This window comes from Curcuma longa, chromosome 17, assembly GCF_044706935.1.
Source record: "Curcuma longa cultivar G26 ecotype Majalengka, Jawa Barat chromosome 17, ITB_CL_G26_1.1, whole genome shotgun sequence".
In the NCBI taxonomy this organism is placed as follows: Eukaryota; Viridiplantae; Streptophyta; class Magnoliopsida; order Zingiberales; family Zingiberaceae; genus Curcuma; species Curcuma longa.
Window position 1 is genome coordinate 1,535,975 of NC_133877.1, and position 140,625 is coordinate 1,676,599.

Consider the following 140,625-nt stretch of genomic DNA (forward strand, 5'->3'; position numbering starts at 1 on the left):
GCATTTGTAAAGTTGCAATATCTCGGTCCACATCTCCCTAACATTTTCGAGGACCATGTTGCAGTGGCGATCAAATGCTCTAACTTGACCAAGTAGTTTCTTGTTGTTCCTGCAATTAATAAGCACCTGTTGCAGAAAAGCATGGATGATCTTCTAACACTAAAGTTTGTAACAGCAGAAATAGAAAGCAAAGACAAATCACATAATTCATAAAAACACAACAGATGCCACAAAGCACACTTAGGCACTATATATGTTTCTATAAGTGATGGAAGATGATTTGCAGATAAGTATGAGGCAAAAGAACTCTTAAAACAATGCCAATTGTCAGCATCCATAGTCTTTTATTCAAAATATAAGCAAATGAAACATCAGGTTTAATTTTCGCTCTTAAATTCAAACATATAAATTAAGATTCGAATTTGCAGGAATTATTTTATTTTCCAACAGGAATTTGCTCCAAACAAGCTACATGAAAATTGCTTAGATTCCAACAACACCTATGTATGATATGGAAAAACATGCGCTAGAGAAAATAAGGAATGCAAAAGTTCAAGTGTCACGTCTTGCAAAGATGGATAGTCAAGAAACATTATTTAGAGAACAATTGTTCAAAGGACTACTATAAAAGACTTAATAAATAACATGATATAGACTGACCAAAGATCAATATGTAAGATACTACTGCAATTGTCTCCAAAAATATCATTACCTGTGACAACACCTTTGACTTAGTTGTTACTTCTAGTTGTGCCCTCATCAGCTCTTCCTAAAGAAGAGAATAGTAAATAATAAGAATTTATGACTAATAGTGTTGTGGGAAATATAAGTGAATATCACAAAACTCTGCCACTTGAAGAGCATGCTCAGTTTTGCGTATCCTAAGCTTTTGCTCCTCATTTGCCTTCTGGAGCTACAAGAGTAAATTTGGGAAAAGATATATAGTAGGGGTAATGAATGGGGAACAAGGCTATAATTTGTCGGTGGCTATCACGAGGTCATCAAATGTTATAAAGTGTCTATACTTGTCCTTCCTGTGAACAGGCAGACACCACCTAATGATTGCCTTTTCCCTTCTTCAGGAGCCACCTCCGATCACTTCTAATTTCAGACAGCCACCCTCCTCTCCTAATCCCAAGCCACTGATTGATGACCCACACCCCACTGCCTTCCCCTTCCAAGCACTATTCAACTTTTCTAGTTGAAGAGTGAGTAGCATTTGCAGGGTGCTGAAATTGTGAAAGATGGCCTTGAAAACACTTACACAATACATTACCATGTGGCTTTTACAGCATTGTTATCAGGAGAATGTTAATAATCCTCAAGTAGATTGGATTCGCCTCATCTTAGAATAACTTGAGGACCCCTGATGAAATAGTGGTGCACAAATGAGATAATAATGGATAAGCAGAGGAGGATCCAAAAAATGTAATAACCTGTATACCTCAATGTGCTTCTTTTTTGTGTTGCAAATTATGGCAATGTACAAAATTACCTAGATAGATCCACTCAATGTATAGAATATAAAGGGGGTCTATGGATTATTATTTTTTCCTTTTTGCATATAAGCTCAAATTGTTGTCCTTCTACTCCAATATTTCGTAACATACTTTGGCTGTGAATTTAAGTAACAAAAATTGGCATGTTGCTTTAGTCTCAAATCAGAGATAGATTATAAAGAGATTAGCACGGTGTCTAACCTCAATACATGAAGTAGCAGCTTCTTTTACACCCTGGTTAGAATCAGTTAACAACTGCAAAACCTGCAAACAGACAGGAAACAATAAATTAATTGACCTGTGAAATTCAATGTGAAGATGCAAGCACTGAAAAATAAAGAATGCCTTTCAAAATCAAAACTACTCATACAGGAGGTAGAAGAACTCGCTGAAGAGGTAGCTCAGTTGAAGCAAAAAGTCTGATGGCTGTAGTGACAGTCCGTGCAAATTCTTCCCTTACTCTCCAACTTCCTGGTAGTACACAGGTACACACAACGAACACTTCCTGGTAGTACATGACACAAAGCGACCAAAGAACTAAAGAAGTTTCCGACATAAGAAAATGAATGTTTCATAGAAAATTTCAACCTCCATAAGAGTAATCAAAAGCTGCCTGGCCGCGTCACGCACTGACTGTTTCCCGTCTCCCAGCCTCTCCACGACGGCCGGCACAAGGCCATTGAAATGGACCTTCAAATTCTCTCCAGAGAGCACGGCCGCGGCGGATAGCGCTTGGAGCGCACCCTGGGAAACGCGGAAATTGCCGTCCTTAAGGAGATCAATGCAAGCGTCGACGAGCGCAGTGACCTCGCCGGCAGAGAGACCCCTGATTGTAGCCTCCAAAACCTGGTGGAGCCGCTCCACCCCGGCCATCCGCTCCTTGGCGTCCTTGACTCGCACCATCTCCAGCGCCACCTCCATCGCAGCCCCGTCGAGCAGAATATAGTGTATTCTCAACGCTGAAACTTTTCAGCAGAAATGGACTTCACGAGGTTGTAAATTTATGACAAATTATAGCCTCCCACAAGGTCGCGCCGCCGCCTCGCACCGACGCGCCGACGAAGAGCAAGAGAGCGAACGGATGGGGCGGGGAGAAGGACGGCGTAGAGAGGAGCTGCCTGGAGCAGTTGAGCAGGGATCTCCGGCGGCGGCGGGGCGGGAGGGTTTGGGCGGGGCGGGAGGGTTTAGGGCTCAGAGAAATTTGGACCATCCCCGAGCGAGTGTAAGAGGAAACGGAGAAAAGGGCGAGCGCGAGGGTATGGGAAAAAAAAGACGTTACTTTAAAAGAAATTAAAATTAAAATTTAGGGGTTTTTTTAAAAGAAATTAAAATTAATATTATTAATGTTATAATTTATAAATTTTTAACAGCGGACATTGTACGCTGTCAATATAAATTTTTAACAGTGCACATTGTACGCTGTTAAAAATACTTTTAACGGCGCACAATATGCGCTGTCAAAAATAATTTTAACGGCGTACAATGTGCGCTGTTAAAAGTATTTTTAACAGCGTATTATTGTTGCGCGCTGTGGTTGATAAAAATATGATATTATCCGCAGCGCATTTTATTGGGCGCGCTGTCAAAGCAACTATTAACGGCGCGCCTATGATGTGCGCTGCGGATGACGCGCTGCGGAAAGTCATTTTTGTTGTAGTGCAAATAGCAGAATTGAAAACTTGAATTAAGTGCCGAAAAGAAATTTGTCAGAATTGAATCTAGGCAAAACTTATTAGAATGCAGAATTGAAAGATAAAGATACTGGAAATAAAAGCTGAAAGGAAATTTGTCAGAACTTAATCTAGGCAAGTGCCAGAATTAAATCTAGGCAAAACTTGAAAGAAATGCAGAATTGAAAGATACTTGAAATAAGTGGACCAAGGAGGGAATACAAGCTTACAAGACAAAACCGAGGAAGAGGCATTGAAGGGAATTGGAGGACCCATGACAAGATCCAAGACTAAGAGAATGAAGCAAGCTTTGGAAGGTTTAATAATAGAGCTCAAGGAAAAGGAGGATCAATGCACAATGGAGGCAACAACTAAATGGATCACATTCCTTCAACTTGAAAGTGAAATTGGGCCAACATAAAGACAAAACTTGAAGGCCCAAATCTACATGATCCAAGATGCATTCAAGGGCTACAAGTGTCCAATTTTTGTTGATATTTTTGGGGAAATTTTTTGAAATAATTTTTGATATCTTTTGGTGGGTTTTTAAAACTTTTTGGGAGTTTCTAAGCTAGTAGTATGGGAAATAAATGTCATGTATGCATGCATGCATGATAATGGTGCATAATTAGTGCCTAGTGGGTCTTAGTGGATATTAAAAGCTTAGTGAGAAGTTAATGTTTTAACCTCCACTAAGTCTATATATAGGAGAACTCTTGTATGACTAAGGCATGTTGAGTTTGAATGAAATCATAGTTTTCTCTATTGTGAGACCTTCCTTTGGTTCTTAGGCAAAGAACTAATCTTGATCTTATCAAGGCAACTTGTGGCGATCAAAACCCCCATGACTTATCACTCACCTTCTCATCTTACTTGAGTGTGGCGTCAATATCCTTCCCTACATCTGAATATTAAGGTGATCCATTCCAAGGTATTTATCATAAGTGTTGAAAGAAAATTTACCAGAACTTAATCTAGGCAAGTGTCAGAATTAAATCAAGGCAAAACTTGAAAGAAATGCGGAATTGAAAGATAAAGATAGCTGAAAGAAAATTTAACAGAACTTAATCTAGGCAAGCGCCAGAATTAAATCTAGGCAAAACTTGAAAGAAATGCAGAATTAAAAAATAAAGATAGCTGAAAGAAAATTTACAAGAACTTAATCTAGGCAAGTGTCAGAATTAAATCTAAGCAAAACTTGAAGGAAATGCAGAATTGAAAGATACATGAAATAAGTGTTGAAATTTAGCTTTGGCATTAACTTCAAAGCTTATTACAAAATGGAGGAGAACCCATGAAAAGCTTGTTGCAAGAAAGAGGAGAAAACATGAAGTTTTTTTTCATTATTTTGAAAGTAAACATACAAGGTGATTTTATAGTGTGTTACATGAGCCTCTTGAATGTTGTGGCTCCAACGTTCATGTTTTGGAGCATTTAATGCATTAATACATTAATGCATTAAATGCATTTAATGCACTTAATCTTTATGAATATTGTAGCATTTAATGCATTTAATGCACTTCATCATGAAAAAGGATCCTCCTTATTGCTTTATCTTCTTGCATGATAAACAAGATTTGACTTCATCTTTAATTATTTGAGCACTTGAACTTTAACACTCCCCCTCAAGTTAGGTGCATATATGTCAATGGCACCTAACTTGTTAAGGATGTCCTTCATATGTTGAGCAGTGGTGACTTTGGTAAAGATATCAGCTAGTTGATCTTGTCCATTGATAGGATGAGCTGTGATGATCTTTTCTTTAATTTTTTCTCTGATGAAGTGACAATCTACTTCAATGTTCTTGGTCCTTTCATGGAATACTGGATTTGTTGCAATATAACTGGCTGACTGATTGTCACAATATATGCCACGATCTGAGAGATAACTGTCTGAAAAATTTTGGCAGCACCTCCCCAGTATCATTGACAATTCCCTAATACAGACATATAATAAGGTCCACACGACCTATCCATACTACAAAATATAGATTTAGACAAGTAATGAAAGTAAAAGTGACCCACATGGCCACACACACATCCTACACAATGCATAAGAATGAAATTCTAATTCTATACAACAATTAAGGAATACATTCGTAAAGTAATGAAAAATCCAAAGTTTCGTAAGTGGAAACGTAACAAGTACAAGTATGAAATCAAAAATAGGAAACATGCTAAGTCTCAAAATACCGATACGAAATCAGAAAATCTGATACAGTAGAAAGTAAACCAACGATACAAGTATACCACCACATGCTATAAACACATCCAACACACACACAAAGTCCTCGTCGTGAGATGGCATCGCTGGCAGATCTCTAGCATCCTCTATAAGCTCCTACCTGATATATGGGAAGACAGAAAAATCTCAAGGTCCAAAAATATGAGTACAAATACTCAGTGGGTAATACAGAAAGAAAGTGCATGAATAAAGTAAATAGCAAGAGGATAGATACATACCAAAGGTCAACAAGGTATCAATAAAGTCTCTGCAGATAATAAACAACTAACATGGATCTCATGTAATGCACCATATGAATAACATGTCAAACATAGTGCAACAATCAAGAATCAAACAAGTAGACAATCAAAATGCAATATCAGTGCGGTCCAATACATATATATCATGCACATGATGCGCATATGCATGATGCAACTGCTTACACTCACTACAGCACTCATGTATATAATGAGTCTGAGGGTGTCCGACATCAGGAGATCAGTACTCAACACCCTACAATAAGGTAGTCCGGTGATCCAAATTAAGGGATCAGTGCTCCGCGTCCGATGATCCCGTAGCTATGATAAGCTACGTATCCTATGGCCGATATCTGTCTTCTAATACTCATCACTGACGTACCAACCATGTACTCTCCGAGTACCACCCCTATCCGGTGTCGAGGTCAAATCATCGACTCGGCTGCGTACACTGCCATACAGCCGTCGACTATGTTGGTGCAATATTTGCCCCAAGGGCATTGAGTTTCAATGTTTGGCTAAACTATATTTGAAGTTAGGCAATACTTGTGATCTAACATGTGTGATGCAAGTTTGCATTCCTACCTTCCCCAAAACAAATCCTTTTTGCAATAAAACCAACTTGGTTTATTTCCTAATAGCAAATTTGCACGAAAATTAACTACTCCAATGAAAATGAAATAGGAACTTTGGCATAGATTAGAATGCGATTTATTAGAAATTTGTTAATACCTGAGCAGGAATACAAGAAATTTCAATTAATTAACAAGAGTAGGTTCATCATATCCTTCATTGCAAATGGCAAACAAAATATCATATTTCATGATTCAGCAAGAACCTTAAGTTTTTGTTCGAATTTCGTCTTAAAGAAAAACTACAATACAAAACCTGCAGTTTAGCCTATGGCAGTCAATGACTGCAAAAGAATGACATGCTTGAAAACACCAACATTAACAACAAGAGTCTATAATGCTGATTCATTACTATCCTCGGGGCATCTACAAATACATTCTAAAATTCAAGTTTACATGCGGTGCCAATCCCCACTCAGTAACTCCCCATAGGTGGCATGCCGAACGGCGGCATGGGTGGCATTCCTATACCACCCATTGGAGGTACCGGTGGCGGTCCATAACCTCCTCCCATGCCAGGCGGAGCTGGTAATGCAAGAGGCAGCAACTGGGCATACATATTCTGCAAAAAAATAATTCAAACCTTGTTAAAATAAAGACTTGTGCTACGTAAACAAGAAAATTAAGAATGCATTGGACACCTGTTGTGCAACCAAATCCTTTTCTTCTTTTTCTTTCGCTTTCACCTCATTTTGTGATTCAATTTTATCCTTTACAAGCTCGTCAACTTTACTAGCGTACTCACGGATAAACTGTGAAGATCATACATGCAAGATTACACATTTGAATGGAAATTTTCCAATAAATAGCCAAGAGAAGTATATTAAAACAACTAGGCAGACAAAGCAGATCACCTGAAGTAAGTATGGAAAAGCAAAATCAATTATATTGTTGATCCAGGCGAGTTCAAGGGCAACATCAGGACGGATCAAATCATAACAAATGAAAAGACAAGCAGCAAAGCATTCTTTCTTTCCCTGTAATACAAAACCAAGCAGTTCATAAGCTAGAACTTCTGAAGAATAAATATAAATGGCCTGACATGGTTTATTCTTATTAGATAAGCAAATACAGACTGTTCAGTAGCTGCGCAAATAAATTCACTTGGTATAATATCAAGAAACCATTAAACCAAATTTTGCTGTATAAGCAGCTTTTGTGGTAACTTGTCATACCTGATATATCAAGGATTAAAATTTCAAACCATGTTGAGTTTCGGTTGTTGATCAAAATGATACGGTTTCAATCTATATCATGTCGTGCTGATATGGTTTCAATACTTATTTTATTTTTAAATATAAATGTATATTAATTAAAAATTAACATTATTAATATTTGATTATTATATATGTTTGCTATTGATGTTATATTTCAGGTGTTGAGGTGTTGAGTTTATATTTCAATATTTTCTCATAAGATAATGCCTATTAAATTTTTACAACAGTTGCAAAAAGGTATAAATTTAAAAATTATTTTTTTAAAAATAAGTAAATTCTCAAAATTCAAAACTAAATCTAAAATTATAAAATTATTTGAAAGCTCAAAGATAATTATAAAATTATTTGAATGATTTTAAATTATTTTTTAATGTATTTATAAATTTTAAATTTTTTTAAAATGTATTTGAAATGTTTAAGAATTATATTTTGGAAATTTTTTAGATTATTCTAAATTCACATTAAATTTTCAAAATATATTAAAAATTTTAATTATTTTATAAAATATTGTATTAAATTTTAAAATTATTTTAAAAATGTAAAATAATTCTTAATATTTTATGACTATTATTAATGATATATTATATTTATAACTATTATATAAAATTAACAGCTATATAACAGTTTTATAATTATCAGTTTATTTATCATAAAAAATATTTATTTAAAAATAAAAAATTAACCTTAACAAAAAATATTGTAGCAACAACCACGAGCGTCACGATCCTACGGAGACCGTCATGTGGTTGTGACACCCTCCGCACCCCTACGGAGAGCCGCCGCAAGGTCGCAACGCCTAGTGATTGTGATGCCAGTATGGTATCATTGTGGTTGGTCGGTAGAATAGTAAATTCCACATGTACTAACCGGCACAGTACAAAATTTAAATCCATGGATATATCTAAGAAAAATGATTTTAAAAAAAGGCCATTTCTGAAATTTTATGAAGGGTAAACTGTATATATGTCTGGTTAAAATATTAACCAGTTTGCAGTACCCATTATGAGACTGCAATTTGTATTTGTTACGTTGAAATTGTATTTTCCTATAAAGTTGCATCACGAGGTCATGGTGTGATGATTTGGGTGTAGTGCTTCCAATAACCATGATGCACATATCTATGCCATTGTGTACGCTACATCTATGAATCTGCTACATATCTAGAACTTAAATCTACTACAAACTTTTTAACCATGTGTTATGAAACCAATCAGACTAATAAAAAAATTAGCATGAAGACAGAACTGCAGTAAAAAAAAATCACCCATTTTAAGGATAACTTTACAGATCAAATAATCATGACTAGTAGCTTACCTGTTCGATAAAATAAACAAGCAATTCTTCAGAAAGTTCACGATCACCAGACTGTGAACAAGTCTCCATTGCATCTTTGTAAAGTTTGTCTTTCTTGGACAGCGCAATGGATTGCTTCCATCTTCCAGCTTTCTTATAGATATAAGCAGCAATTCTTCGCATCTCAAGAAGCTCATGTTTTTCAATCTAGATTTGAAAAAAAAAAAAAAGAGAGGATAATTTCAAGAGCATCCATAGTTATAAAATGACAAATATTTTACCCTTTGTGCAAGGCCTATCTGATCAAAATTGTCATGCAAGTCGACTGATTCACGTAATCTTTCATAATCTTCCTCCTCAACATAAATTTCATTCAAAGCCTCATTAACAGCAGCCACATTGTTGCTTTGAACAGCTACCATGTATGGCTTCACAAGATGCAAGTAACCAGCCTGAAGTAATAAAGCATTAGAGATTCAACTCCTGTCTAACCTTAACATAAACTAAAAAAGTTGTTCTCAAAAACATATAACAGCCTGGTCTAAGGTTGTTCCCAAAACCAAACAATCTGATTCACTGTTCTAATAAAACTAAAGAAATGAAGTGAACCAACAAAAATATTAGAGGAAAATGTGCACCTTTCGCATGATATCTACAACACGAGTGTGGTCCACGCGAAGTGCCAACACATGCAAAGCATCATTGATAAGGTCAGGATGTTCTTGCAAGTAGAAATGCACAGCCTTGTAATAGAGTTCAACATTTGCAACTTTAACGATAACATCTTTGAACTGCATATGATCCCATGCATCTGGAGAATGATTCATAATAGTTGTGGCAGCATTGTCAAATTCATCATACTGTATATACAAATATGTTAGCTCTTTCCAGTGCTGTTGCTCATCACAAGCACGGATAAGTTTGGGAATATTCAAACGGGTTGAGAAAAGTTTAATGTGCTCCATAAGTTTCTCTGGTCTATATCTAGCATATAGGACTCCCAATTCTGTAAATATGCCCATGTGTGCACGTTCCAAACCAAGTCCACTCTCCATGAGGGAAATTAATTCATTGAAGCAACCTCTGTTCTGATAATATTCACTGACCTCTTCCAGGTCATCCACCTAAAAAGTCCATCGGCAAAAAACGTGAGTTACAAATTAGGATACAGTAACATCTTAATAGCCTAGCAAAAATAGTAGAAGGGACTGTTGATATGAGGAAAGGCTACCTGAATAATAATATTTAGACCACATATTTGGGCCAAGCGGAACTCCTCGGCGTCAACACAAGCAAAACAAACTTCCTTCCATGTCTTCGAGCTATTCGCTTTGCGAGCAGCATCAACAGCACCCTGGAACTGTTTCAGCTTAACTAGTGTACTAGCCAATTTGGCCCAGTTGGAAATAAAAGCAAATATTATCTTAGCAGCTTCATAAAGAGCATCTTCGAACAATCGGTCTCCAACAGTTTGAAGGTTAGCGACATTTGGCATTAGAATGAATTCCTCAATGTCACCTAGCCTATCAATCTTAGCATAAGCAAATATAAGTTCACCATCCACTTTTGGCTCTCTAAGCTTCTGCCTAACCATCAGCAAGTACTTAACAAGGTCATGATAAACATTGGCATCTCCAGCAGCCCGAATGACATCATGGAATTGGGTTTCATCATCAGCACGAATGAAAGACTCAATAGCATCACTTACTAAGCCTTCCCGTAATTGAGCTTTGGCAACCTGGCTCCATACAGCATCTTCCTCAACACGGAAGGCAAACTCAACAGCTCTCTCTATGCTTTGGATGTTGTCCAAAAGGACATTGACAGCCTGAACATTTAGGTTGAATTTCTTGAAGATGGCAAAAGCTTCCTCATATAGTTGTGCTTCAACCGCTACCTCACCAACTGCAGGGCCATCGAAGTTATCTAGTCTATTAATGTAATCCATGACCCTTGGTGGATCAGCTTTGATTGCTGTTAAAATCAGCAGGTTCTGCAAATTGAAGTTTCCACTAAAGGCAGAATTCTGTAGCACAATTTTCTCAAGTAGTTCAATAAGTTCATGTGGAAGATCAGCAGTCATGAAGGCTTTAACAGCTGCAGAGACTTGCTCTGGGCTCTTGCTCTCAGGCAAGGCAGTGGAAACAACTTGATCAATAAGTTGCCTTCTATATTCATTTTCAGGTTGAAGAACCTTCTCCCACAGATCAGCATCCATCCTTTCAACTACATATCTGCCACCAAAGAATACAGTGAATCATAACCATAAAGAGAGCCATAACAAGGTAATCTTTAAACAAACACTAAATCCTACCTTGCTTGAAGCTTGAACAATGAGTTTTTGTTAGTGACATTTATTAGCTCATCATCACATTGACCTCGTCTGTATGCAACAACAGCAAGTGTAGGATCCCGTTTTTCACAATATTTACCAACAACACGTGAATCATAGTAGGGGTTAGTGGTAAGAAAATGCTCTGGGTTGTTGTTGCTGTCTATAATAATTTTTCCCAGAGCGTTATGCACGTGCACGTCCTGGCTCCCCTCACTTACAAGATGTTCCAGGAATTGTGTGAGCAAACGTAGACGATTCCTGATTTCCATTTGGTGATAAGTAGAATTCAATTTGTAAAGACTTACTTCTAAGTGTATATAAGGTGTAAGCTGTATACCTCTTCTCACACTCAGCCACAAGAGGCTCAACTGGCAGGAGAGATCGGACAGAAAGAATCAAACCTTTAATGAAATCTTCAGGGCATTCATCATCCAGCAGCTGCCCAACAACCAAAGGAGCATTTCCTGGGTTTACCTATGAATATAACAGCAGAAGAAATCATGAATGACGGTATTAATTAGCTTCAAATTTCAAGATCTGTAACTACAGCTAGTGGAACAACGCAGAAAATAACACAAGAATGCAACTTAAAGGAATATCTTACTTTCTGAACATAACCTTCAATGTAACGAAGCATGTTATTTGTGTATAAATAATGAGTCAAATCGGGCACAAAACCAAAACGATCGCAGACATTAATCAAAGGCCTTGCATCTGGAAGTTTGGCTTCCATCAGAAAATTCTTTGTTTTCTCAGGGTCATAGAAGTTGGATTCTCTTGTCACACGTTCGACCTCCTTTAATTGTCCAGTTTTTGCTGCGGCCTCAATATATTTGAAATGTATATCTGGATCTTCACTATTTCAATGCAAAGAAAATATTGAAGAAAAAATCAACATTCTTGTCATGTTTGCAAAGTATAATCCCCGAACAGTTCGAGTCTCAAGAAGTACCTGGAGCTCAAATAAGAACCCAAGAAAAAGTAAAGACCTTCATATGACTTAAATTGCTCAAATAGTTTTATACAGCCATCAACACCTAACTGCTCAGAATATTCCTTAGCAGTCTGCAAAAAGGAAGGATGTTATGGAACTAGAAAAGCAACGCCCAAACATCTACTGATCACAAAAAGGTACCTGCACAATTATCTGAAGATTCCCTCTCAAATTAACCAGTAAAAGGTCTTTCATGCACTCTAGAGCCCACTCCCTTGACAGTGTTCCAAAGAACTCAACAAGAGCCTGTCATGAGATAATTCTGACTTAATATTCAAACAAATATATAGCTAACAAATAAAATTACATATATATAGCTAACCAATAAATTATGTAAGCATTCTCAACATATGCCTGTAATGAGATAATTTTGACTTAATATTCAAACATATACGTAGCTAACAAATAAAATTATGTAAGCAAAAGAACCTGCGGCTCAATGGCATGAGTATTCACGATGACACGTTTTATATCAGGTAACTCTGAGTAGTGCTGCAGTCAAAAGTACATTTGATTACTTATCTGCAACTCAAAATATTAGCCATCAAATATAATCTCTGTACATCATTATTCTACCTGAAGGGCTCGGATATATAAGCCAGCTTTTTCACAAAGTTGAGCAATCCGAGGACGGTCATAATGGCTAAACATTCCATTGGCCAATATAGCATCTGCAACATTTGGATAAGTCACCAAATTGATCTCTAAAACCTGCGATAATTTACAGGTCAATAAAAAAGAGTTAAAAATGAATACTGCACAGTTTGAAAACTAAGAGTTACCTTGGTTTGAAGAAAAGCGTGCTCAGGTAAATTTGGCTTCAAGACATCTAAAAGGAAAGCTGTTGCTTCTCGAATCAGATTTCTCTAACAGAAGCATAACAGACCATCTAAGCAAATTAATGAATTCTAGAAGAAAATTAAAACAACAAAACTTGACTATCATTGTCCTGTGATCTCTGCTAATAAATAGCATATGAAATTTTTGCAGAACACTATAACTATAAAGGGAACATTGTAATTAGAAAGGAAAGCATATGAACCTGAAGAAAAAGATCTGTAATTGTATTGTAATCAACAGGACAACCACCCTCCATTTGAGACATCATAAGAGCAAAATTGACTGCTCCCTGAAAGAAATTGGGTGGAATATAAATGTGGCGACGAGAACTAATAGAAAAATTAGAAATGTGATGCTAAAAAATATAACAAATGTAGAAATCTACTAGTTGCACTAACTAATTCAGACCACAATTTGGAAAGTTGGCTAGAGGAGATTAGGATGGGAGGAACTCAACCAGCTTCAATGAAGAGATAGGTGCAATTTGGTGACTTCTCATAGCTCAGTTGAAATGGGTGGAGAGTTAGGTTAGGGTTAGTTGCATTGCCTGAAGTTTGATTGGTATGAGTTATGTTGAGTTGAAGCCGAGCAATGCGCTGGGGGTGAATGGCCATTAAATAGGTGCTAGATATAAGGGCTGAGATAAATTTTGGCTCTAGAGCAGGGCAAAGTGGCTTTTGGGGATCTTTTTGTAGGCCTCAAAGTGAATGGCAATCCAATGAGGCCAAGTTATCTAGGTGGATCCAGTCAGTACTTGTAACGATTTTGAACTGTTAGCTGAGAAACATCAGGACACATGTTAGCTTCTCATTGAACAAGTTCGGTGAGTGCAAATTGAACCCCATTCTCACTGTTGACATCTCAAAGTACATGTATCACCCATCCAAATACCTCTAGGATTGATGGGTAAGTTTATCCACATCAAGAAAATATTATATAAAGTACTGCAGTAAGATTCTGAATCATTATGTCACAACAGAGTCATCTGTGCAATTTATTTAAAAAATCACAGGAACAAACTCTTACCTGAGGATCTGTCCTGAGAATTGTCTGGAGGAGGAAAAGATAATCTGGTGTATAACCAACCTGCAATCAGTAACAAATTAGTTAAGTCAAACTATTATCTAGAATCACACAATAGATTTATAGGTCTTATTTTTATAAACCAAGGAGTACAATAGTGAAAAATCGGTAGTCTAATTGGATATCTTGGACAGTCTGCAGCAACAAAATTTTACCTGCTTCGAATAAATAAGAATCTTATCAAATTCTCGTCGTTCAGCAAAAGCAGCAACAACTTTTGGTGTGACCCTTGCTTTTATATAAATTTTCAGTGCAAGATCGTTATCCACAGTCTACAGCAAAACAGTTATTAGTATTCAGACTTCAGAGATACATTTCCCTAAATATTACAAAATTGCATTGCACTGTTTATGCTACTTTAGCAGTTTTAATTGCTAATCCTTCAAATGCTTCAGTATATAATAATAATTACCTTGACAAGATCCCCAAGTTCTTCGCTACATTCAAGCTTGTCTTCAGCCAACCAATTCTCCAATAGGTTCTTTTTGTTCTGGTTGACAACAAGTCGAGATAGCTCCAAAGATTCAAAGGCATTAAGCTTTCCTCTTGTTAACAATGTTCCAAAATACTGCAACAATGGCGGTGTCTGCCCAGGCTGGACAGGAACACTCTGCAAAGTACAGCAATACCAACATTATTGCTGAATCCCCTAGTAAAAGGCACATGACAAATATATTGACAAGAGGAAAATATTTATTTTTGCACAGAAAAGAACCCCAAACATTAACTAACATGAATTCAAGAGCATCCTTCAATAATAAATCAATGAATAGATACATAATAAAGAAATATTAGAAAATGACCTGAAATTTTGCAACAGTCTCAGGAGTTCGAAGTATTCCTTGTGGAGATTCTGCAGCAAGTTCAGCAGCTTCCTTATATTTTGTCTGGGAAAAAAGTTCTTGAAACCTCTGCACAACCTGTAAACACAACCATATGTAGTTATAGAAACTTCATGACAATTCTCAGAATGAGTGAATGCAAAATAAAATAAAACATGAGGTGATAAAAACAGAAGAGAATCATCAATCATCATTCCAGTTATCTCCATTGTAGACAAGAATAAAATAAAAGAAAAAATATTTCGAATACAGGTATATCTGCAGTACATGAGAGTTAAGTATTAAAATACAAATCTTCTCATAAATACAAGTTATAATAAACATCATAAAGCTTGGCACTCTATAGAAGTTCTAAATGCAACCAATGGGAACAGTTAAAAGGGAAGAATTCACCTCATGATTAATGAAGAAACGTTATCCATACATATATTTTGAGTTGATCATTGAAATTCCAGACTAAAATGGGTCAGATCAAGTTCATATATCTAAATTTTGGATATGTTTCAGAAATATTTTCAAAACGTAAACATTATGCCATGTTACTCCCATCTGTCATGGAATTTATCCTCCATTGAACTCCATGCAAGACTATATCAATAGTAAGATTCATCTCTTATCACTTTTAATTATGTTAACCACCATGGTTTAAAATTTCAAACCATATCGGAGTTTCGGTTTATGACCAGAACAATATGATTTTGGTACCATATCGTGCTGTGTCGATATGGTTTCAGTATTTTTTAATATAAAATATATTAATAAAAATTAAACTTTAAATATTTTTAAAAAATAAAAATATGAAAAAAAATAAAATTAAAAAAAAAAAGAAGATATCTGATATGATAAATAAATAAATTTTATTATATATTTTTAGAATTAAAATAAATAATATATATACATAAAGTTAATAGAATAGTTTTATTAGGGTTTGATTAAATCTATTTAGATTATCCCTGCTATAACAAGGAGTTAATTGAAATTATTAAACTAAATTTTAATTAAAAATTAACCTCGCGACACCGACGCAGCCCAATCAGCAATCGCACGACCCTCTGGCGCGGCCACAGGAGTCGCACGACCCCTCCGACGTGGTCGCAGGTCGTGCGACCCCTCCGGCCCTACCGCGGAGGTCGCGCAATGCCTCTATAGGGCATGCCAATCTCTGCGTTGTACCGATCAACGAGCCGAATGAAATGTTTCTCCTGTGCTACCCGGTACGACACAAGATTTTAAACCATGTTAACCGATATCCTTGACACTTTTACTTTTGTCATCCTAACTTATCTAATTATAAAATATGTTGGTCGTTCTTGAATATGTTCAACATCCTACTATTTTCTTTCTCATTTTAGCATAAATTGGAGCTACCATAGTGTGCAGTAAATATAAGTATCAATCATATCAAATGGGTTGGATTGGTAGGATTGTGGAAAAAATTTCAAAAAAGCGAATTTTTAAAAAAAAAAAAGTGGTTAACAAAAGTGAAATATTATACTTAATTATGCTATATTGAAATAAGAATTAAGGGCAAAGAAGAATGCTAAACAAAAGAATTAACAATTTTTGCATAAATACTAAGTGAATTCACTCATCATGAATCATAACAATTCTAATATATCTCACATCAAAAAAAAAAAACTTTATGCAGCTAATATTATCTAATCCTCTGTTCCTTTCTCTAGCTTTTAGCAATCCAATAAATCTTTCTTCTCCTCTTGGATAAAAAAATGAACTTACAACATGCTTTAAACTATGCCTATAACTTTCTAGGTCTCAATTTAAGTTTTTTTTTCAATTTTTTCTCATTTATATATTTTTTAGCTACTTTAGTTCCAGCAATCAAATGCATTTGTTTATTTTTTTTTATTGAGTGAATTATGATGATGATGAGATTTGAGTAGAGTCAGTGTTTCAAGTTTTCAAATAAAGCCAAAACCTTAATAAAAGAATACTAGAATTTTATGTTGAATCAAATCAATAGAAATCTCAGACATACATCATGATATGTATGTTTTCTAATACAGCCAAAACCTGTATGTATATGTATGTCTGTAATAATTTCTTTTTTCTAAAATTATTACTTATTTATACCTATAGAAATCAAATCAATAATCATCTCAGACATACATCAAAGAAATATTTCTAATAGATTTTGAAAAACATTACTACAGAACAAATGCCCGGCCCGAATGCAGGATTACCATTATTTCTAACATGATAATCTATCATGATAGTAATTTGTACAATGATATCTGTTATTGCAGCAAATTCCACTCAAAATTCTTTGATTGCAACCAGTAAATCAAAGTCATAAAAAATTCTCTGGTTTATATGCAATTACCATGTTTCAGGATTATGTTTCAACTTTTTTGTTGCAGCAAAAAGAAAATTAATAAATATCTACAGGAAACAATGAAGAATAATGATAGCTCCAGGATATTCATTCAGTGATGAATTTCAAGAGACTGATTATTTAAATCCAATGGTAATTTTATAGATGCCACAAGACAACTAAGATAAAGCATGACATAGAGGTTCAGTATAGGCAAGAAATATACATTGGTGGATTTGCAGTAAATGCAAATGAAGAGAAATATATACATACAGGTACTAAAGTAAAAACTTAAGTTTACCAAATTTTCTGCCCCAGGAAGATTTCCCCGTTTTGCAAGGTTAACAGCAAGCTCCAGATTGTTTAGCTAATAAAGTATGATACATGAATGTTAATAATAATCTAATAAAAGTGAAAAATTAAAAAATCAAAGAAAATGCAGACAGGTGGACACACTTGGCCACTGATAAACGGAATAATAGTCGATTCATTTACAGTCGCCCGTAGAACCTGACCCCTCCTATTGACTGCATAAAACCCACCAACACTTGGAGCTTCTGAGGTGAGAAATATAGGATCTGGGCTGATTCGATTCCTATAAACCGCAGATGCAGTTTCCAGATCATAAACAAACAACAAACCAAGCTTTGTAATAACATATATCAAGCTGTATTTTTGAGAGATCTGCCAAAAATGAGCCATAATTCAATCAGAAAGATACAAAAAAAATACTTGATTATAATGGAAAGATATTTGATGGAGATTGTATTATCATTACCTGCATTGCTACAGGAAAGTCATCTGCGAAATCTGGTGGGAAGAAGAGATCTGCTTGCTTCTTGGTAAATCCTGACTTTCCTGAAAGAGATCATATTTCACAAGGAAGAAGAGTTGAAATAAAAGAGTTAAGATGCCAAATGAAAATGTGTAATTATTCAGATATGAATTTTCTAATTTAATTTGTTTCTCAGTTTTCTAAAGACACAGTTTGGCCCTACTACTTCTGCTTCTCTTGATCGCTTATTGTAGCAACAATCATTCATTATTGTATTTGTTAAGATTCTTAAAAATTAAGCTCCAGAATAAAATATTTGCATGCTTCTCAGTCACACAAGAGCCGTCACAATGAAAGAAGACAACTCAGAATAATGGTCCCTGAATTCCAAATTAAAAAATAAAATAGAGATTGTTTCTGCTTGTACTGTATGTAATTCTAGCTCATATACAAATAATATAATAGTATTTATCAGTATTTTTCATGAATATTATTTTCAATCCAATTACTCAGGTAAAAGGTTTAGAAAAATTTTCCTCTTCAATATGAAGCATTCTTGCAAAAAGCTTAAACTATAAAAACTGATCTCAATGACTGCATAATCAAGGTACCTGGTTGGGCTCCAAGTTCGATGACATGTAACTTTGAAGTAATTTGTCCTGCATTAATAGTCTTTGACGCAAATGAAATAAGAATGGAGGGGTTCTCATTTCCAAACACCTATAGGGGGGAAAGTGAAGTCAAGAACATCCAGAAAAAAAATGAAATAGATGAGAACAAAAAGCTGAATCAAAAACAGATCAGAAAACTTGAAATAAATGAATATAAGTAGCAGTAACCAGTGAGAAGATCATGGAACAAGTGAAAAGTAGAAAAACAAACCTTAAATGTGGTAAATGATGCAGCATGTGCTTCGAGTGCCTGACTGCGCTGCTGATCGACAGAAAAGAGCTGCATATTTCCTTTCACCAGCTGTGGTTTCTGCAATCAACATTCAATAAATTCATTAATAATAAAGTGCATTACTGAATCCTTTGAAAATAGAAAAAAATTAATTTACTGTATATTAATGGACAACAAAGAAGTCATACAAAACAAGAAAGAGTAAAATGCTCTCCGCTTAGTTAATTCAACATCACCCCAGAAGACACTAAGTGTTTCCAGAAATTAATGAACAGAACTACAGAGAACAAACGGATGTTAATATTAGGCTACTCGTTTCTCTTCAGAAGAAAAATGTCAAATAACATAAAATCAATTTGTATTTTTTTTATTTTATACCCCATTTTCCATGGGGATTTGAAAGGGTTTCTGCGGAGTCAGTTTGTTTCCAAATTGTCTGCCCAAAATTGGGAGGAAACCTCATTCATCTGCAGAAACCTAGTGGAAAGTTCAGATTTGCCCTTCCCCTTGCCCCAATCACAGATGCACATGAAGAGCCAACTATAGACTCGACCTCACGAGTGAAGGTGGGCTTCAAGCCTCACATGAAGACAATGACCGCTGCATTGATCTTGAGTGGAGGTGGACTTCAAGTCTCAGCAAGAGGCAATCAATGGCTCCAAGCTTTGGCAGGCAAGCATCAGTTTTTCAGCCCATGCAAGAGAGTGAACAGGTGGGGTTTGAGTGTCAACGAGAGGGCAGCCGGCAATTCCAAGCCAGCAGGGGTGGGGTACAAGAGTCGGTGAGAGTGTGGATTGCAGTTCCAGCCCTAGTGAGAGAGCAATGAGAGCGAAGTGTCCAATAAGAAGGAAGTGAAGAAGCAAGGCCGGCTAACATAGTAATTTTTTCCCGATTTCTGTCCCTTCCTTTTTATCAGGTTAAACATTTTCCCCCTTTCTTTCCCATTTCTCTTTCTTGCTTTCCATTCTTCCCTCCTGGTTTTGCCCTCGATGGTAAACAGATCCTTAGATTCAATATTCTATTATAGGTGGATGTTGTACAAATACGAGAACATTATATTTTTGCTCAAATTGTCAGAAGCAAATCAAAGATCTTGCACATTGTAAAGAATGGACCACAACGTTATGGATTCTATTGTTCTCTCTTTTTTTCCTTCTCTCCAATCATCCTTTTTATCATCTATTATCTCCTTTGTGTGTTATATAGGTTAAAGTTGATTGGCAAACCATTTATCCAAAAGTTTGAGCTGTTTAAAAAGGAACAAATTTATCTAATGGAACACTGTTATTTTCCTTGTTGGCCAAATAGACGTAAAGCATTCTACCTTCAACACACCCTCACACCCCTTATGACTCGAATGCATGGTCTAGCTTCTTTTTTTTTTGACACAGGTAGAATATGAAGTTTAAATGCTCTGGTATAGGCATTGAGCATTCAACTTCAATAATACAAAACTACTTTAATAGAACCTCCTGAAGCAGGAGAATCTCCATCATACTTGCACAATTTGTAGTTTCATTTTTTCCCCTTTAAGTCAATTATCATGCAGTTTCTATGAACAAGATCAAATAATCAATTTAAATGTTAGCAATTATCAATGCATTTCCACCTTATTACTGTAAATATCATGCTTTAGAAAAAAGGACAAGATGTTATTCCATGTGTCCCCAGTTATGATCATTCAAAATTTAAAAAGTAATTTCACACACATATATATGCACTCACATGCACGCAACCACTATAAATGTTAATCATCATAAACTTACAAAGTAATACTCACCATAAACTGCCATACAAATTAGGAAGTTTCACAAACCACATAAGCATCAGAACAATCAAATAAAGAATACCTCTGGAGAACCAGGAGCAATTCCAATAAGAACCAGCCATTTCTCTGAGGAGTCACATCTATAGTTAATTATCTGATTGTTCATCAAATTAGCTGCACGATCAAACACCTTAACAGGCTCCGATTCACCTGCAATGCACTCGTGATGATAGCTCAAATATCACCTTCAGGAACTATTATGCAACCCTTAGGACAATATAATAAGCAAATTAAGTAATCAATGGATAACCTTCAATTGACCAATGATATACAGAAGTTTGTGTAATCAGACCCAACATCTTTGAGGTGATCCACTTCCAAAATACAACCTGAAAATTTTGCAAATTAGTAGAAAAATTAGCAAGGAACACCACAAAAAGAAGAATTAATAGCCTGATAAAAAGAATATTCAAATCAGATGTTTACTGGTTCAGTCATCTGGTGAGATTTGATTTTAGTCTTTGCCTCAATATTGAACACCTGCAAGTGATCCTGAGTGGTTCCAGGAATTTGAGCTGCAAGTTAAACAGGTTAGTTATTGGTACATAGCAAGAAAAAAACAAGCAGGGAGCAGTCCATGCATGTTTGACAAACTTAGGAGAAGAACCATGTGACCTCTATGTTTGAACAAATTGATTTTCCAAGAATCTAACATACATATTATTGCTAACTTAACAATGTTCACATTACAAAAATAAACAAGAAAAGTTAAAACACACACACACACATTTGTAGTGACACCAACCAAGAAGTAAAACGTTCACAAGATATATAGCTAGTTGGAATACATAGTTAACACATCTAGCATCAGCATATGAGAATATAGCAGAATCATTGGAATGGAAATAAATTCTTTATTTGTTAAACACCACGACCAAAGCATTTTATGAAGATTATGTAACTTAAAAAAACCTGCAGAGAAGAGTAAGGATAACATTATTTCTCTTATGCTGAATAGCTATTATCTTACTACTATATCTAAATCACTAGACTACTAGAGTCATTTGAATTTCACAAGATATGAGATACACCATAGAGGCATTCTTTAAAGGAAAAAATGCTACAAATCGGTTACACAAGTGTAAGAAGAGATCGAATGCTCATACATAAATTGAGGTTAAACAACTTACTATTAACTTCCAATTTCAACCTTGGTGAATTAACGGTGTCATTCAATCAAGACCCAATTGGAAAAGCATGAAAATTAGTCAGTCGAAAAATAAAAAGAGTTGAGTGAAAGCAGTTATTACTAGAACCATTGTTCAAAAACTCCAAGTTGAAACAGCAAACAGAAACATCACCATATTCTTATTAAGAAAAGCTACCTTAGAAGGATGGAAGTTAGTTCAGATTCAAGACAAGGTATATGTTGGTTTCATAAATTCAGAGCCTTCTTAAATGTAAATAGTATTCAAAATCATATTTGACACTTATCATAATTTCTCGATTATATAATTTTACCTCAGAAGTCTCATTTTTCATGTATTATCTTAATATGCTTACAAAATGAGAACAAATGTATCATTACAACACAGGAAGTGAAACCACATAAAATAAACAATATATTAGTGTTCTTATTCTAACAAGACAACATAGTATTCTAAAGTTAAGCTATAATGGGAAAAAAGTAAGGAAATTACAAGTACAGGGATAACGCCATGGACTCGTAGTCATCTAGAAAACCTACTCCAGAGAAATTGAACATAGAATCTTGAAACCCAATTAACAGATGCCACCAACAACCCAGCCCCTTTCATTCTTCCTCCCTCTAGAGCCTTGTAAGATCGAAATGCTGAACTATGCTTCCTCAATAGGTAGGTATTCAACTATGGTGGCCAACCGTCTTGCTATCCATGTAAATGCAATTTGTCCTTATCAAAAGTTGTCATATTTATTGTTGGTTCTAAAGCTGATTTAAATGGCCTATTTTGGATAATATACATGATAAATAGCATTTCAATAAATCAAATACGCCAAAAAATTCACAGATCAAGCAGAATTAGGACTGATAGTCAGTTAAACTCTCAACTAGATCGAACAAAGTCAAGGGGTAAGTATACTGTTTCCGACAGCTTAGAGCAGAGTCTAACCTTTGATAGTCACTCAATTGTTTACTTAATGAAATAATTAAAACAGCTCCGAGTAGAGATCAAATGAGCAAGTCAATAGTAAATTAATCTATAGGTTCTCTGCTCAGGTGATCAAGTTGATGGACCTAAAAGTGTGTGAGAAGATATAAACGATCCGACATAAATACCTTTAAGAGCAAGAATTCTGCTGTTGGGATTCATCAAAGCGGAATCTGCAGTGATCGGTCTCCTCAAAGGTTGCATCGGCATGTTCATATCGACAATAACGACGCTATTCTGCGGAGCGGTTTCCCTGACGCATATATACTTGTCCGATTCCATTGTGACATGCGTGAACGTGATGAACTGAGGATTGATCCCGATGCTTGGAAGCTGAAGAAGACCACAAACATAAGAACTCGAAATACATGAATTATAAACTGCAGAGAAATTTCAACAGATCAACATCCAGTCCAACAGATCCGAAAGTCACTAAAATATCCTCCACGAATTCACCCAGAATCATTAACCTTCTTCTCAGATCGGACTCGAGATGGGGAATAGGAGAAGACTCACCGTCAAGACCTCCTGCATCGCGATGGGTGCGTTGGCCGCAGCCATGGCAGCTGGAGTTGGAATCGGTTAGGTCCCGGCGGCCGGCGTAGGCAGAGAGTGGATCTGAAGGCTAGTGCCTAGATCTGACCGAGCGGAACCCTATAAGCGCGCGGGGAGAAATGGGGTGGAAGAAATGCGACCGGGGAGTAGCCATCACTGATGTTACCGATACACAAATAAATCGGAAACGTTTCGGACCGGCTGATCCACATATCGGTATAATGAACACTATTTTAGAAAAAGGAATGTTTATATTTTTAAAATCAATGGAAATATTTATTTATTTTAAGAGATGCTTTACATTTTTAAAATTTTAGTTTATAAAAACGAACAGTAGCTTGAAATGGTTCAGTTTTAATCTGTTTCTAAAATTACTGACAGTCTCTATTTAAGACGAGAAGAAAATATTAATTATAACTGAAAATCTCTATTTTAATTATATGAGAGAAGTATTTATTTTTTAATTCAAATTTATCGATGAAGGAAGCCGTTTATCTGAAATTATTGTCGCAGTTAGAGATTGTTATATATTTTTTTAATTAAAATGTGAATATTATTTTATAGAATGTTATGAAAAATTACAAAAAGTGCAATAGGAATTACATAATTTAAAATTGTAAAATACAAAAAACACCTTCTATTTCCATCATCTCAAAATGAAAATAAAATAAAATAAGATGAGATCGAACGTTATTTTTTTCATGCCAAGACATCTTTTTGGATCCATCATCCAGCACTATTGCACAATTTTGATCAAAATTTATTTATTAATAAAATATTTTAATATTAATTAAAATTATTCAATATAGCTAGAGTTAGTTTTATCATAACTACTTAAATATTAAAAATATTTTATATATGAATTTAAACTGTTTTAATATGATTATTTTAATAAAAATGATGTTAACATTATTTGATATTAAAAATATTATAATATGAAATGGAAAAAATTAAAAGGATTTTTTTTAATAGACCTTGCTACTACAGTCTAGTTTTGGTTAAAGCTAGAAATAAATCCCTAAACCAAATTATATGCGGCTTTTATTAACGATTGATCCCTATGCAACTATATGTGAAAAGGTAAAACAAAAAATTATAGTTAGTCATGATGTGAAGGAATTATTTCTCAAGTTGATTTTGTTAAGATTTAATTTTTATAACACTTTAATAACTCTGTCCATGATCATTATAACCAACTCAATTATGACCACTCGGAAGACTTAACTATTCAATATAAATTCGAATAAAACACTTGTAGAGACTAGTTAAGAACGGTAGCATTAAAACATTGGAAACTAGACCCGACGAATAATTCAAACAGAGGATTTTAGTGAAACAACGAACCACACCCCATTGTTGGAACGACTGGAATAAGCAGAGGAGAGCAAATTGAAAACACGTCATAGGATTACCAACAGGAGCAGGGAGATACACTCACTAGCTGGGGGCGAGGTGGAGGAAGGGATATCGGCGGCGGAAGCGATCGGCGAATGAAGGGCGGCGGGTGGGAGGAGGAGCGAGGAGACCTAAAAGATCGAGAACGCGCTGGCGAGTGGGGGAGACCGCGCGACCAGATGATTCCGAATCACACCCGGATTTAAAATCAACGCTGAGAAAATAAAGAAAATTTAAAATGAAGAGCATGAGGAAGGTACTTTTGTAGATGTTCTCGAGTCAAGTTTGCTGCTTTTCAAACCGAGGAACTCCGTCGATCAACGCCGGAGGATGTTGAGCACGGCTGCAATGGCTTCGGAATAGAGAAAGGAAGTTGGGGGGAGAAGAAGAAACGAACGCTATGTGGGAGGAGGTCGGGGGAGGAGATGTAAGTTTCGCCCGGGGTGCTTATGAATCCGTATAAGCTTTTACATTTCGATTTGGGTGTAAGAAAAAGGAAAAAGAATTAAAAAATATATTAGTCTTCAAATTAATGTATCTTGTTTTTTAACTGTTGCTCCTCGCACAACATATATCATCATTGTTCAACGTCCAATCACTCACATTTCACGAGAATTCATATCGATCCTGATCGTATATTTTTTCAAGGATATGATTCAAGAGATATTTAATAAATTTTTATGAAAATATTTATAGAAATATTGATTTATCCTTCATATTTATTTATTATTTTTTTAATTTTTTATAGTTATTTAAATCATAAATATTAATTTTAACTAGGTTCACATGATAATTTTGAGAAGAAAAATTTTACATCTATAATTTTAATGAGTTATACATTTTTTTCACATATATTTATTTTAAAAAATAAAATTATTTTTATAATTTTATATATTTAATATTTATTTTTTTCTCCTAAATAAATAATAAAATAACACATAATCTTTTCCTCTCCTTTAAATAGGAAAAATTAAATATTACTCTTTCCTTTTCTTATTTTTTATTAATAAATCTCCTCCTATCCTATCCAAATAGAGTGGAATAGTCATTTGCTCTAAAATGGTATAATTTTATGAGTAAAGAAAAATGATGATCAATTATAATTTTTTGATTTACCTCTCATAAATAATTATAAGATCGAACATGTAAAACTAACGAAGCCTATTTTACTTTAAGTGAAGGAAAGTTATATGCATGTTGTCCCATCAATCCAACTTTGTAATTTTTGATGGTTCTGAAAATCTTGATGGCTCCTCAGTGTAAAAAAAAACTAATTGTTGAAACTTAAATATTTCATGTTTGTAAATATTACGTTATATATATTATGTAACATTTATAATTCAACATCATTATAATTATATAATATTTATTTATTTATTTATAATTAAGGTTTTTAATTATTCAAAACGGATTCATCTTAAATATAATCAGTCTGATCCAATAAAAATTTTCTATCGATCACTTAGATAAATTTAAAAAGTATTCAAGTTGAATCCATCAACAACTGATCTCTATAATCGATTTATCACAATAGAACATTATACTTCATTTGAGTATTAGAACTCTGAACTGCAACACAATTGAGTTAAATTTATTAAGATAATAATATTTTATATTATTTTTATATTTTTTTTGTCAAATAAAATATGTATATTGTCTCAGGGTAATTAGGTAGTAATTATGATAGTTAAGAGCTGATGGCATATATATCCATGTGAAATAATTGTAATCTCAAAGGTTGTTTTTGCTAAATATTCAAGCGGATTGGATTACTGCGACTTATGAGTATGCCTAATCCGTTGTCAGCTCTCAGACGGCAGGTGTTGATGACCTACACGAGTAATGATACATGAAAAAGTTAGCATGACAGATACAGATATAAAAGTGGGACCCAGTTGCATGCAGATGGGACCCAGCCCTATGAGTGCTAGTTTTTGCTGAGTATCGTTACTCGACCTATATACTGCTTTGTCCATCGTAGCAGCAGCCGCAGATCTGGCTAGTGCGGCGACGATCGGTTCGGCGGCACCGAACGAACTCGACGGAGACGCAATGGCAGAGGAAGTCATAGAGCGCCGGGCGTACGCTCGCATCGGCCTCCTGGGGAACCCCAGTGACGTCTACTTCGGCCGCACCATTTCATTGTCCATCGCCAACTTCTCCGCCACCGTCCGGCTCGAGCCTTCGCAAAATCTCGTCATCCGCCCTCATCCTTTCCACGACCTCGTTTCCTTCTCCTCCATCCAGCATTTGGTACCGTTCGTTCTCCTGTTTTTTTTTTAATATTTTTTTTTATCTTAAGCGACTGAGATTTTATGGTTTGATGAAATGCCGAGTTTCCATGTACTGTTCAGTGGATACTGGATAGAACGACGGCTGATTTTTCTTATTCAGGCGAAATAATCTACGTATTTTCCATTGCAGTGAATTTGCAAGGCTTTGCCATACCAACAAATATGCAGAATCAATTTCATAGATTAATTGAATCGCTTTCGTGTATATTCTGCCATTTACATTTTTGGATTTTTTTAAACTCTAGCTTTTGTAAAGTACACGGGCTCAACTTTTGGAACGAGGACGCTCTGTTATGATAGTCTTTGCTGGAATTCGTGAGCTTTTAGGATGCTTTCTTCTACTGACTGCACTTAGACTTTTTCCTTCACAAAAGACCTTTCTTTCTCTACTCTTTGATCTTAGCTCACTTTGTAAGTGCGAGTATATTTATGCTGGCTTCGCAATAAGAAATACATAAGGAAGATGAGTAAGCTTAGGTTTCTTCGACCATAACTCTGTTCATGCATGCATATGCTTTTGTTATTAGCCCGAATAACATCCATATGCCAATTGCAGGTGAACCGTCTACAAAGTGACGGCTACTATGGCGGGGTGAGATTGCTCATGGCTACTTGCAAAATTTTCTACAATTACTGTTCTGATCAACATATTGTACTAAAAGAAGGAAACTTCACTCTATCTTATGATACCAACATCCCTCGTCAGGTATAATTTAGATGTCATTCTTTTGGTGCATAACATAATTCTAAACCTTTGTATGAGTTAAATACGTATATATGTATATATCTTGTTTGGAACCATCAAGATTTTTGGAATTAGAATTCAATTTCTATCATCATACTGGATTTTATGTATGATGAACAAAATAGGGAAATTACAATTATAGTATCTCAAAAAATTTGGAATTTAGAAATCTGATCAAAATGGGTCTGTGTTTGTGTTCAAGAATTCTTGTGAATTCTTAGGACTAGTGTCTTTAATATAATACCAAACATATTCATAATCTACTATTCCAAAGATGAGAAATGAAATTCAAATTTTCATTTTTTTTTGCCTTCATCCCAATCTAAGACTTTTATTTTCAATATGGAATTTGAATTCTTTTCCAACAGAATTTGGTTCCAGACAATTTTGGGTCTTTTCTTGGTTTTATTTTTCCTATTTGTTGATAACCAAGTTTCTAACCACCTAGGTATGTTTTTCTCTCTCTTTTCTAAGTGACATATCTCATACTAGTTGGCTCCCTTTGCAGAAAGCATGACCATTGTTTTTCCAGTCTGTGTTTAATAAATAACCTAATTTTAGTTTCTAATAAATCTGATTTCAAAAAGTCTGGCCATGATCATATTGGTTTAAGCCTATAAAATATGAAATCAAAGCAATAACAAATAATGCTAGGAGTATGTTGTAAATAAAAAGATTTCTCATCCAGTGTTATCTTTTCAGACTGGACTTTCAGGTTCAAGTGCAATTGTTTGTGCCGCCTTTAATTGTCTCCTTGACTTCTACAAAGTTAGGCACCTTGTTAAAGTTGAAATCCGACCTGACTTAATTCTCAACGCTGAGAAGGAAGTTGGTATAGTTGCTGGTCTCCAAGATCGGGTTGCACAGGTCTACGGAGGTCTTGTCTATATGGTATTGCATATATATGAGCTTTTCTTGAGTAATTATTATTAATAAAATGCATATTGATTATTAATAATAGTTAGTATATAATATTCTTTCTGATGCCACTTTAGCATGGTTATGGACTTCAATAAGGAACATATATAAGAAATAATATCCTCTGATTTTCTTTTTATCATATAACATAATTTGCAGGACTTCAGTAAGGAACATATGGACAACCTTGGACATGGTTTATACTCCCCCATGGATATTAGTCTTCTTCCTCCCCTTTATCTCATATATGCTGTGAATCCAAGTGATTCTGGGAAGGTGGGTCTTTCTAATTAAATGTCTTCCATACATGCTATAAGCAGGTCTTTGATCTTTATTCACGCTGAGAATAACTTTGAATACTGTTTTTTCTAGGCTATAAATGAACTAAGCATTTACAAAGAAGCTTGATACTCAACTCGATGAAGTGCTCATTTTATGCTCATATAATATGAAAAAATGAAATCAATAAACAAGCATGAAATTAGTTTTAACTTTGACAGGACAAAGGAACAAGGTTTAAATTTTATGAGCTTGTCTTACCATCATTCATGAACAAAGATCATAAACAATTCATGAACCAACTTGTTACAAGCTTACTGGCAGCTTATATATGATCTTGTTTGTTTAAGCAAATATAGAGAATAATAATATATATGCATACATATATCATATTACAACCACTAGGTTGGTAAGGACCCTTCCTTCCACAAGTAATATCTTCTCACTAGATCTGGAACATTTTATATCTAACTTGAAATCGGTGGCTTTGACTTTTGAGCTCATGCTTGATAGCAAATCTTCTAAGTTAGATTCTAGCTGAGATGTCTTTACAGCAACTTCAAGTTGCTGTATATTTGCATCATCTGTTGATATTGACCGAAGATTTATGAAAGTGGTAATTTCTTTAGGAAACATCTTTCCATATTTGCAAATGAAGAGAAAGGTTTATGTATTTGTTGCATTATATTGCATGGTTAAGATCTCATATATAATTAATTAATTCTGAAGTACTTTTCCTAAAAGTACAAACTCTTTCCAAATTGAAACTCAAGCATAATTAATTTCTAAAATAAATTTAGGTAAAAATAAAAAATTACTATTTTTAGAAAATGACATTGATAAAGAACATCACAAGAAAATGCATAATCTTTTCCTAGAGAATGAAGTTAAGAATAGTAATTCCATATCACAATAATAATCTTTCATCACAAAATATAAAGAATTGATTGCACCAGCGAGGACATACAGAGTAATGACATCTACCCCTTACGTCTCTTATGACTAAAGAAATACAGCTAGCATATTGCACCTAACCTTGAAGATCAGCTATGGAGACAGGTGAGATGGGGGCTGCTCAAGAAGAAGAGTCGGTTCAAACTTGTATTCAGCATAGATAAGTTTTCTTCTACAGACAGAAAGATAGGAAAATCCTATAAGCTCCAAATAGGGAAAAGAGAAAGATTAAGATGGTTTGCAGTTGCAATTTGCAAACCATCCTGATAAGCTTGTACATATAGTTTATTTTTCCCTATTTCAGCGGAAAACATGATTCTCAATTTTTAACTCTTGCTTTAGTAGAGGTTTTGTACTTTCTAATATTTCATAAATCACAACGAATCAAAATCTCTTTGTATATTGACAGGCATAGGTAAAAATTGGTGTCAATCCTGCCTAAGGAATTATCAATAATTATTGTATAAAAATTTATTGTTAATGTACAATCGAATAACAATAAAACGTTTATACTTCAAACAAAGGTATATACAAGATATAATGATTGGTAAACAGGGGGAGACAACTCTCCACTGCTTGGCTTTACAAAGTGTTAATATCTTGGTCATTATGTGTAGTTTGCATGTGAATCTTGTTTCTAGTACAGACATACTGTTTATTATATTCTTTCACTAGGGATGCTGTGTTCATTCTTCTTCCTGCGTCACTTGTTAGCTTATCAAGAAACTGTTTAATTTTTCAATGCTTTTTTAACATAATTGAAAGTTAATTTAACATCTGTGATATTGAAGCTGCCATATGTTGGAAAAATAAGGTCATGAGATTCAGTTTGACTTCTAAAATGATACAGTATGTAAAAGTGATGATTATACTTCAACAACATAGGTGCACAGTTATGTTCGTCAGAGGTGGCTAGATGGAGATCCATTCATAAGGTCTTCGATGGAAGAAGTAGCAAACCTAGCCTTAGAGGGTCGCAGAGTTCTACTTGAAAAGGATTACACTCAGCTTACGTCCTTGATAAACCGCAACTTTGATCTTCGGAGGTATGTAAATGTTTTGAGAACTTATAGATTGTGTTTTGTCAAGTAGCACATTTTGTCCCATATTTTTGGCAAATTCTTGTTCGGTAATTTTGTTTCTCTTTTTTTTCTTTGACTAGTACATAGAATATCAATGGGTACACCAAATGTACAAGGGGGCATTTCTTCTAAAAGAGTGATGGTAAAGATCAAGTGAACATAAAATTTAATTATTACTCAAAAGCGAAGGATAAAAACCTGCAAATCCTATTTAAATCAAGTACACTACTATGGTCAGAAAAAACAATGAATGTCGTATCAATAACACCTAATGCTACGTCAGTTCACAAGCTCAGGAAGATTTAAACCAAAGGTGTGTTTCCTGATAGAGAGATGCTGTGATAGTAAAAAAAAAGAGGAAATAAAGGAGGTAGCTGGCATTTCCTAAATACAGGAAGAAATTTTACCTTTTTTGGCGTGGAGGCCTCTAGTGGCCTGCAGTGGTCAACTAGTCGATTAGTACGTGGATGGATCTCTAGACTCCAAGCTTGAGACGAGGGACGCAAGCTTTGTAGGATGCTGGAGATCCATCTCCTAATTATGAAAGTTTCTTGCCAATTGCAAGTAATTTATGTTAGAACAAACCACGTATCTCCACAATGATATGACATCACCCACTTTGAATCAAGTCCTCATGGTTTTATTTTTAAATTTTATCTAAAAGGCCTCGTACCATAATCCTACCATTGGGAGCCCTCCTACCTCCTACAATATGGGACTTTGATTGTATCCCAACAATCTTATCACCGAGAGCCCCCTATCATTATCCCCATAGTCTAGGCCTCCCCTACCATTATCCCCATAGTCTGGGCCTCCCCTATTTCCTTCGTTTTTTCCCTCACCACCTACCACTAAGAGCCCCCCTACCATTATTCCCATGGTCCGGACCTCCTCTATCTGGTTCATTTTTTCCTGAGGGTCCCCACATGACTTTGATACCAATTGTTAGAACTGATGAAATCCACATATCTCCACAATGATATGAAATTGTCCACTTTAGACTAAGCCCTCATGGTTTTATTTTTGGGCTCTACCCAAAAGATCTCATATCAATGGAGATATCTTTCATCTTATAAATCCATGATATGTATTTTCAATGTGGAATTTTAATTGTATCCCAACAACTTCCTTACTAAAGATGTGTTCTCATTTGTACTAGTGTTTGACAAATAGCGATCAATGCTCTTCATCTTGTTTTTGCTACAGTCAGTGAGCCATTTCATTGTCCATCACAAGGAGCTGCCACATTTATGTCACAATTCACCCACTATTATGTGCATTAGCAAGTTACAACCATTGTTATCCATATAAAAAACTCAGTCATCAAGAGCATATAAAGGGTATATATATATACCATGCTAACATTTATTACAACTATTAAATGAAAATAGTTGGCTTTTTCTCCAATTGGTTCACTAGACCGCTCACTAGAATCTTGAAAAAAAAAAAATTAAGGTGCCAGGGTTAGCACAACCTCTAAGTAGAGTTATCAAATATTTAATATCATGATTTGCTGATAGGTAAAAAATTGTGCAAAGGGTAAAAGATCAAATAACAATGGTGAATTGCAGCAAACATAGTTATAAATCATAGCAAAAGCACATAACACAAACAAAGACAGAGCACATACCCAGGACCTGAGTTGAGTGGTGGTCAATGGTGAAACTCTTGCACTTCCTAAAGTCATCTTGAACTCCCATCATTTCTCATTTTTTGCTTGGCTCATTGTCCATCACTCCATGCAAACTTAACCAAGTGTTGTGCGGACATTACATTTCCTCTCTTGGATGACTTTTGGACAGATTTCATAAATGAGATGGAATTTTATGCCGTTGCAGGGTAGCACGGAGATATTTTGTGTGCTGCTTGGGTCGATGATAAGTATGGTGCCAATTTTTCAAAGAATTTTCTGCTTACACTGTACTGATACCTAACAAGGCATTACTGACTGTTGAACACTGCACTTTTCATTCTGAAATAATTTCAAATATGATTTATCATCCTTAGTAACCCTCTTGCCTTCCTCATGAGTTAATAGAAGAAAAGACTTGAGAATGTTGCTACAGCAGTTGACTTTGTCTTCTCTCCTTTTCTTTCTGTTCTTTGTAACAGGCAAATGTTTGGAGATGATGCTCTCGGCTCTCTCAACATTAAGATGATCGAGGTGGCTCGGAGTGTCGGGGCAGCTTGTAAATTTACAGGCAGTGGAGGAGCTGCAGTTGCTTTCTGCCCAGAGGGACCTGCTCAGGTTCAACTTCTCGAGGAGGCCTGCAACAAAGCTGGGTTTACTATCGCAAAGGTAGAAGTTGTCCCTCCTGTTCTCGGAGAGGAAGATTTGAAAACAGTCTCACTGATTTAGTCCTAGAGCTGCAATCTTCAATCTTTATTTTAACTTGAATAAAAACGCTGAGCTTTAGTTTAACTTGAATATAAATAAAAGAAAAATATATAAAATTACATATAGAGCTTCATTATTTAGGTATGTTTATTATTAAGTAAATAAACTTAAATTTGAAGGTGTTTTTCTCATTATAAAAAAAATAATGACACACACAAGGCATGGATCCGCCACTTCCATGTCGGTCTCATACGGTCTTTGATTGGATTTTCACGAAAATACATCTGTCATGGAGATTGAACCGTTTATTGATTAAGTAAATAAACCTATTGCGGCGATAGGTGCTATTTTTCTCCATTATAGTTACATATTTGGGAGTTCTTAGGACTTCATTTTTTTCATTCATTGAGTTTTTTATTTTTATTTTAATCCCTTGAACTTATAAATTAGTAATTTCATCCTTACAATTAGACCCCTTATTTTTTATTTTAATTTCACATTTTAGAAAAATAATTTGGCCCTAAACTTACAAAATTTACAACTTCATCCCTGTAATTTTTTAACTTTGCCTTATTCTCTTTCTAGTTTTACATTTTAACTCAATTTTCATGTCATAATCATTTGATCATCTAGCACCCATATATATATATATATATATATTTTTTTCAGTTGCACCCTTAAAAAATTATTTTTTCCTCAAATTGTTTTCAGATTTTCAATTTTAACCTAATGACACAAAAATGACAATACAAATTGTGTATATTAATCTAGTTACTCCTAAATTTACTATCTCTTTGACTTTGTTATTATTAAAAATGTGTATATCATGATAATTGTGTTTCCGAATTTTAACATATTTTAATTATAACTTTAAAAATAACCTTTTGTAATTCTTAAAAAAATTAAATATATATATTAAAAAAAACTCATATAGCAACTTTTAAAAAAATATAATAAAATCAGTTTTTAAAAATATATTTTAAATTTTAATTATGAAAATATATTTTAAATTACACAGTGTGTTTTACGGACAAGCTAAGTAAAAGAGAATAAAACTCATGCTACCTCATTGTTTATCTTATTGTTAATTGCTTTGCGTCAGCTGGTCCCCACCTGCTGCTTTCCAATAGTCATCGCCCACAACGGAGGCGGCCATGAGCGTTAAATGTGAGTCAACAAAAGCGCGTCCGATTAAGCTTCGAACATGCTACCAGAGCTCTGCATCTCTTGGCTCCCACGTTAGTTGCAGCCATCGCGCGACGGTCGTCAGCCGCCGCGCTGTCTTCCCTCCGATCGCTCCTCTTGCAGCAGCCATGGTGGATGCAGGCGACCTACCCTTGCCGAAACCCGGCGCATCACCTGCGAACCCTAGCGCTAAAGAGGAAGGCGAAATTTCCGCTGGCGAAAACGCTGTAGGGTTTTTCATCTTCATCATCATCATCATCTTATGTCTAGGTCTTAGTGTGGAATTACCAACTTTGGGTATATCGATAGTAGTTTCCTCCTTTTTCGTTGATAAAATATTTGTGGTAAAAACTAGAAGGGTTAAAGGGCTCCATAGGAAGGAGAGGGAGAGAGGGGGAAACATAAAAAGAAAAGAAGAAGAAAAATAGTTCATAATCACCCAAAAACTAAGCCAATTCCAGATAATTGGGTCAAACACGGATTGATGATGAAACATCCAAAAGCTACTGAATGCGTTATCATCTCAATCATGCTCTATATCGAGTTTTTTTTGGCTTGTCATAAATAGTCTCAAAGTCCAATTTGTAAGTAGTGTCAGGTTTTATTGAGATTCATAATTGCCGTCTTCTTTAAGAAAATGAATATTTTTGTATTCTACAACTAGGTTAAAACACTCTAATCACTTGTATTGCCAGCATCAGTTCTCTCAGGTTCACATTGAACAAAACCAAGTCAATTCGGATTTACTCACAATTTTTTTTTCCTATAAACCTGACTGAACCAAACATAACTATAGGCTAACTAGCTAAACCAAATTAAAATCTTCAGTTTAACTTGACCCAAATTGAATCAAATATGTATAATTCTTCAATGTTAAATCTTACTACTTTTGTGAGAACTAGATTTCTAAATGCAAAATTATATACTTAATTAAGAAAAGTGAATCTTTTATTTTTTTTTGGGTTTGTGCTTGAAATTATGCTTGCAAATTATGTTATAAATTGTAGGATTCAAACCTTCATATTGTAGGATCAAACCATACTGATACTTTGCTTTAGTCTAGGTTGGCTGTCAAGTGTTAACTGAATAATGGACACCCCTAGGTCTAGAACCTTAAGGATCTAGATTAGTTAATACTATATTTTAAGGTTTAAAGTACTTGTTTCAGAACCATTTTCAGTTCCTGGAAGGAACTATTTTGTTCTGGTTCCGACATGCGCCGACAGATAACGTAGATTAGTCATGCCAGCCTTGGTGCAATTTTCAGAATAATGAGGAGAGGAAGATAAGAAAACACTGAAAGGTCAAGATGAGGAGAACGAGGAAGGAGAACTACTGATAGAGAAGAATGATTAGGGATAAGGGGTTAATGATTGAAGTAAATAGTTTTAAACTACAAAAGGTTTTTGGATGGGCTTATATGAAGGATCCCAATCACTATTGATGCTTGGGTCGCTATAGATCACAAACTATGTGAGGGACAACGTGGCGACAATGGACATTTATTTATGTCTTTTGTATGCTTAGTTTAAGGTAGCCCGGTCTATGAAGCTCCCACCAATGCAGGGTCGAGAGAGGGGGGGGGGGGGGGTCGAACCATATTAGGTCTATTGTATGCAACCTGATCCTGCATTGTAAGAGGTTGGTTTCGTGACTCGAACCCGTGACATATTTTGTATGCTCAGTTTATTCTTCAAAAATACCAATTGGTTGTAATTGATGGTTGTGATGGTTCAAATTTTTTGACTTTTATTGATTTCTCTTCTACAGTAACTTCACATCTGGGATTCTTTTATACAATTGTCTGTTAACAAACTTCCTAAATAAATGGTTTTTTTTTCATATTGTTGACACTTGTTTTCTTTCTCCTAGGAATTGCCTACTATAACTGCTGCATTTAATAACAAAGAGATATCTGAACCAATTCTTGTTTCATCAAGGAACAAGCTTGTTAGATATTCTCGGACAGGTAAGTCAATCATGTACCACTTTATGTTCATGTTTTCATTGTCTTAGATTATTAACCATATAATGGAAGACATGACATGGATTTTGAATCTTGTGTCTTAGCAAGTGATAAAGGCAAAGTATACTATTACAACAGTGTGCCAAGATCGTAGCACAAATATTAACATTTTTCCTACTTTGGTTGATACTAGGTGATGTAGAACTTGATACAGGCGATCCCAGGATTGATTGAGGTGATATAGAACCAGATACAAGATATGCAAATGTAGCATACATTTTAGAGAAATCTATAATATAATCACAAAATTGTGCTTGTGTGAAAAATTAATATATATTTATTTGTATTTTCTACTTTTAAAGGTATATAGTGTTATCAAAATAGCATAGCAACAATGAAACAAAACATATATAGAAGGAAATCTATAGTTATATTAGAAAAGATGATAAAATAGTAAAATATCATGGAGTATATAGAAGGAACCAAAATGAATTTGGCAGGATATGTGCATGATAATCTCTTTTCTTATTGTTTAATAATATGTTTTTTTTTTACTTCATAAGTTACTTATCTTGTTTAAAACTTATTTTAAATACATTTATACTCTGTGTTTTCAAGTAATAGACTATTTTTATTACTTTAGCTGTATGTTTCATTTTTTTAATTCTTGTAAATCTTAATAAATTTTAACAGCCCAAGTAGGAGTGTTTTTATGTATTATTATATCCTTTTATTATCTAAGAAGTTTCTTATAGAATTATAATTATTTATAGTTATGAATACATCTGATTGTGCTTAAAAGTATGAAACTTAGTTAACCTTCAGTTATTTCTGTAAATCACCAAACTACTTTATCTTTTTGTTTTATTTATAAATGTTTTCATAATCTTCCACATAATTGTATTTTATATTCAATTTGTAATTGGTTGATGCTATTTCAGATATTCTGCATATTTTCTATAACTTATTCTTAGTTTATTGTTTTCTATAGTTGAATACAGCTTATTTACGTATGCCTTATTAGGCTCAACATATAAGGTAAAGGTTAATATTTTGGAGAAAATATGTGCATATAGCTGTCACCACCTTCTCTTTTACCATGCCCATCTTTGTTACAGCCATCACCATCTTACTTAATGGTGTATACTTTATTTCTGCATGGATTCCACGGAGTGTAAAGTGTTGAATATGGATACAAAGCTCTTCCGCACCATTAAAGCACCTCTTTAATATCTTACTGTGTTCTGACTCCATCTCATCTATTTTGCATCTTTCACTTATTTATTTATTTATCATTTTATAGACAAGTATACATCTATTAATTGATCGATTTTGTTTCTACCCATCCAATACCCTTCACATCCTATGTTTCTTCACTTTCAATTGCAGGGCAGGTTTTTGAAGCCAATTTTGATTTTACTGTAGAAATTGGGAAAATTAGTTCATCCTAGATTTAGTATTTATTAATAATGTAATAAGTATAACATATAATCTTATAATAATTCTACCAAATTATAGCAATAATAATGTTGAAATATATTATTTTCTATTAATCTAATCCTATTAATCCTCTTATTTGTTATACTATATATTATTAGTAATTTACTCGTAGGGATTTAGACATTTTTGATGCGGTTTGTGTATGCAAACTCAACATCTTCTTTGGTTTAAGATCCAAACTAACCACGATAGTTGGGACAAACAGCTCGGTGATGATGATGATTAATAACTAGGTAGATGATACATAATATGTATGTTTTTAAAGATTTTTGAACATCTTGTGCAATCTCATCTATGAACTAATTTTAATTTATCTTTTTTCTAGTTTTAAATTTCCGGTTCTATTTACATTTCACTGCTGGATGATCTTTATATAGCTAATTTTAACTAGCATGGGTGCAACAAACATAGGGCTAAGGCTCAGTTTTGTTTTCTGATCACACAGTAACAATAAAATGAAACATGAAATTAATAATTATCATGTAAGAAGTTAAGAAGCTAGAATGTTCCAATATCATGTGAATCTGCAAAGAATCCTAGCACAACTCTCTCTCACATGCTTAAAAGAAAGCATAGTTTTAGTAAAATCAATCTAAAAAAGTCCGATTGTGCAAAGTGAGATTATGGCACTTGAATCAAGTTTGAGACTTCTTATTCAAAGTTGGATTATGACACTCAGAATTTATCCCTAACAGGAGAGTTATCAAAGTTAGTCAAGTTGAGGTGTTTGGAAAGAGCTGTCTCCGTGATGGAAGAGCTGCCATTGTTTCTCTCATGTCACTTGTTATAAGTGATTTTGGGATATGAGTTGGACTTGGGTCTTCATGAGACATTAAGCCTCAAGTGGTCATGTCTCCTTAACTTAGTCCACCTGGAGAATTCTAATCTGACAAAGGAGATTTATAGACTTGGATGCATTGACTATCATTAACCTCGACACATTTTGGTTCTATTGTCCAAATTGGATGTGCATCAATTCTTTTATTTAGGCAGCAAATTAGGCATACAAAATTGGCAAAAATCATAAATTGCTAGAACATTGTATCTATCACATTTGTTAATTGCAGTGATCAAAGTGAGCAACTTCTTTTAATTGTTGTGTCCATTCGCTAATAAAGAAGAGCTATCATTGATTCTCTCATGTGATAGTTACAAGTGATTTTGGAATGTGAATTGGACTTGTGGTCTTCATGAGACATTTTGCCTCAAGTGGAGAATACGGCTCCTTAATTTAGTCCACCTGCAAATTATAATCCAACAAAACAGATTTATAGGCTTAATGATTTGACCACTATTAATTTTGGCACATTTTGGTTTTGTTGCCCGAACAAGATTTGGATCCATTTGTTTTTTTAGGTGGGTCATTAGACATGTAAAGTTGGCAAAAATCCTAAATTGCTGGAACATTGTAGCAGACACATTTGTTAATTGCAGAGAGTGAAGAGAGCATCTTCCCTTAATTATTGTTCCTGTACTCAAATATGCTCGATGTGATAATTCTGTTAAAGCAGTTTATTTTGCAGGAGAGTTAAGATTGTGGTTGATTACTGAGTCAAGGGCGATATGAATGTATACTTGTAAATAAGTACAAAAAGATATGTTAGAACAATTATATTAGTGTTGACTTGTACAATACTCAGCACTTTTATGGTATTTTTGGTTGGGATTGAGCTTGCTATTAAAACCCATATTTAAAACATTCAACATGGTTTACACCTTTTGTACAATTGACATAGTTACATCCAAATTCCCTCATTCTTTAATCATCTCTGGTATGAGCCTGGATAAAGGATCTCCTCCATGTGCTAGGGTGCCTCCTACCTTCACAAGTATCAGCCTTCTTGGCTAAAAAGTCAGTAAGGTTCTTGACTGTTTGTTGAATCCTATGCAGCCAGAGTTATGGCAGTTAGCTCATAACGGATACATGGAAATTCATTGCTCTTGTTATGACTTATTTAAGGAAATTTGAATTGTCCACCTTCACTCTGTATCTTCTTTGCGTAAAGAATACAGCAACTGCAATATGTTGGTGTGGTAAAATTGCATCTTTTTTCTACCCGTCCGTTCATATAGGTGCAAAATCCATCATATAACACATCCAAAGACTTACTAACAAGGCACCACCCAGAAAAAATCACAAATAACTACAATTCCCAAGGTTGCCACATAATAAGATAAGAGAACAATTACATCTTATTTCCATGCCCCATTTTTGTTACAATCATAGATTCTGACAACTTTGTTCCTTTTAGCTACTTCTGCTTCAGTTGTTGGCTTCACTTGAATAATTTCTCTGGCATTCATATCAGTTCATATTTGTACTTTTGCTAGTGTCCATGACAGCCAATGTGCCGACTTTGAATGATCAAAGAACACATATATATATATTTAAAAATATGTTGAATAGGTAATGCTTTATACAGTCACTATTACATTCTCCTCGTGGGCAGTATTACTTCAAAAGTGGACAAAACCAATAATTATGGTCGGTTCTCTTATGCATTAGGTGTCAGACAATTTGCCATATTATGAGACTTTCTGAGACATTTCAGAAAGATATGTATTGACTTCATTTTTTAAGTAGTTGGATTTAAGTTGTATTATCTTGAACCTTGGTTCTTATTCTTTTTGTTGGTTTCCAGGTAATACTTCCATTGTACCCAATACAAAGTTTCATACTTCTAATAAAAAGTATTATAGTAAAACATTGAAGACAAAGCAGATTCCTTTCAAATCAAGCAATAACCGTACTCTTTCTTGGCACAAGAAAGTATCAGATGATAACCTTGTAATAAGATTTTCAGATGATGACAGTGGAACTGACTCTGGAGAATCTAAATCTGTAGCAGCCATTGAAAAGAATGATCATGCGGCTAGATTACTCAAGTTTAAGATACCAATGACCTCTTCACAGAGACCAGAAATGCTACAACAATCGACACTACATGGTGAAAGATTCATGTCAAAGAAAGGAGTTGCAGGGCCTGCATTTTCAGATATTGGGAAAACCAATGGTTCTAACTTTGGGAATCAAATTTCTTCATCTGATAAGGTGGAGGACCTTCAAAAACAAATTGCTGCCTTAAAGACTTCTATAAGACAGGTAGATGGCTACTTTCAGGATACAAGCTTAGCTGATACTGCAGCAGAAAGTTTGCGCCATAAAATTTCTCCAAGGGAAAATGAATGTAAGGTTCAAACAAAGACACTAGTTGAAAGCATAGATATAGTCACTGGTTCCACAAATAATGGTTTTGAGCAGCTAAATCAGAAGTTAGACAACCAAGCAGTACATAGTGACGGAGCTAAAGATGCTAATGCTAAAAGACTTACCCTTGGTGTTCGACCAACAAAACGCTTGAAGGTTGATAGACCTTTAGAGCTTGTTCATGCCTCTGATGATCCCCTACGATTTCAAAAACATTCTAACACACATCTAGAAGGATCTCATCAACCTCTACTTAAGGGACAAAGTGGTTTCTTTGCAGTGAGAAGTGGACCTAACTATGATGAAACAAAAAAAATTTTGTCCTTAAGTAATGAAGGAATTGACAGGGAGCATGGTCAAGTGTATGAAAATGCAGCAATATATTTTAAAGCTCCACATATAGGAGCAAAAGAAACCATTTTGCCTTTGCCTTGTGCTACATTATCTCCGTATTCAGACCCTGATATGAATTCCAAGCAAGAAGCCAAGAATGATATCACTGCTGATGCCTCATGCAGCTATGTAAAGTCTGCAATGGGGCCTGTGCTGTTGCCTTCGGATGTTTTAGATCAAAGCTCATATTTGGCTCAACAAGTACCTGGTGTCGAGGTTTGATATTTTATTCTAATTGCTATATCACATTTTTTTGGTGTTTCTTTTTGCTCCTATTTAAAACTGTCAATGCTGGTCTCAAGCCCGGATGAAAAAGGTTGAGGGCTGTGTTAGGTTGCTAGCCAACATCAAATAGAGGCGAATCTTCTATGAATGGATCTCTTTGCTCCTTTTTATCATTGGCTTATGGTTTTGTTTTGAGAAACCAGAAAAGATACCAACTAGTTCAAGCATTGGTTATGTGGATTAAGAAGCTTTTCTACACTGAATACTCCAAATCTGTTCACTTAGAGGTAACAATTGTAAATTTACTGGAGATAATATTTGAAAAACATTTTGAGTGCCAAGTATGGGCATACAGGTGTCAACCCAAGTGTCCGGATTGTATCCAATTTCTGTTTTAGTATCAGACCAAACCAGCCAATTCAAGTGGTTTGCTAAGAAATTGATGTCTAATCTGGTCTGCTTCCAAACAGAATGAATGAGAGTAAACATCCAGACAAACCTGGTCAAATTATATTTATCATTTGACCTCATGGACATGGTGAAAATCATGTAATTTGACTTGAGTTCTTGATTTAAGAAAAAGGCAAATAACTTCAAGAATAAGAGTGTGAGAATTAGAATAAACAAAGAATCAAAGGGTGCTGCAAGGAGAGGGGCAGCATCTCCAACATTAATAAATACATGTCATGTATCACCTAAATCCATAAAGCAACACTTAAAATATTGAGTATAGCAATTACTCGAAGTGTTTAATATTATGAAACATCTATAATGTAATATTATATCTCACTCAAAAGTATCAACTTCACCGCACTAATGTAAAATTATAAAATACTAGTGTTTTGCTACAATCATAATCCTAAGCATCCTTGTTGTAGATTACTCTGTTTTCTTGTCTTTCCTTTTAGTTGCAATTGATCATGGAGGAGAAATATCAAAGCAGAAATGGCTACAGAAACATGTGCATAGAAAGCCATATAATTCAATGACACATGGAGGAAGATAAAATATATTTGATATTTTTACTTTCAGGCATGATTTTTTGATATTTCGAAAAGGCTTGTGCCTTATCACCTTGCACCTAAGCAAAATTTCCCCACTTTAATGCTAAGGTAGATTTTGTTATTTAGTGAGAAACACATAGGAGTAGATTTCTGCTTGTCTGTGAGAAACTGCAATAGTGCAATGTAAGAAAATCTTTATGTTATTTGTTATTTAGTGATGGATTTGCTAACCATATCTTTCAGATGTTGTATAATAGAGTATATCTGGAACAAACTAATTCAGTTATGTCTTTAATTAGCTTGAGGAAGGTTTTCACGTGCAAAACCAGCCAATTCAATTACTGTTTGGAACTAACCTTTTTATGCCACCTAATCCTCCTGGATCTAATACTCTCCTGAAGTTTCTCTCATTCATTTCTTGCTTAATTAGCAAGGGATTGCTTCTCTATCTCCTATGTTTCTCCTCTCTTTTCCTTTTTTCCAAAGCATCTCTAGAAATACTCTAGGACTGAGCAATTGTAGAACTGCTAGTTATTGTTTTATGGTGTAAAACATTTTGCTAGCGAGCAAATTGTTTAGAGTTGGGATATGATATTAACGATCAAGTGGAAGAAACATTACTCGATTGCTTGATTTCTGATTGTTTGGAGATCCTTCTCCTTAGCTTTCACTTTTTATTATGAAGCCCTCCTGGTTATTTACAACTTATTAAGCAATATTTCTTTGCAAATTTTCTCTGACAACTGTCTAATGAGAATTACTATGTATAAAACTTTTGTACAGAATGTTGCATATTCTATATCTAAGATTTGTATGAATAATTTGCTTGATTTTGTCGGAATGCTATTTTGTTACTCTCATGGATCAGGAGAGGATCCCTGAATGGGGTATCTTTAGTTTGGAATCTTTATTGGATTTGGAGCAGTCACAAGATAGGGAGTTGGAAGAGGCACAGGAGCTTAGACGGAGGTGTGAGCTCAAAGAAAGGCTTGCACTCAAGGCTTATAGGAAAGCACAAAAAGATTTGATCAATGCAAACAAGAAATGTGCCATTCTATATAGGAATAGAGAAACCATCTCGGCTAAGCTTCAGACTTTGATGATGGAGCCTTCCAATTCTGTGTGGCAATCAAGCAAACATGGTCATGCTGAACGCATACATTCTAAATTAGGCTACCATGTACCAGCTGAAGGTCAGACATCAGAGGTTTTGTATGACAAAAATCATGGTTTGCTAAATGATACTTTTCTTGATGTATCTTTAAGAATGATGAAGCATGGCTCTTGTTCTAACCAGTATTCAGAACATGATGATAGCACATCAGACCATAGAGACAAAAATGCTACCAATGGGCTTAGCAGTCCCGCTCTATTTCCAAATATGTCTACAGATGATGATGAAGAAAATCTAGTTTTTGATAAGAGAGATGTGGAATCAAATTTGGCTTACTCACCAAATGTTGAAAATTATGCAGAAGGAATTTCTGATTTGGATACCAAGAAAGAGGGAAATTCTCATGATTATGATCTTGAAGCTGTCCTAAGGTCTAAGCTGGTTGCTAAGTTTGGTATGAAGACATTTTGTAAGAATGATGACATGAGCAGTGTTCCATGCCAAGTTGATCATGCAGTTAACAATAACGAAAAGAGATCCAATACTACTGTCAATCAGCAAATACAGCAGCAGACGATCATTCAAAATTGTAATTCTGAAGGTATTTTGTTTCTTTTTTCTTAAGCATTTATTATTGCGTTCAATCTTGAAGATCTCTCATTTATATTTTTTATAAGAATTTTTAGTAGTTGAGGAAATCATGTGCTTGTCTCACTTAGAAATTTTGCAGGTTTTATAGTTTACATACTTGTTTGACTTTTACAACAACAACAACCAAGTCTTATCCCATTAGGTGGGGTCGACTATGTGGATCCTTTTATACCATTGTATTTTATCCTCTATTATATCATCATTTATATTTAAATAAATTTTATCTTGTTTTCTTGTTGCCAATCAAGTTTTTTTTTTGTCTTCTCTTTCTCGTTTGATATGTACACGTTTGATATGTACATTTGTTATAGTTTTACATCATCTAATTGGAGCATGTATTGATCGTCTAAGTACATATTTGTACCATCTTAAACGTATCTCCAGGAGTTTTTTCTCAATAGATGCAATTTCGATTTTCTTTCTAATATTTTCATTTTTTATCCCGTCCATTCTTGTATGCCCGCACATCCACTTTAACATCCTCATTTCTGCAACTCTCATCTTCTGTTCATGTGCTCAAGTTATAACTCAATATTCAACTTCATATAATATAGTGAGTCTAATTATCGTTTTGTAAAACTTTCCTTTAAGTTTTAGAGATACTTTACTATCACACAAAACATTTGACGTTCTCTTCCATTTCATATGTATTTTATATAAGCCATCCCTCTCAATCCCTCTATGCTTTTATAAAAATGACCCTAAGTACTTAAAGCTCTCAGTTATAAGATGTGGATGATACACAATGATTTAGCAGTTATAAGATTTTGTTAATTATCCTACTTTCCTTAATAACTTCATAAAACTTGGAAAATATTGTTTTATAGTTTATGGTTCTTTCATCTCTAATTGCTGACTGAATATTTTTGTCCTGGGAGATTTTCCTTTGGGATGAAGAAAAATAGGTTGCATTTTATATTACTTTTGTGCTACAAATTTTCATTTTATGGTGGTAACATGTTTAAATCCAATCAGGCAATTAACCCTCAAGGATACCTCAGATCCTGTGAGGGAAACCATATGTTGTTTCAAACTTTTACTCTTAATTATCATTTGAAGTTCCTTTTCTTCTAGATAGACATACAAAGAATTTTGATGTCATACTCAATTTTGCTATTTGTATGTAAGCACTTAACCAAGCATGTAAGGACAGTGCGAAGATTTTAAATGAGCTATTGTCTGGTTAAAACCTTTATGTTCCAACTTTCAACCACTGCAAAAATTTCTGCAAAGAATCAGATTGCATCATATCATAGATGGATTTCTTTGTTTGGGTTCTGCAAAAATTTCTCCCAAATATGTGAGCATTAGGTATGTGCAAGTGGAGTTGCAAATAGCATTGTACTTCATCTGCCACTGAAGGGGTTGCTTAGCTGGATTTTGATGCCAAAACCATTTTATAAAATTACTCACTAAGTTACAATGCAAAGATGACTTCCAAATTGGAGGGATAGCTTTCCACAAGGCGTATAATGTAGAACTATTTCCCAGATTGCTGTCTTGTTTGTTCTTATTTCAGCCGATGAAGTATTAATTACTAAATGGATGATACTCTTTATTATGAAGGTTGTGCATCTCCCATGATCAGTTAATGGCTCACTTGTCTTGGTATCCATTAATGTTAATTAATTCAGTTCCTGTGTATCAACATCTTCAAGCATATCAAGTATATACTTCCATATTAAGAAATGCTAATGTCTCCCCTTGAATTGACAACTTTTATAAAAGAAGCACTTAAAGATCTCGTAAGTCTGAAATAATTGATGGAGGTACTCCACCTGGGTGGGTGATCTCAATAGACTACCAGTGATGGTGATGTCTTCATTGACATTAAGGGCACATCTTCTTGACTTAGAGATGAAATAGAGAGTGAATGATCTGTTAAACTCCTATCATTCAAATTTGAGTGATCTACTACACCCCCCTAGTAATTCGAATTAAAGAAGAGCAGAATTAAAATTTGTAAATCATGCCCTAAGAGATTACTTCAACTTGTACTAATAATTCTTATTGTTGGGTTAGTCTCCCCTTAAGTAACAAATCTAGGAAGTTGCTCCACATAAACCTACGTTGAAGTTATCTTGGTGATGGAAGAAAAAGTATCCAGATAGTCCGCACCATAAATATGAGAGTGTCTCTTAGTCATCAGGCACACTTGGAGCCAATCCTCACCACCATTAGAAGAACATTTAACAATGAAGACATGAAGTTCCATTATCAACTATAATATACTTACTTGAAAGAAGTGGAACTAGTTCCCAAGTGTTGTTTCAGAAGCGGATATTCATCTAATGATTGAGTCTTAGAATATGATCTTAAAAGAAATTATGCTTGATACGGTTGTATTTATATGAAACCTTTTGAACTAGTTTAAAAAATTGTACAAATGCTAAGGTTTTTTTCACACAAGGTGCTATTTTGCGGCATGAACTGCAACCAACTGCCGAACTGGGTGGGGCCGGTGTTTCAATCACCATTGTAGATCCTTGTTTACTTTTGCAAGTCTTAAATTTTCATGCTGTTATGCTTCAATTTGTGCAGATCCTGTTAGGGTGGAAGGAATAAAGAAATTGAGCTCTGTTAAGCATTGTGATCAATCTCAGCAAAATGAATTTTCCTCTGAAGTTGAAGCTCAAAAGACTGATAATCCTAAAGAGGGAAGTAGCTTTCTAAAAGTATCTCACTGGTTAGTTTGCCAGTCTATTTTATCGCCATCTTCCTCAATTCTGCATAACGTGTTGCCACTTGTTAAGTTTATCATCTCTTCTTATCATAATCGGAATGCTGAAGAAAAAGGTGCTTGGCCAGTGAATGAGTCTCAAAAAGTTTTTTGTAAGCCAGATAAAATTGTTGCTTACACAAGAGAGAGTGGTACGGGCAGCATGTGTGATATTTTAATTGATCCTTTCTGGCCATTTTGCATGTTTGAGCTTAGAGGAAAATGCAATAATGATGAATGCCCATGGCAACATGTCAAACAAAACAGTAAGACAAATTTAAAACGAGGACTTCTGGTTGCTCATAAATCAGGTTCGTTGTTTGATGTGTTTTATTACTTGGTAAATAGAAATATCATCTCATTAAAAATCATCTGATGCAGATTCACATTTCCACACTTTAACTGCTGAGATGTTGCAAAACGGCTTGGAGCCAACTCATGGTTTCAGCAAAGACTTTCTTCCCATCCCTGCTTATTATATTGGTGCACGTCTTGTAAAAGTTGAGTCACACTTCTATCATTCAGTACTGGCTCGTAGCATGTGGAAATATTGGCAACCAGGATTTTCTGCCTCCTTTGCTATACCTTTCTCATTCCAGAGAATTCTTCCTCAAGATGCTCCATTCTTACAAATAGGTGACAGTGTCATGGTTGATTATGATAATTGGAGTAGTCAGTCCTGGTATCTTCAGAGCCACAATGCTAAGGTGGTAGGTCAAAAATGCTATATCCTGAAAAGTTTGATTTATGTATGACAATGTTTTCCTTATCAGGACTTGCTGGTTATATTGGTTTGCTTTGACCAGTTGTTTTTATCGAGTTTTTATTTTCTAGAGTGTGCATCAGGTTTCGCACCTTTCAATGCAAATTCCTCAGCACATTATGCAATTTGTTTTTTTTTCAGCTTTATTGACATACTATTGTAATTGTTATTATTTTGCATTTTGTAGAATAGTTAGAACTGTAATTAATTGGCTAAGGATTTGCTCTAATTCTTGTCTTCTTTAGAAAAGAATAATACAAGGGCTACCAGATTCTGATCAATCCTTGGAGTTAGCGCTTAGTCTTTTTTGTGGAAAATTTTATAAATCTGAGAAGAAGAAGGTTATGTGACTTTCTTTGCCCTTGAATTGATCACCATTATGGTATTATATACTTAGATGTGCAGAGATATATTGTTAACATGCTTGTATAAATGTCCTTGCAGGCTCTTGCCATCTTATCACGAGCAATTGAGTCTGATCCCAGTTCTACAGTCCTTTGGGTTGTTTATTTGCATATTTTTTACACGAAGGAGAAGGGCATTGGGAAAGATGATATGCTTCTCCATGCTGTATGTCTTAAGAAATTTTTTTATTATGTCAAAAGCTGGTTCTTTTAAATTATTGTTTTGTTTGTTTTTATTTTCTAGTATTCTCTAGTATGTTTAATCACTAGAAATAAGCAGTCATTTATAGATCCTCTGTCTCAACTCTCAAGGCTAGAGAATATGTTAATCTGATTTAAGCGATGAACCTAGTTTTATGATTCTATTTCACCTACTACCTTGATATTGTCACATCTAAGTATTTAACCATGTTAGCTGGAGGGCAGTGCTAATCAATCAATAAGTTTGATCAATTTGTAAGTATTTCTTGAATAACAATATTTAAAAAATTCAATAGGTTGGAATTTTAAACAAACTTGAAAAATAAGACTGCACTCATCTTAGTTCTTAGCCACATCCCATTTTTCATCTTTGGCACTAGTAAAGACAAGTCTTGAAATTTCATGCCGTGATGAGTGAGATGGCTAACATTAGACATTTTAGAAACTTATTGAAATATGAAATTAGGTGGTGTATCTATATACCTTGTGTTGCCAATGTTGGAACAATAGCACATACCAAATCTTGTCTTGTCTTGGTTGCATAGCTAAGATTGATGGAATTTGCTCGCACCAAATTATGACAAGGAAATTCTAGTGTGCCTGTTATTATGATGTGCTATATAAGATATAAATTATTATACTTTTATTATTATATATATATATTATCATGAAGTTGTGATTTTAAATTAATATTTCAATTTTTAAGTATTATATGATTTTTTTTTTAATTTCAAACTATTAATTTTTGTTAAAGGGGAGTATTTTCTTGCCTTTCGTTCACTAGTCAAATATTGTTAGAATTAATCACATGATGTTCCAATGATGTATTGATGACATAACACCAAAACAAGGATCTCAGGATTTAACTGGAAAACATACCCATCATCTAGAGAATCAATATCATTGGCATTGTAAAAGTTCTGATATGATTACATGTGGTGGCGCCACACTTTAATGAACATCTTCTCTTGAAGTTTCTAAGTGTCTAAAAATTCTACAAGTAATCTAATGAGCAATCCTGGCAGTTAATGCAATGAAAACTGCAACCTACCAGTAGGAACTACTATGAGAAAAGCGGCTTGGAGCCAACTCATGGTTTCAGCAAAGACTTTCTTCCCATCCCTGCTTATTATATTGGTGCAAGTCTTGTGAAAGTTGAATCACACTTCTATCATAGAACGGACCTTTCATTTGGTTAAAATAATGAACTTTCTCCATTTCTTTTTGTTATATGAACATAATTGTATTTGTCACTTCCTGCTTCATCATGTTTGTTACACTGGTTATCAGATTACTGATTCATGACTTATTTTTCAGGTGCAACACAATTCATCTTCATATGAGCTTTGGCTTATGTATGTTAACAGTAGAGTGAAACTTGATGATCGGCTGAATGCATACAAAAATGCATTGAAAACTTTGTGCCAGGTGAAATTGACGTGTGACAAGGAAAAAAGAAGTAGAAGTGCACATGTTTTGGATATTTTCCTGCAAATGGTTGATTGTTTGCGTATGTGTGGCAATGTGGACGAGGCAGTTCAGAGAATTTGCCAACTTGTTACTTCATCAGATTCTGACCTTTGTAGTGATTCAATGCTCCCTGAACTTCTTTCTTCTTTGACAGTTCCTGACCAATGCATATTTTTGATTTGTTGTATATACATGGTGATGTATAAGAAACTCCCACAGGAAGTTGTACATAATTTTGAGTCAGAAAAGGATTTTCCATTCAGTATTGAATGGCCTTTGATCCAGCTAACAATTGAAGAAACAAACATGGTAGGGAATCTGATGAAACTTGCGATAGGAAAGGTGGGTCTTGATGTTGATGAAGCTCCTCATAGAAGAGATAGAACTGCTCTTAGATCTCTGCACTTCTTAGCAGTTAGCCATGTCAGACTTTCTGCTACACTTTATGGTCTTCAACATTCTGAGGAATTATTGGTAAAATACGTAGAGTTATACCCAACTTGTCTCGAACTTCTTTTGTTCAAAGTACGATCACAAGGAAATTGCAAATTTGATGCATTTTGGCAAGGTTTTCAGGAAATACTTGATAGCTGGCCAGCTGAAGTCCCTGGTATTCAATGTCTTTGGAACCAATGCATAGAGCATGTGTTGTTGCAAGGAAATGATTGTGCAGAAAAGCTGATTGCACAGTGGTTTCATCAATTTGGGGAACTCAACAACCCTGAATTTAGAATTTTAAGCGATGAAAATGTTGGTCTTTGCAGGTCATCCAAACAAGAGTTAGTTGTTGAGTCTACTGATAATCACACTGAGGTGGATGAAAAAATGTTTGCATTACTAAATCTCTCTCTTCACAGGTTGTCAAATAATGATGTTGAAGGAGCTTTTAGTGCAGTTGATGAAGCCCTAAAATTGTGTTCTGCAAAATACTATGGCCACTGTTTAAGAGAGCACACAGCAATGTCTCTCTTAAAAGAGTCAGAGTTCCAAAACAATACTCGTCTCACTATGTTGCATCTTTTAAGAAACTATGCAGCTGACACTCGTTTTTTGCATACTCAAGAACTGCTCTCTAGACAATATTACGAAACTATTAGGAAACCAAGAATAAGACATTTGATCCATGAGATGATGGGTTCAGTTTCCGTTGATTTTTCTCTTATTAATTCAGTGCTTGAAGTATGTTATGGCCCAACATTTCTTCCTGAAACAATTGAATCCAAGGAACTTGTTGATTTTGTTGAAACCCTAATGGAACTTACACCAGCAAACTACCAGTTAGCATTGTCAGTATACAGGTTCACTGCTAGAAACTTCTGCGACTCTGGCGCTGCTTATGATGGAATTATATTCTGGGCTAGCTCCATTTTAGTGAACTCAATCTTTCAGGCTGTCCCAGCAGCACCAGAAAATGTATGGATTGAAGCTGCTGATCTCTTGGGAAATTCAGAAGCAAAGGGAGTTGCCGAAAGGTTCTATCAGCAGGCTCTTTCAGTCTATCCTTTCTCTCTTAAGCTTTGGAAATCCTACTTTGATCTCTCTAAACTGGTGGAAAAGACAGATGCAGTTATAGAGGCTGCAAGAGAAAGGGGCCTTGAAATGAATAGTGATCCAGATTACTAGTTTGCCTTTGCGCTAACCTTGCAATACTTTCGTCCGAGCTCAATGATGATGTGGTGTGCTTGGATCTTTTCCCCCTTCCTATAACAAATGATCTTGATAAATTGCACATGTCATACTCAACCCTAAAGATTTTGTTTTCTCTTCTATGAAGAGGGTTTAACCAGGTAGCATGTCCCTAGGTCAATGAATTAAAGATATAGGAAAGGGAAATTTTAATTCTCTGATGAGAGGAAGACCATTCCTCACGCTTTCACTGTCCAAATGTATGGAATACTAGAAAGTGTAAAAGTTGCACTGCAGGTTTTGTCATCTGATACAGTTTGTTTACTTCATTGAAAGAAAAACTAGCAGTTTGGATCAATGCCTTTCATAAAAATGCCGCTTTTGGATTACGGTAAGCAACGAACCACTGTCCATTTACTGCATTGTTTGTGTACCTTATACACCATTTTTGATGTATTTTACAAAACTTTTGTGTACCTTGTTTGGAGAATAATTCAGTAGCACTAGAGTTCAAGTTTTTTTGTCTGTTATACTTAAATAGAAGATTAGTTTGTTCAATCAATCAATAAATAAATAGCATATGTGTCTGCAGGCACCGTTGTTTTATAAGTCTACAATGAAGCGTGATGATCATGTATTATATTATTCACATCACAAATTCCTCAAGGTATCATTTAACATAAGACTAGCGCATGAAGTAGCTTTTGCCAATGACTTCTCTCAACATATTTCTTGTGAACTCAGGTAAATTTTCAGCTGTAAACCTCCAAATTGTTTGACATGAATATTCGAATTTGTGGGGTTTTTTTTTTCTGGTCACAAATGATAGAGAATTTTCGAAAGTCATAATTACAAAGATTAAAAATGGACGCAGGAGCAACTGTATCAAAGTCGGTAAGAATACACCAAGGCAAGTAGTTTTTGAGGTAGTGATGGTATGGATTTATATTTATTTCCTTTCTTTTCAATTAAGCTTATCGTAAAGGCAATCAGATTTAAAAATCCTTCTTTTCAATCAGTACGATCAACTATTCCTCACCACCCGTGACCGAAGAACATCACGACAAATTCCCGCTTCACGGGTTGCACATCATCACTATAAACGTCACTGCTACTGCAGTAGCTGTGAGCAAATAGACAATCAAGATGGCGTCGTCAAAGCTCTGTGGCAGCGCCGGCGTGCCATTCGCTTTCATAGCGGCCGTGGTGCTCCTCGCGGTGGCACGCGATGCGTGGGCTCAGACGAGCCTGTGCAACATGAGCGAGGACGGAATGACGGCGTGCAGGCCGAGCATCAGCGCCGCGAGGCCGCCGCCGCCGGAGGAGAAGCCGGCGGAGGCCTGCTGCTCGGCGCTGAAGCAGGCCAACCTGACGTGCCTGTGTTCGTACAAGGACTCCGCCCTGCTGCCCCTACTTGGGCATCGATCCGAAGCTGGCGATGCAGCTCCCAGCCAAGTGCGAGATCGCTCCTCCCCAGCAATGCTCATGAGGAGGAGCAGATTTGGTTGCCCTGTCCGTGCGTTTGCCATCTCTTGTCTGTTGTGTCTGTTTACGTTCGAATCGCGCTGGAGAAGTCTTCGTTGAATTGTCAAATGCACCTTTAGTAGAAAGTCACGGTTGTTGGTATTTTATCTTTCGACATTATACAGATCTGATATTTTACGCGATCCCGTGCACGACACAGCTGATTCATTGCCGTTGCCGCCACCTTCGCCGTGCTGTCTGGCCACCGCAGGCCGCCGGACTCTGGGCCCGATCGATGCGCCACTCGCCGGCGCGTCGGTCGGCGTTGGATTCCAGTTGGAATCCGATGTCGGTCGACGCACCGGTGAGTGGCGCATCGATCAGGCTCGGGTCGGATGGCGCGGCGAGGGCGGTCATCGATCGGGCTCGGGTCGGAAGCGGCGGGGGTCGGAGGGGGAAATACTGTGCATTCCCACATTTTGACAGTTAGATTTGACACGCGATCGCGTGATGGACGGTGGATCACGTGTCACCAGGGCCGGCTTTAGGCATAGGCCTTAGGGGCCCCAATAAAAATTAGGGCCCATTTTTAATATATTAATTATTATATTTGAGAAAATAAAAAATTATTAAAATAGTTTTATTGGATTTTGTAGAAGTTTGGAATGGTCTTTGATTTTTAAAGATTTTGATATGATTATAATATATTTAATATTTCTTAATTCTCAAAATTCTAATTTATTAGTTTCTTTATATTCTTTTTTTTTCCTTCCTTATTAACTTAATAACCTATGTTGCCCAACTTCAAATAGCTTACTCATTTGATAACTTATTTTCTCTCTTCAAGACATTTCCGAGATCACCACAAGGGGTGCAAAGAAAAGAACGATCAGAATTAAGATCCTTTGTTACAAATTTTTGATGATCTTAAGATATAAAAGTATCATCTTTCTCATTTCCCTATCAAATCTTATTTTTATGCTTTTGTTAATTTCTCATTTTCTTATCAATGATTTATGTTGTAAACTTGACCGTTCACATTAAAAAAATTAAAAATTTTAGATTTGTTATGTCACTTGTGATTTATCTTTATATTTCACTTTTATTTTGAATATTTCATTTTTATTCTCAAAATTTTAGATTTTTTTTATTCTGAATATTTCATCTTTATTACTAAATTACTCTCATATTTTAATTACGGTGAAATTTCATCAATATAATATTCTAGTTTCAAATTTCGCAGATCATTTGTCGAACTTTGAAATATCATCGGATTAAAATTATAAGATATAAATTAGATTTTATTATTATTTAATTTTAAAATATTTTTATTTTCATAAAATAGTAGGGAATTATATTATTATTATTTGAATATAAATATGTTTGTTAAAAATATGATTTTAAATATATAAAAAATTTAAAAAAATATTATTAAAATTTATTATTTTACCAGAGCCCCTTGTAGGCTTGAGCCGGGAGTCACACGGAATATTAAAATCGCTACATTATATATGTCAAATTCAGTTCCTCGAGTCAGAATTAAAGCAGAAGGGTTATTTCTTTTGGAAAGTTTGCCAAACCCGGTTAATTGTTCTTTTCTTCTAACCAGACCAGACCGGACCATTAATCCCCCGATTTAACCCGAATCCGGCCCGGCTGATCACCTTCGTCGTTCTTCCAAGTTCCGCACTCGCGTCAGAGCACTCCGCCTCCGGCGGCGACAGAGTAGCGAAGCGCCGCCGAAATGGTCGACGTCGCCCTTGCTTCTCTACCTTCTCCTCGCCTCGCGCTCTTCGCCTTCCTCTCCGCCACTTCCCTCTATTTCCTCTGGAAGTCACGCCGCTGCCGCCTTCACCCCTCTGTCTCCTCGCCGAAACCCACAAACCCAAGCCCCAGGGGCAAGATCCTCTATGCATCATCCACCGGAACGTCCAGATCCCTCGCTGGCCGCCTCTCTGCTCGCCTCCGTTCCCACGGTCTCCCCTTCGACCTCGTCGACCCCCGCCGCTACGAGCCAGAGGACCTTCCCAAGGAAAACGTCGTCTTGATCGTGGCATCTACGTGGGAGGACGGAAGGCCGCCGCCTGACGCACAGTTCCTCTCCAGATGGCTCGCGGAGAGCGCCGCGGACTTCAGGGTCGGGTCACTGCTCCTGGCCAGGTGCCGGTTCGCGGTATTTGGAGTCGGGTCGAGGTCGTACGGAGACAGTTTTAACGCAGCGGCGAAGGATTTCTCTAAGTGGATGACGGCGCTTGGGGCCTCGGAGATGCTGCCGTTGTGGGAGGGAGACGTGGATTCTGGTGACGTTGACGATCTGTTTGAGTCGTGGTGTCTGAGAATTGTGGGATTGCTCAAGGGAGACTCGGTAGCGGAGGATGGGCATTTTGATTCTATGGTGGAGAGCAATGGACTTGAAGTTTCTGATGAAGATACTGATGAAGAAACGGAGGTGGAGGACCTCGAATCGGCTGTTGTAGATATGGAGGATATTGCTGGTAAAGCTCCTTCGAGAAAGCTTGCTGTTGCTCTGACGAATGGAAGGGAGAATGGTGTGAGAGACATGGTGACACCAGTTATTAGGACTAACTTAGAGAAGCAGGTAAACTATGTTGATCTATCTTTATTATTGACTTCTTTTGCATTTTCTTTAATGTAGGTTTATGTACTAAATTGACTTCTTTTGCATTTACATTAATGTTGGTTTATGTAGTCATATTTCTTTTATTTCTTTCACCAAATTTTTAGAATTAGCATAATTATATTCCCATTTCTTACATCATTGTTGCAGGGATATAAAATTATTGGTTCACATAGTGGGGTAAAACTATGTAGGTGGACAAAGTCACAACTTCGTGGCCGTGGGGGCTGTTACAAGCATTCCTTTTATGGTATTGAGAGTCATAGGTAAAATGAACCTCTCATATCTTTTTGTTTTTCTAGTTGGCTCTCGTACATTGTCTCTCTTTTTTTTTTTTGTTGCTTTCTCTAATTTGGTTTATTCCCTTGTCCTGTTGAATCTTGCTTCTGGATTTCATAGTTTTTGACTAGTTCACAGTGCAATATTTACTTGAAGAAAATTTGTATCATTTAATTTTTATTTTCGGATACTTAATTCTTGTAATTTTTCATTGTCCACCACCAATTCACTAAAGTCTAGAAATGAAATTCTGTCAAGTTGGGTGCAAGAAAGTGTAACTAGTGCAGTGGCTGATGGATCGTATAGTTGTTTCTATTCATGCTGGAGGTAGATATAAGAGCATTAGTAGCTGAGATATTTGAGCAAGAGATCTTTGCCAAATATAATTGCTGTACCTTTTTCTCTTCAACATGTAATCATGCTTTTGAACATAGCTTGACACTAGTTAACAGTCAATTTTTGTTGATAATGTAACAATTAACAATATCATAGATAAAATATCTGTTATCCTGTTAGAAATCAACCTATCTTAATGTTGCAGACAAATTTCATGAAAAAATAAATCTTCTTGTTTGCCTTTCTTGTTGAAGTTCCTGTATTATTTGGTTTATTATTGGTTTCAGGATAGATATGGATATGTAAAATACAGTTGTCAGACGTTATTCTTATGCTTATTTTATCTCATTATCATGGGATAATGAAGCTATGTGAATGCTTTTAGATCAGAGTCAAATGAAATTTTCCTTTAGCAACAGGTTGCCATGAACGAAAGATTCTTAACTTTGCATGATTGAAGTAGCAAAGCTCTGGATGAACTATTGAGGACATTGTATACGCTGCTAGCTAGTTAGGAGGATGGTAGTCTCTGAGATAAAATGGTTTGAACAATTTTTCACTAATCAAGTTATATAAAAAAAAAGGAATGTAGAGATGTGCCTTCAGAACACTTCTTGTTAGATAGAAATGGTTTTCATTTATGTTGGACTGGTGTAAATATTCTATTTCCTTGCATATTCTACAGATGCATGGAAGCAACTCCTAGTTTGGCTTGTGCAAACAAATGTGTATTCTGTTGGAGGCACCACACAAATCCTGTTGGCAAGAGCTGGCAATGGAAAATGGACGATCCTCTTGAGATTGTAGATGCTGCAGTCAGTGAGCATACCAAAATGATTAAGCAAATGAAAGGTGTTCCAGGTGTGTCTTGTTTTCCTATTGTTTTAGTGCAGCTGGTACAAATATTTCCCCTTTTGCATGTTTGTTCATAATGTATCATAATCATCATCATAAGGTCATGGAACAATTCCAACTATTTGGGGTCAGCTACATGGAGCTATATTGCTAGTATGTCCAAGTCAATTAAATCATAAGGCCATTTCCTGAAAGCACTTGAGTGATTGCTTTCTTGTTTTTTTTTTCACCTTATAATATATTGCTACTATACTCCAATTACTTATCAATTTATACAAATTACATAATGTTGTACTTTCTGTTATGACTATATATGTATGCACATATCATATAGATAAATTTATCTGAACTCATGACTTAAGTGCTCTATCATTTGGTAATTGTTCTTTGATATATGTTCGTCTAGTAGTCTTTAATTTTTTCCTTGATATATGTTTGTCTAGTATAGTCTTTAATTTTTTTTCTTGATATGTGTTTGTCTATTATAGTCTTTTTTGTTTTATCTTTTTCAGCAATATTATGTTATATATAACTTAAGTTTTCATTTAATTCAAGGCTTGCTAATTTAGTGCTTCATCCTATTTCTTTCATCAAAGTGGGAATAACTTGATGCTATTTTCTCCATTTTGTGCAGGTGTAAAGACGGAACGTCTATCTGAAGGTCTTTCTCCTAGACATTGTGCTTTGTCACTTGTTGGTGAACCAATCATGTATCCTGAGATTAATGCACTTGTTGATGAGTTACATCGGAGACATATTTCTACTTTCCTTGTCACAAATGCTCAATTTCCTGATAGGATAAGGATGCTGAAGCCCATCACTCAGGTTTTGTTCTTCCTATGTCATAAATATGATATAGAATTTGATATTAACTCATATAGCCAGAAGTTAGGCTATAATGTTTGATTTCTATTTCTATGGTTACAGTTATATGTCAGTGTAGATGCAGCTACAAAAGATAGCCTTAAGGCTATTGATAGGCCACTCTTTGGTGACTTTTGGGAGCGTTTTCTGGTGAGTATCTGCATAATTAAATAGTAATTGCTGTAATATCTCTCTCAAATGCTTAGCATGCTACATGATATAAGTTTGAAAATTTTGAATTCTTCTTTGTCAGGTGCATGTGGAATAATCTGGTTAAAATAAACATTCACAATTATGACTAGTCCAGATTTTGAAGTTAGAATGAAAGTTTGAACAGGCTAGATTGCTCATCCAGATTGTAGGTTGACCCTATTAGATTTTGGGATTATTAGGAAATAATACTAGATATACCTTACTGATTTTTGTATGTGTCATCCAACTAATTTTAGCAAATCAAAACCTACTGGTGGAGCAGAATTTTTTCTATGCAGGTGCAATGTTATATTATAAAAGAAATTGTAAACACATGTGCATTGGTAATTATATTATCAAGAATATTGTTTTCCAGAATAATTATTAAAATGCTTTATAATTAGAATGCATAAGAAGAACATACTTTTCACAGTAGTTGAAATTTGGATTTTAGCTATAAACCATTCCATAATTGTTTTAGCTTTGACAATATTGAATATATCCAAAAAGGAAATGTTCAACCTAAAAGTAAACAAACAGAAATTTGACATTTAATTTTTTATATTCCATAAGTGCCAAAAGAAAATTCTTACATGTCATAATTGTACTCGACATAATTTAATCAATTGCAATCTTTGCACAATGGCCTCAGTGTTGAAGCTATTGAAAGACTTTATCAGTGAAAGTAGCCAAATAATTATTTGACATTTAATCCCCTATACCATTATACAAATCACTTTTCACGAACTTCATTATTGAAAAGTTTCTCTCCACACTTGCAATAAATTCTTAACTAAGAACAACAATAACTTCACAAACTTAATTTTTTTTTTTTGCCAAATAATTAAGATAGTTGACTCACATTTTGAAGTTCTCTCCTCACTTGCAACCCAATCCCATCTTTGCATCTTCTAATTTTATGGCTTTAGTTGGCTTTAGCAGATTTTCTGTAGGTAGAGGTGACGAAAAGTTGCAGAAAGGTGGTGTTGTTTATTGTGGGAGGGCTTCTGCTATTTCATTGAAAGGAAATTTGAGTTGCCAGATTGGGTTGCAATGGTGAAGGCTTTTGCAAGTGGGCAAGATGGGATTGGGTTCTGAAGTGCTGTGGAGTGTTACATGGGAGACTCTTATTGATCTACATTGGTTTTTGTATCTACATTGGTTTTTGTATTCTTGTGATGTGGGCTAGAAGAAAAGGATTTTTGGTGGTGTATTGAAAGCATGTCATGCCTTTGGCAAGACAGGATTTGAACCCGTGACCTCTAGGAGAAGGGGAGCCTTGGCGCAACGGTAAGGTTGCTGCCATGTGATGTGGGCAATAGTAGAAGAAAGGGATTTTGGTGGGAGCTTCGTGCACCGGGCTGTACCTTTGAAAGGAGATGCAGCAATTGTTGAGTGCATTGGGATCAGAACAAAATAGTCACTTGGCACTGCACAAGCAAGGGGAAGTTAAATCCAAGTGTGTTTGTCAAATATCTCATGACTGCATGCTTCTATTGGAGGTCTTGCAAGAGGAAGAGAGTTGTGGAAACCCAATTTAAACATGAATAATTGAAATTAGCAGTATGGGATCTTTTTTATAGTCTGGACATTATTACATGGAATATTTGATATTGAACAATTTGCCTGCTCTTTCATGTTCTGTTCGTTTAATTTGCCAATTGATTTATATCTAATGTCCAGTTCTGATGTTGCATATTTATGGCAGTAAAAGTAGTCGATTATCTGTAGTGCTATAAGGTTCCACCACAATGTTACCTATTGCCTGCATATATATTTTGGATTTTGGTTTATTGTATGAGAGCATAAGCATCCTAAAGGCAGTGCGATAACCATTTTGCTAAATTTATCAAATGTTGCATTCATGTGAGAAATAAATGCAAATTTTTTTACTTTGGATCTGCTTTGATTAACTGTTATCAGGATTCACTAAAAGCATTGCGAGACAAAGAACAACGGACTGTTTACCGCTTAACTTTGGTTAATGGATGGAATGCAGAAGATTTAGATGCATATGCAAACTTGCTGAGTGTTGGAAAGCCTGACTTAATTGAAATCAAAGGAGTGACTTACTGTGGCTCGTGAGTTTATACTCAAGTTTTATAAATTGTGCAATTTCTTTGCTCACAATGCTAACTGCTGCTTGATCGTGACAGGTCTGCTACATCAAAGTTGACAATGGATAACGTCCCTTGGCATTCTGATGTTAAAGCCTTCTCAGAGGCTTTGGCCAGGAAAAGCAGTGGCGAATACGAAGTTGCTTGTGAGCATGCTCATTCTTGCTGCGTCCTTCTGGCAAAAGTTGACAGGTTCAAGATAAATGGTGAATGGCACACATGGATAGATTATGAACGGTTTCATGAGCTGGTACATTCCTTAGGAGCTCTCTTGTAATACCTCTTAACTCACTGCCTTCTGCTAAGTTTTTCGGAAACCGGAAACAGGTGGTTTCAGGAAAGCCATTTAGGACAGAAGACTACATGGCTCGCACACCATCCTGGGCTATCTATGGTGCTGAAGAAGGTGGATTTGATCCAGATCAATCTCGATACAAGAAGGAGAGGCGTCATGGAACTGCAAGCCTTCAGAACTAGCTGGTTTCAGTTTCAGATAAGATTATGCATCTTCCTCCATTAGTGGACCCAAATTATCTATCGCCAAACATGATAAGCATTTTGGTTGTAGGACGAATATACATATATTATTACTTGCTGAAGCAGAGGTTTTTTTTTTTTTTGGTGACATGAACAAGATGAGTTAGTTATTTGTCCAATTTAGTTTCATTATATGCATATCCATACACTACTAGGTCTCTTTTCACTCACTCATCAATATTACACTACAATATTACAACAAATATTGTATACTAAATTAACTGCACACAAAACATCAACATAAGCATTAAACTATGTAAATAATGCAGCTATTTTATATGTATGTTTGATAATGCCTAACCATGTACTTCATCAGCAACTTTGTGTTGAATGATACTGTTTTTTCTGTTTGTATTTTTATGCATTAGTTCCATTGTTTGGATTGTTTTCATTTATTTAGTATTACTTCATTGGAACCAATGTAACAAGTTAATTAACGTGCAAAACTAAGGCTTCGGATAATTCAACAAATATTGTTATGGATTGCATGTTTTCTTTTTTCTTTTTAAATTATTCATGTGTCCAACTTTTTGAATTGATTAATTTTGAAGATGATTGATTTAGTTTCATGAAAGTTTTTCAGTCGTTAGAATAAATTCAAGAAATACAAAGTGGTTCAATACTCATAGTCAAATTTTTTGAAAATTAATCATGTTGGACAAATGTAGGGTAATTATACTTTTTCAAATGTTTAGTAAGTGTTCTTAATCAAAATATCTATTTACCTTTTTATTTTTTAAAACTTTTATTTATAATTTAAATATTTAATTTTTACGATCTAGTAATTTTGATAATAAAATAAAAAAATTAATGGGCGTTTTGACATTAGTAAAATTTTGGAGGATATTTTGATAATGATACTTATTTTGATAAAATTTCACTCTATCTATTCAATAAAGTGATTTTAAATAATATTTTATATTATTTTTCATCTTAAAAATACATTTTTATAATATTGTTATGGCAATTTTAATTAGTATTATATTTTAACTGTTAAAGTTTATGTTGGATTTATTAAAAAATATATATAGCAAATTGTATATTTAGGTTTTTTCCAATAATATTATCTGAACGAGTCGAATCGTTTGGTTCGCGGACGCAGTCAAAGGCGAGTTGCGAGTGAAGAAGAGCGCGAGACGAGGAAAGATTGGCGACTGCAGTCTTCAGTGACGGAGCCATGACGCTGGGGATGATCAACGCCAACCCTGTGGTGCACGCCAAGAGGGAGAGGATTGTTCGGTCGGAGGATATCCACTCCGACGATGCCCTCGACGCCCTCGATGTTTTTGGTATCCTGCCATCGTGCTTTCCTTTGCTCGCCTTGTTCTCCGATCTGTTGATGTGATTGCTTGATTTCGGTTTGTGATGCCGCTTTTTAGGGAAAGTTTGATTTTTTTCGCCAGGAGGTAAGGGGGATTACTGCTCCAACGGCCTGATTCCCTCCATGTATTTATCTTCGATCTCATGCGTTCCTTCAGTGCGCTTGTTTTTAATTCATTGATTGTTTCTTTTCGGCGTCTTTTGCTGTTTTTATGACAATTGGTTGAGGGATTTCATGGATCTTCACTCCCGATTCCTCCTATGCCTTTGATAGTGCCGACGAACCAATTTATTGCTTCTGTCTCTTGTCCTTTTTATTGTGTGAGTTCCTTCTCTTTGTTGATGAGTTTTAGCCGTCAATGTTTTTTTTTTGGATTTGTTCTGTGTTAATCCATATATGTTCAGTTGATTTTTTTTTTCGTGGATTCGTTGCCGGTTTATTTTGTTCCTGAAGAATAATGCTACTTTGGAGTCGTTTCTTGACTTAAGCGATTAGATTCGGTGAGGGATATCAAGGATCCGGAGCATCCTTATTCTTTGGAGCAGCTCAGTGTTCTCTCGGAGGAGTCTATCGCCGTTGATGAGAAGCTAGGCCGCATCAAGTGGGTGTCAAATGTTCTTTTTTCTCCAATCCTGATGCTGTTATATTTATGGCTCAAAAGTATCCACTATGATGTCTGAGAATTTATTGAAAGTATGGCCTTGTGTTAATCCACCAATTGATAGGCTCTTTGCAATGAGAAAAAAAATGGATCTTGAAACTAATAAGATGAGTTGTTTTTCTTTTGCACTGGAAGTAAGGCGGCTTCTGCTGGTTTTTAGAGGAAACTTCATTCTTTGATCACCATCACAATTCTATAATCGTATCTGTTGTATATTATGATCTGAGTACTGTCTCCAACATCATTATTAATCTTCACTGTACTAATTTCTTCGATATGTGTAGGATAACCTTCACTCCAACAGTTAAGCACTGCAGTATGGCAACAGTAATTGGTCTGTGTTTAAGGGTTAAGTTAATGCAGTGCTTTCCCCCACATTTTAAGGTTAGTTATTATTTTTACCTATTCTCTCTAGGTTTAATTATCAGCACTATTTATTGTGAAATGCTTGATATTTTTTTCTTAGTTTACAGAAATAGAATCAGAATGCAATTCATCTGATATTCTTTGTTTATGTAATTAGAATGCAATTCAAACTTTCTTATTGATTTACTGAAGTAGTAGAACAAGGGAAAATAAACACTTGTACTGAAAGAAACATTTACACAACTCAAGTTAGAGATAGAAAGATTCGTGACACTTTGATTTATTGTCTAGGTTTTCTATGGTAAACAATGTTATTTTCACTAAATTATATATATATATATATATATATATATATATATATATATATATATATATATGATTCAAGAAATTCAGTTTATTTTGCTTATGAATTATTGTTATAAATATGACCAAGGTTATGGAATTTGATTGCTGAACTTTGTGATAAACTTAGAAGTATAGCTAGCAATATCGAACAAAGTTTTTGATGTTAGATTAACCGATTAATCTGCCTACAATAGCAAACAAGCTACAAAAGTATGTTACAATTTATTTGGATCTTATCTTCTATTTATTTCATACCTGACATGAACTATCACTATGCACACAGCTTTTCATATATGACTAACTATCAAGTTCAATGAAATTTCAGGTTGACATCATTGTATCTCCTGGTTCTCTTGCAAATGAAGAAGCAGGTGAATGCAAAAGTTTCTTATCTGTCTTTTTTTTTGTGAAGTATCAATATTATTTGCACCTTTCTAGGCCAATGTCTTGTCATTACTAAATTAAAGAACGCAAACAAAGCATACTACATGGAGATAGAAAAACAGGCAAAAAAAAAAAAATCTTTGCTATCTTCTTAGAGGAAACTAAATAGTTATGGTGAAGTCAAAGTGTGGAGCAAAATAGATAATTTTGAACGTTGAAGGTTTCAAAGAAACTTAATAAATGTGAAGGAAGGGATACTTGATGTTTATGCTTTTGCGAGATTGGTAATGGTTCAGATCTGGAAAAATTCTGAATTTCAATGGAAAAATTGTGTAAATAACATGAAAAGACTCTATGATGGTTGTAGATATTTAGAAGCTAAAGTGAAAGAATCCTGACATACAACAAAGACAATTAGCTATCAAATCAAACGGTATAAGTATGTTGTATTATGCCATTGTGCTCTAACTAAGTCAACATTATATGTCTCGAGTCATTTAGATCTCTTCGAATTATATTGATTTCTTCACCTTTTTTACCTAACTATCCGATCTAACTGTTACTTTTGAACATGTTCATGTGATTCACATTCTATATATATTTTTTTAATTACTTTCAACATTTGAGCTACACCTACATGAAAGGTCCCATCCCAACCATTGTCCCATCTAGGAATAACATTATATTTTATTTTATGAGTTCTAATAGATGCACACATCTATTTTGATATTCTCAAGTTGACAATAAAAAGATATATTAATGCCATAAATTTCACTTCAATGCTTACCTAAATCCTATGTTACCATGGATAAGAATATGTATTTTTTAAACTCTAGATGACATAACAATTCCCAAACTTGATACGTAAAATAGCTTAGGATAGAGATGGAATACCAATCTGACATTCCATAAGCCATTTTGCAACCAGAATTCACTGGATACCAGAGAGTTACCATAGGTATAATAAACAAAGACTGTGATCAGTTGCATTTATTGTAATTGTAAAGAAACTAAGCATGGAGCCCTTGGTAATGCAGTTAATAAGCAGCTGAATGACAAGGAGAGAGTCTCTGCAGCTTTGGAAAACCCTAGCCTCCGTCAACTTGTGGATGAGTGTCTCTACTCCAATGAGCTATATTCATGTTAGTTACTCATATTTTTCCTTGTAGTTTCCACTGTATATCAGTTCTGTTGAACCGAACTGCTTGTGGGTTTTAGCTATATGTTATATAAATTCGTCTCAGGTCATCTCAGTGACTTGTGATATTATGTGTTTTTTTGGTCAAAGGTATTATGTAGTTTTTGTAGTCTTATACAGAAGCTATCTTCTATGTAGCAGTTGTTATCAAAATAAATGTAGCAATATGAAGGCAGTTATATTTTGGTGTATCAATCAACTTTTCCTTTTAGATTATTTACTTATAGCAGATTATATCATCTCTTGACTATTATTTGTGAGCTATATGCACATTTCTGGTTGATCCATCTATTTCTCTTTACCCTTTGCTTAGGTTGTACTCATGAATAGAATGTGCTCCTTTCTTGTATGATTTTGGCGACCTTGAAACAACACTCATCCCAAAGATTTTACAGCAACCATTAATACACTCTTTATCAACATTTATTCCAACAAAGTTGGTTTATGAGCAACAATGATTCAAAGTGGGGGTATCTGTAGGGTATTTAAAGTCATAAATCTATGATTCTTTAAGGTACCTACAGATTTTCTAAATGTCATTCTGTAAGAAATTTGAAGACTAGCTTGGAACTAGCATGCATACATTTTGCAAGCATTTTATTTGTCTACTAACAGCCTGAAAATCATAAATGAACTGTATGTTCGTGAAGAAATTTGATATTTCATTCAATAAAGATTATCTTGAATAATGTTCATGAACAAATTTTAGTTCAACTTGAGCTTGATAAGATTTTTAATAAACAAGCTCAATAAATAAATAAACTTGAATGTTTACACTCGTAACCATCAACACTTATTTGCACCATCAGTTTATCATCACACAACACACCAATCTAAAGTTAACAAGGAAAATTATCTGAAGTAAATGCCACCCAAATGACTACTTACACTAATTACAAACTATTGTCAAAGAGAAGGGCAGTAAACTTGTAGAACTTTAAGCACAACTCATGTTCATAAAGGAAATATACAAAACAATCATACACCATTTTTTGTACATTGTTGCAACACTTTTAGGCCAGTGTATGTCTGAAAGTGCAACTATAGAGCTAATATACATGCATTCTCTATTTTCAAACAAACAAACTCTAAACAAATACATTTCTCTTCCATTGTGGTACATTTTCAGGAAAAACATTTACAATTATGATAAAAGGATATTTTGACTAACTCGCTTAGTCTATCTTGATCTATCCTACTGAGATATGATTTCTAGTTCTGCCCACCATAGCGGCGACAGTCTTGGATAAGCTTCTTCAGGTGTAATCGATGTAATCACTCTTAGGCGTTCCGCAACCTCGGTCATTGTTGGTGTCTTCTCAGGGGAAACATTTATGCAGGATCGTATCACATCTGCGAGTTCAGTGATATGTTTGATGCCAACAGCCGTGAGAGTCCGGTCCACCATGTCCATGAGGGGTCTTTTCCCATTCAAGTAGCTTGAAGCCCAGAGCACAAGTAGACCATCATCCTCTGAAAAAGGAAGCCTTCCAGAAATGATTTCCAGTAGAACAATTCCGAACTTGTAGACAATGTTCTGTTTTGAGACTTCATATGCTAGCTCTGCTTCTTTTTCTTCGTTCCAAAATTCAAGATCAGAAATCTTTGCTGCACAATCTTCGGTAAGATAGATGGACGACGAGCTCAAATTTCGAATGACTAGAGGAGGATTCAGCTGTTCCATGTGCTGTAGGCAATACGTGATTCCCATGATTACCCGTAGACGAGCGGTCCAGTCTAGTTGCTCTGCCTCTTTGACTGCAAATTGTTTGAATGTCATACAAAACTTTCCAAAGGTTTATATGGAGAAAAGAAGTTCTCTCTAAATTACAGCATTTTAAAATTCCTAAAACTCAACTCTGCTGTGAATTCAAATACTTCCTCTATACTCCTGATTTCTTATTGATCTACCGAAATGATAAAAAGAAATTGATCGCAATTTATCGAATTTGACTATTGCTCTCTGTGATTGTAATTTATGGATTTAGAGTATCTATCTTATAATGATAACTAAAACTGGCAAATATTGATACTCACTGTGCAAATGCTCAAAGAGTGTCCCATTTGAAGCATACTCAAACACCATCATCCTAGTGAAAGGCTTTTCTTCTTCACAATAACCGACGAGGTTCATGAAGTTCTTGTGATTAACTTTCGACAATGTATCGATCTGAAAATAAGACAATTTCAATTGATCTAGACTCACCACCAACTAACTGTCCACTGGAAAGTAAGAAGACAGGGTACCTTATTCCTAAAGTTTACTTCATAACATTCCTTCCAATCTTCCGCGGAAGTGATAGCAGTTGTCACGGCTATTTCAACTCCACTCGAAAGTGTTCCTTTGCACAACGTGCAATTAGATGAAGAATCAATTATGTTGCTGAATTGTTCACATGCTGTTTCAAGCTCCGAACGTTTCAGAGAAGGTACACCTGCCATCAACAAATATGATAATGAATAAAAATGACAACTACAAAATCGATATAATGTAAAAATAAACATGCCTGTAACAAATGCCTTCTGCAATTGCCCGCTTAATCCAGTTGTCCATGGCATCACAGTGGCAGACTTGTTTGCACGATAACATAGAAAATATAAACCAGCCATGGAAATGAACACTATTGCTCCAACAATCACCAGAAAAACAATCAAGTATTTTTGGGTCGATTTATGGTCTGTTGAATCTGAGGTTGGAGGAGATGCAGGCCGAAGACTGTTTCTGTCGACATCATTTGACGGCCTTGTAGGTGATGACACTGGTGATGGTGATGGAGATGGAGATGGAGATGGAGATGGATGAGATGACTGTGTCTGGGAAATGTCATTTGCTCGGACACCGTCCGAAAGAAGCCTCCTGATAGTTGCATTTTCAACGTTCCTACTAAAGATAAAAAAGACTTAGCAAAAAAATCAATGTATAAAGTCTGAATCAAAATATAACAATCTTTGAGAAACAAAACTCAGTTTTATTTTCAATCTAATCTTGCTCCTTGAGCAAAAATTAATGGCAGAAGCAAGTATGTCTGAAGCTTGAGCGTGTTAGCATTTCAAGGAGAATGTCTACTTCAAACTTGTAAGGATATTTAATGCAAGAACACTCATCAAACCAAAGTAATGAAAGAATGCTAAATAGTTGAAGATATAAACATTCTTTAAAATAAATTCTTTTTTTAGCCCATTGTCAACTTCTCAACTTTCCTATTAATTGTCCAAATTAATAGTAAAATGACACAACTCATTCAATATTCTAGTGAATAAGCATGCGACACGGCATATTTTAGTGTTTGAATATTTAACCTACAGTTTAGGGATTCTGTTAACTCATAATTATGATAATTAACTCCAAGTATAATGTGGCATGTCGACCCATTAGAATGTGCCATGTTAGCCATGTAGCTACACGATTGGACAATGAATAAATCCTGCTATATTAGTCAAAACATGTAAAGTGTAAGCTAGATTTATCCTATCCATAACCCAACAATTAAATGGAAACCTTCAAAGTCACAAAATCCAAAGTAATTAAGAAGATAAACCTAGCAAAATATGAAGTGATTAGTTACCAACATTGTTACGGTATATTAACTATTTCGGAATGAAAAAAAAAATCAAAAGATGAAATGCTAAAGAGCTAATTCATCATTTAAGCTGCAAAGATTCTTTTTGCTACCCAATATACAGAACTAATTCTATAATTGAGCAATTACCTCGTAACTTGTCTATTTGAAGAGACCAGCACTTCATCAATTTCCGTCTCCATAAGCATGCTGCCTTCAGACAGGTAACAAGACAATGCATTGCTTCCGAGGAAACTGTAAGTTACCAAGATAATGATCACAAATCTGCTATCTGGAAACCAAAATCTATGATAAATTAGATTGACTCTTGTACTTACATAATTTGTAGGGATGAAATTTTGACAAGTTCAGAAGGTAGTGGTCCATTAAAATTATTATGACTCAAGTCCAACAATTCCAAATTCTTTAATCTCCCAATCTCCACAGGAATCAACCCATACAAGGAATTATTATGTAAAATGCTACAGAAAAAAGAGATGAGTAAGGATAATATTCGAAAAGAATAATTGAGAAGCAATGCCTTCACTTCTTATTAGGAAGGCTATGCATCAATAATTGCAAATTTTTATGAAGTGAAATACTCCCACTGTCCCGCATTAGAATAGTGATATTGGTTAGAAAGAACAAAAAGTTACTAGAAAGACCAACCAAGTTTTAAATGCAGCATGAATAATTCAACTGTTCGGCACAGTTCATTATGGCATGGAGAAAAAACCATTGCTGGTTATCCATATATGTGCCTTGAATAGCAGGCACTCGTTAAGTTATTCCCCTGAGTAATTTAAAGAATGTTGTATATTACCACACTTGCTAAAGTTATTTCCATGAATATCATTAAGGATGTAGTATCAATAAACTATGCTATTAGATATTTTATATTTTACAATTTATTATGATATAATGAATTAGATGTTTATCTAGCTCACTTATGTCGAAGTGACTACCTAATAACTAACTACTATATCTGTTGCAAAGTTGATACAAGTATGTTTTTCCTTCAATTTTTTTGTTAGCAAGGATGGTATTCTTCTCAAGAAACAGATTACCTTTCAAGAGCTTTCATATCTCTTAGTATTTTAAGCTTGCACGTGCTTTTCTTGATCTATACTTTCTCATATCAGCATAAAACACTGAGCTATTCCATAATGCATTTCTCAAGTGTTTCTCCAGATTATATTCATCCTTTTTTGTCATTTCAAAATCCTTTGTTTTGAGACCAAACAAGTTCATCCAATAGAGTTGTGATGCCTAATCTTATAGAGCATACAGTGTTGTTTGTTAAACATAATCAATTACAAAATCTTAATTCTACACAGAACATTGTTTAACTAATTAAATTTGAATTCATAAAACTTTATTAGATGGCTAGAACTTTCTGGGAATTTCTATGAAAAGATCCACAGTTTCGATTATTCTCTAACGAACAATTTTTAGTTTTCACAAGGTAAAGAAGAGCTGTAAGAATTACATGATCACAAAAACATAACTAGAAGATAAATAATCAATTAAAGATGATGACCTACTTAAGTTTGATCACAAAACATAGAGTTTACTACAAATACTTTTCCCTTCTGCAAAATTCTTACATTGCTCTGACATGGGTGAGCATTCCAATTTCAGGTGCGAGTGTCCCTTTAAGATGGAGATCTCTCAGTTTCCTGCAGCAATGACAACTTTAGAATTGGAAGTGTTAATGAAATAAGATCATTGCACTTCAACTTCAAAAAGTCATTTCATTGGCATTATCTAGATTGTTAGTCTACAACTGCCTAAATGCATGGATATAGAAAAATTCTCAATGCAGTATATTTTTTACTTCCAATTTCTAATTGGTGCTTCTTCACATATAAAATTAAAGATGGGAAAAGTAGCATATTTTAAAGTTGTTATTAGTAGTTAAAGAACATTAGGGATTTACACCCTTGGTAGTCTTCTCTACATATAATTGCTTCTTCAATAAGGACATTGTGGATCAAGGCATGCTTGACATCCAACTAGTGAAGTGACTACTAAGAACTAAAGCAATCTTAGCTAGTAGGTAAAAGTTCGCTAAGATTGGTGGCTAGTGAACCTGTAAATCTCTCAGAGGAAGGCAGAACATGCAAGTAAAAAATGACGCAGAAGCAGACGTGACAAACGTGCCCTGTGCAATGCAAGCAAGCAAAAACCGGAAACATAGAGAATGGAAGGAGGCAATGTGTGAGTGTTGCACATGAAGGTGGTTCTGTTCTACTGCTTTGCACAGAAGGAGGCAGCGTGCATGAGCGCTATAGGCACAAGGTGATGAGGAGCCCACGAGAACCATAATTGTGTCCTATGCACACAAGCAAGCAGAGATAATCATGCCTTGTGTGCTGGAACAGCAATTAAGCTAAATAGACATTGGGCAAATGAGTATCACGATGATTAAGATAGAAAGTACTAGGGTTGTATACCTTTGTTAGTTCCTTCTCCATATACTTCCTATTTATCAATGTAAAATTACACTGCAAATCTTGTATAATATAAATTACCTTTGTTGTTTCCCTCTCCATGTTTACAATTTGTTTCCAAACACAAGCAATAAAAAGTAATTTTCTTCTTTGGCAAAAAATATCAATGACTTACAAAACCACGACCTCTCCATCATCAGAGCACTCCACGCCAAACCACAAGCAAGGATCATGGGCGCCTTCATCCCAATTTGATAAAGCACCATAAGGATCAGCCTCTATCCTCCCTTTAAACGCCAGGAGAGCTATCCCTGTATATAAATTACAAATCATTACGCATAGACTCTCTCAAGAATCAACGAACACAAGAAAGGTACCTTCTTGATTGAGAGAAGCGCAGAGCCGTGCCGACGAAACCCACAACAAGACGGAGATCACACACAACATCCAAACCTCCATCTTCAGCAATAAAATCGGCTTCTTTTCCTCCACTTCTCACCCAAAGCAGCCAACCCTATCCGACTCTTGCGACTAGATTGCAAGAATCAAGAACAAACTTACCGACCTCAAGCCAAAAGGTTGCACCTTTCCGTCCAGCTTCTACACGGATTTCGAAACACAAAGTTCTGGTGGAAACAAGCAAGCAAACGAGGTGCAAAGGGAAGGCTTTTCGAGGCAAACGAAAGTGGGTGGCGACTGGGCACGCGGAAATGGAAGACGAAAGTTAGAGGCGACGTTGAAGTGTTCCTTTTGGGATCGTTCACAAGAGGTTTGATTTGTTCGCCTCTCAGCGACAACTCTTATGCTTTGCTTTTGGCTGCTTTCTCGATCGATGAGTTATTCGTAGAAAATTATAGGCAAGTTCTAGGAAGTGACGAGAGAAAGCAGAGACTAGACGCAGTCAAACAGTGGATGACTTGTTTAACGCTACTATGCCGTCAGGTATATATCTTACTTCGTTTACTTTTATCTGATTTTTTTTTATATAATTTTGTTAAAAAGTTGACTTTTCACTACTTGTTTAATATTTTATTTTATTTTTTTAAAGATTGTTATTTGGAAGGTTTGATCCAATTTTTTTAATTTACATCGAATATTCAAACTGATGACTTAAAATTTTTTCATTGATCATCATGTTAAATCGGAAGGCGCTCGTGGTGATCTATTTAGACGATCTACTTTCTTAAGCTTGTTATTCATCGGAGGAAAAATCTCCTGCAGTGCGTTGCAATTGAATCTCAACTCTAAGATGTTTGAGATTCATGACGTAGGAGTAACACATGAGGAATGAAATTTAAACGGATCATAACTTTTGATTTGGATATTTGAACGAGACACGGTCGATTTCTAATCGAAGCTCTTTCAGAGAGCTTTATTCAGTACTGGGTGAAATCCATACTGACCCACTTTCTGACCCATCAGATATTATTTAATACCTTTTTAGAAATTCCAAACATATTTTTTTACTATTTATAGTAATTTTTTATTTTTAAAATTTTAGGGTAGTTTTGACTTTTTCAAGTTAGGATTTGGTTTAAGGTTTATTTATACGTATATTTAGCTGCTTTTGAATAACTTTTGATTATTGAATAAAATTTTCTTTTTTGACAAGACCTTAGAGACGGCGCCGTCGTGACTTCTCTTCGTTTTGTCGTGGCTTCTCTTCGTTTTTCCAACTTCTCGTGCTTGTTTTCTCTACAATTCTCCTTTAATCTTCCGCCTTCAAAATAATCACAATTCTGTCAGCATCAATCGACGTTGAAGGTCTAACAACTGCACCATAACTCCGAGGGCAACTTTCCTTAACCCATGAACCATAAGCAAACAACTATAGCCCATGAAGGTAAGCTTCACCAACCAAACACATGCAATCATAAGAAGAGCAAATGATCTTTAAGTTTCATTGCAATTTATAAATAGTACCCAAGACATGGATATGAAGTTTATCAAGGAAAACATCAAAACAACAAGAGTAATTACTGAAATTATCTTATTCAATCTAGCTAAAACACATGTTAAGAGGCTCTAACAACCCACTAATCAACTAAAATGTCAAAATAAATCTTGAACTTATAACATCTTCAACAAGTTGAATCCTGAATGACTAGCTGGTAGAAGTACCAAACACCATCTAGCATTATGAAGAATAGTTGAGTTGTTCGATCGCTGGAGGACTAGCAAGAAGCCATAAGTCAATTGTGAAGATCCTTTTGGTGCCTCCTTTTAGTTGTCGACGAGCTATTCCTTCCCTCAACAAGGCAAAATGGCTCCTCTTCTTTCCTAATTGTGTTCTTCGAAATGGTTAGGAGGCCTTCACAAGCTTTAGGAGGTGCTCCACCATAAGCCTTGCAGATGTAGTGCTCAAAATTGTCATAGTCCTACAATAAGAATAAGCAGAGCAATCAATAATATGTCAACCATAACAAACTCCAAGAATCGAAAACTGCATTAAAGTATACAGTTGATGATATAATAAGTGATTGATAGAGAAAATTAAGTACTAAAAATGTAATCCCGCAGTTGAACTTTGTATGATTATGATTTACTTAATCTTCTGCTCAAATGGTCCTGCCTTAAGGGAGTTAAAAATCACATTTTTAAGGAAAGTATCTGCATGCTTACAGGGTTTGTAAGTATAGCATGAACAGAGCAAATGCAAGATGAAGTTAAATTGGTAATATCATTCTAACTGTCATTTTACTGAAATTTAAATAAATCTTATATTGTTGTATGCATTTCATGGTGCAGGATATTTGAACTAATGGCACCAACAATTTGATGCAGGAAAAACTAATATATAGTCCATTGTTTCTGAATTTAGCAGACAAACCTCATAAAGTGGCTTTCCATTAACTACTACCCAAGGCACGTAAAGGTGAGGGGGCTGAAGTGCATCTGTCTTTGCTTTATATTGTAGTTCAAGCTGCAGAAAAAGTTTCATCTATCAAAACTTGTTTTATGCAAAAGCAAACATAGTTTTATCCATCTTATTGTGATATGCCACTTTCCGTTCCAAACACGCAGGAAATAATCAGTAACTAAAGAGAAAAGTATCAGTTGATCATATCCAATGCTGAAGAATCAGCAAGAGAGTACATGTTCAGAATTAAGTGAATATTGCAAGCAAATTTGCTCGTGAATGTATAACTAAAGCAAATCTTTGGATTTTTTATTTAGTGGAGGAAATATACACCTTCTAAGAAACTCTACATCAGTCTTGAATGTATCAATAATTCTTGTATGCATTTTCATTAACATAACAATTGTACCAAATGAACTATCTTGTTACACTAGTACAGGAGTAGAATGCACAACTATGGAATAATGTAACTTATTATTTACCTATATGAGAGTGTTTTCCTATTTTTTTAGTTATCATGAAGAAGCCAACTTAAGAAATTAGTTATCTCTCTTCATTCTTTCTTCCTTTACACTCTTTTATTAATGTGTTGATTGATCTGAGGTCGAAAAGATGTCACTTGTGTGCACTATCAACTAACTTTGGAGCTTTACTAATTGAGGTCAAAGGTATCACTGGCTTTATGCGCCATCATCAAAAACTTCATTATTGCTGTGTCTAAACTCTGCTTGAGAATTTCTCTAGAACATAGATAATATCCAGCTAGAGGAAGAATGACAGAGATATTAGTATTTTAAGATCATGGTTATGTCTAGTGACCTATTAATTCCCATGTAATGCCTAGATAACATATCGAATGCAATATTTCTTTCCCTAAATTCTATCGTTTAAGAGGTTCCATAGTTAATAATTCGTAGCAAACTACAACTTCTTAAAAGAGAGTGTTGAAGATTTACTTATAAATAGAGGTAGAAGGGATTACTTCAGTATTAATGTCAACCCAAAAATCTTTATTTCTATGTTCCGACTTACTGTTTTCCTAAATGGCATCTCTTTCACCTTATTATGAAATATAATCCATTCTCTTGGTTTCTACAAACATACATCAATTCCATATTATACCGAAACATATAATTGGAGATTCTCTTCGACTAATAACATCTTCAATTATGAGTCAACTGACACTAAGGTATGATACTAATCATCGGTAGAAAGATTAAGTTGCATTAGGTACATTCCTTTACTGCTGAAACTGAAAATTCAGTGTTTGGACAAGCTTTGAAATGAGATCTGATTAGAAGAGACATATTTCGAAATGGTGAGATGATACGAATTGCAAGATTGTCGGTAAGCATTCTGTGTTTTGCTATACAAACACAAGAAATGATTATAAACGATTATAATGAGAATCATGGTGAAACCAACCTTGATCCCATATCCACTATTGTAGCAATCAATGACAGCTTTTGAGTTGAAACCTGTCTTCTGGAAACAAGCTTCCCAGTTCGTATATCGACCATCTTTTACCGAGTGCTCAATGCAGTAAATGAAACTGAAATGTTCTAGCTGCACAATGTTTTGATGTCATTAGGAACAGTAGCATTCAGGACAATCTCAAGGTAAAGAGAGAACTCAGACAAAACTAGTTGAAAATGTATGGGGTTCCTAAACAATTCATGTTGCCTTTGTTATCTTTAAACACCAAAAAAAGGATATTCACCACTTGTGATCGATCAAAACTACATATATTGAAGAATAAGAAAATAACTAAGAGTAGCATGTTAGAAATTGGTTTTCATTACCACACTGGGTGAGATTCTTATAGCACATGCTTCAATAGTGTTCAGTAGGCACTCATATTGGCCATGCTGCAAGAAGGGATAGCAAACAAATAAGGGTACCAAATCGAATAATCCACTTTAAGAGACAATAAATTAAAAACTATTAGACATTTCCTTAGGAAACTTATTGAGTTAGAATATCAGTAGTTAAGTTGAAGAATAGGACTTAGCATTTCACTAGGCCCTTCAAGAACAGAGTATTGTAATTTTCATACAACATGAATAACATTATCCTTAGATTGTAAAATAAGGCACTCGATGAGGATTAAAAGAGATTTAGGCATCTACTTAATTCTGTAAGAGCATGGAACATCGATCCTCCAACAAGAAGATAATTGTAACTACAAGAGTGAGAGCGTGGACCTGGCAGGAGATGGAACCGTTGGAATCGAGCCTGGCATTGCCGTAGGGGACGAGCTCGAGGTCGACGGCAGAGATTAAGCCGCTGGCGAACAAATTTGGAAGGCGATTGACGATGAAGTTGGAGCAGAAGGGGCACAGCGCCTCGTAGTACACCGACAATGGGACCTTCCTAGATGCGACAGCCGCGACGAGCGAGGCGAAGAGGAGGACGGAGAGGCGTAAAAAAGCCATCTTGGGATGCGTCTGCGCCTGCGTCTAGCTGTAGCTTCTTTTACTTTCCTGTATGTAAAAGTTACAAGGCATCTTGTCTCTTTGCTTTCCATTTACTCTGTTGTCTTTTTGTGTTTCTTTTTACCTTTTTTCATCATCTTGTCCCCTATTCCCCTTCCTAAACGGGTTAATCACGTTCACTGCACGAATCTAATGGCAGTATGGACGCTGACGACGCCTTCCAATGGATTCCTTTTTGGGTATAAGAATCCAGGTTTTTGCCAACGCAGCCGCGTCGAGTGGCCAAACGGAAGATGAAGCTGGTGAAGAATCCGTGTTTGCGTTTGACGGCTCTCCGCCGCCGCCACGCCGCCTCCTCTTCCACCGCCGCCGCTCCCACCGACGTCGATTGCGATGGTGGCGTAGGCACCCGGAGCGACGTGAAGCACCTCTTAACTGAGAAACCCTCCCACAATGCCTCACTTCGCCACCTTAACTACCAACTCCGTTCCCTGCTCGGCTCCGCCTCTCCCGGCAAGCCTCTCCGCCGCCTTGTCGATCCTCCGCGGCATGCTTTCCCCCGACTCCACTTCCCCGCCTGACGCCGCCACTCGGTCGATCGTTTTCTCCGGCCTGGCCAAGCGAAGCCAGCCCCTGAACGAGGAGTCCCTCGCCCTCCTCGTTGAGATGGCCAAGATGGGATTTTTCCCGCCCGACGCCATCCTGTTCACTCAGTTCATCAACAAGCTGTGCCGCGGCGGCGCCACCTCCGGGGCCTGGGATTTCTTCCACGCGGTAAAGGATGCTGGCGGCTCCATCGAGGCCCCTGTGTGCGACGCCCTCTTGACTGGCCTCGCTGCAATTCGAGACTTCGCAAGGATGAATCTTCTGTTTTCGGAGATGAAAGGCTTGGGCGTGCGCCCCAGCGTAGTCACCTTCGGTATACTCATCAATCACCTCTGCAAATCCGGTCGCCTCGACGATGCACTGAACGTGCTCGACGCAATGTCAAGCCCAGATTTGGGGGTGTCCCCTGACACAATCATTTTTAGCATTCTCATCGATGGGCTCTGCAAGGCAGGAAGGCTTCAGGATGGTCTCTCCTTGCTTGATAGGATGAAATCAAGCCATGCTTGTGATCCTGACACTGTGACTTACAACAGCTTGATCGATGCCTTCTGCAAGGCTGCAGAGTTGGACATGGCTCATGAATTGCTTACCAGGATGGAGAAGGAAAGGGTGGCTGTCGATGTGGTTACGCTGAATACCTTTGTAAATGGAATGTGCAGGCATGGGATGATCGGAAGTGCCCTCGATTTCTTTCGAAAAAAAAGGTCGAGTGGCCGGAAGTTAAAGGCAATGCTATCACCTATAACATCCTGATTGGTGCTTTTCTTCATTCCAACAATGTAGGAAGGGCGACGGCATTATTTGATGAGATGATCAAGGAAGGGGTTTCCCCTGATTCTACGACATACTTCACTCTCATCTCTGGGTTGACTCAAATTGGTAAACTGGATGATGCTTATTCGATTGTGTCGTTGATGAGAAAGAATGGTTTTCGAGTAGACATAAAGAGCTATAACACTTTGATCAGTGGGTTTTGCAAGAAGAAGAGGTTGGATAAGGCATTGGAGATACACGACGAAATGTGCAAGGCAGGGATTAAGCCTGATATCTTCACATACACTTCTTTGATTGATGCTTTCTGCAAGGCTGGTGATTTTTCGAAGGCTGATAAATTCCTCAGCGAAATGGTCGATGATGGATGCAAACCTAATGTTGTCACTTATGGAACTCTGATCAATGGTTACTGCAAAGCTGGTGATCTTGACCAGGCCATGAAGATCTTCAGGAGCATGGATGTGTCAGTGGTGCCGGCCAACACTGTTATTTATAACATCCTCATTGATTCTTATTGTAAGAATCAAAAAGTTGATGCCGCAATAGACCTCTTCGACGAGATGCAGGAACAAGATATATTGCCCGACGCCATGACCTACACCTCCATTTTCAAGGGTCTTAAGGACCATAACATGTCTGATAAAGCCTTCGAGCTTATGGACAAGATGAGTTCGCATGGATGCAAACCAAACTATGTGACAATGCATGTTCTTACAGGATGGTTAACTGCGATCGGTGAGACAGAGAGACTGAGACTATTTGTGCAACGGACGACATCTTCTGATATCGAACGACTCGGGCAATCCTGATGTTTAATCTTATAGATGTTCTTATTTAATTTTGAGTTGTATCATACGTGAACAAATGAGACGAGCGATTTGTGGAATCCGTTCCTATATTAAGCTAGCTTTGGCAAAACGTGAGGGATCATTGATCTTGGCTAAGGTGACACTATCAATGTTGATATTAATTACTTGAGGTGAATGAGGTTAGACTTAATCATAGCCAATGCTCTTAGTTTTATATTTTTTTGGGTGAAAATTAAAATGACAACCTTGATTATTTGAATAGTTAAAAGGACATTCTTTTTTTTAAAAAAAAATAGTCAAAGGATATTCAATCATATTTTTTATATAAAAAATATCTTTTTCATAATTACTATAATGTGTTAAAATATATATAAAATACTTTTAAATCAAAAAATATTTTATCAAGTGGGTTGATCAAAATCACTTCAACTATATTTAAAACATCATAAAATTAATGACGGCTATAATATATTTAATATTTTTGAAGATTTTATTTTTTAGAATTATTTTTATCTTTTATATTTTTAGATTTGGACTCCATTTAAGATTTTGAGTCGATTAAGATTTTCTTCATATTACAAGTGCCTATGTCTTATAATGTTTATTAGAGGTCAATAAATGGTAGGTAAAAGGAAGCATGGGAGCGATTGATGTTATGAACATAAATAAGGGATTCAATTTAAATTTTAGACCCTTAACAAACACAGTGAAACATGTTCAACCAGAATCAATTATTTGTGGTACCATAACTTGCTGGAGATTGTCCAAGTAGCCTCGATATCGCTCCCGAGGCATAGCTGAGTTGATTACAACGCAGCAGAGTTGTAGAAGAGGGCAAGGGTTCGAATCATGGCGAAGTCAGGTAAAACCCTCCTGCATCATGACCAACTGCAGTTTCTCGATTTACCTCCTTATAGATGGTCATGGGGCCGAGGACCGATCGTGTGGGGCCGCTAAGGTGACGGATTTCACCTTTTTGCAGAAGAATAGCCTCGATATCAATGGAGTTAAGGAGATGAATCATCCTTGGAGATTCAACAAAATCATAGTGGAACTCAGCTTGGGGAAGCACTACTAACATGGGCTGATTGCATACCAAATACGTTGAAAATTTACCTATCAAAATTTTCTCAATAAAAGGAAATGTTCTTGCAATTAGAAAAGGAGAAGAAGAAATCATTAGAGCGGGAACTAAAAGAGGCATTAACTCTTCAAAAATATTTATTCAGACTTAGCTGCATGTTAATTAAATGTAAATTAAGTTATTGAAAGATAATTGATACTCAAGATGAAGATATATCTGGTATGATGAGAATATTTTCTTCAGATACTAGCTTGTCTTTATCCCTACTGGACATGTCTTTTTCCCTACCAAACACAGTGGTCGCCATAGCATCATTTCTCCTAGAATTATACATATAAATTAAGAAGCATTTTTCATTGCATGACATGCCATTTTTATGGTGCAATTCATGTCATTTTGATTTCTCACTCTACTAAGCCTTTTGCTTTGGTCTTTGTTTAACTGTGTGCTCCTCAATTTGCTTTCTAGGAATTTAACATCGAGTAGTTACAACTTGTTGAAGCTGAGAAGAAGAAGATCAGACAAGAATATGAACGTAAAGAGAAGCAAGTTGAAATTGGGAAGAAAATATAAAATACTACTCCATTGATTTTCTATTGCTTTATTTTTGTTAATTTTCTAATCAATGATCTTGTCACTTGCTATTTTTGGTACAACAAACATTACAACAACCAAATCTTTTTCCACTAGGCGAGGTCGACTGCTTGCTATTTTTGGTACATTGTACTAATTTTCCAATAACCATTTGGTTCATTGATGTTTAGTGGTCACTTCATTTTGTGAATTATTTCAAAATTAATGTTGACATATGACGTAGCCAGCTTCATTAATTTGGGGTAGTCATTAAGTGTAGTTGATCCAGACAACTATGTTTGGAAATAATCTATGAGCTATTGTTGGTTAGCGCCATACAAACTAACACAACTCTTCTATGAAGAACATATTATCAATGAAAAAAGGTAATAAATAGCACAATTACTTCATTTGCATGTGAAGGCAATCACAACAATGTCACAATACTTTTATATCTTGATTTGATAGTAACCTCATTAACTATGCACTTGATTCATCATCCTGACATCCTGATTTCTAATTCTTAACTACTTTAATTTTTCATAAAGGGCATCTCAATGCACGAAGTTCCCACTAATAAGGGTTCTGGGGAAGGGTCTATTGTACACAGTCTTATCTTATTTTGCAAGAAGCTATTTTTGAGACTTAAACTCGTGACCTCTAGATCACACGACAACAACTTTACACTGCTTTAATTTTTCAGATACCATAAAATTCAAAACTTGTACACAAATATTTTTCCATTTTAGCATTTATTTATTTCATTGAAAATTGTATATGAAGAAATTGCTTCTCTATGTCATGTTTTTGTTTGTCAAATAGAAAATATATTGACCAACTAAGAGCATAGAAACTAGATGTGTGAGTCATACTTTGTCCAAAACTAAAAAGGACAATGATTGAAAATATGCTAAAAGCATAGAAACTAGATGTGTGAGTCATGCTCTGTCCAAAATTAAAAAGGACAATGATTGAAAATATAAATAATTGAAATTATGTAAATACATATATATATTTGGATTAGAGAACCAAGAAATATATAATATGGAATATAAATATATAAATTTCATCAGTTAATTTATGGAAAGACTATATATATATATAACTTTTTTAGATTTTCACAAAGGAATGAGATTGGGCTAACACTCGTCTATGATTAGTTCACCTGTATATTTATGTCAATAGTCAAATTCAACGTAATACTTTTCATCTCAGCTTGGTATTTATGCGAAAATATTTTTCTGGGAGCAATTTCTTTTGAAATGTGTTATGTTAAATGAATAAGGACAAATAATTGAAAAACTTAATAATATTCATAAAGTACTTGAAAGGTTTATAGACAGTGAAGTTGAAGTTTGGTTTGCTCCATAATCCTGTTGCCTTTTATATATTGTTGAGAGAAATTTATTCTTTAGATTTTGATAAGTTATCATCTAATAATGGATATTAAGTTATTTGTATGGTGATCAATGATAACATGAGTCTCCTCTTTTACTATCTGCAGTGAATATTCAATGCAAGCTGAATGCTTCTTGTATCAAAGTTCTTCAATCTCAAGATGATTTAGTCGGCTCCATGAAAGAGGCTACTGCAAAGGAGCTCCTAAGTGTCAGCCATCATCACATCTTGAATGTTATCCATCATGATCATTCATATAAACACCTATTGAAGGATCTCATTGTTCAAGTTTGACTCTTGTGCATCTTTTCTTGCATTACTACTTACTGACAGTAAATGTTTATAGTAGGACATATTTAAACTCAGGTTTAGCTTATTTGGATATAATCTTTGAACTTGTGAGATTAGTATTGTGATGGCGTGACTTAAAGTCTTTCCTTTTTATAGCTAGCCATAGATGTTAGTTATTTCACCATTATTTTCCATCTTGATCTAACTAAAGACTACTAAGAGTCTCTGCTTATAGTCCAAGCAATATGCTTTATTCTTTTTATGTGTGCTAAGTTTAAAGGATTGGTTCTTCAATTCATTTATTTTTTCCATTCCAAATTTGTTAGAGTTGAAATTGGAATTCTTTTGTCCTTGTAGAGCTTGCTCAGATTAAAAGAACCAACTGTTTTGTTGGGTTGTCGGAAAGAAGATTATCATCTGGTGGAGTCATTTTTGGAGTCAGCAAAAGAAGAATATGCAGCTAAAGAAAGTGTTCACCCACCAAATATTGTTGTAGACACTAATGTCTACTTACCACCTGCCCCTAGTCACCATAACGCTCATGGTCTCCATTGGTAATGCACTTTCAGAACATAGTCATAAATATCCATTTTTACATCCATGGGGATTAGGAGTTGAATACGTTTATCATAATTAAGTGTTTTACCTCTACTTGTTTAATAATCCCTTCTTTATACAATAGTTGTTAAATGGGATGGAAAGACATTATTGTATTGCTTGTTGCAAAGAGGACTATTTTGTTGGACAACCATAAATCATAATCTTAAACATCTAATATGGGTCTAAATCCAAACACATAACTAATGACTTCAATACTTTTCCCTCAAATTGGAGCATAAATACCATGTCCAACTTAATACATAAACTAGAAAAGGATCTCAGCAAGGATTAAGACATCACCAAGGTTTAATATCTCGTGTGATGCTAGAGTTTGTCTCCAATCATATCAATATTATTTTGGTGTTTTGTCGTGTCAGTGTCATGCCGTGCTTGAGTTTTAGTCTCTAATCAAAATGATACAATTGCAGTGCCAAAACATGAAAGGAGAGGCAATAGATAGAGGGTCATAGGATTGGTTGAGAGGATAACATCTCAAGGGGCACAAGATAGTGAGACTGATGAAAGGGGAGGCAAAAAGATGACTAGCTTGAATGAAATATAGATAACATAAACATTAGTTTTGCAATGGCAAGGGATGAAGTTTAGTAAAGTTGGAGGAGAATGTTGTCGACTCAAAATTTCAATCAATACAAACCATCCTTCATTTAATGTTTGAAATTAAAGGGTAAAATTTCCACTTATATCTAATTAAATTATTATTTATCGGATACATTTATGACACATTGATATATTTGTAAAATTAGATGGGAAAGGTATACATTTGTATTTTACAAGGATATATGTGCAATTTTATCTATTATTCATTAAATATCATTTAATAGTGCATGCAATAAAAACATTAGTTAATAAATAGAAGGTGGTTAAAGAAAACTTTAGTTGATGTAATAAAGTAGTTAATTACTCAATATATCATTAACCTTTTGATTTTAATAAATCTACTATCAGCCATGTAGCAACCCCAAATAATTGGGATAAACATATCTTGGCAAAATGATAATTCAATATTTATTATTATAAAATGGAAGAATTTGATAATATTTGCACATTAATCAAGACTGTGTTGGTTGTATAGCGTGAATGATTGAACATTTTGGATTTGTTTGATTGGATGGATGAATTCAAGAGTGGATGAATTGGCAAAGAATGAATCAATGAGAGGATGGATGCATACCAAAGTGAGTGTAAAACATGTCCTCCTACTCACCTGATTTGGACGATTCAGGAAGATTTAAGACCAAGTCTACATTTCTTTTTGCATTCATTTTAATCCATGCTTAAGTAAACAATTGGATGGTTCAAAAACAAAAGTGGTCCGGTCTATATCCCGTCCATCTATTCACTTAAATGGACACTTGGTATCTTTACATGGTTGATAATATCAATTGTGCAGTGTAAACAACAATAGTTAATCAAATTGTTTGCTCCTATTATTTATATGCATCGAGTTAATTTGTCTGAGTGCAGTCCTTCTATTTTGCTAACACAAATCCTTTATTATCAGTTCTGGTGGTGTTGCATTGGCTTCTATAGACGGGAAGATTGTCTGTGAAAATACACTTGATGCAAGACTTGGATGTCGCTTTCCGCAAGAAATTGCTTGAGGTACTCACTTATATAACTTCAGTGAATGCTATAGAAACAAGATTCAAGATATTCTCTTTGGAGTAGAATTTTATCTAATTTCCTGTCTCTAATTTCCTATCATTTCTAATCTACTTAGTGTTTGAATAGAAATACATATTTAAAAAGGTAATTTAAAAGCATTGAAATGAAATTTGCCCTTTTATTTTGAATATAAACACTTGATAACATTGCTTTTCTTTTTCATCATTCAAAATAAGATCGGTTAAAAATAAAAAGTTAGATAGTGTAACTTAATCCCTATGTGGAAGCACAATATATTTGTCATTAGATAAACATTCACAAATCTCTTTGAGAATATTTATCGTTAAATTTCTAATAGTTGAGTTGTCTCTGTTGATTGCAAATAAGGAAGCATCTCTATGGCAAGATTGATGCTTAATAGATGATTTCTCCATTGTTGTCTAAAATCGAGTACTTTTTTAATGTTCTATTTGAGCATATGATTATGAAATCTGTATCATAATATTTCTTATCGTGATTGAGCCAGCAAATGCTCAATGATCAAATTCCTCTAGAAAAGATGAAATAAACAAGTTGTTAGTTCATTCATACGGTTGCACTTATATATAAAAAATCGATCATTGTATTGTATTCCAGCTATTTAAGTTTGGTTTAAGAGAAATAAAAAAAAAGTTTAAGAAAATTAAATTTTCACCTACATTGTGTACCTATATATATATTTCTTAATTATAGTTTCTGTTATCAACGACGGTGATGAATTGATACTCAAACGGGTTAATCATGTTCACCGCACGAATCTAATGGCAGTATGGACGCTGACGACGACTTCCAACGGATTCCTTATCGGGTATAAGATCCAGGTTTTTGCCAACGCAGCCGCGTCGAGTGCCAAACGGAAGATGAAGGTGGTGAAGAATCCTCTTCCGCCACGCCTCCTCCTCTTCCACCGCCGCCACGCCGCCTCCTCTTCCACCGCCGTCGATTGCGATGGTGGCGTAGGCACCCGGAGCGACATGAAGCACCTCTTAACTGAGAAACCTTCCCACAATGACTCACTTCGCCACATTAACTACCAGCTCCGCTCCCTGCTCGGCTCCGCCTCTCCCGGCAGCCTCTCCGCCGCCTTTTCGATCCTCCGCGGTATGCTTTCCCCTGACTCCACTTCCCCGCCTGACGCCGCCACTCGGTCGATCGTTTTCTCCGGCCTGACCAAGCGAAGCCAGCCCCTGAACGAGGAGTCCCTCGCCCTCCTCGTCGAGATGGCCAAGATGGGATTTTTCCCGGGCGACGCCATCCTGTTCACTCAGTTCATCAACAAGCTGTGCCGCGGCGGCGCCACCTCCGGGGCCTGGGATCTCTTCCACGCGGTAAAGGATGCTGGCGGCTCCATCGAGGCCCCTGTGTGCAACGCCCTCTTGACTGGCCTCGCTGCAATTCGAGACTTCGCAAGGATGAATCTTCTGGTTTCGGAGATGAAAGGCTTGGGCGTGCGCCCCAGCGTAGTCACCTTCGGTATACTCATCAATCACCTCTGCAAATCCGGTCGCGTCGACGATGCACTGAACGTGCTCGACGCAATGTCAAACCCAGATTTGGGGGTGCCCCCTAACACAATCATTTTTAACACTCTCATCGATGGGCTCTGCAAGGCAGGAAGGCTTCAGGATGGTCTCTCCTTGCTTGATAGGATGAAATCAAGCCATGCTTGTGATCCTGACACTGTGACTTACAACATCTTGATCTATGCCTTCTGCAAGGCTGCAGAGTTGGACATGGCTCATGAATTGCTTACCAGGATGGAGAAGGAAAGGGTAGCTGTCGATGTGGTTACGCTGAACACCTTTGTAAATGGAATGTGCAGGCATGGGATGATCGGAAGTGCTCTCGATTTTGTTCGAAAAAAAAAAGTCGAGTGGCCGGAAGTTAAAAGCGATGCTATAACCTATAACATCCTGATTGGTGCTTTTCTTCATTCCAACAATGTTGGAAGGGCGACGGCATTGTTTGATGAGATGATCAAGGAAGGGGTTTCCCCTGATTCTATGACATACTTCACTCTCATCTCTGGGTTGACTCAAATTGGTAAGCTGGATGATGCTTATTCGATTGTGTTGTTGATGAGAAAGAATGGTTTTCGAATAGACATAAAGAGCTATACCACTTTGATCAGTGGGTTTTGCAAGAAGAAGAGGTTGGATAAGGCATTCGAGATATACGACGAAATGTGCAAGGCAGGGATTAAGCCTGATATTGTCACATACACTTCTTTGATTGATGCTTTATGCAAGGCTGGTGATTTTTCGAAGGCTGATAAATTCCTCGGCGAAATGGTCGATGATGGATGCAAACCTAATGTTGTCACTTATGGAACTCTGATCAACGGTTTCTGCAAGGCTGGTGATCTTGACCAGGCCATGAAAATATTCAGGAGCATGGATGTGTCAGTGGTGCCTGCCAATACCGTTATTTATAGCATCCTCATTGATTCTTATTGTAAGAATAAAAAAATTGATGCCGCAATAGACCTCTTCGACGAGATGCAGAAACAAGATATATTGCCCAACGTCTGGACCTACACCTCCATTTTCAAGGGTCTTAAGGACCATAACATGTCTGATAAAGCCTTCGAGCTTATGGACAAGATGAGTTCGCATGGATGCAAACCAAACTATGTGACAATGGATGTTCTTACAGGATGGTTAACTGCGATCGGTGAGACGGAGAGACTGAGACTATTTGTGCAACAGACGATATCTTTGATTGACTCGGACAATCCTGATGTTTAATCTTATAGATGTTCTTATTTAATTTTGAGTTGTAACATACGTGAACAAATGAGATGAGACTTTTTTTAGTCGCCCAGTTTATTATTCGTTGTGCAAAAGTTATGCATAAGCTTCTACTCAGTATGATTTCTGAAGCTCCTTTTCATATTTCAAACAATAACCTGTCACTGTGTTTCAGATCATTGTCTGAATTGAATCTGCAAAGAAAATTGGTTGGAAAATGGATTTAGTAGCTCTTTTGTAGTTCTTTGTTGAACAAAATCTATGTATAATTGCACATTTTAATTTGTAATCTGAAACTATTTAGTTCCATAGTGTTTACTTTTCTCATCCTAATCATTTTCAGCCTCTGAAATATTTTATAAAGTTCAATGTCTGTTTCAGAACCATTAAGTTCTCGGATTTATCCGATGTATATATCAATTTTTAAAATTTTAAGTAAGAAAATTAAAATTTCTCCTACATTATGTATTATATATATTTAATTATATATTCTGTTATCAGTGATGGTGATGAATTGGAGTTTTTAATCTGTTGATCTATAGATAACGACATCTCGGTAGGAGCTCTCGGAGAACTCCTTTATGGTCTCTATCATGCCACATCAATGCCATGTCAAAAAAAAAAAAATCTCACTCATTTTTTTATTATCAAAAAACCTCGCAACAACTATTTTATGATTTTACTTCTTTTCACTATCAAATATATTTTAGGGTTTAAAGTTTAGATATGCTCAACTAAATTGACTGGAAGATGATGATGTAGTTGATTATCACGTAGCTCGTAATTTGTTTGGAAGTATTCTTGAAATTCTTAAGTGGAGCCTTAAAATATTTGTGATGGAGGATTCCTTTCATCATCCAACCAATTGACTATTACATCTCCTTATTCTCAATAATCATGTTGTGCAAAATAAAATATGTATACATGATATCTTTTAAGTTATCTTGGTACCAAAATCATCTTGGACCGATGATCATTGCCCATCGAAATTGGAGCACTCTAAATGCTCGCTCGACATCCTTTCTTGCAACCTCCTGCCGTTCTTTAAATATCTTTCTCTTGGGATCCTTGCGGCACGGAAAGCTCTTGACAAAAATAGTCCATTCTAGATAGATTATATCAGTTAGATAGTATCATTTTGTATATTATACATTGTTAATCGTAAACTAACTCTTGGTACATTTCCTTATAAAACATTATTGAACAAAGGTGATTCATTAAAGACATTGATATCCTTATGTAACCCTACAATCTCAAAAAGACGTGCTAGATCCACAAGTTCAAACATAATTGTCGGAATATCATGATCTTCCCAAGTAAATTGACTTTTTCAAGCAACGTGGTAAATTTTTCATTGCCAATGCATACAATCAAGACTCCCTAGCATACTAGGGAAGTCATGTCTCTGCTCATAAATTTCAAGTAAGTGTTGAACGCCGTACATTTTTGAAGCGGCGATAATTTTTTTCCTGTGACATTGATCCTTTATTGAAAGTATTCAGAGTGATTTTTCAAAACATCGACTATACGAAGGAATAATCCTCTTTGCATCCAGAATCGACATCGAAATATAATAGTCCATCAAAGAAGCAATCATTGAAAAAGATGAGTATGTCCGACTTCACGATCTCGATTCAAATACCTTCTCCTTTGTGTTCCATCGAAAAAACTTTAATATCTTTGACGCACTATATAGTCGGAGTATTATTTGTTCATCTATATTCTCTGTGTCCTCCATCAATTTATTTATCCAGAATTTACGAATCAAAGATTTATTAGATCGATTCGGATTTTGAATATATGAAATATTTACATGATTGAAAAGATAATATTTGTAGGATAAGGATTCTAATTTTTTTACCTGTATATATTATAGATTAATAAATTTTTAATTGTTAAAAAAAATAATCTTTCCATAACAACTAAAAAATTAATTTTTAACAACGACTAAAAAAATTAATCACTAAACAACGATTAATTTTATCGGATTCGGAGGGTAGTTCCTCTGGCAATATTATCGGATTCGGAGGGTGGATGTTCTAAGACATGCCTTTGAGATATAAGTTGGTGCCTCATTGAGTATCCCATCGAAGTTTTCCACTTGTCACCAGGATAAATCGAGAAGTGCACGCAGCGATCCGTCTAGACGTCCAGCATCATTTGATTGCGTTGGAGGAAAAATTCATCAAGATAAATCGAGAAGTGCACGCAGCGGCCAGTCCAGACGTCCAACATCATTTGATTGCGCTGGAGGAAAAATTCACCAGGATAAATCGAGAAGTGCACATAGCGGCCAGTTCAGACGTCCAGCATCTTTTGATTACGCTTCTCATTATATTCTTACAAATACGTCGTAGTTAGAGATCGAACTATAGGTACCTAAATGACAACTTAGATGTCCTATCATGGCACCATACCCCCAGGACAAGAAATGGATGCTCTAAGACATAGATCCATGTAGTAAATCTTATTCCCCTACACACATGGGTTAATCACGTTCCCTGCACGAATCTAACGGCAGTATGGACGCTGACGACGCCTTCCAACGGATTCCTGTTTGGGTATAAGAATCCAGGTTTTTACCAAAGCAGCCGCGTCGAGTGGCCAAACGGAAGATGAAGCCGGTGAAGAATCCGTGTTTGCGTTTGACGGCTCTCCGCCGCCGCCACGCCGCCTCCTCTTCCACCGTCGCCGCTCCCACCAACGTCGATTGCGATGGTGGGGTAGGCACCCGGAGCGACGTGAAGCACCTCTTAACTCAGAAACCTTCCCACAATGACTCACTTCGCCACCTTAACTACCAGCTCCGCTCCCTGCTCGGCTCCGCCTCTCCCGGCAGCCTCTCCGCCGCCTTTTCGATCCTCCGCGGCATGCTTTCCCCCGACTCCACTTCCCCGCCTGACGCCGCCACTCAGTCGATCGTTTTCTCCGGCCTGGCCAAGCGAAGCCAGCCCCTGAACGAGGAGTCCGTCGCCCTCCTCGTCAAGATGAGCAAGATGGGATTTTTCCCTCCCGACGCCTTCCTGTTCACTCAGCTCATCAACAAGCTGTGCCGCGGCGGCGCCACCTCCGGGGCCTGGGATTTCTTCCACGCCGTAAAGGATGCTGGCGGCTCCATCGAGGCCCCTGTGTGCAACGCCATTTTGACCGGCCTCGCTTCAATTCGAGACTTCGCAAGGATGAATCTTCTTTTTTCGGAGATGAAAGGCTGGGGCGTGCGGCCCGACGTAGTCACTTTCGGTATACTCATCAAAAACCTCTGCCAATCCCGTCGCCTCGATGATGCACTGAACGTGTTCGACGCAATGTCAAACCCAGATTCGGGGGTGTCCCCTGACACAATCATTTTTAACACTCTCATTGATGGGCTCTGCAAGGCAGGAAGGCTTCAGGATGGTCTCTCCTTGCTTGATAGGATGAAATCAAGCCATGCTTGTGATCCTGACATTGTGACTTACACCAGCTTGATCGATGCCTTCTGCAAGGCTGCAGAGTGGGACATGGCTCATGAATTGCTTACCCGGATGGAGAAGGAAAGGGTGGCTGTCAATGTGGTTATGCTGAACGCCTTTGTAAATGGAATGTGCAGGCATGGGATGATCGGAAGTGCTCTCGATCTTGTTCGGAAAAAAAAAGTTGAGTGGCCGGAAGTTAAAGGCAATGCAGGAAGGGCGACGGCATTATTTGATGAGATGATCAAGGAAGGGGTTTCCCCTGATTCTACTACATACTTCACTCTCATCTCTGGGTTGACTCATGCTGGTAAACTGGATGATGCTTATTCGATTGTGTCGTTGATGAGACAGAATGGTTTTCGAGTAGACATAAAGAGCTATAACACTTTGATCAGTGGGTTTTGCAAGAAGAAGAGGTTGGATAAGGCATTCGAGATACACGACGAAATGTGCAATGCAGGGCTTAGGCCTGATATCTTCACATACAATACTTTGATTAATGCTTTCTGCAAGGCTGGTGATTTTTCGAAGGCTGATAAATTCCTCAGCGAAATGGTCGATGATGGATGCAAACCTGATGTCGTCACTTATGGAACTCTGATCAACGGTTACTGCAAAGCTGGTGATCTTGACCAGGCCATGAAGATCTTCAGGAGCATGGATGTGTCAGTGGTGCCAGCCAACACTGTTATTTATAGCATCCTCATTGATTCTTATTGTAAGATTAAAAAAATTGATGCCGCAATAGGCCTCTTCGACGAGATGCAGAAACAAGATATATTACCCAACGTCTGGACCTACACCTCCATTTTCAAGGGTTTTAAGGACCATAACATGTCTGATAAAGCCTTCGAGCTTATGGACAAGATGAGTTTGCAGAGATGCAAACCAAACCATGTGACATTGCATGTTCTTACAGGATGGTTAACTGCGATCGGTGAGACAGAGAGACTGAGACTATTTGTGCAACAGACATCATCTTCTGATATTGACTCGGACAATCTTGATGTTTAATCTTATTTGATGTTGAGTTGTACCATACGTGAACAAATGAGATGAGACTTTTTTTAGTCGCCCAGTTTATTATTCGTTGTGCAAAAGTTATGCATAAGCTTCTACTCAGTATGATTTCTGAAGCTCCTTTTCATAATTCAAACGACAACCTGTCACTGTGTTTCAGATCATTGTCTGACTTGAATCTGCAAAGAAAATTGGTTGGAAAATGGATTTAGTAACTTTTGTTGTTCTTTGTTGAACAAAATCTATGTATAAGTGCACATTTTAATTTGTAATCTGAAACTATTTAGTTCCATAGTGTTTACTTTTCTCATCCTAATCATTTTCAGCCTCTAAAAGATTTTATAAAGTTCAATGTCTGTTTCAGAACCATTAAGTTCTCGGATTTATCCGATGTATCAATTTTTAAAGTTTTAAGTAAGAAAATTAAAATTTCTCCTATATTATGTATATATATATATTTAATTATATATTCTGTTATCAGTGATGTGATGAATTGGAGTTTTTAATCTGTTGATCTATCAAATATATTTTAGGGTTTAAAGTTTAGATATACTCAACTAAATTGACTTGAAGATGATGATGTAGTTGATTATCACGTAGCTCGTAATTTCTTTAGAAGTATTCTTGGAATTCTTAAGTGGAGCCTTAAAATATTTGTGATGGAGGATTCCTTTCATCATCTGACCAATTGACTATTACATCTCCTTATTCTCAATAATCATATTGTGCAAAATAAAACATGTATACATGATGTTTTTTAAGTTATCTTGGTACCAAAATCATCTTGGACCTATGATTATTGTCCATCGAAATTGGAGCACTCCATGCTCGCTCGACATCCTTTCTTGCAACCTCCTGTCGTTCTTTAAATATCTTTCTCTTGGGATCCTTGCGGCACGGAAAGCTCTTGACAAAAGTAGTTCATTCTAGATAGATTACATCAGTTAGATATTATCATTTTGTATATTAAAAATTGTTAATTGTAAACTAACTCTTGGTGCATTTTCTTATAAGATATTATTGAACAAAGGTGATTCATTAAACACGTTGATATCCTTATGTAACCCTACAAGCTCAAAAAGACGTGCTAGATCCACAAGTTCGCAAACGCGATTGGTTCAAACATAATTGTCTGGATATCATGATCTTCCCAAGTAAATTTACCTTTTCAAGCAACGGTGTAAATTTTTCATTGTCAATGCATACAATCAAGACTCTCTAGCATGCTAAGGAAGCCATGTCTCTGTTCATAAATTTCAAGTAAGTGTTGGACACCGTGCATTTTTGAAGCAGCGATAATTTTTTTCCTGTGACATTGATCCTCTATTGAAAGTATTCAAAGTGATTTTTCAAAGTATCGACTATACGAAGGAATAATCCTCCTTGCATCCGGAATCGACATCGGAATATAATAGCCCATCAGAGAAGCAATCACTGAAAAAGATGAACGTGTCCGACTTCACAATCTCGATTCAAATACCTTCTCCTATGTGTTCCGTCGAAAGAACTTTAATATCTTTGACGCACTATATAGCCGGAGTATTATTTGCTCATCTATATTCTCTGTATCTTCCATCAATTTATTTATCTAGAATTTAAGAATCAAAGATTTATTAGATCGATTCGGATTTTGAATATACGAAGATATTTACATGATTGAAAAGATAATATTTGTAGGACGAGGATTCTAATTTTTTTACCTGTATTTATTATAGATTAATAAATTTTTAATTGTTAAAAAAAAATAATCTTTCAACAACAACTAAAAAATTAATTTTTAACAATGACTAAAAAAATTAATCACTAAACAACGATTAATTTTATCGGATTCGGAGGGTAGTTCCTTTGGCAATATTATCGGATTCGGAGGGTGGATGTTCTAAGACATGCCCTTGAGATATAAGTTGGTGCCTCATTGACTATCCCACTGAAATTTTCCACTGCCATCAAAATAAATCGAAAAGTGCACGTAGCGGTCAGTCCAGACGTCCAGTATCTTTTGATTGCTTCCCATTATATTCTTACAAATACGACATAGTTGGGGATCGAACCGTAAATAACTAAATAACAACTTAGATGTTCTACCGCGGCACCATTCTTTTCGTGCCGCCCCGAGGACAAGAAATGGATGCTCTAAGACATAGATCCATGTAGTAAATCTTATTCCCCTACACACATGGGTTAATCACGTTCCCTGCACGAATCTAATGGACACTGACGACGCCTTCCAACGCATTCCTGTTCGGGTATAAGAATCCACGTTTTTGCCAACGCAGCCGGTCGAGTGGCCAAACGGAAGATGAAGCTGGTGAAGAATCCGTGTTTGCGTTTGACGGCTCTCCGCCGCCTCCACGCTGCCTCCTCTTCCACCGCCGTCGCTCCCGCCGACGTCGATTGCGATGGTGGCGTAGGCACCCGGAGCGACGTGAAGCACCTCTTAACTGAGAAACCCTCCCACAATGCCTCACTTCGCCACCTTAACTACCAACTCCGTTCTCTGCTCGGCTCCGCCTCTCCCGCAAGCTTCTCCGCCGCCTTGTCGATCCTCCGCGGCATGCTTTCCCCCGACTCCACTTCCCCGCCTGACGCCGCCACTCGGTCGATCGTTTTCTCCGGCCTGGCCAAGCGAAGCCAGCCCCTGAACGAGGAGTCCCTCGCCCTCCTCGTCGAGATGGCCAAGATGGGATTTTTTCCGCACGACGCTATCATGTTCCGTCAGTTCATCAACAAGCTGTGCCGCGGCGGCGCCACCTCCGGGGCCTGGGATTTCTTCCACGCGGTAAAGGATGCTGGCGGCTCTATCGAGGCCACTGTGTGTGACACCCTCTTGACTGGCCTCGCTGCAATTCGAGACTTCGCAAGGATGAATCTTCTGTTTTCGGAGATGAAAGGCTTGGGCGTGCGCCCCAGCGTAGTCACCTTCGGTATACTCATCAATCACCTCTGCAAATCCGGTCGCCTCGACGATGCACTGAACGTGCTCGACGCAATGTCAAACCCAGATTTGGGGGTGCCCCCTAACACAATCATTTTTAACACTCTCATCGATGGGCTCTGCAAGGCAGGAAGGCTTCAGGATGGTCTCTCTTTGTTTGATAGGATGAAATCAAGCCATGCTTGTGATCCTAACACAGTGACTTACAACATCTTGATCTATGCCTTCTGCAAGGCTGCAGAGTTGGACATGGCTCATGAATTGCTTACCAGGATGGAGAAGGAAAGGGTGGCTGCCAATGTGGTTACGCTGACCACCTTTGTAAATGGAATGTGCAGGCATGGGATGATCGGAAGTGCTCTCGATTTTGTTCGGAAAAAAAAGGTCGAGTGGCCGGAAGTTAAAGCCAATGCTATCACCTATAACATCCTGATTGGCGCTTTTCTTCATTCCAACAATGTAGGAAGGGCGACGGCATTGTTTGATGAGATGATCAAGGAAGGGGTTTCCCCTGATTCTACGACATACTTCACTCTCATCTCTGGGTTGACTCAAGCTGGTAAACTGGATGATGCTTATTCGAACGTGTCGTTGATGAAAAAGAATGGTTTTCAAGTCGACTTAAAGGGCTATAACACTTTGATCAGTGGGTTTTGCAAGAAGAAGAGGTTGGATAAGGCATTCGAGATACACGACGAAATGTGCAAGGCAGGGCTTAGGCCTGATGTCTTCACATACACTTCTTTGATCGATGCATTCTGCAAGGCTGGCGATTTTTCCAAGGCTGATAAATTCCTTGGCCAAATGGTGGATGCTGGATGCAAACCTGATGTTGTCACTTATGGAACTCTGATCAACGGTTACTGCAAGGCTGGTGAACTTGACCAGGCCATGAAGATCTTCAGGAGCATGGATGTGTCAGTGGTGCCAGCCAACACTGTTATTTATAGCATCCTCATTGATTCTTATTGTAAGAATAAAAAAATTGATGCCGCAATAGACCTCTTCAAGGAGATGCAGAAACAAGATATATTGCCCAACGCTCGGACCTACACCTCCATTTTCAAGGGTCTTAAGGACCATAACATGTCTGATAAAGCCTTCGAGCTTATGGACGAGATGAGTTCGCATGGATGCAAACCAGACTATGGGACAATGGATGTTCTTACAGGATGGTTAACTGCGATCGGTGAGACAGAGAGACTGAGACTATTTGTGCAACAAACAACATCTTCTAATATCGACTTGGGCAATCTTGATGTTTAATCTTAATTAAAAAAAATACTAATGACGTCTCTTAAGGTGGAGCTGTGAAGCCACTTGTACAATCAACAGGGGTGCGTCTTTTCCTATCACTTAGAAAGTTCTTTTGCAATAGCAATTCCATTAGCCACATGATTGGGAAGTAGATCAATTGTGTCCCATGTATGATTTTTTGTCATCAAATACCTCAAAGTAACTCTACCATTACAAAAAGCTTCAAAAAGAAATTGAGAGCAAAGTATGATAACAAATTGAAGATGATTAGATATCAAAGCTGATGAGTGAGGTTAAAAATCGAAACCTTCATCCACACTCAACAACATAACGTGAAAACAATTTCACGTCTGACCATCGCAAAAGCTTTCCCGAGCATGATCAGTTGAATTACATTTGAGTCATGCGAATCTGATCATACAAATATTCATCAGGTTCTCATTTGACAAAACTAAAAATATAATGGTGGTAGCATTGGTTCTTTTAGACAGGATATAACAAGACAGTGGTCCAAGAGTAACTAGGTTATTGTAAGTGTGCATGTAGAGATATAACAAGGCCAAAAGTGCTGTACCAGCTCCCGGATAAACGTGGAGTAGGATCAAACACATTATGGGGATGGATCAATAAGGATCTGCTCAGCTGGTACAAGTAGAGCTAAATTTGAGTTAAAACAGAATTTTAGCCAGCGGTCATACGTGCTTCCACTCTGAAACAACAAATTAGCCAAATCAAATTTCACAATCTAACTGATGCTACAAACTGCTGGCACGAAGAAGCCAACCGTTGCGGGCAGCCAAATCTCCTTCGATCAAGTGAATGATGAAAGCCCCTTGCCTGCAAGGATCCGTAAGTATCCAGAAAGGTCACAATTCATTTTTGGGGTTCTCATTGAGTGGTTTGGTTGTTTTTCTACCTAATAAGTTTGACAACTTGCACATGAATGAGCATGGCTTTTGTGGCAGGGACTCCGATTCTGGCAACTTCATCTTAATGGTGCAAACAGAATTGAAATCATGCACCAGATGAGCATTGACAATTTTTTCCTGCACATATGGTATCGACATAATTTTAAAAAAAAATAGACAGAGGGTATCAGAGCATAGTATGAACACCATAAAAGAACAAACGAAGGGTGCATGCAGCGAGATATTGTAAAAAATAATCTTTAAGTCATACCTTGAAAACATTAAACTGACAAAAATCTTTCTGGCCACAACCCTGCAAGGAAAATGTGTCACCATGTATGATGTTTATTTGGTGTTTTTTTGTTGTTGTTGTTATGGAGGAAAGGATTAAGGTATTTCTTACAGGCAAAGGAACAGGAATTTCATTGTGGAAGACTCGCACAAAGTACTCAACCCTTTGGTCTCCAGAGGACACTATATTCTTAGAAGTATTGCCTGAACACTTGTACAAGGCCAACATATTGTTCCCAGCAAAAGGTGCTATAACACTGCCCTTCCAATTTCTTTTGTTGGGCGGCAATGGAGGAAGGCTTAATGGTTGCTCCCTCTGAATTTGTTTAAACTCTGAAAATGGACAACATGCATTACTTTTGTATGCAAGGATGGAGATTTACATAAATTTAAAAAGTAAAATCAGATATAAAAAGTTCACCAGATTCTTCAAGAAATAGTCCAAGCAAACACGTGAAAGGAACTACTGTTTCTGCATGTGCAAAGCGTAGTCTTGCCTTCTCAGGAGACCCAGAAGCCATTTCTGGAAATCAATTAAAAGATAAATTAGTTAGTTAAATGTTGAAAAAATGTCTACGTTATCATGGAAAACAAAATAGCAGGTGGCATCATGGAATCACAAAAACAGAATTCAACATCTCAAAGATGAGCCTAGTGAAAGAACCACAGTGGATGTGAAGCAAATATATGTCATGAAAAAGAAAGAAGACTTAAAGATTCAGGGACTTCAACATCAGTTCATAGCTGGGCATGAAAAGGAAGCAACCTTTCCTTTTCGTGAACGTAGAAGGATTTCAAGAAATCGATATGGCTCTGAAAAGTCATTATGTAAAATATCCCTTTTTGACAAGAAAGGTTGCATTTATAGACTCTAGACAAGTGTGCCAGCCACTATTGAGATGCCACGTGGTAATACCATGTAGGATCTGATAGGGTGCTAGGATGGCCCTTTATTCACATTACTTTCATCTAGTAAACACACATATGGCTTATCTAATGGCCTCAGTCTTCTAAAAATCAGGCTGCATTTTCTCCCCTAACATGTTGGAAAAATGACTTATTTTCATGTGACACCAGAATAGCTTTTTAAGAGATGGGATCCAATTGAACCCTACCATTTCTAATAATAGATCTGGACACTTGCCTTAGCTTGACTTCAATATCACATTTGGTAATTCTATTGTAAACTGGATACCACAAATTTGTTTACTGATCAAAGTAGTGAGTGATCTATAGTTAACAGGAATGCAAAACGACTATGTGAGTCAACTATATGCAATAACAAACGAATATTTAATTTCTTGCAAACTACACTAGGAACTGGAGGTTCTAATATGTCTGACATAGCTTTTTCCGATTGAGCAAGGTTGAGTAAGTACGACTAAATATTGTCAAGAGATGAATTGTTGAACCCAATATATATTGATGTTGAAGCATAACAGAATAAAACATATAACTGCAAGTGTTTTAAAATTTTCATGGTAATATGGAGAAAGCAAACTCCTGTATGTGCTCTAGTTGTCAGGGGGCTAGCTGGCTTGCTGCTTTCTTTTTTTCTCTCAATTTTTGGAGAAGGTAAATAGAGGAGAAGGAAATGGTCATGAAAAGATATTTTAGGCTTCTTGTAGTTTCCGAGAATATGAATATATTCATTGAGTTTTTTCATAGTTGGAAATTGAATCTTCGTTTACCTGAGACTCCTCCCTCAACATTCTTGTTCGATTGGATACCTCTCTAAAGAGTTTTAACATCATTAGCAAACTTTGATGATGCATTGCCATTGAAGAAGACACCAAAACGGACAAAGCACTATGAAAAGGCCAAAACATAATTAAAGATGAAGTAGAACAAAGGAGAATATAGGTCAAAAGTGTCCAATACCTGACCCATGTTTTACAGAAACAAGTTGCTAATTCTGGTGAATGAATAAAAATTGAAGTAACCAACATTTAGAAATTGAAATGATAAGAGGCAAAGACATTGGAACAAGTGGCCAACAGACCAAGTAATCAATGGAAAAAAAGATAGGATTTCAAGCATCTGGCTTGCTCACTGCAAGCTTGCAATTAAAGAATTCTCATTGTTGATGAACCAATGTGAATCACCATGTTAATCACCCTTGCCCCTTGGGCAACACGTGCGAGATGGCAAAAAAAAAATAGATTAAATCAAAAGTTTGAATCTATGTCAATTGTTTTAATATTTAAGAAATTTGCACCTTCGTCAGGGTTGACCAGAAAACAAGACCTTCCTAATTGTAAAATTAAAGTCACAATGAATGTAATAGACTTGGTACATTATAATTTCCTTCTTTCAGAATTTTTATTGTCTTGATCAATCAATGCTGTAGCCTACACATCAGGTCCATGCATTACCTGCAATCCTGAAGGGGAAATGAAACTGAAATGTCTACGTACTAGTTAGGATCCAAGCATCCAACATAGTGATGCACATCAATCTTGCTAGTGAGTTAATTCTCTATGAAAAAAATATGCTTTGTCATCATATTAAAGATGAAAATATATAGCTTCAGTAAAATAGAAGGATTAAGATTTAAGTTTATATTACCTTCTTCAGAATTGATTGCTTTCTCCATTGAGTGAACAACATCTTGAAGCAGTGGTAATCCCATGCGATAATTAACAGATTCACCATAACCCTTGAGCATAAATACCTCCAAGTCATCTGTCCACTCAAGTAAAGAAACCTGATCATGTAAAAAGTATATTAGTACCTGCAATCGTGCAACAAAATAACTATATGACTGGACAACAATGAAAGAATGATTGAGATCCAGTTGATCTAGTAGATCTACAAATTCAATGCAAGCAAATAACAATCAAATAGTTCCTCAACAAGACATAAGACAGTAGAATGCTTTCAAATATGATGCCTGTGATAAAAGCCTTTGTTTCAGCACATATCTAAAGACACATACAATGATGGTGCTCATGACTCAACTACTATGTATTCTTCCTCCTTGCTCTTCTCTGCTCATCCTCACGTTTGCTCAATCTATTGTTGCTACAAATAAGATCTCCCTCTGCTCATAATCACATCACCATATCAGCACCACCTAGACAATCCAGTCACTGCATCCTCTACTGCTTGCTAGATCTCATGTGAGCATGAAGGAGTCATCAATAAGTATTGTCCCCCATATCTTTTAGTCTAGATCAAAAGTATTACCACACTAATGCAATAGAATATTTTCCCATGTTTTACAAATCCAAAATAAACACATATAATTACCCGTGAATTACAATCTCCTTGACATACTTCTGCTAGTATTGAAATATTGATTACTTGAGTTATTGGTCACTGATTCAACTACATCTGAGAAAATCTAGTTTAAAATTCTCTTTTTGGAATAAATTAGCATTCACAGTCATTTAGAAAGCAATTATGATAACCACAAAAATCTAATCATCATAATGATAATTGAGAAATTCTCTTTTCAGAATAAATTAGCATTCTCAGTCATCTAGCAAGAAGTTATGATAAACACAAATGATGAATATCAAAATGTTTTTGTCCTCACTGTTTGTACCCCCAACTAAACTAGGTCTAACTACTAAATGTTTGAATGTGAAAGGATATATAGGATTCACCAAAGTTGGCATTGGCCAACTCAACACTAGTACCACAATGTATTAGTATTTTGAATCTTCATCCCTGTGAAAACCACAACTCATCCTTCCTCTATCCTACCCAACCTTCTAATAATTCTTTCTCCTCTCATATTTGCCACCCTAATGAAACCTCATTCTATTACAAGATTCAATAGCACTAATTGAAAACCTTGGCCCTCTATCTTTTCAGTAAGCTGTCATACTTCATAACCTGTATATCTACGAGAATACTATCACATGAAACAAAAGTTCATTTTGTTTTTCAACAACTCAGGTGAACTTTACTACCTAGTAACCAAATAGGGCATACCTCTGAAGGATTAAAAAGGCTGCAAGCTTGATTGGTTATGTCCAGTAGAGATGCTTCCTGCAAATCAAACAGGAACATCAACTAATATGAATGAGAAGCTCGAAGCATCTAACAAGAGCTAACAATAATGAACATCTATTACCTGCTTACAGAGAAACCAGAGGGATTTAACATCCTGATTTGTAAAATTTAATTGATAGCGACTGATCAATGAAGAGACAATCTGATCTATAACAGGTTCCTTCATCTTTTCAACTTCAGGCTCCTTATTTTTCCTATAATTCTGAATAGAAAGAATATGAGAAACTTATTCCTCACAACACATGAATCAAGGAACCCTACAAACTTGCTGTTTGTCACATGTACTATAACATGGAAAAAATAACATACAGAAGGAAAAAAATGGCATATGCATTTATTTCAAAATCATTATGAGGATATTAAATAATGCAGTAATTACAAATATGCTGTTCTAACTGATAAATTTTATCTCATTCATATGTAAAAAAATTTTGAATTGTTTATTTGTCAATTTTACCCAAAACTCATAGAACCTACATACAGAATGTAGCAAAAAGAGCTATCACTATCAGGTACCTGTTTGTGCATAGAAGCAGGTAATATCCGTAGTTCTATATGGCTATATTCGTGCTCATGCAAACTAACATGAATTACATATGCATGCAAACATATAGATAGTTCTCAGTTAGTTGTTGACAATGAAACTGAGATCCAACTGAAAAGAGAAAACAAGAAAGAAGTAAGCATGAAAGGCTATTTACTGAATTAGTGAAGTTATGCTACCATTAGTAGGAAAAGGAAGGTTCATGATATGAAAACAAGCTTGAAAACAAAGATCAACAATCCATCTAGTAATAAGGCCATCATCACCATCCAAAAAAAACCAAAGGTTAGTTGTGTTATGTGAGTACCTGATAATGCATTTCATCCAAATCTATTTGCAACCCAGAGAGAATTTTAACAATATCATCACATGTCCTAGTTATAGCTTGTAGAGATTTAACATTACACATGGTTTCTTCTTAGAGCGAGATTAATTGTTTTATACATGACAATAGATGCAGTGAGATCTATTGCACCTTGTATGTTTCGCAAGTATCATAAAACCGTAGATGCAAATCACTAGCTCGACTCTCACTGATAACAGAAAAGGCCCGATGCTGCCCAGGTCCTAGGCTGCCTTTCCCCGAAAATATCCCCATGCCAAATGCCACAGCACTAGCTGATGCTCGAGGGACCTGATTCATTAGGGAAATTTGTCAAATTGAACAGAATATAACAAACATATTTTACAAGAATCAACCATCATACAACTCATGAAAAAATAAAAGTTGGACAAATCTAAGCCAAATTGTCGGAAACGTTTAAAATAGTACAAATATGTACTTAGACGATCAATAAATGCTCTAGTTAGGCAATATGAAACTATGACAAATATGCAAATCAAACGAGGAAGAGGAAGACAAAAAAAGACTTAATTAGCAATGGTAAAATACGATAACATTTATTTAAATATAAATGATAATATAGTAGAGAATAGAATCCAATGGCGTAAAAGGATCCATATAGCCAACCTCACCTAGTGGGATAAAGCTTGGTTGTTGTTGTATCTAAAACTCATTCATAGAAATTTCATATACATCAATCTTCACTATTTTCATTGATTTATTTCTTGTTACTAAAACTACATTTTATATACAAATTTTTCGTTCTAATTATCTTAAAATCTTTAGTTTCTAAGGTTTTTTCCCCATATTTCAAGCATCAATTTTAATCTAATTACATTTTCATACAAACAAAATTTGTTGCAAATAGCATATACCAAGGAGGTTTATCATAAATGTGATTGGTTAGTGTGAAATGATGAGAACATAAGAAAAATGTATCAAATAAATACAGATGAAAAGCGACTTTATGTTTGATGTTTTCTAGAGGATGAAACACCAAAACTAGAGATCACAATTTATGAATAATCAACAGACTTATTGCCACCCTTAACACAAGCTTTTGTAATATTAAAACAGGAAAGGGAGCATCATGTGAGTCAGGAAGATGATACAAAGTGAATAAATAGATAACCTGGGTTGCCCTTATGGGGTAGGTATCAGGATGATATTCTTCCCCAAAAAGTGTTGGAAATCTGTCTCTTATACGAACACCTAGCTGATACAGTTCAACTTCTCCCTTGCTAATTAGTTCTCCGCCTTTCCCTCGACCTTCCCATGGAGATTTCCATCCCCATAACCATAGTGGAATTTTCTGCAAAGCATCCTCTTCTAGTATTTTCTTAGCATCAGTGACAAGAGCTTCCAAACGAACTGCCAATCGATCCAACTCTTTTATTCGCTTCTTGGTAGGCGCACGGGTTCCATGCCTTGCCTATTGATTACACATATCGAGCAAACTGTTAATTTCAACTTTAAAAAGCTTCGGTCCTCAATAAAATAGCATGTTATATTTTTCTATAACATTCGATGCTAAAAATTTATCAAGAAAAAAAAATTGAGACCCCTTAGACAATATTTGGATAAGGTCGCACAATAAACATTTCCTAACATACTCCATGATGGTTTAATTCCCTACAAGAAAGATCAACTTATTGTAATGATTAGCCACCAAAAAATTATTAAACTGCTTTAAACTTTTACAAGTTATCACATTTGCAGAGTAACAATAACGTCAACAAGTTAGAGATACACATCCTTTCCCACAACAGATACATATGCCAGATACTACAATTAGAGAACCTGTATTGCAATGAGGAAGAAACAAATAATGGAAAATAGAAAACTAGTATTAGAAGTTTTACATTAAAAGAAAGATCCAAGTGAATTGAATACATATGGCATTGACTTTGACCTCTTTGTCAACATGGTATCATTTTGGGTGGCATATTCATCTACAACACTCGATTCACTCAAGCAGAAATAACCAACTGGTTTCAGCCTGGTTGAAAATACTGAGTTAATCAGATGTACATTGATATGTTTAGGATTTTTTCATGAGTCTATGTATACCCCCATGTACATGATTATTTCATTAAGCATATAGTATTTTCCTATCCCTAAATTCTACATCATACTAGAGCCAAGCTTTAAAGATTGGGATTTTTTCAAAAGACATCATTGTCAGCATCTTCCTGCAATACAAAGAAATCTAAGCCTCAATCCGTCCTCCACATGACCATAATGCCATTGTCTCATATGCAATTTCAGTTGGAAATCCCTGAAATGGATGTGGTCATCTTTAAATTACAATGTCATCTCATGGAAAACCTAAGGAGCAAACTTAAGCATTAGAAATCCACACATCAACTCCTACTGCGCTCATTCAAGTGTAGATGAGTTGGGGTTTGTGTTTGTAAGAAAGATTTTAGGGATGAATGTGATGTTGCATTGTTCTCATGGTACATATCAACTCCTACTTCAGTCATAATAGTGTAGATGAGTTGGGGTTCGCAATTGTAAAAAAGCTTGTAGGGATGTGCAATGTGTTGCATAGTTCTCAACATTTGGGAAGTGTGCCAAACTCTTCTTGTCTAGTGGCTCATCAAGAATGTAACTCTACCCCCATCATCACTCATCCGAGGAAGTATTTTCCTATTCCCAAATTTTGTCCATTGTGATCGAAATCTACTTCTTGTGCATTTTGTTCCATTAGATATATCTTCTATGTCTATTTCAGCTCCTCCACATCTATTCTTCTACTGTCTATGGTCACCTTCTTTCGGTCATGTTGTGAGGATTATGTAGGCATGTCTTCCTCTTCCTTCCCCAAATTCCAGCCAACCTTTTATGTTGTTCTTCCTTCAAAAAAAGTCCTATTCTATCCTATTTATGTGATACATGTGCACTGCTTAAAATCTTGTGAAGACCTGAATAGATAAAATGTCTTATTTTCATGTTACCAATTGGTAGAACTTTGCTAATTGCCTCTAGTAAAAACCCAAATAGAGAAAATGTCACATTCTCAATTTGTTGGTCGAGCTATGTTATCTATCTTTTCTCTAACACCCTAGAGTGTATTTCTTTTTCTATCAGTTAATATGTTGATATAATTGTCACTTCAAGAAGAAGCTCACTTGAAAGATTAATTACTCATATCTCTCTCTATCCTTTCTCCCTCTTTTCTTTTGATCAGTTTGATTTCAGGTCAATGGCATTGTTGGATGTCTATTGATCTAAGGATGAAATAATCATTGCTGCAAGATCAATCAATTATTTCCAAGGCTTTGTTGATCGAAGGTTGCTTGCTTCATAACTTGTTAAGATTTATTTTGTTTGCATGTGAATATTATATTTTCAATTCATTATGATCATGCTTTAATTGATATTTTCAGTTCATGTAACAAACTGAAGATAGATAGTATAAATGTTTATGTTGCAGCTTGAAGGGGATTGTTGAAGATGTTAGGTTAACTAGATATTAGATGTAGTCAATTCAGTTCAATAGTACTTTTAGGTTTAAGATTTCACAATGAATCTGCATATATCCATGTAACGTAATGGTTATCTCATTAAACAGTACAATACTTTTCTATTGCCAAATTCTACAAATTTATCTGATCTAATTGCAATCCATGGAGCCAATATCTATCTACTCATGATGCCTACTGAACAAGTCAGCAACGGAGCATGCATATCTAGTGAAACATTGTACTTTGACAAATGGAACATGGTTATCGTATACACATTGGGAATATGAACCATTCACATTTCTTTATTCTAACTCTTGCTACAAGAATAGGACATAATACAAGCCTACTTTGGCAGGTGTTAAACCTTTTTTATTAGAAATAATGGAGGTAGTATTTCTAATTTAACTAGCAAAACACCCGACAATTTCTGATGCTAAAGAGAATTTACAATAACAATAAGCCAACTTATGCATAACATTACCACAAGATTCAAGTGGACTGGTTCACATCCATCAGGTATAGCAGAGGATGAAACACCCACATCGCTAGCCTCTCTTGCAATGTCATATCTGCAATTAGAAAACTTTTAATTAACATTAAAAGATAAACTAATCCTAGTTGTCTGAGTTCTTGCCAAGTCACTGACTTGATCATTTCTCGTCCGTTCATATGCATCTGCTGCACAAACTTAAGGACATAACAGGTATATTGAATCGCTAGAAAAAGTTCGTGACAAAATAAATACTACAGTCCACGTCTCACGTTATTTGCAATTCCAAAATCTGATAGTTTTCCCGAATTTTAAGAGTTCATAGTTTTTAACGAATGGGGACAAGGGAAATGAAAATACTACAAGGAAAGCTAGAAATGTAGCGCAAGCACGACTGCCGTCCGCAAATCAGATCCACGTTGTATAATAAAGTTGTCGTAGCCATCTTAGAAGATAGTTATTGTAGTCTCATGGATCAAGCATACAACAAATTTCCAGTACCTTAACCACTCATGAATGACGCTTTTAGCTAATTCCTTATTGAATATTAGGTGTTTGGGGATTGATTTCTATGGTTCAATAGATCAGGAAATGTTACCGATCTTATCATCCTATGAAGATTCCATTGATTGAAATGTCACACATCCGATGGTTAATCAAACGATTCTTAAAACATCTACAATAAATGATGAAATTAGATTCAGATTCCGCCGAGAGAGTAGGTACCTGGTGACGGTGGAGAGATGGCGGCGGACGTCGAAGGTTTCATCGGCCAGCGAGGTCGAACGGAGGAGGCTGCAAGAGAGGAGAAGGGCGAGGAGCACGCGTAAACTGAACGCCATCGAACGTCGGTGACGAGACTTCTTTTGGCCGGACCTTTTAAAGCGGTCGCCGATTTGTTCCCGGATCCGGATCCGTTAACACATATTTAATATTTTAATAAATACATCCAAAAAGTGATTTGTAATACATATAATTGTAATATTTATACATCATATACCACAACAAAATATAAAGGCAGAAATTCAAAAATGACCTCTTATTGTTATTATTATTTTATAATAAATAGACATAAATTTAGAACACGGATTATATTATGTACACTTAATCTTAATCTTTTTAGTTGTTCCTCTAAATATTTTATGAAAAAAAACCTCACTTTAAAAAAATATATATTAAAATAATATTTCATACATTATTTTTAATCTAAAATACCCTTATTCTAAGTCCATTTAACCATAGGAATATAATTTGTTAGGCTGATGATTTTAGAGTTGCTTTTGTTAAAACAACCTCAAGGTTAGAGCTACTTTGATCAAAGAAACTCTAAAATTAAACCATTTTAATTAAAATAATACTAAAATTGAATTGCTTTGATCAAAATAACACCAAGATGAAATACAAAAGAGAATTTTGGATAAAAAAATTAAAGATGAGATACTGTTTTACTCTTTTTTTAAAAAAATTAGCCTCTTTAAAAGTCAACCTCCTAAATTTAGGACGATAAATAAGTCAAATCAAGTTAAAATTTATAATATTAAACTTGTTTGATAATGTAATCAAACCAAGTTGAACCTAAAATGAATCAAAATTTTTAAATGATTATTCAAGCTTGACTTAATTTTTTTATGAGCTTAAGCTTGGTTTGTTTAGATATTATCGAGTTGTCAATTCAAGTTTATTTTATTATTTGAAACTTTTATATTTTAAATTTATTTGATTGATTATTGAGCTTGATAATATAAATTGAACATGGTTCACAAATATTATTCACGAACGTTATTCATGAACATTAACGAAATGAATATATATGTGTTCAAGTTTGTTTGTTTAATTTAACGAGTTATCTTATCAAATTGAAGTGTTTATGATATTATCCACTTTAGACTTAAGGCATCATGAATTTATTTTTGGACCTTAATCAAAAAGTCTTATATCATAAGAAATCTTTCATCTTATAAATTTATAATTTTTTATATATTTTTGTGGAATTTTAATTGACGGAGGATTCCTTACAAAGCTTTGCGAATGTAAATTGGTTGGTTGGCTTGTTTTATTCTCAACATTAGTGATTTAACAATAACATCTCAATTTGACAATTCCCTCAAGTGGATCGCGAGTTTATAGGATAAGATTAGGGCAAAAGTCCCTTAATCATGGTGTTTCTCTTATTTTATATTAGAGGACAGTGACAAACAGAGATGCATCGTAGAGATAACACAAGTTAACGATCTGCGTGAGGCTTAATTTATCTCTAAGTGGATTTGTCGGCGATGGTCTCGAATCTCTCGAGATGCATCGCCTTGCCAAAGCGCCCAACTTGACAATACTTCTCTTGCTCTCCTTGATCGTATCCCTCCTTATGCTTGTAGATGGCGTGGAGATTGGGGAAGTGAGGCCCTTCGATGATGCTCGTCGTCTTCTCCATCCGCTTCAGGTAGCTCGCATAGTCCTCTTCACTTTGTCGAGAATACTTGCTCGACGACATCAGGGATTACTCGGTTTTTGATTGCCTAGGCGGCGATCTCGACTTTGATGATCTTGCTTGGGCTCTTCCATATATAGGAGGAAGAGTAGGATGAATATTTGAAGAAGAACTTATTCGCGATTTATTGTCCACTACTTGTGTGTGTCTTTTGTGCTTTCGGTGGTCCGAAGAATCTGGTGCGATCGAAATGCCGCATGGACGGAGCGCATTTATGTGGAATTTTAATTTCGAAAAAGGTGAATATACGATTAATTTACTTGTAGACATTGCATGGTTAAATCAGTAATTCAGTAATTATTTTCGTTTATCTTTATTTGCGTCGATTTTTATCCATTTATCCACCGAAAGTGATCTAGGGTTCATCCGTCCTCCAATCGAATCCATCCAGACGAAAGCAGGTTCAAAATTACTGTGAAAGAGGGAAACGAGATCTGGATCACTGTGACGAAGTGCTGAACAATTAGGGTTTCGTCGCCGTTGCACGCTCCAGGTACGGATGGTGGGCGCTGATATGCCGTGGTGATGGATCTTCGATCGAGTTTACCCAAGAGCGATGAGGAGTCGTTGTCCCGGCGCGTTGGTGATGGAGATGGACGTTCTGCCGCCTTGATATTACACCTGTTAAGTTCTCTGGAAAATGGAGAGTCGTCGTTTCAATTGGTCGAAGGAGGGCTTGGAGCTTCCTTCCCCTCGATTATCATCTCCAATCGGTGGTTCGAGACGAGAATTAGATTCTCTGATATTGCAGAACTTTCAGATTTTCTCTTTGATAAGTTACAGGACCAGTTCGATTGGTTGCTCTCTGGCATGAGTCACCCTGGACCTTCAACTTTCACTCGTTCTTATAAGGAGGAACCCATACTTCTCTTCCGGTGCTGTATGCACATTCTTCCGCTTCTTGAATTTAATCTCAGCCTGGTTGTGGAGAAATGTGCTGTTCTCTTGTCTATCCTACGACGCTTGTGTTCACCAGGTTGCAGGATTAAGGAGTTGAACGAAGAAGCTAGAAGACAAATGCTCCCCTTTTTCTGTAGAGTGCTCGAGGTAAATCTTCCCTTAGTCTTTCCTAGTCTGTGAAATGAGTCTTTTTCTGTCCTCAATTTCTTGTCAAGAATGCCTGCTAACTACTGTAGATTTAGTCATTATTGTTGGAAATGTTAAGCATTGGCAAATTAGGTACATAGCAATGTCTGCGAGCACACATACAAATTAATAAGATCTGGAAGCATATAATTAAATCTTTTGTAGATTAGTTGCATTCAGAAAGTTGTAATTAAAATGTTTCTGAATCCATTAGTAAATACCTTCCTGAAAGCACTAAGCCTTGGAAAATTATCATAAAAGCATAAATGCTATATTAAATAATGATAATCTTGTTAGTTATTTGTTTTAAATTCAGTTATTGGTGGATGTTCTGATGACATATGGACCATCCTAACATGTTATTTAAATTTTCTAGCTTTGTTTTTAGATTATGCCTAGGTTACTGGCCAACCTGGACACACATGCCTCATGCCTTGATTGCTTTTCCTACATTAGTGGCTTTAGTGAATGATATGAACTGATGAAGTTATGAGGTAAAGAAATATTCATTAGCAATTCCATTTCTCCTCTGACCTTCAGGTTGGGTATCATTTGGGCGCTTACACTCTTATTCTACTAATCCCGCATAATCTTGCAATATAGTATTTTCTCACATGTGATCTGGAGAACAGCTAATTAGCAGTTGTACACAAAAAAAAAAAATACAATAAAAAAGTTCTATATCTTAAATGTCAGACACATGGACTATGGAAGCTTCATGTGAGGGCATATTTTTAGTTTACACAGATCTATTTGCTTAAATTTATTGGCAGTTCTCTATGCTGCTCAACCTTCAAAGATGTTAATTAATCCAGGACTTCTGGTTTTAGGAGCTCATTGAAGGATCTTATGTACATAACTATAGATTTCGTAAGCAACTACTTGAACAAAAAATTGGTATTCTGATAATTGCCAGATCAACGAGTCACATTTGTCCTGATTAGCTGCCGTCCTGTTGTTATTTGTTTGTGTTTGTCTGTTTAATGTTTATATCTTAACCTAGCTGTCTTTCCAAGTATCTCTTGCATGTTTGTGAACTTTTTGCAGATTTGAGAAAAATACAATTATTCCAGGTATTTGTGGAAGAATTTCTGATGGACAGTCAAATTAGAAAACATGTTATGATGACAGATAAAATTTCTTCCACAGCAGAGAAGATTTTTGTATATGATGGAAGCTGCGGTAATATGCATGTGATTCACGAGATTATTTCTGGTCATTTCCTTCTATCTACAAATGATGAATGGATGATCAACAGGTTTTTCAATTCATTATCATGGGAAAATGAAATTGAGGATGATGTCTCTGAGCTAAGCCTAACTACATCCTTGTTGTTGCTGGGTAAACGCAATATGTTCCTTATGCCATGTTTACTGGAAGCTCATCTGATTTTGTGGGCTTCTAAATGCATTAGTATACAAAAGCCTAATGATGATTGGAGATCAAATGAAAAACTCACAAATTTCCACATTATAGCATTTGAAAATTCTGTCAATGTTTATGAAGAATACATTTCAATACTGGAGTTTGTTGCTAACACTAATCAAGTACATGCTCAACCTTGTGATCATGTGAAAAAACTACAATTCGATTCTTGTATTCACCCTGCAACTCGTGAGAGTCTTCAACATCGGATGAACTGCTTGAGTAATTTTTGTTGCTTAAATTCTCAGGGCTTTCTTTCTGAGACAAAAGAAGATATCGCTCATAAATCTCTTTGTTTCATCAAACAAAATGGTCATATTTTAGATGACATGTACCTGGATGAAGCTTGTTTGATTTTACAATACATAATATTGAATATTCTTTCAGAGAGAAATGATACTTATGGAGAATATCAAAATGGTAGCGAAATTCAACCAGAGATCTTTTGTTTTGCCGCGGTACTGAAGTTAATGAGTTCATCGCTTTTGCAAATGATATGGAAGTTGAAGGAAAATGCTACAGTAAGCAGCACTCAAACATCAGAGAATAAGTTTACTTCCAGGGAATATAATTTCATGTCAGACATTATCAGTCACTTCAGAAAATATAATATGAGTGAAGTTGTTAAAAGATGTTTGCTGGATGTGATAGGAACAAAAACTACAAAACATGAGTCATATCTCATGTTTGCGCATTTTGCAAGCTTGTTAAGTTACAGTTTTGTAAAAAAGCTTGGTTTTTTGTGGAGTAACTGCATCATTGTGATGATGACCATTCTCAATCTTATTATTTTTGAAGATGGTAATTTGGATGTTTTCGCAGAGTTGGTTGTGAAGTACAAGGAAATGATTGGTCCAAGTCCACAAGTAAAAACAGCCAAGGTACAACTGATGGCACTTGTATATTCTTCTTTCTCACCAAGAATTTGTTTCTTGCTTTATGTTTACACATTTTCCATTAGCAAAAGTATTTTCTTTCTCACTTAGAATTTTGTTTCTTGATTAATATATGCTTACACATTTTTCTTAGGCAATAATTCACAGAAGTCCAAGTTCAGTAATAGCATCAAATTTCCAAGAATATCGAATGGTTTATTCAAGGAGGTATGTCATTCAAATGTTTTTATGAGATCATTTAATTTTTAGCAATGGACTTTGAAAATTTTCTCTTTTCCTCCAAAAGGGTGTTGCTTTGCCATAACCATACCATTGCTTCATACATGGAAATAAGGTTGTCTAAATTTTTTAGTGTCAACCTACATTCTATAAAAACAATTCTGAAGTTGAACACATGTAACCGCTATTTCATTGGAAAAGTTTCTCAGTTTTGTGTTGATTTTATTGGTTGGATTGACTAAAATGCAATGTTAGTGTGCTTTTAGTCACTACATGATTTTCCTTTCGCGCAAAAACCCTAAAAAGACTTATTTTTGTTAAAAGTCTGGGATAATACCCCTCTTGCAAAAATGGACAAACAATGTCTGTTTAATAAACTTTAAAAAAGTTCCAGTTTGTCCCCTAAAAATGGAAGAAAAAAAAATAGAGGTCTTTTTAGATCTTTTGCTCCCTTTTTGTATATTTTAAATTATCTAACAAACTTTAGTTTTACTTTGGATAGCACAAGGAAAATAGGCAAGGAACAAGCATCTGAAGGTGATACATGCAATGGCGATAATTTTCTGCAGTGTTATTTACCTGGATACCAGCAGAATTCTGCTGCATTCAGTGATTTGGCTGATTTCATTGAATGCAAGCCTGGTGTGGATTATTCTCGTTGGTTGAAAAATCGAAGAAGATTCAACAAATGGCTACAGAAGAAAAGACACCGTCTTCATCCAATTGGTTCAGACCGATGAGCTTGTGTTTTAATGTGCAGGAGCAGAAGTGAAAGCATTTTGTGTATACAAAACAAAGAATCCCTAGTTCTCAATATTTATCCTGAGTTGCCTCTTGATTCAGAATGAGACTATCTATTTCACGCTGGGGATTCCTGTAAGTGGCTAGTAGCTTGTTCTTTTCTGTTTTAGTTTTACAAGGCCAATTATAAATATTGCTCTAGTTTTTTCTTTATAGATGACTGTTGCCCTAGTTTATGCACATGGTAGTGAGAACGTAGTGAAGGGATTTTATTGAAGGAATTTTTTTCATTAAAATAAAGATTTTAGTTTCAACTGGAAATATATTTTAAAGTTTTTTTAATTAAACTTTTTAAGTTATTGTTGATGTTTGATCGTTGGTTGATCATTGTAAGCAAACCAAGTCGAATCGAATTTTGTAGTGTTCAAGCTTATTTAATAAAGTAATCAAGTCAAATCTAAAATGAATTAAACTATTGAAATGATTGTTTAAATTTGGTTTGGTTTCTTTTTGATGAGATTGGATTTGGTTCAAGTTTGATTTGAGCTTGATTCATTTATATGTTATCAAGTCTTAATTCAAATTTGTTTATTGTTCGAAATTTTTATATTTTAAATTTATTTAGTTGATTATTAAATTTGATAATATAAATTTATTTATTTATTTTAATTTTTTTATTTATTTAGTATATTAATAAAATTTTATTAATGAATATGGTTTATAAATTTATAAATATTATTTATGAATATTAATGAGTTGAACATATATATGTGTTTTAATTTGTTTATTTAATTTAATGAGTTGTTTAAATTTATTTAATTAATTTTGTATATATTAAACGGTTGTTATCAAATTGAATATCATATTTATTCTTGAATATTTGATTCATTTATTGCCTTACAAATGACTTACTTCCAAGGACTAGAAGTTACGACTACGATATGGGAAGATTCATACATATGACAAGCCCATATGTTCGAGCCATGACAGTAGATACATACATATTATATAAGGTCATTACAAAAAAAAATCCATTGTTTTTAGTTTATGAGTGTTGCCATTTAATTCAAATATGAATCTTCCCTTTGTTTAAACAGATGCTCATAGATATCACTCATTTAGTATATCATTTGTCCACTAAATGTTTTAAGATTTATGCATGATAGGTAGTGTATAAAGAGTAATTTATTTTTTTTTTATTTTATTTAGTTGGCATAATATCTAAAGTCCTTTGGATCGACTAATCTAGATGATCGATTTAGTCTTACTAAATGTTTTTACTAGTTATCAAAGTAAATGTATAAAAAATTTATTTATTTTTTAGCGAGTTGGCCAACAATTTAGCATTCTTATAACAACTATCTAGTTTAGAAAAATTTATTCTTGAAAATTTATTATAATCATCTGATCTTTAATGCACGACAAATTATACAGATAATCACAAGAAAAAGATCGTAATTTAGATAATTTATTGTAGTTGAGACTGGCCTTTACTTGATCTCTTGTGAAGGGGGTCGTCAGCTTAATTTGGTTGATATTAAATAATCAAAAACAGCTGCACTTTCTTAATTAAACCACTAAGAGTGGTATTTGGCTCTTGAGCATCTCTCTCAAGCGACGCAAGCCTTTAATCCAATTTCTATGCATTTGACAGGCAGAGATAATGACAGTGTTGATCTGGCATTTAATTTCCAATTAGTTTAGGCCTTAACAAACCTTTAAATGATTCCATTGTTGCTTCACTCTCGCATATCCTCGCTTGATAATTTATTCGGAAACAAGTTCGGCTATTAAAGTGTGTTTTCATAAGCATCTTGATGCGACTACACCGTATATGTCACAGAATTTTTGAAAATTCAAGGAGCATATAAATATAGTCTCTTTTTATGTTCTTGACATGCGTATGGCCATAAAAGTGTTTTCCTGATAAATATGCAACAACAGAATAGAAGTCAGTGCTTACTAAGGCTAGTAGCAAATTAAGAGGGCACACAAGTAGGGCATACTAGAGGAACCAATATTTCCAGAAGCACAGCCACCAATTTTTAATAGTAGCACCAAGCTGTGATCTTCCCAACAAGAGGCCAGCCAGCATCAAGAGATATATAGCACAAGTACTAGCAAGATAATAACAATTTCGGCATAGCAACTTTGGATTTACACTCTTTTCAGAAGCAACACTCTTCCAGCACACAGCAGCAACAAAGGGCAGCGAGACTACAACAGGGTAACAAAACGATATTAGCTTCCTGATCAGTTGGAAAGGCGATATGATTATAAAGCTAGAACAAAGTCAGGACCAATATAAATACAATAAATAACTTAAGCCATTTTATTAAGATATGACCAAACAAAATAAATAAATAAACACTGCATGGTTTTCATGTTGTATCCATTGTATAGAAAAAAAAAAAAAATGACTTGCAGTGCCCTTAGGTTTGTAGGCGTAGGGCAGTTTAAGCAAGAGATAATATTTCTTAGATGCGTCTAGATACCTCTACACACCTGACAACACTAACCACACCTGACAACACTAACCTAAATAACTGGCTACAGTTATTGGATGTTGCAAAAATAAAAAATGATCCCCAGATTAATATATCCGTTACTGCTTGTAGAGGCAAGTCAGGCAAGGCTTCATGTATCCACCACCCTCCAAAACTCATTATTCGAACTAGCCGTCTTCTATGAGATTGCCAACCACGCTAAAGGATCTTCAGATCACCATTGCCATTGCAATCATGATCCATGACAATTCAGTGCCTAGAACAATTACTTCGAGACTACACAGTAGAAGAGAAAAATGTGTTGGTTTAGAACAAAGTTGGCATTTACCTTGTGAACTACACATTTTTTGTTACCGAAACTCAAAGGTGTTCAAATGTCCAAACATATGATACGTGGCAGGGACATAACAATACCCTACGATAGAGCAGCTGCAGACACAAACCCTAGGACCTGGTGGGTATCTCGGTTGGGACTATCTCAAGCAACAATAGTCGACAAGTCAGGATTGGACAAATTCTCACAAATAAATTTTGGAATCACTCCCCACCCGCAGCTCATTCTTCTGTAATGAACCATGACAACCAATTGCCTGTGATCCTGTTCATAAAGATAATCAATGGTGAGCTAAATTAATTCTAGAAATCTATACCATGCATCTCTTACAAGTTCCCACCCGCAGCTACAATTCTTCAAATGCATAATGAATGTGCTCCCATGACAACCAACTTGTAAGCCTGCGATCCACAGGTCTGAAGTTGCCAGTGTGATGACCTCACTTTTGAAATAGGTAGGCACAATAACAGTTTGTTTATCAGCTAATTGTGAATTTCAAACTCAAAACATAAACAATAGGCTCCCAAACCCATCTAATGATAATCAATGGTGCCCAGCTATTACATCTCTGGAATGTTCAATCAGGAGCTTTCACTCCATTTATGATAGATGTCATACACATATAGGGAGGTGTTGCATAGGCAAGGAACATCATTGTTACCAAGGTTAGAACCAAGACCAAACTGATGAGATGGACTGTGAAAGGAAAGATTTTGAGTTGACCTTTAAATGATTCCCATAAAGACCAAAAGCAACAAATGACCCTAGTTTGACCTCAAGACAGAATGACTTAAGGAGAGAATTTCCCCCCATCAAACCTGACTCCTCTCTACCTGACACAGGCAAAGGTCTTCACTCTCCACTCTCTACCTGACACAACCAAAGGTCTTCACAGCCATCCAAATTCCAAACCCCTTTCCACCATCTTCTGTCAGGGCATCAACAAACTGACAAAACCAAAGGAAATACACACTGAGCCTCATTCCACCAATCTAATTGAAGCAACAACTTAAGATGATTCAGCCAAGAATGGTAAACATCATTGAGAGGTCCAAAGGTTGCCCGAACAGAGCTCATTAGAGAGAATTGTTGCCAATCTGGTCAAAAAATATGAATCTAGTGGAGGCAAATCGTAGATGAAGGATATTAGCAGACTATACAGATTAGAACAAGTCCTGAGGACCACTTCCCGGTGTTACCCATTGACCAATTCGTGCATACAACATCTAGTTTCAACAATTTTCATTCTATGTCTACAACCATATTAAGCTGATAAACATCTCCTTTATGAACAATTGGGGCACCAAATGTTGTATTGTTATGTAGCTTCAACTAAAGGATGCAAGGACCTTCTACCAAATAACAGCTAACATAATCTAACCAGCATGCTAGAACATCCAGGAACGAATTGATTATATGGTGCTCCAAAGCCAAGTACATGACCACCATTTTATAGAACTAACAAAAACCTTTGACAAAACATTCCCATGGCACTGCATCAATCTGACCAAGATATCAGGAAATTACTAAGCTATCCATCTACAACCAAAGGATTGATGTTAATCTAGACAAAGTCAAAATCTGCTAGATATGTAGATGCCCACCTCAATTAAAGAAATCTAAAAGTTGAAAATTCCACTTATTGTGTTATCTTGCTTCTTTCTTGGTTGGTTTTTAGATCCTTGTTATTATTCAAAGCACCAAAGAAGTCACCAATGAAAAAAGGTGAATCCAGAAAATTCATTGATTGAGTGGCAAATAGCCTTTGGGAAGGAATACCTAGGAAGATTACATGACTTCCTGCTTGGTCCAGTAAACATGAACAGCATCAAATATTTGTTTTGTCATTCTCTTATATCCTCTTGTTGGTACATAATAATATTTTGATATATGGCGACGTATAACTAGGTAATTATTAAACAAGGCAAGATCATCTCAGATTATGACCATTTATTTCAACAAATTTTCATTCAATTCTTGTTGGTAATTATCATCTGCACATTTTAGTATGAATAGAGCTTGAAGATGAATACCATGCATGTATTTTGCAATACCTTGAGCTTCTACAATTTGATGTTTCCTTTTAATATGAGTCAAAATCCATTGTCTTAAATTGGTATACAGGGCGATGCATATTTTCACAATGATTTTATGACCACTATATATTAAAATTATTAGATGGTACATGTAAAGGTTACACAACGTACACATAGTGGAAGAACACAGATCTATTTTATTGGGATATCAGAAACAAAACCACCATTTTGCTGTCACCAAAGCATCGCCCTACATCACAGTCAACAACTCTGACTGTTAATTAATAAAACTGGTCAAGAAGTACCATTTCCTGAGATAGTGAGATGCCAATCGTGGATGTGTTGAGCATCAGGATATATCTCAACAAGTAAATATTTCCACCAAGATTTTAGTTCCATCAATCAAAGAAGGGGAAAACAAAAAGAACTAAATCAATATATCCACCCCAATAATCATAAATCAATCAAAATCAGAAGAACATAAACGAAAATTCCAGATCAGAAAGAAAACGCAATAAATCTGAAGTCTTGTGCATAGTAAAGGGGAAAGACGCATACCATCCTTTTAAGAAAGAGGCGCCAGCATCATCGTGATGGTGGTGATAGTAAGGACGGGATGGGGGAGGGGGTGGGGGAGGGTAGCCTTCATAGAAGTAACCTTGATATCCAGGAGGAGGGGGAGGTGGTGCTGAAGGGGGGTATCCGTATCCTCCTCCTCCGGGCGGCGGCGGGGGAGCTCCATACGGTGGAGGAGGGTAAGGGTGCGAGTAGCCTGCAAGAGAGAATCAGCCATGCCGATCCATACACGGATTAGAGCAACAACAGCATCAAACTGACCTGGTGGCGGATAGGGACCTTGAGGGGGAACTTGCTGGTAGCTCATCGCGATCCGATCAGTTTCCGCCTCCGTCTGCAACACGGCGGCTAGGTTTCGTGCTTCTTGATCATTCGAGTCGTTCTGCGGAGGAGGAAGGAGATGAGCTGTCGATGAACATCCTTCCCCCGTGTTACTATTTATAGAATGCTGACGTGGCATGACTGTTGTACATAACTTGTTAAGTATGCGGTGAGATCCGACCACGGTTCAGAATCGACGGTTCGATGATTCGACGGTTCGGAACCGCCGGTTCGACAGTTCATGACAAGTCGACCCTTAACCTTAACCATTCAAGACGATTACGGTTCACGGTTCGGAACCGTCGGTTCACGATTTACGACGGTTCAAGATTATTATATTAAAAATTTTAAATTTAAAATTTATTAAAAAAAGGACTTCATTTATTAAGTTGCCTACGTATCCCCTTAGGGTATAGGGGAATCAAAGCCCACGTAGTTCTTTTACATTTTCATCGTTTTACATCACTCACTTCCATTTCCTCCCGTTTCTCTCGTTGTATTCATTCATTTAGTATCAAATTATTCGGCTTCATCTTCTGAAAGTTGTATTCTTTGGATTCTTTTCTCGGCTCCGGTTCCAACGGAAAAATGAAAAAAAAAATTACAATTTTGAACCGGCGGTTCAACCCGTCGGTTTCACACCCTCTTGAATCGGAACCGACCTGGCCGGTTCTAGTTCGGCCCGGCTAACCGGGTCAACGGGCCACCCGGCCCGTTGACCCGGGCCGGGTCCATGCTAGACCCGGCCCGTGGTCGGGTCTAAATTGCGGACATGTTTCTCGTCACTCACTTCATCCGCATGGGAAAAGAAATGAAGCATGGCGTGCTGGCGAAGAGACAGTCGAAGAGATCCCTGTTCCCTGTTCCTTCTTCCCCCGCTCCCAGCGGAGGCAGAGCGGCAGAACAAACCTGCCTCGGCCTCCTCCACGCCGCGACCTCCCTCCACCGCCTCCTCCAGACCACCGCCTTCCTCCTCAAATCCGGCCTCCAGTCCAACCCCCTCGTCCTCACCAAGTTCGTCGCCGCCGCCTCCTCCCTCCACGCCCTCCACCTCGCTCACTCCCTCCTCTTCTCCCCGCACGTCTCCGCCTCCCTCTACGACACCTTCCTCTTCAACACGCTCATCCGCTCCCATGCCGACAACCACCGCGCCTTCTCTTACTTCTCCTCTATGCTCCGCGCCGGATTGCTCCCGAACAAGTTCACCTTCCCTTTCCTCCTCAAGGCCTGCTCCCGTCTCCACGACGCCGGGAATGTTGGGCTCCAGGTCCATGCCTCCGCCATCAAATTTGGGTTTAGCGCTAATCTTTTCGTTCAGAACTCTCTCATTCACTTCTACTCTGCCGCAGCTGGTTCCCCTGATTCGGCCATCAAACTGTTCGACAGAATGCCCCGATCAAATTCCGTCACTTGGAGCGCGATGATTGGTGGATACGTTCGCTCTGGGTCCTCCGACAAGGCCATGGCCCTCTTTCGCGAGATGCAGAGCAGAGCCATTCCGCCCGATGAGGTCACGATCATCTTGGCGCTCGCCGCTTGCGCTGACTTGGGAGCTCTCGAGCTCGTCAGATGGCTTTGGTCATACGTCAAGAGGAAAAACATCCCAAAGGTTCTATCTTTGTGCAATGCAGTCCTTGACGCGCTTGCCAAGTGCGGGGACATTGACGGTGCCATGGCTCTCTTTGAACAAATGCCTGTGAGGAGCATTGTGTCGTGGACCACTGTGATCGATGGCCTTGCGATGCACAGCCGTGGCGACGAAGCAATCAAGTTATTCGAATTGATGAAAGGCGCTGGCATCGTCCCTGATAGTGTTGCATTCATCAGCATCCTCACTGCTTGTGCTCACGCTGGCATGGTCAATGAGGGATGCCACTATTTCAGTTCCATGACAGCCGATTTCAGTATTGAGCCACAGATCGAGCACTATGGTTGCATGGTCGATTTGTTTAGCCGAGTAGGGATGCTTGAACGAGGATTGGATTTTGTCAAAAAGATGCCGATGGAGCCAAGTCCGATGATCTGGAGGATGCTCATAGGGGCTTGTCGTGTGCACGGTAGGCTCGAGCTCGGCGAGAAGATCGCAAAGGACCTCCTTGACGAAGATCCAATGCACCATTCGAATTATGTGGCTTTATCAAATTTCTATGCTCTCAGACGACAATGGGACAAGAAGTGGGAGACAAGAAGAGCCATGAGCGAGCAGGGGATCAGGAAAGTGCCTGGTTGCAGTCTCGTGGAGCTGGATGGTGAGATTTATGAGTTCATTGCTGGAGATGAGTCACATTTGCACTTCATGGGAGTGTATGAGATGTTGGAGGAGATCGGCATGAAGATAAAGTTGGCAGGTTATGTTCCTGTAATGGAAGAGGTACTGCTCGACATTGATGAAGAGGATAAGGAAGATGCATTGCATTGGCACAGCGAAAAGCTAGCTGTTGCGTTTGTTCTGTTGAAGACTCCTCCTCGAACAGCTATTAAGATTGTGAAGAACTTGCGTGTTTGTGCTGACTGTCATGCAGCTTTCAAATGTATCTCGAACGTCTATGATCGGGAGATTGTGGTTAGGGATACGAATCGATTCCATCGTTTCAAAGGTGGTGCGTGTTCATGCAAGGATTTCTGGTGACAACCGGTTTTTGGCTAAGCATTTCTGGTAAATTTGAGAGACTTTTCTTGTTTATGTAACAAGATGGGGAAGCCAATGTGCTACTTCACTTTTGGCTGGATTTTTCATAGTTTCACACAGGTTCAAGATGCTATGGTCTCTGAATTAAAGCTGAGAATAACTTAATACAGCAAGGAGATTCAATTATAATTGATTTTCAAGTAATATAAAATCATCTACATATTAGCTTAAGATTATAATCTAGAAATATGATTATTTTGATAACTTAAAATTTTCTACGATTAATTAGGTTAATGAAAATTTTTTTTGATTACCTTTCAATTTTAAAATTGAGTTAATGGAAATATACTATGAAATCTAATTGAAATTGAATTAATTAATTTAATAAATTTTAATTTAAATATTTATAAATTTTTAAAACAGATAATTTATTTAAATTTTTTTTTAAAAATTAATGAATTATATTTATTAATTTAATACATTATTTTATTAAAATATATATAAATTTATTTTAAATTTTTAAAAATAAAATTAATCAATTATATTTATTAATTTAATAAATTATTTTATTAAAAATATATAAATTTTATATATTATTAATTTATTTTAAAAATAAATTAAATCAAGGGTAATATAGTAAGTGTGAGATTGATTATGTTTTATTCTTTCTAAATAAATAATTAAGTTGAATCAAACAATATTAGATTATATTTTATATCTAATAAATTTGGTTATATAATTATCTAATAATCATATAACTAAAGTTATGTATGTAATTTGAACCAAAAACACCTTAAATGAAAAGTAAACTATCTTCAATTAGAGATCAACATGGGTCAATGCACAAATCTATTGAATTTTTTATTTTAATTTTGAGTAAAAAAAATCTTCCCATCATAAGTTGGTCTATTTAGATGTGATTAGATTAGTCAGATTATTATGTCTTTTTTAAATGAGTTGATAAAATTTGAATTCAATCTGTTTAAATTATTTAATGATAAGCTGGATCAATCTAATGATTTCATCCAAATGGACGGCTCTAGAGGTCAATAACAATGATTTCATTCAAGATGGATCATTAATAGTAGGCGCCGGTGATATTTGAAAATGGAGAATTAATTAATAATAATATTGTAAAAAGCGAGTTATATAGTCATGCAAAACATGAGTATTATATTATATATACACAACCCTTTTAGTCTTCTTCATCGGACAAGTATGTTTCTTGCATTGTAATACTTCTTTCATGTTGTTTTGTACGAATCAAATGGTGCGTCGAGAGTCATATACCTGGCCTCCAATATCTTCCTCGCATGCCTATTGCTCCGCCTCACCATTGCACCACCAAAACCACAAAAGATCCTGGCAAAATCCAACTTCGCAACCCTGTAAAAACCATTCCATCAGTTCCCATGCAAGGCAGACCAAAACCTTGGGCGATCACCTTGTAAAGTCTTTTGTTCGCACAGACTTCGCCACTCACAAAGCAGAACTTTGCATGTTTTTTATTTCTGATTAAAAAGGATTCACAAAGTGAGCATTAACTCTGCTTTCTTGCTGTGCCTAAGCTTGCAGCACCTTGTTTAAGCTATTTCTTGGAATGAGCATTTCTGAACTCTCGTTGCCTTTTTGCTGTCGAGATTAAAATAATTTCACTTATTATGAGTGATCGATCGGGATTCAATACGAACAAATCTAACAATTAAGTGCGATTAAATAGGGATTTAATGTTGATGTGAAGCACGCGCAGAAGTGCGTCAGCGCCGTCCTCCTCCTGCAAAAGCAGCCGCCTCCAATGGCCCTGCTGCGGTGTGAATCTTCCAACCCTAACCCTCTCGCTCCCGCGGTGCCCTCGTCTCCGCTGGACACCAACTCTGACTGGAATTCACTTCGCACACGCGTCCGTAATGCGTATAAATAGCCGAATCCCGTTGCATCGACCTACGTACGAGGAAGAAGAAGAAGAAGAGAGAGAGAGAGAGATGATCTCTTGGTCCAATCTTTACCGCGTGGTGGAGGCCATGGTGCCCCTGTACGCCGCCATGGCGCTCGGCTACGCGTCGGTCAAGGCCAGGGCCTTCACGGCGGAGCAGTGCGCCGGGATCAACCACTTCGTCGCCGTCTTCGCCTGCCCGCTCCTCATCTTCCGCATGCTCGCCTCCAACGACCCCTACGCCATGAACCTCCGCTTCCTCGCCGCAGACACCCTCCAGAAGCTGGTCGCGCTGGCCGGCATCGCGGCCTGGGCCCGCCTCGCCCGGAGAGGGGACTCCCTCCCGTGGGTCGTCACCCTCTTCTCCCTCCTCACCCTGCCCAACACAATCATCATGGGCGTGCCCGTGCTCAAGGGCATGTACGGCGCCATGTCGGAGACCTTGATGGTGCAGATCGTCGTCCTCCAGTTCGCCGTCTGGTACAGTACTGTCATTGCCGATCTAGATGACAATTGTAAATGGATTTCGATCGATAAAAATTTTTGTTTCTTTCAGGTACATCATCGTTGTGTTCTTGTTGGAGTACAACAAGGCGACGAACGCCGCCGCGGTGGACGTCGAAGCACAGAACAGTGCCAATTCCGATGCTTCATCGGAAACGGCGAGGGAGTCACCGTCGGCGGCGCGGATTCTAGCGACGGCGGTGAAGAAGATTCTCAAGCTTCCCAACACGTACGGCAGTGCCCTAGGCCTCATCTGGTCCCTCATCGCCTTCAGGTTCCGCAATTTCCATGCACGTACCGCGCATCGGCAAATTAAACCGATCAGTGCATCAATTTTTTCACCATTTTCCCCTCATTTTTTTGCAGATTCAACGTCAGATTGCCGGCGATCATCGACAACTCGTTGTCGATCATCTCAGTGTCAGCTGTTGGCTTAGCCATGTTCAGCGTCGGTCAGTCGAACAAACCTCTGCAAATACTGAAGAAAAAAAAGAAATGTCTTCTTGAACGTTGTTTTGCACTCGATCGAATTATGTGCAGGGACTTTTATGGCTCGACGGAAAAGATTCATTTCGTGCGGGTACAAGCTCGCGCTCGTAGCCATGGTCGCGAGGTTCGTGGTGGGACCCGCTGCGATGGTGGTGGCGTCTCTCGCCGTTGGGCTTCGCGGCGTGCTGCTGCGGGTAGGCATCGTACAGGCAGCTCTTCCTCTTGCGGTGCTTTCGTTCGTTTACGCAGAAGAGTACAGCGTTCATCCAGACATCATGAGCACAGGGTTTGCTTAATTATGCACCTCGATCGCAATATAATTTTAGCATTTTTTATGATAATTCTGAAAACAAAATATAAATAAATTTGTGTATATATTGTGGCTGCAGGGTGATAGTGGGCATCTTCCTTTCGGTTCCGATCACGCTGATCTACTACGTTGTGTTAGACCTGTGAATGAAGGGGAAAGTGAGCGTGGAAATGCTCACCATGCAGCAAAGCCATTCATTGTGGCAGTAGAGACAGCAATGCATGCAGAGGCAAACCTTCCAAACGAGTTGTGGTAGATGAAGCAGGTTGATATGTTTGCCATCGCAAGAAAATTTTAGATTTAATTTTAAATTGGAGTGTGTTTAAGTGACATTTATATGACTTAACATTTTAATTTGTAAAGTTTTACGTGTATATATGTCTGCCTGGATCTAATTTGTAGTAAGTTCTTAATGCAAATTCAATATAAAAAGATGGATATGTATTCAGAAGGTGTATAGTGGGATGAATGACAGATTGTGAGTTTCCATAAAATTAGATTCCTAATTGGTATATCAAAAATGTCATGTGTTCAAATTCCATATAATGCATGACTATTAGAGGCTTTTCCATATAAGCATGGATGGATTTGCCCCTCCGAGACTATGATGTGATAGTAAGAAGTGGAACGGATTCCCTAGACGATAAAGATTGAAATCTCATCTAGGACACATTACACCCGATGAGTTTGAAAAACTTGTGACATTGAATTGTTCGTTATGATCCATATGCGCTTTCCTATGTATCTTAGTGGTTGGTGGAAAATTTCTATGAAGTCGGATCAATCATTTTCAAAATTAATCGAATTGTAAGAGTTAGATATCTAGATTATCAAAATAATAAATGATTTTATATGTCTACCTCTCACTTGGTACACAATCAGAGCCGGCTTTAGGCATAGGCCATAAGTGTCCCAATTTTATTGGGGCCCAATTTTTTAATATATTAATTATTATATATATATATATATAGCTCTATATAAGTTGAGAGAATAAAAAATTATTAAAATATCTTTATTTGATTTTGTAAAGATTTGAGATGGTCATTGGATTTTATTGAGATTTGGCATGATCATTGGATTTTGTAAAGATTTTGACATAATTCCAATATATTTAATATTTTCAATTCTCAAAACTCTAATTTATTAGTTTACTTATAAATATTCCTCTTCTTCTTTCCTTATTAACTGAATAATCTATTTTGCCCAACTTTAAATAGTTTACTCATTTGATAGCTTATTTTCTCTCTTCAAAACATTTCCGAGGTTATCACAAGGGGTGCAAGAAGAGGAACGATCAGAATTAAGATCCTTTGTTACAAATTTTTCAGTGATCTTAAGACCTAAAGGTATCACCTTCCTCATTTCACTATCAAATCTTTTTTTTATATATATTTATATTTATTTCTTATTTTCTTATCAATAATTTATATTGTAAACTTGTAATCACGATTCAAATTAATAAAGTCTTATTTACTTTTAACTATATCTCAAGAAAAATTAAATAATTTAGTAATGTTATATCAATTGAAAAAAATTTATTATTAAAACTTGAATATAAAAATTTAATTAATAATTTTACATCTCAAAAAGTCAGAAGATTTAATTTTATATAAAAAAATTATTTTTAAAATTAATATTTTAATTTATTTAAAAAAAAATTTAAACCCATTATTATTAGACTCCGAATAAAATAGGGTGAGAAATTTTTTTTTTAAACAATAACAATCATTTTAAAAAAAAATTCACCTAAGACCACCCTTGAGTCGCCCCTATATACAATGCAATGGTAAGTCGCGATCAATACGATTTTCATAAAGCATAAATAAGTCCGTGCTCGAAAACCTAGACAAAATTATACGAGGAACTATTGTACTTCGCACATCATATCCACCTCTACACTAGTTGGATCGAAGACCTAGATATCCAAATTAAAAAAATTGGATGAAAGTTGTATGGGTAATAGTTCATAGAATTAATACTTAATTTTTGTGACCAAGATAATAGAGATTAATCGGAAAAGATGAATATTTAAGTGCTAATAATAATAATAATAATAACAGAAAATTAGTGTAATTTTATTATCGCCTATTTATTTTTATAGTAAAATTGTAATTATGTAAGATATATAATTAGGGGTTATAGTACTTAATAAATCCAGCTGTCGTCGCTCCAGTGGCTGATCCCCCACCGGGCCCACCTCCACCTGATAGTTTCCCTTTCCTTTCAGTAAAACCCCCCTTTCGAGCCCTAACCTAACCGCCCCCGATCTTGTTCGTCGCCTCCGGAGGCGGACACGCGTAGTGACTCGAACTCGACGGGAGCACGTACCTCCTCCGCGAGCACTCCTCTCCTAGCGGCAAGACTCCTGAGGCCCTCTCCCATTGACGAGCACTGCACTTTGTCGTGCAGCACTATCGTCTTCCTTGTCGAGACACAGCAACAGGTAAGTCTCATCGTAGTCTTCCTCGTCGAGACGCAACAGTAGGGTAATAGTTCTATATCTTACTTGTTCCTTCTCCTTTTGAAGACAAAAAAAAAATATTTTTGAGAGGTCTGACCATGATATGAAAAACATTTATGTAATAATTTGGTTTAGTCGAACTTTGACTAAATTATTTGATAGGACGCTCTTGTAGTTATGATAACAGTCCCATTTTCGCTCAAAAGATTTCTTTGTGCCTATCATCTTGCAAGAAATGTGTCAAGGTCAAACTTTGAAGGATTGTCATAATTAGCACCTAGATCTTATTTTCATTACCACACTATTTGGTGTCTAAATCTGAGTTGCAGTTTCCCCAATCACTTAAGCAAATACGAAAAACTGCTGAAGCCTGGAAATTCATTTCAAAGAACCTTGCACGATTACACAGCTCAAATTGCTCTAGGTGATACTTTCATGTAGAGTATTGACTGGTGCATCTGAGCTTCCATATATTTTCATTGATTCGTTCTGCTGTGTCTTTGATATGCATGCTCAAGTACCTTTACCAATTGATATTTTAGCTTACAGGCCTTTTTGTTGACTAAAGATGGCTGTTGGTCCAGCTCCATTCTCTGAGATTGGGAAGAGAGCAAAAGGCAAGTATTGAATATTCCATTGGCATTAACTTGTAGGATGTATCAGGAGTAATATTTTGCAATCTCTGTGCGTCCATTAAACTTTGTCATGTTTGCTCAGTTTTTGCAGTTAATACACCTACTGTATCTTTCCATTTTAGTATATTGTCAATCATTATACTATAGCTTGTTGTTTGTGGCTACAAATTCATTGGATTTGAGGAAAAAAGTCAATGAATTTGCCATTGCTTTCTTTAATTTGCGACTTATCTTTCATTTTTTTAGGGAATGACTTGTTTTTTCATGACAATTTTGTGGCCATTTAATCCCTTGTTAATACACCTTGAGATTCTAACATGTCACATTATAGGTCATCCTTGCATATAGCTTCCGCTATAACATACTATATATGGAGAGTTTTGTGCCTGCTGATCAATTATTTTTGTCATGTATACTAGAGTGACCATTGAACTTATGTCTAGAATAACTGAATGAGATTACAATGATCGTGTTCCTCTCAGAAATTTATGTTAGCACCCTGGTAAATCAAATTTTTGTTTACTATAAAGTAATACAAGTATTCTGTGGGCGTTTTAGCAATTTATGTCATTATGTTTATATTGAGTATAAGCATTAAGAAACATGTTCTGGATTCTGGTAGTCATAGTTTTCTGTTCAGAAGCACAACTTTCCATGGTGTGAAAAATATTACAAAAAGGCAGAATGATGATTACCATCTGTCTGTTGAACCCATTCAACTGGTCGTTGGGGTTTGGGTTTCATATTCTATTTGAAGCATAACTTATGAGCACATATGGTTACATTTATGTCACACTTTTTCAGCATTGAAATTTTCACAAATTTGCTTTTGGGTCCTAAGTGATTATTCAAAAGTTGCCTAAAAAATCAACTTTTACCTGGGTCCCTGACCTTTTTCATCAAATGGTATAATTTAGTTTCGGTTGACAAGCTCTGACCTTCTGTTTGAGTGCAATTCAGAATGTAACCGCCATTCTACAATCTGAACTAACCCAACTAAGACTGACCCACTCCCACATCTGTCACCGATACTGGCGGTATCTATATTTCTCTTATTTTGCAGATTGTTTCCGTTCTTATTAATTAACCCTTACGAACATCCATGCATTAAAAAAATAGTCAAACCATTCTGGTTGGTTGATTATAATGTATTGATCTGACAAGTTTTTGAACTGTTATACTACCTTGTTTAAGACTTTCTCCAGTCTAATGTTGTCATATTTGGGGTAGATTCTTATGTGCTTCATGCGGCAAGCAGAATTGAGAATTTGCTCTTGGTCTAGTGTCCATCCTGATTTTGTGACTAGAAACTGTTTTGTCTGTCTGTTTAATGCTAATTTTGTACATGCAATTAGTGGTATAGTAATTATAGGTTTTTTTTGTTTACATGTGTTAGAATATTTACATATTCGTTTTTTTATCAATTACAGATCTTTTGACCAAGGATTACAACTTCGATCATAAATTTGTTTTTTCCTCATCAAATGATTCTGGTCTGGTAAGAACCACAATTGGTTTCTTTGTTTATTGTGAACATTTCATTGCCATTCTTCAAGTAACAAATAAGTTAATCTTTCTCTTATTGCTTTTTGAAATTTGAACATAAATGTAACTTTCAGTCAGTACATTGCTCTCAGAAAAGCTCATAGCTCATTTGATTTCTATAATGAAATGCTCTCAGATAGTGGGATAAGAGGGGTGTTTATGATTAATTACATTTAGTGCTTGATTTGATTGTCTAACTTGGTTTGATGCTGATGATGGACCCATTGTTCAAGATGGCAAATGTTTGCTCACTTTTATTCTTTTATTTTAGACAGATATGTGTGGATATATAAGGCAAAAGTTGTGATTCGTATTCAAAATGGTCATGAAAACATTGAGATTTTATACCAAATATAACTATGATATATGTTAGAATATTCTTTAATTATATAATATAGTAACAACTGGTAGAGAACTATCACAGAACCAAAAGATGATGTGGAGAAGAGGAAGAGTTCTTTGTTTCTCACTTACCCTTTCTAATGGTGCCTTGATGAGCCAAAATAAAGGTTTGTATCACTTGATATTGGTGATACATGTTTGGTATATTCTGTGGCAGAAAATGTAAGTTTAGCCCATGCCAACTAGTGCCTATTTTGGTTCATGGAAGAGAACAATAAGTAAATTTTGCTATACTGACCAATATGGAAAGAGATTTGAAACAATGACTGATACCATATTGCAATGATGAGTTTTTACTCTTTGCTTGCCATACCCTAATCCTTTTCCTCTCAGTGTTGAATAACAAATGCTGCTAGCCTGCATTAGTTTTCCTCTCTTACACAATGTGGGATACCAAATGCTGCAATACTTCTTGCAGAACTAGTCGTGGGCAAATACTGCTGTATAGATTAGAGATAATGGAAAGAATATTGGAGGCTTCTTCTGTGTTTCATATCCCGCAATGTTTCCTGCTTTTATATTTGTTCTTTCTCATGCTTGTTACCATGATATCCATATAAAAATGAAATGCCCCAGACTTATTATTAACTCATATTGGGATCATAAATTTTTTATCAAATCCATATAGCATAATCAAATAATCTCTGATACGCTAGCTAAACTGTGAACTTAACAACTGGAAATGCTTGTTAGCTTAACCAAACCAAAGTTCTCCATGTTTTGTTGCCTCCAGTGTATTGGCTATCTTGATGATGTACTGTTCTTGTTGATTTCTTATGCCATGATTGATCATGTGTTGTGATTCCTCTAAAACCGACGACGTATTGATTTTTGAGTTCCAAGAGTAGTTTAACAATTTTGTTACTGACTATATGTCTATTAAATACTACTACATTTTGATATTTTTCTTCCTAAGTACTTAGAAAATGATACTATACTAATTTTTTTGGACGTTAATAATTTTCCAGTTTCAGTATTGGAGACTCATAGTGTAATGAAAATGAGTACTGTTGTGTAACTGTTTACTTCATCGATAGTTTCATTTTTAACCTTTTCTGTCATTTACATCTCAATGAGTTTCACTTGGCGGTTCAGGGCCTTACAGCTACTGGCATTAAAGTGAATGAACAATTTCTTGGTGATATAAGTACTCAGTACAGAAGTGGTAAAACACTTGTTGATGTCAAAGTTGATACAAATTCCAATGTGAGTGGTTATTTGTCCTTACGAATGTGCACATATTCTCATGTTTAGTGTGCGACTACGAAGTCGATTGACTTCCAATTGCAAATTGCCTTGTTCCTCAAATTGACAACCACATTTTTTTATGTATTCCAATTGGATTTATGCTATGCATTACCTAGAGGTTGATTCTCAAAATTTTAACTGAGACATGTTGTCTGTTATCAGGTCTCAGCAACAATTACTGTAGATGAATTGTTAGCTGGTGCAAAGACTAAGTTAAGCTTCAAGCTACCTGATCAGAAGTCTGGCAAGGTTAGTTTCCTACAAATTCACATGTCTAGCTATTACTCTGTTTATTCACCTATGGTGATGCAATTTCTTCAGTAACTCAGTTATTTCTTGTTGCCTGTGAGATAGGTACATTGGTTGGCTTAATTTTTCATGTCCTGGATCAGTTAATAATTTATTTTAAGAATCATCCGTGATTTGTATCAAAGTTTACAATATCATGTTCTGGACGAATACAATATCATGTTCGCCCAGAACATGTATAATTTTGATATCACATTGACACTAGGCATTCTTTTGCATGTTTCAAAGCATTTCAAGTTCAACTCAATTAAGTTTTAAATCGTATAATCTCTTCCACTTAGGTTGTCTACTTCCAAATATAAGTCTGTCAAAAATTTATAGTCAATAGATAAGTTTTTAGAGCAATAAGTTGCAAAATTTTAATAAGGTTCTCTACTAATAATTATATGTTCCTAATACCAAAATGAGTGATGTATGGATTGGATGGAAGTATTGGATTTCGTAGAATCCTACTAAAATTAATTTATAATTTTTTAAGACCCCTATTAAATGATGCTCCTTGGAGATTTGGTATTGGAATTAATTTCTCCACATGTCCATAAATACATGTCGGTGAATCATTTGGAGTTGGATTTTGCATTGGGACAACTAAAATCATATAAGTACATGACATTGTTTCTATAAACTTTTCTAATTTGTTGTTTCACCTCCCATTTTTTATGATTTCTGTAATGCTTTTTTTAAAAATAAAATTGTATTATTTTACTCTATATCATATTTTGTCCATTTAATTTTTTTAAGAGTCTAAAGAATTCTAAAATTGTACAAATGTTGCCTAAACCTTTTCAAACTTACATTGTTTTTAGCTTTTGACTTTGATATTGTCACGTTGTATAATGAAAAACTATCACTAGCAATGATTATGGCCAAGTAATAGTTTTAGACCATGGGTTTTTCTTTCTTAGAGAAAATTTTACTCTGCTTCTAATTTTTCAATTCACTTTTCAAGTTTTGAAAAAGTTATACCTTCCCTTAAAATTAAATTTGCATACATGTGGGTCGCCTCTAGTAGATCATCCACGATCTATCACGATGCCGACTCACACTAGTTATTAACAAGCAGTCAGAATCTGATTATTTGTCATGTCTCTTGTTGCAGCTTGATGTCCAGTACCTTCATCACCTAGTTGCTTTTAATTCTAGCATTGGCTTGACACCGACCCCATTGCTGGAGTTTGCTGCAGCAATTGGCAGCAGGGAACTTAGTCTTGGAGCTGAGATTGGGTTTGATAGTGCATCTGCTTCTTTCACTAAATACAATGCAGGGATAGGCTTTAACAAGCATGATTTTTCTGCTGCTCTTATATTGTAAGTACTCTCCCTAATTATTTTTTTATTACTACAATATTGCATGTTAACGTGATTCTGTTTGTAGAAATCTTTGTTGCATTTCCAGCATTTTATAGTTACAGTATCAAAATAGTGCATGGCACTTCTTCAAATCTAGATCATTTGTATTCCCAGCTAATGTCTTTGAAATGTACCATGTAGAACTGACAAGGGAGAGACCCTGAAAGCTTCCTATATTCATGTGCTCAATCCAGTCAATGGAGTTGCAGTGGCTGCTGAAATGGCTCATAAGTTCAACACACATGAGAACAGCTTTGCGATCGGAAGCTCACACAATCTCAATCCATTGACTACAATAAAGACTCAGTTTAACAACAGCGGAAAATCTGCGGTGCTGTGTCAGCGCCAGTGGAGGCCAAAATCCTTCTTAACAGTTGCCGTGGAGTTTGATCCAAAGGCAACAAGTGCACCTTCCAGGTTTGGTCTGGCTCTAGCCCTCAAGCCTTGAGCAAACAAGAAATGGGCAACTTCAATGGCCTAGGCATATTTTAGTTGCTGTTTCGTTCTATTCCTCATTTGAAATCATGGATATGTTTATCAAATATCCAGAACAGATGGCTTAGTTCAAGTCCAATTTTGTTGAAAAATCCATCATAATGAGAAATTTCATTGCACACAATCAAGGTGTTAACATTATTCTCCAAGTGCTTTGTACCTGTAAAATTTACTGGTACCTTTATCTGTTGCTAGAGTTTGATTCTTTATGTCTCCATGTTGATTTAGAAATGAAGTTTCTGATCTCGTATAGTATTGGTTAAATTTTTGAAGTACTATAAACTGCCATTTGAAAGACAGCAATGCAGAGAATAAACTGTAGTAGATGGAGCATGCTGATTTGTTGCCATCATTGGAACAATTTAGATTCAATTGTTAATTGGAGTCTGTTCCGAGTGACATTTGTACTAATTAACATTTAAATTTGAAAAGTTTTACTGGTTGCATTGTAAACTTAATTTTTTTTTATACTTTTTGTCTCAATAGCAAATTGGCAAAAATAAAGATGATATTTTATTTTTCAATTAAAATTAGATGAACATTTTATTTTTAATTAAAGTAAAATGAGTACATGAACTATTTGAATTATTCTGGTTTTTATTCTTTTATAGTAATTATTTATTAATTTTTATACATCTAGAAATTATCAGATAGCTTCTATACATAGAAATTACAAAATTCTACCTGATTAATTATGATTAAATAATATTTATTTAAAATATAATAAGTGTTATAAATTTTTATTATTTATTTTATTTATTTAAGTATTATTTTAACTTGATTATCACTTATAAAAAATAAAATCAAAATAAAAAAATATAAAATCATTATAGAAATGAACAATTAATTTATACAATATATAAAAATTAATTGTTAACTTCTACGATCATCGAATGTTTAGATAATACAAAAAATTTTAGATAATTCATGTTAAATGAAATATTTATTTGACTTTAATTGAAAATAAAATTCCATCAAATAAATTTTTAAAAAATAGATCTGTTACCTTAACGATTTCAAAATCAATCCTACGAATATGAAAGGAATTTTATTCAAATACACAAGCATTAAACGCATGAAAGAATCAACTATGTAAATTATCACCTCTTGAGAATTGACTCCTATTCATTATGTCAATAATTCCATACTATGCTATGCCATGAGATATGAAATCGATTTTATAAATGATTGACGTCCTAGCTAATTTACACATCACGACATTGTCTGAGTGTTTGCCCTAGCAAATTTACACATCACGACATTGTCTGTGATAGTTTATCACACATTTGTGACGGAAACTAAATTATTATATCTTTTGCATCACGAGGCAAGTATATGTACAAGTGATAAAATTAAATATCATGTACAATTGTTAGATTATATGTATTTATACTTGTTTTAAAGTTTCACTTATTTACTATGGAAGCTATTATCAGACAACTTTTAATTTAAATCATTTAGTAATTAATAATAATAAAATTATTTCTACCAAAACATATCCATCTTCATTTTTACCAAAGCACCACACTTGATTTTCTTTTTACAAAATAGTTAGCATGTTTAGAAGGTGCACAAAGCTCCCCACATTCCACCAAAAAGAACTCACTCAGAAATCAAGAAATCAACTTGGCATGAAATATGAGTTATATTCTGTCCAAATTAGCTTGCATGGTGAAAATAACAGAATAACTCACAAATTCATCGTCTAAAGATATTATACTCCCATTTCTACATCAATTCATCGTACATTTTTCACCAAGTGCACAAATAAATTTGCAGGATATTCATTGCATTTTACCATACAAACTAATTTCCGACTCAGAACATAAATTACAGAGATAAATATAACTGTAATGTATTGAAACAAAACACAAATAGCTATTTAAAAGCGTAGCAAATGTTGTAAGAACTTGAATTTAATAATTTTCATTTGATATTTTTAAATTTACATAGAAGTTACCTAACATGCTTACGAGTTTGAATGACACTGATATGATCTTTCATCATCATCTTCAATCAAGCTGTTAATCCCAGAACATCTTTACACATACAGAACTTCATTATTTTGTGCTGATCTCACTTCTTAACTAGCCATTACACAAAATGGCCAGCTATTGGATCAGAATTGCCCAACGAACACTTCCTCTCATCGAGAGATTATGCCAAAAGTTCACCCAATCTGTTTTCAAGAATGTTGCCAGATAAAAACAGGCAAACATTGCTATATCTTCATCCTCACCTCCATTTATTACTCTACGTAGCTCCCTTACATGAGCATGATCAATCAAATTATCCAAAATCATTGTTACACGTCTACAGGTACGATCACAACGTCCTAGTAAGAAAATTATCAACCGCAAGATTTGCATCTCCATGAGCAACAGCATCCTCTACTTCTGGCATGTAAAGAGTGGATGAGGAAGCCTAAAACAAAAAATTGTCGTGAGCCAAACATTTGATGAAGTGGCCATTTTACCTAAAGAACCATTCAGCTAAATGTCGCACAGTGATAGAACAAATTCCACTCTAGCGATTCCAATTTTTTTCTTAGATTGGAAATGTATCAATACTATTCAGAATTAATTCTGAAGCAACTTTGAATTATTTGTACATGCTTAAAAGCATGGAAAGGATTTAATCTAGTTTTCTAATGTTCCAAAATCCTTATGTCCTGTAGAAGTTCAAAGAAATATGCAGCTTAAACAAATTTTGATACTCATTTGGCTACAGATAAAAGACAGGAAACACTAGGAACTACTAATGACAGGTCAGGATGGAAGAATGGTTATTCTGGTGCACACTCAACACTCTTGAGAGGGCAAAAAATAGTCCCACTCTGGTTGAAGAAAAGATAGTTCTACTTTTTATAAGTTATAAACTGATCGTATTACCATATATTAAAAATTACTGTGGGCATTTTCATGATTGTTGCTGTTGCTAAGAATTCAGATAGGTAGTATAAGGTACCCCAGTAATTAGGTCAATGGCTACCGCATAATGAGTGGGCACTGTCTCTAGTTCACTGAGTAGATCCAACCATAGTTCGAAACCAACGGTTCGATAGTTCGGAACCGACGGTTTGACAATTCTTGGTAGGTTTGACGATTCTTGGTAGGTTGACCCTTAACCTTAACCGTCCAAGACAGTTACGGTTCACGGTTCAAAACCGCCGACTCACCGTTTGGTTTACGGTTCGTCACAGTTCAAGATTATTATATTAAAAAATTTTAAAATTGTAAATTCATAAAATCATTTGCACGTTGTTGGAACATGATTATTAAGAATAATCATATAGCAAAAGAAAATTATTAATTAGTTATTAAATAATTAATTAACATATGAAATCATTTGTCGGCAAACGATTATAAATTAATTAACAAATGTGCACCATTTACTCTTCTTCCAATTATTAAAAATAATAATATAACAAAATAAACATATAAATAATATCTGTAGTCTAGTTGGTTAGGATATTTAGTGTTTATCTGGGAGATCCGAATTCGAATACTAGTACCAACAAATTAATCAGCCCGGCACCTTGACAGGCCGATTACGGTTCAGGCCCGTAACCTGAGTCAACAGGTAATCGGCCCATTGACCCGGTTACGAGCCCGGGTCGGGTCCAGTTAGGACCTGGCCCGTGGGCAGGCCTATCACTAGGCAGGGGCTATGGATATTCCCATGAGTGAATTAGAAACTTTACTTAACGTATGTAAATAATCACATCCAACCTCATATTCCTTCTAGAGAATCTCAACTATCTTCACAGTTTAAAGAAAGAACACTAGAAATTGTACGGTACCTTTGTGTCTAGCTGCAACTCTGCATTGCTAGAAGTGAGAATTGCTCCATGTGCCCTTAACCATTCCTCACATTCTTCAAATCCATCGATGCTTGCATCCTGAATTTCTTCTCCTTGAGTCGATTTTGAGAAGCTCAAGGCTCGAGTAATATATGAAACAGGGACAACTGGGCGATATGACTTGCACATGCATTTCAGCGCCTCAAATCTCATCTTCTCCATGTAGATATCTATATCAAATAATTGCCTTAATTAATCGTTAACAAATAACACTGAAGTTAAACTGAGAGAGGAGATACTCATGAAGAAAGTGTTTAAGTTGGGTGCTTCTTTGTAGAGTCTGAAAAAGAGGATATAATTCCCAGATGAAACAGCAGAGTGAACTGAGAGAGCATGTTTCACAGCTTTATCATTTTTTGCGTCAGTTGATAGCCTGAAGACAAATTAATAAGAAAATGAGAGAGAGAAAAACAATGAATAAAAAAAGTGTAAATAAGTAAATGTGCAGTAGCCATTGCACTATTGTCCTGAATCCAGTAAACTATCTGCTTGTTTAACAAACAAATAATGATATCACAAGCATTAATTGCAATTTGAACACCATCATCATGAATTGTAGGATCATTGTCTACGTCGTTAAAATGATGTTAATTCTAACTATTCAGGGTTTTCTATACAAATAATTCCCCCCTTAAAATCTATGCAAGGTCTGAGAAAAAATAGAATTTTTGATAAGTTTTTGGTTTATTCGATATTTATCAATATTTTGATATTATAGTATGACACAAATTATAAGTTAGCTATATGCTTTCTTGCAATTTAGATTTATACTATGGAGTATTGAATTTTGTATTTTATTGTGTTTTTTCTTGGTTTCAATGTGAAATATAAAATATTTAATTGTTGTTATGTTTTAATACTTATTTATAAATTATAAATTGTTTATTTGTGAGTGTAAACTTTTTTCACACTATGGATACAATTATTGTGTATGTTGTATATATATATATATATATATATATATATATATTCAAATAAATTTAATTTGTTTTTCTTCTATATTTTACTATTATTTTGATACCAACAACCTAGACTGCTATTGCAGGATTCACATTTTAAAACCTTGCAATTAGGAAGTTTAACTATACCAATTAGGTACAAAAGAGTGCATGTTCACTAGGTTAGAAGATAAATGTTCTGTTAGATTTTAAAATTAAAGTAAACTATATGCATGAAATTTGGAAACATGGTAGTTGCAAAAAAATTACAAAAACAACTGAAATAGTTATATAAAAATCAAGAAAATCATTGTAAATACCTTGCCATTGATGATAATAACTCTCTTTTGTTATTGGAGTGCAAGATAATTGACAGCAAATTGTAAGCAGAAAATTCCATATAACATCCCTTGATACCTTCAGCATAGAGCCTCTTCAACTGTGATTGGCACTGCAAATGGCACATGCTTACATACATTAAACACAATTAATTGAAGAAATATGGATACTAAAGCAACCTGATGACAAGATGTAACAGAACGCATCACATTTTTTATGAATAGAAGCAACAACCATAGAAATATCAACATCAATACTGGAAAACATATTGGATGATGAGTGTGTGTGAAACTCATGCACACTAAAATGAATAATGTGCTAATATAGTTACAGATACAAAGTAACATTTAGATTATTCGTAATAGCAAAATATCAAAAAATAATAAAAAAAAATTCACCCCAAGCTTGTTTGCCTATAATTTGCAAAGCAGCATCAAAAAGATCTAGCTCTTTATTAACAGCTTAGAAGAGTAGATGATATAGCTATATGCCAATTTTTTCTATAAGAAACATGCTTCTCACTTTATATAAGGAAAAAAATTTTGTAGGTTCTGTCAGATGCAAGAGAAACCTGCAAATTACTCAGGATGATCAATTAGCAACAAGATCCATTTGAACTATGGTAAAAAAAACATCAATACTCCAGATGTGAATAAGGCACAACAGCTATTACCCTCAAATAAGAATAAAAAGATAAGGAGCTAAAATTCAACTGAGGCAAACAAGAAAACATTGATAAACATCCAAGAAAGCAAGGAAACAACCTGATTGTACTCAGGCAAATCACCAGCTTCCAGAGCCAACCTAGCATGAGTTTCATACACCTATAATAAAGAATTCAAAAAAGAAGACTAAGTGTGTGACCTTTGGGCTGATAGAATGAAGAAAAGGTAAAATCTTAGGTTACTGAATGGACAAAAAAACTTGTTAACTATTTTATTTGTTCCAAAATAATAATGGTTTGAAAACAATAGTTTCCAAAGATATACTTAGTTCACCCAATCAAAGCTTTACAAACCTTGACAGTAAGTGTATTCTGAATTTTTTTGTACAGTTCAAACCATAGTTTCCAAAGATATACTTAATTCACCCAATCAAAGCTTTACAAACCTTGACAGTAAGTGTATTCTGAATTCTTTGTACAGTGAGATCTTGGCGAATGGATTTTAGTTGATCACATCTGTAAAGATAACTCTTTTGAGATGTCTGAACCATATGTAGAGCTTTTTCCAATATTTCTTCTGGCCTTACCTGAAAAGTAATGTCTAACTCATTATAAAGTAAAATAGATGTGCGGAAGTCCATAAATATTGGAGACAATAATGCTGGCACTAAGAAAAACTATCTTTGTGTCAGGAAAATAAATTATACAGAATGAAACAAACAATTATTACAGTGGAAGGTTCAGGTGCAGATGTAAGACGAAGATAGTGTTTCTCAATTTCCTGGCAAGTCCCCTTGACTGTGAGAGAATCCCAATCAATGTCCTCCACGGCCTTGCTTTGACCATTTTCATAACTTGTAGGTTTTAGCAAACCACTGGTTCTACTTGTGTATGTCCCACTTCCAGCAGCAATTTTAGACCTGGAAGTTTTCGAGTCAGTTTGGTTTCCATGTCCCTTTTCAAAGCGTTTAACGCGGTTTTCACGCTTTTTCTTTTCCTCAGGTGAATCAGCTAGAGCAATTGCACTAGCATAATACTTTGTCAGGTTTTGCTCTTTGTCACTATCACTTGAATGATCCACATTTTCAGTTGCACTCAAAGTGTGAGAAAAGCGTGGCTTCTTCATAGCCCGCTGAGAAAATTTAGGTAAAGTAGATTGCTGTTGAGAGGGAAGAAACTTAAAACCAACAGAGCCATTAACTGACTTGCTTCTAGAGTTTTTTATGTCAACCTGCAAATGGTCAATCAAATACCAAAATTAAACCAAGAAAAAAATAAAATGGAAACATATAACAAATATATATATATATATATATATATATATAAAATAGGACTATAAATACTCACAATAATTTGCATATCCAAAAGTTGTTAAAAATAGAGTTGATATTAGGTTTTCATAAGGAATTCATAAAATAAAAAATAAAAAAACTATCAACTTGAAATTTAATTTTAACCTAAAGTGGATTTATCATCAATTTTAATTGATTTAAAAAAGGATGATGTAAGTGATCCAGTATCCAATAGCAATCTTCAGTAATTCATGTGGTCAGCAACAACTACAAGCTTGATTGGTGTCTTTTTAACTACCACAAGCAACAACGCTAGTAAGGCATCTGAGATGAGACCTTTTCCTCTCCATGCGGATTAATCATGATTTGTGCTGATAATTATCTATTCTTGTATCAAAATTATGCTAAGGCATATGGTGGAGAGGTAATGAGCTACAGCAGATTTGTTCAGGCCAACAATGGCCACGACTATTTTTGGTTGGTTTAGTTACAGAGTGAGAGTATTGCAATCAGAGAGAACCTGAGGATATCTACTATTTTTATTGTGATATGTTGTTAATCATTGAATTTTTATTCACACTGGTGAAGCTTCAGTAGGT

At 35.9% G+C, this 140,625-nt stretch overlaps 17 protein-coding genes and 3 pseudogenes across 30 annotated transcripts in view; 13 read left to right on the forward strand and 7 right to left on the reverse strand.

Annotated features, from left to right (window-relative positions):
- Positions 1-1,078: 1,078 nt before the first annotated feature.
- LOC141811467 (CLIP-associated protein-like) lies at positions 1,079-2,420 on the reverse strand. Its single transcript, XM_074699496.1, has 4 exons — positions 2,088-2,420; positions 1,870-2,004; positions 1,701-1,763; positions 1,079-1,249 (listed from the first exon to the last, which is right to left on the reverse strand). Exons 1-4 carry the CDS (start codon positions 2,418-2,420, stop codon positions 1,079-1,081), a joined length of 702 nt encoding a protein of 233 aa, XP_074555597.1.
- Positions 2,421-6,407: 3,987 nt separating this feature from the next.
- Positions 6,408-23,514, reverse strand: LOC141848205 (clathrin heavy chain 1-like). The gene is made up of 30 exons (XM_074736267.1): positions 23,369-23,514; positions 22,981-23,185; positions 21,150-21,238; positions 20,974-21,052; positions 20,746-20,873; positions 18,875-18,973; positions 18,604-18,712; positions 17,996-18,075; positions 17,674-17,901; positions 17,519-17,584; positions 14,847-14,963; positions 14,456-14,653; positions 14,199-14,315; positions 13,987-14,046; positions 13,163-13,249; positions 12,903-12,986; positions 12,697-12,831; positions 12,550-12,612; positions 12,262-12,366; positions 12,079-12,191; positions 11,731-11,983; positions 11,464-11,600; positions 11,106-11,384; positions 10,023-11,025; positions 9,430-9,915; positions 9,073-9,243; positions 8,813-8,998; positions 7,136-7,258; positions 6,923-7,033; positions 6,408-6,843 (listed from the first exon to the last, which is right to left on the reverse strand). The coding sequence occupies exons 1-30, from the start codon at positions 23,411-23,413 to the stop codon at positions 6,697-6,699; spliced, it is 5,103 nt and encodes a 1,700-aa protein (XP_074592368.1). The 5' UTR covers positions 23,414-23,514; the 3' UTR covers positions 6,408-6,696.
- A 3,340-nt stretch (positions 23,515-26,854) lies between these two features.
- Positions 26,855-33,439, forward strand: LOC141811917 (glucuronokinase 1-like). Its single transcript, XM_074699994.1, has 6 exons — positions 26,855-27,055; positions 27,653-27,802; positions 28,544-28,732; positions 28,919-29,035; positions 30,878-31,038; positions 33,187-33,439. The coding sequence occupies exons 1-6, from the start codon at positions 26,855-26,857 to the stop codon at positions 33,431-33,433; spliced, it is 1,065 nt and encodes a 354-aa protein (XP_074556095.1). The 3' UTR covers positions 33,434-33,439.
- A 1,225-nt stretch (positions 33,440-34,664) lies between these two features.
- On the forward strand, positions 34,665-52,366 carry LOC141848486 (uncharacterized). 2 transcript variants are annotated; one of them, XM_074736518.1, is made up of 9 exons: positions 34,665-34,824; positions 36,470-36,566; positions 40,706-41,880; positions 43,762-44,608; positions 47,200-47,688; positions 47,759-48,087; positions 48,386-48,481; positions 48,585-48,710; positions 50,063-52,366. In XM_074736518.1, the coding sequence occupies exons 1-9, from the start codon at positions 34,726-34,728 to the stop codon at positions 51,836-51,838; spliced, it is 5,034 nt and encodes a 1,677-aa protein (XP_074592619.1). In that variant the 5' UTR covers positions 34,665-34,725; the 3' UTR covers positions 51,839-52,366. The 2 variants fall into 2 exon arrangements, with proteins under 2 accessions (XP_074592619.1, XP_074592620.1); XM_074736519.1 differs by having other exon boundaries at positions 47,759-48,084.
- Positions 52,115-53,533, forward strand: LOC141848487 (putative lipid-transfer protein DIR1; annotated as a pseudogene).
- Positions 53,534-54,985: 1,452 nt separating this feature from the next.
- On the forward strand, positions 54,986-61,257 carry LOC141848725 (S-adenosyl-L-methionine-dependent tRNA 4-demethylwyosine synthase). Its single transcript, XM_074736770.1, has 8 exons — positions 54,986-55,904; positions 56,094-56,209; positions 57,244-57,419; positions 58,048-58,238; positions 58,341-58,427; positions 60,393-60,550; positions 60,626-60,836; positions 60,914-61,257. Exons 1-8 carry the CDS (start codon positions 55,050-55,052, stop codon positions 61,061-61,063), a joined length of 1,944 nt encoding a protein of 647 aa, XP_074592871.1. The 5' UTR covers positions 54,986-55,049; the 3' UTR covers positions 61,064-61,257.
- Positions 61,258-62,212: 955 nt separating this feature from the next.
- On the forward strand, positions 62,213-65,609 carry LOC141811626 (protein AE7-like 1). Its single transcript, XM_074699647.1, has 5 exons — positions 62,213-62,412; positions 62,940-63,045; positions 63,390-63,489; positions 64,142-64,187; positions 65,238-65,609. The coding sequence occupies exons 1-5, from the start codon at positions 62,301-62,303 to the stop codon at positions 65,345-65,347; spliced, it is 474 nt and encodes a 157-aa protein (XP_074555748.1). The 5' UTR covers positions 62,213-62,300; the 3' UTR covers positions 65,348-65,609.
- Positions 65,610-66,349: 740 nt separating this feature from the next.
- On the reverse strand, positions 66,350-72,159 carry LOC141811852 (protein MALE DISCOVERER 2-like). 3 transcript variants are annotated; one of them, XM_074699920.1, is made up of 9 exons: positions 71,789-72,159; positions 71,587-71,722; positions 70,566-70,637; positions 69,297-69,440; positions 69,109-69,213; positions 67,906-68,279; positions 67,646-67,833; positions 67,436-67,568; positions 66,350-67,156 (listed from the first exon to the last, which is right to left on the reverse strand). In XM_074699920.1, the coding sequence occupies exons 1-9, from the start codon at positions 71,868-71,870 to the stop codon at positions 66,594-66,596; spliced, it is 1,797 nt and encodes a 598-aa protein (XP_074556021.1). In that variant the 5' UTR covers positions 71,871-72,159; the 3' UTR covers positions 66,350-66,593. The 3 variants fall into 3 exon arrangements, with proteins under 3 accessions (XP_074556021.1, XP_074556020.1, XP_074556018.1); XM_074699919.1 differs by having other exon boundaries at positions 67,906-68,282; XM_074699917.1 differs by having other exon boundaries at positions 67,646-68,282.
- A 1,366-nt stretch (positions 72,160-73,525) lies between these two features.
- LOC141811931 (gamma-interferon-responsive lysosomal thiol protein-like) lies at positions 73,526-76,706 on the reverse strand. Its single transcript, XM_074700016.1, has 5 exons — positions 76,476-76,706; positions 76,074-76,139; positions 75,697-75,837; positions 74,242-74,334; positions 73,526-73,789 (listed from the first exon to the last, which is right to left on the reverse strand). Exons 1-5 carry the CDS (start codon positions 76,704-76,706, stop codon positions 73,604-73,606), a joined length of 717 nt encoding a protein of 238 aa, XP_074556117.1. The 3' UTR covers positions 73,526-73,603.
- Positions 76,707-76,992: 286 nt separating this feature from the next.
- Positions 76,993-79,081, forward strand: LOC141848473 (uncharacterized; annotated as a pseudogene).
- Positions 79,082-80,186: 1,105 nt separating this feature from the next.
- On the forward strand, positions 80,187-84,533 carry LOC141811468 (V-type proton ATPase subunit E-like; annotated as a pseudogene).
- Positions 84,534-85,369: 836 nt separating this feature from the next.
- Positions 85,370-91,874, forward strand: LOC141811469 (uncharacterized). The gene is made up of 2 exons (XM_074699498.1): positions 85,370-87,250; positions 89,851-91,874. Exons 1-2 carry the CDS (start codon positions 85,370-85,372, stop codon positions 91,726-91,728), a joined length of 3,759 nt encoding a protein of 1,252 aa, XP_074555599.1. The 3' UTR covers positions 91,729-91,874.
- A 2,159-nt stretch (positions 91,875-94,033) lies between these two features.
- Positions 94,034-95,993, forward strand: LOC141848474 (uncharacterized). The gene has a single exon (XM_074736507.1). It carries the CDS (start codon positions 94,034-94,036, stop codon positions 95,933-95,935), a length of 1,902 nt encoding a protein of 633 aa, XP_074592608.1. The 3' UTR covers positions 95,936-95,993.
- Positions 95,994-96,259: 266 nt separating this feature from the next.
- LOC141811985 (uncharacterized) lies at positions 96,260-106,856 on the reverse strand. Of its 4 annotated transcripts, XM_074700071.1 has the most exons (13): positions 106,722-106,856; positions 105,987-106,074; positions 103,168-103,467; positions 102,168-102,326; positions 101,210-101,350; positions 101,068-101,124; positions 99,694-99,832; positions 97,547-97,648; positions 97,238-97,458; positions 97,106-97,147; positions 96,843-96,972; positions 96,711-96,763; positions 96,260-96,635 (listed from the first exon to the last, which is right to left on the reverse strand). In XM_074700071.1, the coding sequence occupies exons 1-12, from the start codon at positions 106,835-106,837 to the stop codon at positions 96,738-96,740; spliced, it is 1,521 nt and encodes a 506-aa protein (XP_074556172.1). In that variant the 5' UTR covers positions 106,838-106,856; the 3' UTR covers positions 96,260-96,635; positions 96,711-96,737. The 4 variants fall into 4 exon arrangements, 3 of the variants coding, with proteins under 3 accessions (XP_074556172.1, XP_074556171.1, XP_074556170.1); XR_012600212.1 differs by having other exon boundaries at positions 96,711-96,972; XM_074700070.1 differs by having other exon boundaries at positions 96,260-96,763.
- Positions 106,857-108,094: 1,238 nt separating this feature from the next.
- On the forward strand, positions 108,095-113,060 carry LOC141811903 (uncharacterized). Of its 2 annotated transcripts, XM_074699978.1 has the most exons (6): positions 108,095-108,719; positions 108,832-109,527; positions 110,640-110,748; positions 111,814-111,872; positions 112,021-112,094; positions 112,609-113,060. In XM_074699978.1, the coding sequence occupies exons 2-6, from the start codon at positions 109,006-109,008 to the stop codon at positions 112,844-112,846; spliced, it is 1,002 nt and encodes a 333-aa protein (XP_074556079.1). In that variant the 5' UTR covers positions 108,095-108,719; positions 108,832-109,005; the 3' UTR covers positions 112,847-113,060. The 2 variants fall into 2 exon arrangements, with proteins under 2 accessions (XP_074556079.1, XP_074556078.1); XM_074699977.1 differs by having other exon boundaries at positions 110,640-111,872.
- Positions 113,061-114,751: 1,691 nt separating this feature from the next.
- LOC141811812 (uncharacterized) lies at positions 114,752-118,702 on the reverse strand. The gene is made up of 3 exons (XM_074699868.1): positions 118,562-118,702; positions 118,283-118,496; positions 114,752-115,064 (listed from the first exon to the last, which is right to left on the reverse strand). The coding sequence occupies exons 1-3, from the start codon at positions 118,605-118,607 to the stop codon at positions 115,016-115,018; spliced, it is 309 nt and encodes a 102-aa protein (XP_074555969.1). The 5' UTR covers positions 118,608-118,702; the 3' UTR covers positions 114,752-115,015.
- A 691-nt stretch (positions 118,703-119,393) lies between these two features.
- On the forward strand, positions 119,394-121,252 carry LOC141811471 (pentatricopeptide repeat-containing protein At4g21065-like). The gene has a single exon (XM_074699500.1). It carries the CDS (start codon positions 119,394-119,396, stop codon positions 121,248-121,250), a length of 1,857 nt encoding a protein of 618 aa, XP_074555601.1. The 3' UTR covers positions 121,251-121,252.
- A 1,979-nt stretch (positions 121,253-123,231) lies between these two features.
- LOC141811842 (putative auxin efflux carrier component 9) lies at positions 123,232-124,733 on the forward strand. Its single transcript, XM_074699905.1, has 5 exons — positions 123,232-123,663; positions 123,740-123,961; positions 124,054-124,139; positions 124,228-124,462; positions 124,566-124,733. The coding sequence occupies exons 1-5, from the start codon at positions 123,233-123,235 to the stop codon at positions 124,630-124,632; spliced, it is 1,041 nt and encodes a 346-aa protein (XP_074556006.1). The 5' UTR covers position 123,232; the 3' UTR covers positions 124,633-124,733.
- Positions 124,734-126,753: 2,020 nt separating this feature from the next.
- On the forward strand, positions 126,754-133,140 carry LOC141811680 (mitochondrial outer membrane protein porin 6). Of its 3 annotated transcripts, XM_074699712.1 has the most exons (8): positions 126,754-126,929; positions 127,277-127,371; positions 127,490-127,564; positions 129,013-129,080; positions 130,625-130,735; positions 130,940-131,026; positions 132,186-132,394; positions 132,578-133,140. In XM_074699712.1, the coding sequence occupies exons 3-8, from the start codon at positions 127,516-127,518 to the stop codon at positions 132,882-132,884; spliced, it is 831 nt and encodes a 276-aa protein (XP_074555813.1). In that variant the 5' UTR covers positions 126,754-126,929; positions 127,277-127,371; positions 127,490-127,515; the 3' UTR covers positions 132,885-133,140. The 3 variants fall into 3 exon arrangements, with proteins under 3 accessions (XP_074555813.1, XP_074555812.1, XP_074555814.1); XM_074699711.1 differs by lacking the exon at positions 127,277-127,371; XM_074699713.1 differs by lacking the exon at positions 127,277-127,371 and having other exon boundaries at positions 127,497-127,564.
- Positions 133,141-134,841: 1,701 nt separating this feature from the next.
- Positions 134,842-140,625, reverse strand: part of LOC141848717 (SAC3 family protein A) — a 15,386-nt gene continuing 9,602 nt past the window's right edge. For all 5 annotated transcript variants that reach the window (XM_074736762.1, XM_074736761.1, XM_074736760.1 and 2 more), the window contains 7 exons: positions 139,465-139,965; positions 139,181-139,321; positions 138,835-138,894; positions 138,052-138,182; positions 137,033-137,166; positions 136,734-136,963; positions 134,842-135,355 (listed from right to left, as the gene is read on the reverse strand). In XM_074736762.1, the coding sequence (XP_074592863.1) occupies positions 135,257-135,355; positions 136,734-136,963; positions 137,033-137,166; positions 138,052-138,182; positions 138,835-138,894; positions 139,181-139,321; positions 139,465-139,965 (1,296 nt within the window). In that variant the 3' untranslated portion in view covers positions 134,842-135,256. The remainder of the gene's footprint in view (positions 135,356-136,733; positions 136,964-137,032; positions 137,167-138,051; positions 138,183-138,834; positions 138,895-139,180; positions 139,322-139,464; positions 139,966-140,625) is intronic.

Coding starts and splice junctions, on each gene's coding strand:
- LOC141811903 (XM_074699977.1), top strand. CDS start 109,006: ATGGATCTTCGATCGAGTTTACCCAAGAGCGATGAGGAGTCGTTGTCC. Junction 109,528..110,639: donor TTTTCTGTAGAGTGCTCGAG/GTAAATCTTCCC, acceptor CAATTATTCCAG/GTATTTGTGGAAGAATTTCT. Junction 111,873..112,020: donor CACAAGTAAAAACAGCCAAG/GTACAACTGATG, acceptor CATTTTTCTTAG/GCAATAATTCACAGAAGTCC.
- LOC141811680 (XM_074699712.1), top strand. CDS start 127,516: ATGGCTGTTGGTCCAGCTCCATTCTCTGAGATTGGGAAGAGAGCAAAA. Junction 129,081..130,624: donor CATCAAATGATTCTGGTCTG/GTAAGAACCACA, acceptor TTGGCGGTTCAG/GGCCTTACAGCTACTGGCAT. Junction 130,736..130,939: donor AAGTTGATACAAATTCCAAT/GTGAGTGGTTAT, acceptor GTCTGTTATCAG/GTCTCAGCAACAATTACTGT.
- LOC141811917 (XM_074699994.1), top strand. CDS start 26,855: ATGGCAGAGGAAGTCATAGAGCGCCGGGCGTACGCTCGCATCGGCCTC. Junction 28,733..28,918: donor ACGGAGGTCTTGTCTATATG/GTATTGCATATA, acceptor CATAATTTGCAG/GACTTCAGTAAGGAACATAT. Junction 29,036..30,877: donor ATCCAAGTGATTCTGGGAAG/GTGGGTCTTTCT, acceptor TCAACAACATAG/GTGCACAGTTATGTTCGTCA.
- LOC141848474 (XM_074736507.1), top strand. CDS start 94,034: ATGAAGCTGGTGAAGAATCCGTGTTTGCGTTTGACGGCTCTCCGCCGC.
- LOC141811985 (XM_074700069.1), bottom strand. CDS start 106,837: ATGGCGTTCAGTTTACGCGTGCTCCTCGCCCTTCTCCTCTCTTGCAGC. Junction 97,649..99,693: donor AGCAATCAATTCTGAAGAAG/GTAATATAAACT, acceptor ATTGATTTCCAG/AAATGGCTTCTGGGTCTCCT. Junction 97,148..97,237: donor AAATTCCTGTTCCTTTGCCT/GTAAGAAATACC, acceptor TTTTCCTTGCAG/GGTTGTGGCCAGAAAGATTT.
- LOC141811469 (XM_074699498.1), top strand. CDS start 85,370: ATGAAGGTGGTGAAGAATCCTCTTCCGCCACGCCTCCTCCTCTTCCAC. Junction 87,251..89,850: donor TTGACTCGGACAATCCTGAT/GTTTAATCTTAT, acceptor TTACCAAAGCAG/CCGCGTCGAGTGGCCAAACG.
- LOC141811626 (XM_074699647.1), top strand. CDS start 62,301: ATGACGCTGGGGATGATCAACGCCAACCCTGTGGTGCACGCCAAGAGG. Junction 63,046..63,389: donor GAGAAGCTAGGCCGCATCAA/GTGGGTGTCAAA, acceptor CGATATGTGTAG/GATAACCTTCACTCCAACAG. Junction 63,490..64,141: donor GCTTTCCCCCACATTTTAAG/GTTAGTTATTAT, acceptor ATGAAATTTCAG/GTTGACATCATTGTATCTCC.
- LOC141811467 (XM_074699496.1), bottom strand. CDS start 2,420: ATGGAGGTGGCGCTGGAGATGGTGCGAGTCAAGGACGCCAAGGAGCGG. Junction 2,005..2,087: donor TTTTGATTACTCTTATGGAG/GTTGAAATTTTC, acceptor ATGTACTACCAG/GAAGTGTTCGTTGTGTGTAC. Junction 1,250..1,700: donor CTGCTACTTCATGTATTGAG/GTTAGACACCGT, acceptor AGTGTTTTCAAG/GCCATCTTTCACAATTTCAG.
- LOC141848725 (XM_074736770.1), top strand. CDS start 55,050: ATGGTCGACGTCGCCCTTGCTTCTCTACCTTCTCCTCGCCTCGCGCTC. Junction 57,420..58,047: donor GCAAATGAAAGGTGTTCCAG/GTGTGTCTTGTT, acceptor CATTTTGTGCAG/GTGTAAAGACGGAACGTCTA. Junction 58,428..60,392: donor ACTTTTGGGAGCGTTTTCTG/GTGAGTATCTGC, acceptor AACTGTTATCAG/GATTCACTAAAAGCATTGCG.
- LOC141811842 (XM_074699905.1), top strand. CDS start 123,233: ATGATCTCTTGGTCCAATCTTTACCGCGTGGTGGAGGCCATGGTGCCC. Junction 123,962..124,053: donor TGGTCCCTCATCGCCTTCAG/GTTCCGCAATTT, acceptor ATTTTTTTGCAG/ATTCAACGTCAGATTGCCGG. Junction 124,463..124,565: donor CCAGACATCATGAGCACAGG/GTTTGCTTAATT, acceptor TTGTGGCTGCAG/GGTGATAGTGGGCATCTTCC.
- LOC141811812 (XM_074699868.1), bottom strand. CDS start 118,607: ATGAGCTACCAGCAAGTTCCCCCTCAAGGTCCCTATCCGCCACCAG. Junction 118,497..118,561: donor AGGTCCCTATCCGCCACCAG/GTCAGTTTGATG, acceptor TCTCTCTTGCAG/GCTACTCGCACCCTTACCCT. Junction 115,065..118,282: donor GCCTCTTTCTTAAAAGGATG/GTATGCGTCTTT, acceptor ACCCTGTTGTAG/TCTCGCTGCCCTTTGTTGCT.
- LOC141811931 (XM_074700016.1), bottom strand. CDS start 76,706: ATGGCTTTTTTACGCCTCTCCGTCCTCCTCTTCGCCTCGCTCGTCGCG. Junction 76,140..76,475: donor ACGGTTCCATCTCCTGCCAG/GTCCACGCTCTC, acceptor CCCTTCTTGCAG/CATGGCCAATATGAGTGCCT. Junction 75,838..76,073: donor TAAGAATCTCACCCAGTGTG/GTAATGAAAACC, acceptor AACATTGTGCAG/CTAGAACATTTCAGTTTCAT.
- LOC141811471 (XM_074699500.1), top strand. CDS start 119,394: ATGTTTCTCGTCACTCACTTCATCCGCATGGGAAAAGAAATGAAGCAT.
- LOC141848205 (XM_074736267.1), bottom strand. CDS start 23,413: ATGGCTGCGGCCAACGCACCCATCGCGATGCAGGAGGTCTTGACG. Junction 14,654..14,846: donor AGACTGTTGCAAAATTTCAG/GTCATTTTCTAA, acceptor TGTACTTTGCAG/AGTGTTCCTGTCCAGCCTGG. Junction 7,034..7,135: donor CTTTTCCATACTTACTTCAG/GTGATCTGCTTT, acceptor TGATCTTCACAG/TTTATCCGTGAGTACGCTAG.
- LOC141848486 (XM_074736518.1), top strand. CDS start 34,726: ATGGTGGATGCAGGCGACCTACCCTTGCCGAAACCCGGCGCATCACCT. Junction 48,482..48,584: donor ATAAATCTGAGAAGAAGAAG/GTTATGTGACTT, acceptor ATGTCCTTGCAG/GCTCTTGCCATCTTATCACG. Junction 48,711..50,062: donor ATGATATGCTTCTCCATGCT/GTATGTCTTAAG, acceptor CTTATTTTTCAG/GTGCAACACAATTCATCTTC.
- LOC141811852 (XM_074699917.1), bottom strand. CDS start 71,870: ATGGAGGTTTGGATGTTGTGTGTGATCTCCGTCTTGTTGTGGGTTTCG. Junction 69,214..69,296: donor ATTTCATCCCTACAAATTAT/GTAAGTACAAGA, acceptor GGTAACTTACAG/TTTCCTCGGAAGCAATGCAT. Junction 68,283..69,108: donor TCAAATAGACAAGTTACGAG/GTAATTGCTCAA, acceptor TTTTATCTTTAG/TAGGAACGTTGAAAATGCAA.